The 144,179-nt window shown below is 44.3% G+C and overlaps 3 protein-coding genes across 4 annotated transcripts in view; 2 read left to right on the forward strand and 1 right to left on the reverse strand.

Annotated features, from left to right (window-relative positions):
• The first annotated feature begins 15,428 nt into the window (after nucleotides 1-15,428).
• LOC115118965 (profilin-2-like) lies at nucleotides 15,429-22,452 on the forward strand. The gene is made up of 3 exons (XM_029647690.2): nucleotides 15,429-15,751; nucleotides 18,397-18,589; nucleotides 20,639-22,452. Exons 1-3 carry the CDS (start codon nucleotides 15,623-15,625, stop codon nucleotides 20,734-20,736), a joined length of 420 nt encoding a protein of 139 aa, XP_029503550.1. The 5' UTR covers nucleotides 15,429-15,622; the 3' UTR covers nucleotides 20,737-22,452.
• On the reverse strand, nucleotides 21,643-112,592 carry LOC115118964 (E3 ubiquitin-protein ligase RNF13-like). 2 transcript variants are annotated; one of them, XM_065009532.1, is made up of 10 exons: nucleotides 112,415-112,592; nucleotides 100,065-100,251; nucleotides 98,750-98,830; nucleotides 80,234-80,359; nucleotides 47,657-47,744; nucleotides 43,513-43,603; nucleotides 42,870-42,975; nucleotides 42,163-42,256; nucleotides 26,486-26,566; nucleotides 21,643-25,731 (listed from the first exon to the last, which is right to left on the reverse strand). In XM_065009532.1, exons 2-10 carry the CDS (start codon nucleotides 100,176-100,178, stop codon nucleotides 25,376-25,378), a joined length of 1,137 nt encoding a protein of 378 aa, XP_064865604.1. In that variant the 5' UTR covers nucleotides 100,179-100,251; nucleotides 112,415-112,592; the 3' UTR covers nucleotides 21,643-25,375. The 2 variants fall into 2 exon arrangements, with proteins under 2 accessions (XP_064865604.1, XP_064865605.1); XM_065009533.1 differs by lacking the exon at nucleotides 112,415-112,592 and adding an exon at nucleotides 111,725-111,990.
• A 10,942-nt stretch (nucleotides 112,593-123,534) lies between these two features.
• The window catches only part of LOC135564620 (protein ANKUB1-like), an 83,527-nt gene continuing 62,882 nt past the window's right edge, over nucleotides 123,535-144,179 (forward strand). Inside the window, 2 exon segments of the mRNA XM_065009987.1 lie at nucleotides 123,535-123,624; nucleotides 129,806-129,949. Of these exon segments, the coding sequence (XP_064866059.1) occupies nucleotides 123,535-123,624; nucleotides 129,806-129,949 (234 nt within the window).

The following is a 144,179-nucleotide window of genomic DNA, read 5'->3' on the forward strand; positions in this document are numbered from 1 at the left end:
TGGTGATGTAGAAGGTTGGAGTGCACTTTTCTGTCATATAGTGTGGAAAGGAGAGGGAGGGAGGGAGGGAGGGAGAGAGAGAGAGAGAGAGAGATGATTACATGTTGAGGTATTTTATTCATGTTTTACTGCAAATTAACACAGACTTCTTACACCCTGCTGGAAGAAATGGCATAGTCCAGCATAGGCTAGTCATGCTGGTCACCAGCCTTGGCTGTGTTTTTGCCCAGTCTTTTATGTGTTTTTGCTGGTCACCAGTCTTGGCTATGTTTTTGCCCAGTCTTTTATGTGTTTTTGCTGGTCACCAGTCTTGGCTGTGTTTTTGCTGGTCACCAGTCTTGGCTGTGTTTTTGCCCAGTCTTTTATGTGTTTTTGCTGGTCACCAGTCTTGGCTGTGTTTTTGCTGGTCACCAGTCTTGGCTGTGTTTTTGCCCAGTCTTTTATGTGTTTTTGCTGGTCACCAGTCTTGGCTATGTTTTTGCCCAGTCTTTTATGTGTTTTTGCTGGTCACCAGTCTTGGCTATGTTTTTGCCCAGTCTTTTATGTGTTTTTGCTGGTCACCAGTCTTGGCTGTGTTTTTGCTGGTCACCAGTCTTGGCTGTGTTTTTGCCCAGTCTTTTATGTGTTTTTGCTGGTCACCAGTCTTGGCTGTGTTTTTGCCCAGTCTTTTATGTGTTTTTGCTGGTCACCAGTCTTGGCTGTGTTTTTGCCCAGTCTTTTATGTGTTTTTGCTGGTCACCAGTCTTGGCTATGTTTTTGCCCAGTCTTTTATGTGTTTTTGCTGGTCACCAGTCTTGGCTATGTTTTTGCTGGTCACCAGCCTTGGCTGTGTTTTTGCCCAGTCTTTTCTGTCTCTCTCTCTCTCTCTCTCTCTCGAAGGACCTGAGGGGGGCTAGGGTCAGTCTGTTATATCTGGAGTACTTCTCCTGTCTTATCCGGTGTCCTGTGTGAATTTAAGTAAGCTCTTTCTAATTCTCTCTTTCTTTCTTTCTCTCTCTCGAAGGACCTGAGCCCTAGGACCATGCCTCAGGACTACCTGGCATGATGACTCCTTGCTGTCCCCAGTCCACCTGGCTGTGCTGCTGCTCCAGTTTCAACTGTTCTGCCTGCGGCTATGGAATCCTGACCTGTTCACCGGACGTGCTACCTGTCCCAGACCTATTATTCGACCATGCTGGTCATTTATGAACATTTGAACATCTTTGCCATGTTCTGTTATAATCTCCACCTGGCACAGACAGAAAAGGACTGGCCACCCCTCATAGCCTGGTTCCTCTCCTGGTTCCTTCCTAGGTTTTGGCCTTTCTAGGGAGTTTTTCCTAGCCACCGTGCTTCTACACCTGCATTGCTTGCTGTTTGGGGTTTTAGGCTGGGTTTCTGTACAGCACTTTGATATATCAGCTGATGTACGAAGATTTTTTGTGTTGATTTAACAGGGCGTTGGGCCACGGCCAGCCGCCAGAACAGCTTGCAACACCACTCTCCCAACAGAAGTACCATCATTTGGTGTTTTGCTGATGGTAGTCGGAACACACTGTCTCAGGCGCTGCTCCAGAATCTCCTATAAGTGTTGAGATTTGGTGACTGACTCACTGACTGACACACACACACACACACACACACACACACACGGGAAACATACTATGTAGATGACTCTAAGTATAATAGGTTGTTAATTGCTTAATTATCTCAGGAACCACACCTGTGTGGGAACACCTGCTTTCAAAATACTTTATATTACTCATTTACTCGTGTTTCCTTTATTTTTGGCAGCTACCTGTATATCACAAGACCTTACTTCGAGGGCCTAGTTTTTCCCTGATAGAGTGGCCACATCAGGCCTGCAAGTCACATTATGCTTCCAATCATTGCGCTAACGCTAGTTAGCATTGGCTCGTGAAACTACCTCTAACTTCCTTCATACTAAAAAAGTATATCCATGATGGTATCTCTTGTAGCTAATGGTATTCATAAAAATCCCCCCAAAAAATATTTTCAAAATTAGATATTCTATTTTTTTTTGTGGACCCCCCCCAACAGCTCAGACCCCAGTTTGAAAAACCCTGAGCTAGACCATTCTGGACCAGCATCACCAGCATAAACTGGTCCACACAATCACCAGCTGGTCAGCCAGTCTAACCAGCTAGATCATGCTGGTCAGACCAGCTTGACCAACATAGACCAGCTTGAAATGTAGACTGGCCTATGCTGTATTTTTCAGCAGGCCAGCTAGGGAGAGACAGTCTACATGACCTCCCTGATATGAGAATATGGTTTCCTGAAAAACAAGATCTCTGAGGATTTTTCCTTTTACTTTGGCGCATTGATCAACAATTAGCTGTGGGCTGTTGTATTGATTTTCCACTGGGCGTGACAGAGGGTCAGGAGTGTTGAGGATGAAAACAACCACCAATCCTCCCGTCTTCTCTACCTGCTCCTCCTCCATTTTTAATGCACTGCGCTGGAACAGCTCAAGGGGAAAAAAAACAACTGTGACTAACGTCACCATTCCTCTTGAATGATGGCCCCTCTGGAAATCCTGCCTCACACCACTCCAGACCTCTCACAGGGAAGAGAAATACCTTTTAAATTCCTCTAGCTTCCAGTCTATTCCAGTCATTCACTCCACAACCTCCTTATCTCAAGGCCAAGTCATCACATTGTTCTGCGATAGGCGAGGTGCCGTCAATTAAGTCAGCTAAAATAAATACAAACACCATTTCATGGGTGTGAAACAATGGATGCAGAGGAAGCAAGCGAGGGGAGGATGGAATGGAATAGTGTGGGATGGAATGGAATAGTGTGGCATGGAATGGAATAGTGTGGCATGGAATGGAATAGTGTGGCATGGAATGGAATAGTGTGGCATGGAATGGAATAGTGTGGCATGGAATGGAATAGTGTGGCATGGAATGGAATAGTGTGGCATGGAATGGAATAGTGTGGCATGGAATGGAATGGTGTGGCATGGAATGGAGTTAATCCCAAACTCAGTCCTCTGGAACACAAAGGGGTGCACGTTTTGGATTTTTGCCCCCAACACTACACAGCTGATTAAAATAATCAAACCTTGATGATGAGTTGATTATTTGAATCAGCTGTGTAGTGTTAGGGGGCAAAAAAATAAAAATAAACGTGCACCCCTCGGGGTCCCGAGGACCGAGTTTGGGAAACCCTGAGGTAACGGAATGGCCTCAACCACATGGAAACTGTGTGTTTAAGACCATTCGTGTTTGACGCGTTTGAGACCATTCAATTGATTCTGATCCAGACATTACTATGAGCCTGTTCTCCCCAGTTAAAGTGCCCTGAGATTACTGTGTGGAAGGGATGGACAGACACATTCCTTCATTTATTAATGTCTCCTTGAAATGTGGATAAGGAAAGACGTGTTTATGCCATCAGAAAGGAGAAAACATGGAAAATGAGTCATTCTGAGCTTTTAATCTCTTGGGGTTTGTAGAATAGAATAGAACGTGAAACTGTTTACTGATCGGTGGAGGCCACTGAGGGGAGTGCGGCTCATAATAATGTCTGGAATGGTGTCCATGGAATGGCATCAAACACCTGGAAACCAATGTGTTTGATGTATTTGAATCCATTCCACTGAATCCGCTCCAAATCAAATCAAATCAAATCAAATTTATTTATATAGCCCTTCGTACATCAGCTGATATCTCAAAGTGCTGTACAGAAACCCAGCCTAAAACCCCAAACAGCAAACAATGCAGGTGTAAAAGCACGGTGGCTAGGAAAAACTCCCTAGAAAGGCCAAAACCTAGGAAGAAACCTAGAGAGGAACCAGGCTATGTGGGGTGGCCAGTCCTCTTCTGGCTGTGCCGGGTAGAGATTATAACAGAACATGACCAAGATGTTCAAATGTTCATAAATGACCAGCATGGTCGAATAATAATAAGGCAGAACAGTTGAAACTGGAGCAGCAGCACAGTCAGGTGGACTGGGGACAGCAAGGAGTCATCATGTCAGGTAGTCCTGGGGCACGGTCCTAGGGCTCAGGTCCTCCGAGAGAGAGAGAAAGAAAGAGAGAATTAGAGAGAGCATATGTGGGGTGGCCAGTCCTCTTCTGGCTGTGCCGGGTGGAGATTATAACAGAACGTGGCCAAGATGTTCAAATGTTCATAAATGACCAGCATGGTTGAATAATAGTAAGGCAGAACAGTTGAAACTGGAGCAGCAGCATGGCCAGGTGGACTGGGGACAGCAAGGAGTCATCATGTCAGGTAGTCCTGGGACATGGTCCTAGGGCCCAGGCCAGTTGAAACTGGAGCAGCAGCATGGCCAGGTGGACTGGGGACAGCAAGGAGTCATCATGTCAGGTAGTCCTGGGGCATGGTCCTAGGGCTCAGGTCCTCCGAGAGAGAGAAAGAAAGAGAGAAGGAGAGAATTAGAGAACGCACACTTAGATTCACACAGGACACCGAATAGGACAGGAGAAGTACTCCAGATATAACAAACTGACCCTAGCCCCCCGACACATAAACTAATGCAGCATAAATACTGGAGGCTGAGACAGGAGGGGTCAGGAGACACTGTGGCCCCATCCGAGGACACCCCCGGACAGGGCCAAACAGGAAGGATATAACCCCACCCACTTTGCCAAAGCACAGCCCCCACACCACTAGAGGGATATCATTACCACAAGCTCCAGTCATTACCACAAGCCTGTCCTCCCCAATTAAGGTGCCACCAACCTCCTGTGTTAGTGATATATCAAAATCACATCTCTCTATATTCAGAGTGTACACACTTCCCCATAATCCCTTAGTGCTCTGTGTGACCTATGAGCGCAAGGGTTTCACAAAACCCTCTGAATGGCACACAAACACAATCCATGTCTCAATTATCTCAAGGCTTAAAAATCCTTCTTTAACCTGTCTCCTCCCCTTCATCTACATGTCTCCTCCCCTTCATCTACATGTCTCCTCCCCTTCATCTACATGTCTCCTCTCCTTCATCTACACTGATTGAAGTGGATTTAAACTAATCACATCAATAAGGGATCATAGCGTTCACCTGGATTCACCTGGTCAGTCTATGTCATGGAAAGAGCAGGTGTCCTTAATGTTTTGTACACACAGCAAAATAAATCCCACCTTAATTATTTCACCAGTTTCATTTGGTTTCATTAAATGACAGGTTACCACCACCCAATGACATGATTGTAATCTCCTGATTTGTTTCGGGGAAGGGGGACATGCCACTCAAAATAATGAGTGAACAAACTAATTATGGGGCAATCTAATTTATTTGTAATGGAGATACTCTCCCCAACTATTCACACAGATGGGAAATACAAAACCTCCCAGATTATAGGGATTACCCAAATCAGACAAAGATTTTACGGACCCCACATTGTTGAATGACAGCAGGGGTTTTTGGAAGGGTTAATATTTCTAGTCATCTTTATCTCTCTCTGGTTCATCGTTAGGGAACAAATCACTGTTGTTCCTCTAGTCCCATATATTACTGTTGTTCCTCTAGTCCCATATATCACTGTTGTTCCTCTAGTCCCATATATCACTGTTGTTCCTCTAGTCCCATATATTACTGTTGTTCCTCTAGTCCCATATATCACTGTTGTTCCTCTAGTCCCATATATCACTGTTGTTCCTCTAGTCCCATATATTACTGTTGTTCCTCTAGTCCCATATATTACTGTTGTTCCTCTAGTCCCATATATCACTGTTGTTCCTCTAGTCCCATATATCACTGTTGTTCCTCTAGTCCCATATATCACTGTTGTTCCTGTCCCATAGATCACTGTTGTTCCTCTAGTCCCATATATCACTGTTGTTCCTCTAGTCCCATATATCACTGTTGTTCCTCTAGTCCCATATATCACTGTTGTTCCTCTAGTCCCATATATTACTGTTGTTCCTCTAGTCCCATATATCACTGTTGTTCCTCTAGTCCCATATATCACTGTTGTTCCTCTAGTCCCATATATCACTGTTGTTCCTCTAGTCCCATATATCACTGTTGTTCCTGTCCCATAGATCACTGTTGTTCCTCTAGTCCCATATATCACTGTTGTTCCTCTAGTCCCATATATCACTGTTGTTCCTCTAGTCCCATATATCACTGTTGTTCCTCTAGTCCCATATATCACTGTTGTTCCTCTAGTCCCACATATCACTGTTGTTCCTCTAGTCCCATATATCACTGTTGTTCCTCTAGTCCCATATATCACTGTTGTTCCTCTAGTCCCATATATCACTGTTGTTCCTCTAGTCTCATATATCACTGTTGTTCCTCTAGTCTCATATATCACTGTTGTTCCTCTAGTCCCATATATCACTGTTGTTCCTGTCCCATAGATCACTGTTGTTCCTCTAGTCCCATATATCACTGTTGTTCCTCTAGTCCCACATATCACTGTTGTTCCTCTAGTCCCATATATCACTGTTGTTCCTCTAGTCCCATATATCACTGTTGTTCCTCTAGTCCCATAGATCACTGTTGTTCCTGTCCCATAGATCACTGTTGTTCCTGTCCCATAGATCACTGTTGTTCCTCTAGTCCCATATATCACTGTTGTTCCTCTAGTCTCATATATCACTGTTGTTCCTCTAGTCCCATATATCACTGTTGTTCCTCTAGTCCCATAGATCACTGTTGTTCCTCTAGTCCCATAGATCACTGTTGTTCCTGTCCCATAGATCACTGTTGTTCCTCTAGTCCCATATATCACTATTGTTCCTCTAGTTCCATATATCACTGTTGTTCCTCTAGTCCGATATATCACTGTTGTTCCTCTAGTCCCATATATCACTGTTGTTCCTGTCCCATATATCACTGTTGTTCCTCTAGTCCCATATTATTATTACAATTAGTAGTGGGTTGATGCTCAGGTTATTAGTAGTGGATTGATACTCAGGTTATTAGTAGTGGGTTGATGCTCAGGTTATTAGTATTGGGTTGATCCTCAGGTTATTAGTAGTGGATTGATGCTCAGGTTATTAGTAGTGGGTTGATGTTCAGGTTATTAGTAGTGGATTGATGCTCAGATTATTAATAGTGGGTTGATGCTCAGGTTATTAGTAGTGGGTTGATGCTCAGGTTATTAGTAGTGGGTTGATGCTCAGGTTATTAGTAGTGGGTTGATGCTCAGGTTATTAGTCGTGAGTTGATGCTCAGGTTATTAGTAGTGGATTGATGCTCAGGTTATTAGTAGTGGGTCGATGCTCAGGTTATTAGTATTGGGTCGATGCTCAGGTTATTAGTATTGGGTTGATGCTCAGGTTATTAGTAGTGGATTGATACTCAGGTTATTAGTAGTGGGTTGATGCTCAGGTTATTAGTATTGGGTTGACCTCAGGTTATGAGTAGTGGATTGATGCTCAGGTTATTAGTAGTGGGTTGATGTTCAGGTTATTAGTAGTGGATTGATGCTCAGGTTATTAGTAGTGGGTTGATGCTCAGGTTATTAGTAGTGGGTTGATGCTGAGGTTATTAGTAGTGGGTCTATGCTCAGGTTATTAGTATTGGGTTGATACTCAGGTTATTAGTAGTGGGTCGATGCTCAGGTTATTAGTATTGGGTTGATGCTCAGGTTATTAGTAGTGGATTGATACTCAGGTTATTAGTAGTGGATGATGCACAGGTTATTAGTAGTGGGTTGATGCTCAGGTTATTAGTAGTGGATTGAAAATCAGGTTATTAGTAGTGGGTTGATGCTCAGGTTATTAGTATTGGGTTGATGCTCAGGTTATTAGTAGTGGATTGATGCTCAGGTTATTAGTAGGGGGTTGATGCTCAGGTTATTAGTAGTGGATTGATACTCAGGTTATTAGTAGTGGGTTGATGCTCAGGTTATTAGTATTGGGTTGATGCTCAGGTTATTAGTAGTGGATTGATGCTCAGGTTATTAGTAGTGGGTTGATGCTCAGGTTATTAGTAGTGGATTGATACTCAGGTTATTAGTAGTGGGTTGATGCTCAGGTTATTAGTATTGGGTTGATGCTCAGGTTATTAGTAGTGGATTGATGCTCAGGTTATTGGCAGTGGATTGATGCTCAGGTTATTAGTAGTGAATTGATGCTCAGGTTATTAGTAGTGGGTTGATGCTCAGGTTATTAGTAGTGGGTTGATGCTCAGGTTATTAGTAGTGGATTAATGCTCAGGTTATTAGTAGTGGGTTGATGCTCAGGTTATTAGTATTGGGTTGATGCTCAGGTTATTAGTAGTGGATTGATGCTCAGGTTATTAGTAGTGGGTTGATGCTGAGGTTATTAGTAGTGGGTTGATGCTCAGGTTATTAGTATTGGGTTGATGCTCAGGTTATTAGTATTGGGTTGATGCTCAGGTTATTAGTAGTGGATTGATGCTCAGGTTATTAGTAGTGGATTGATGCTCAGGTTATTAGTAGTGGATTGATGCTCAGGTTATTAGTATTGGGTTGATGCTCAGGTTATTAGTAGTGGGTTGATGCTCAGGTTATTAGTAGTGGGTTGATGCTGAGGTTATTAGTAGTGGGTTGATGCTCAGGTTATTAGTAGTGGATTGATGCTCAGGTTATTAGTAGTGGGTTGATGCTCAGGTTATTAGTAGTGGGTTGATGCTGAGGTTATTAGTAGTGGATTGATGCTCAGGTTATTAGTAGTGGGTTGATGCTCAGGTTATTAGTAGTGGGTTGATGCTGAGGTTATTAGTAGTGGGTTGATGCTCAGGTTATTAGTAGTGGGATTGATGCTCAGGTTATTAGTAGGTTATTAGTAGTGGGTTGATGCTCAGGTTATTAGTAGTGGATTGATGCTCAGGTTATTAGTAGTGGGTTGATGCTCAGGTTATTGGTAGTGGGTTGATGCTCAGGTTATTAGTAGTGGATTGATGCTCAGGTTATTAGTAGTGGGTTGATACTCAGGTTATTAGTAGTGGGTTGATGCTCAGGTTATTAGTAGTGGGTTGATGCACAGCTTATTAGTAGTGGGTTGATGCTCAGGTTATTAGTAGTGGGTTGATGCTCAGGTTATTAGTAGTGAGTTGATGCTCAGGTTATTAGTAGTGGATTGATGCTCAGGTTATTAGTAGTGGGTTGATGCTCAGGTTATTAGTATTGGGTTGATGCTCAGGTTATTAGTATTGGGTTGATGCTCAGGTTATTAGTAGTGGATTGATGCTCAGGTTATTAGTATTGGGTTGATGCTCAGGTTATTAGTAGTGGATTGATGCTCAGGTTATTAGTAGTGGGTTGATGCTGAGGTTATTAGTAGTGGGTTGATGCTCAGGTTATTAGTAGTGGATTGATGCTCAGGTTATTAGTAGTGGGTTGATGCTCAGGTTATTAGTAGTGGGTTGATGCTGAGGTTATTAGTAGTGGGTTGATGCTCAGGTTATTAGTAGTGGGTTGATGCTCAGGTTATTAGTAGTGGATTGATGCTCAGGTTATTAGTAGTGGGTTGATGCTCAGGTTATTGGTAGTGGGTTGATGCTCAGGTTATTAGTAGTGGATTGATGCTCAGGTTATTAGTAGTGGGTTGATGCTCAGGTTATTAGTAGTGGGTTGATGCTCAGGTTATTAGTAGTGGGTTGATGCACAGCTTATTAGTAGTGGGTTGATGCTCAGGTTATTAGTAGTGGGTTGATGCTCAGGTTATTAGTAGTGAGTTGATGCTCAGGTTATTAGTAGTGGATTGATGCTCAGGTTATTAGTAGTGGGTCGATGCTCAGATTATTAGTATTTGGTCGATGCTCAGGTTATTAGTATTGGGTTGATACTCAGGTTATTAGTAGTGGATTGATACTCAGGTTATTAGTAGTGGATTGATGCGCAGGTTATTAGTAGTGGGTTGATGCTCAGGTTATTAGTAGTGGATTGATGCACAGGTTATTAGTAGTGGGTTGATGCTCAGGTTATTAGTAGTGGGTTGATGCACAGGTTATTAGTAGTGGGTTGATGCTCAGGTTATTAGTAGTGGGTTGAAGCTCAGGTTATTAGTAGTGGGTTGATGCTCAGGTTATTAGTAGTGGATTGATGCTCAGGTTATTAGTAGTGGATTGATGCTCAGGTTATTAGTATTGGGTTGATGCTCAGGTTATTAGTAGTGGATTGATGCTCAGGTTATTAGTAGTGGGTTGATGCTGAGGTTATTAGTAGTGGGTTGATGCTCAGGTTATTAGTAGTGGATTGATTCAGTTATTAGTAGTGGGTTGATGCTCAGGTTATTAGTAGTGGATTGATGCTCAGGTTATTAGTAGTGGGTTGATGCTCAGGTTATTAGTAGTGGGTTGATGCTGAGGTTATTAGTAGTGGGTTGATGCTCAGGTTATTAGTAGTGGGTTGATGCTCAGGTTATTAGTAGTGGATTGATGCTCAGGTTATTAGTAGTGGGTTGATGCTCAGGTTATTGGTAGTGGGTTGATGCTCAGGTTATTAGTAGTGGATTGATGCTCAGGTTATTAGTAGTGGGTTGATGCTCAGGTTATTAGTAGTGGGTTGATGCTCAGGTTATTAGTAGTGGGTTGATGCACAGCTTATTAGTAGTGGGTTGATGCTCAGGTTATTAGTAGTGGGTTGATGCTCAGGTTATTAGTAGTGAGTTGATGCTCAGGTTATTAGTAGTGGATTGATGCTCAGGTTATTAGTAGTGGGTCGATGCTCAGATTATTAGTATTTGGTCGATGCTCAGGTTATTAGTATTGGGTTGATACTCAGGTTATTAGTAGTGGATTGATACTCAGGTTATTAGTAGTGGATTGATGCGCAGGTTATTAGTAGTGGGTTGATGCTCAGGTTATTAGTAGTGGATTGATGCACAGGTTATTAGTAGTGGGTTGATGCTCAGGTTATTAGTAGTGGGTTGATGCACAGGTTATTAGTAGTGGGTTGATGCTCAGGTTATTAGTAGTGGGTTGAAGCTCAGGTTATTAGTAGTGGATTGATGCTCAGGTTATTAGTAGTGGATTGATGCTCAGGTTATTAGTAGTGGATTGATGCTCAGGTTATTAGTATTGGGTTGATGCTCAGGTTATTAGTAGTGGATTGATGCTCAGGTTATTAGTAGTGGGTTGATGCTGAGGTTATTAGTAGTGGGTTGATGCTCAGGTTATTAGTAGTGGATTGATGCTCAGGTTATTAGTAGTGGGTTGATGCTCAGGTTATTAGTAGTGGATTGATGCTCAGGTTATTAGTAGTGGGTTGATGCTCAGGTTATTAGTAGTGGGTTGATGCTGAGGTTATTAGTAGTGGGTTGATGCTCAGGTTATTAGTAGTGGGTTGATGCTCAGGTTATTAGTAGTGGATTGATGCTCAGGTTATTAGTAGTGGGTTGATGCTCAGGTTATTGGTAGTGGGTTGATGCTCAGGTTATTAGTAGTGGATTGATGCTCAGGTTATTAGTAGTGGGTTGATGCTCAGGTTATTAGTAGTGGGTTGATGCTCAGGTTATTAGTAGTGGGTTGATGCACAGCTTATTAGTAGTGGGTTGATGCTCAGGTTATTAGTAGTGGGTTGATGCTCAGGTTATTAGTAGTGAGTTGATGCTCAGGTTATTAGTAGTGGATTGATGCTCAGGTTATTAGTAGTGGGTCGATGCTCAGATTATTAGTATTTGGTCGATGCTCAGGTTATTAGTATTGGGTTGATACTCAGGTTATTAGTAGTGGATTGATACTCAGGTTATTAGTAGTGGATTGATGCGCAGGTTATTAGTAGTGGGTTGATGCTCAGGTTATTAGTAGTGGATTGATGCACAGGTTATTAGTAGTGGGTTGATGCTCAGGTTATTAGTAGTGGGTTGATGCACAGGTTATTAGTAGTGGGTTGATGCTCAGGTTATTAGTAGTGGGTTGAAGCTCAGGTTATTAGTAGTGGGTTGATGCTCAGGTTATTAGTAGTGGGTTGATGCACAGGTTATTAGTAGTGGGTTGATGCTCAGGTTATTAGTAGTGGGTTGATGCTCAGGTTATTAGTCGTGAGTTGATGCTCAGGTTATTAGTAGTGGATTGATGCTCAGGTTATTAGTAGTGGGTTGATGCTCAGGTTATTAGTAGTGGATTGATGCTCAGGTTATTAGTAGTGGATTGATGCTCAGGTTATTAGTAGTGGGTTGATGCTCAGGTTATTAGTAGTGGGTTGATGCTCAGGTTATTAGTAGTGGGTTGATGCTCAGGTTATTAGTAGTGGATTGATGCTCAGGTTATTAGTAGTGGATTGATGCTCAGGTTATTAGTAGTGGGTTGATGCTCAGGTTATTAGTAGTGGGTTGATGCTGAGGTTATTAGTAGTGGATTGATACTCAGGTTATTAGTAGTGGGTTGATGCTCAGGTTATTAGTATTGGGTTGATGCTCAGGTTATTAGTAGTGGGTTGATGCTCAGGTTATTAGTAGTGGGTTGATGCTCAGGTTATTAGTATACACCGGTGAATGACAGAGCCAATGAGCTTCCAGAGCCGAGAAGCTGTAACAGGAGCAGAATAATATTTCTGCCTGTGACTATATTACCAGGGATGAAAAATCTGAACTCATTATGAGGGGCCGCAGTTGCTCGCAGATCTGCGTACCCACATCCGTACCCACACATGCAGTCAGAGCTGGCCCTAGCCTTTTGGAGCCCTAAGTGACATTTTGTTGGGGGGGCCCGCCCTAAGTGACATTTTTTTGGGGGGGGCACGCCCGGGGGACATTTTGTTGGGGGGGCCCGCCCGGGGGGCCCGCTCACCTTGCGAAGAAAGCATTTTAATGCCCCTTTTCTTGACAGTGCATAGAAAACATTTACATTTAGGGTTAATTTCCTGCAATTCTACACATTTTGCAATGGTGTGTAGAGAAAATATTGCCGTTTTAAAGCAGGCTAGCTGCAATACTACACATTTTGCCATGGTGTGTAGAGAAAATATTGCAGTTTTAAAGCAGGCTAGCTGCAATACTACACATTTTGTCATGGAGCATAGAGAAGATTTTGAAGTTCTACAACTAATTCCATGCCATTACACACATTTTTCCATGGGGTGGAGAGAAAAATTGGCAGTTTTAGAGCTAATCTCCTGCAATATTACTAATTTTGCCATAGGGTGGAGAGAAATGTTTGCAGTTTTGAATATAATATCTGAGTTAAAGTGACTATAAAATAAATGGGATCCACCCCGGTCTGTAATTTTACCATGATTATTACAAGTTTAGATACTGTAGCTGGCTAGACTAATTTACCAATCTTAAAAATCTTACCTGAGATGCGCTAATTGAGTGACTGCCAGTGACTGACATAACAAGAGGCAAACTACTAATTAAAAAATTACATTTAAAACTACCTAATTTCAAAATTGCACCTGGTGTATTCTACTATTCTAACTCTCAACAGTTGAGACTCTGACTGATGACTTTAATTTTTATTTTATGTGTCAATAATTCGCGGGCCCTTTTCTTCCTTCTTTTTTTTAAGGGGGGTGCAGGCCAGTTGCCCATCCCTGGATTATACAATAGGACTATTGTAAGGGTGCTATGACATATTAGTGAGTGACCATATCAGGGTTGCCTTGCCAGCCGTTTACTATTGCTGAGTAATTTCCTCAGTAAAAAAAAAAAACAGGTCAGCTTTCTGTCCATGACTCGTTGGCTGAGTGACTCACTCAGTTGGTTGGTCAAACTACCTCCACCCAACAAGGGTTGGCCTGGAAACCAACGACATAGAATGGATATGGGCGTGGTCAGCTGATTGGAGGTTCTGACTAGAGGGAGCATAGCTACGACCAGAAGTTTCTTTTTTGTAGCAGGTTACGAGAATTTATGCAGAAGGTTAGGATGATTAACTTGGCAGGTTAGGAGAAGGTTAGGATTGGGGTTGGCTATTTGACAACACACAGTTGAGGCAAGGTGAAACTCCACGTATTCTGAACAAAGTTATTCAACCTAGGTGGAAAGAAACTAATGCTATATTGTTATGTTCCTCTGTACCTTTCTAGAAAAACAGAGACTTTCACATACAGTAACTATGGTTATTTCAATAGGGAGGTAAGAGAAGGAAGTTGTGTGTATTTATATAACAGATTCTGGTTTGATGAGGAACGCTTACTTAAACCTCTTGGCCCCTTGGGAGCATCGGGCTTCCACCATGGCTCTCCACCTCAGTCTCTTCTGTGAGAAGGCGTTTGCCTCTAGCAAGGAGATCCCCGCTTTACTCACTTGTTTTTTGGCCTTCCCTGCCTGAACATATTACTTAGAACCTTTGTATCAATCTGTGACAAGTGCACGAACTTTGAACTCAAAAAAACAAACCACACCTCTGAAGAAAATAGTCCCAACAGGGCAATATCATGCAAATTCTCAGGGTGCAAAGTGTTTGGATTGGATGAATTGCACAACGGGTAGAGTCATGGGTTATAACTCAGCCAAAAGAGAGAGAGGGCCAAGGGATGAATGAATCATCCTAGGTATAAAACAAATTAAAAATATCAGAGACAATGGTCACATTCTGCCTCTCTGGGGAAATGAAATGATGCCTACACTCAGATGATGTACATTTTGTAAGAGCAAGTTGATGAGAACATGTGGAAAGGGGTTAAGCCTGGTCCCAGATGTGTTTGTGCTATCATCAACTTGCCATGACAATGAGAGACAACGAGCTGACATGATAGAACAAAGATCTGGGACCTGGCTAGAAAGAGGTTGCTCTGTTTACCACTTTTTTTTGGTTATATACTACATACAGCTTCTGAGAAAATGCCAAAGATCTATTGTATCATGCTGTACCCATGCAGATGGTGATTAACAAACTGAATAAACATCTACTCCAATATGTTACACCCTGAGTAAGTTAATATGTAACCAACAGGTGTCTTTATTTTGTACGACACATTTATTGTAATAGGCGTCACACTGGTCTGACCTGCCACAAGAATTTATGCTCGTTCATGTCTCCAAATATGGCGGCCTCTATTTTCTAATACAGTGGAGCTAAATAGGCTAGTTTGGGATCTCAGACTTGCTTGTTGTAAAATAAGTAACATTGCAAACTGACTAACTGACTAATTGTAGACTGACTAACTGTCTAATACAAAAAATATGAAAAGTTAAATGTCACTATTGCATGCTTTCAATCATACATATCTGACAAATTATCTCACAAGAATCTGACGATGATCATTGATGATGATATATGCCATCAGTTGAATAGAAATTCCAATGACATACTTTGATTCATAAAGGACATCGTGGCGGGAAAAGGACTATGTATGCATGGCACATGAAAAATGTAATCTGTCACTAGTCAGAAGGAGCATACTGCTTGTGTAAAATACCACATAAGATTGACATGTAAACGATAATAATTAGCAGCCTATTGACGAGTTAGTAAAATAGATGTTGTTTTATTCATCCGCGACAACCGACGATTTGCAATAAAGTTCAGCCTAACAACGACTGTGCGGAGTGATTTATTTTAAGGACTACACCCAAGCGCAACCCGTTGGCTGTGTGGCTTCTCTTCTTCTGCCCAAACCCAGAAGACAGCGGGGACGAGACGGAGCCGGGGAATTGTTGGAGACTTCAAAATCACCGAAAGAAAATACAGCTTATAGAACCATCACTGTTGCTCTAGAGTACCTGTCACATATATATATTAAAAAAATCTCTATATATTTCCACATTTGAACTAATACGCAAGTATGTCCTGGCAAGGCTACGTGGATAACCTGATGGCCGATGGCAGCTGCCAGGACACCGCCATTGTTGGTTATACGGACGCCAAATATGTCTGGGCATCGTTTCCCGGTGGTACATTTGTTAACATAACGGTAAGGACATTTTAATAATAATTAAGACTAATCTACGAACCCGGTAAATGCTGGTATTTTAGTCTGTTGTTTAAATATGGGTGTTGGGGCCCTGCCTGTAAGAGGGAAAGCCCCAGACGGAACGATAAGGCAGACAGGCAGCATGTGTTAGCTAGTGAGTTCACTAACACATGGTATCCGGTGTTCTTCGGTACAACTATTAGACTTTTCACATGGTTATTTGAAATATTTAGTGAATAGGTTTAGGACCACACACTACATTTTTAAATTAGTTGTGATCTAGCAAACTAACTGTTAACTTTAATCAGCCGACTGACATTTTTAAAAACTAGTTATCAACACATTAGCCAGGCTATTTTTGGCTTCTCCCCACATTTTAAGCGTTAAAAGCGTGCGTTCAGAAACTTGTTACCACAAATGATAAATTGAAACCAGTTTCCTGTTATATCTAGCCGGCAATGCGGGCTTTGGGAGGAGCGGCGGCGAAAAATGGCACAATATCTCAGGTCATCCAGATTCCAATATAATTAGGCAACGTTGGCGGATCATTGCGCTTCATGCACAGTTAAATGTACCATTGTGGACTCCGCGGAGTTCGTAAATGCGTTTGTGAATCAGGGCCTTCGCTGCAATGCTGCCGCCCCTTTTAATTTCCCAAGATGGCGCCTGCTTTCATTCATTTGTACCCTTCCAGTCTACACAAGTAATCGTATGGAAACTTAAATGTATAGGCACATTGGTCGTTGTTCAATAATCTACCATACAATTCGTTTGGAAGTGTATTAAGTTAACGTATTGCATCACTCTTGGTCATTCATGAACCCTCCATTTTGTTAGCAAGCATGGAAATGAGCTATTTAGTTAAGATTGCTTGTGTTGTCAATTTCCAGATTGCAGCGTTTACATTCGCTCGCGCGGCAGGGCATTTCTTCTGTAGTTTCCGTAAGGCTCGTAGTTGGGTACATGCTAGATTGATAAAACATGTTTTTTAGCTACCAAACGTTGACTATCTTTCTAGCTAGGATGGGACTGCGGCAGGATGTATGATACCACACTACAATTGAAATTGCGGGTCCTGTATCGATATCCGTGTGTTAATGGGGGTTAATTTTAAGCTAGCTGCTTCCTTGTCACTATTCTAGTTAGCTAAGCTATGGCTAGACAGTTAATCATTAGCTGTTTGGTACCCTGGGCACATTCTCGTGGATGTGAAATTAACGAGTTGGCACTTGCTCTGTTAGTCTTATGCTCAAATGTTACAGGTTGTAGGCAAGCTGTCAACAGTCAAGTTGTCCTACTGTATATTGCGTCTGTGGACAGCGTTGTTCTGGTTTCAGCTAACCTCAAGGCCGTCATTGTAAATAAGAATTCTCCTCGCTCCTCCCTGGGCTCGAACCAGCAACACAACGACAATTAGCGCGTGCTATAACTAGCTAGCCATTTCACTTCGGTTACACGAGCCTCATCTCGGGAGTTGATAGGCTTGAAGTCATAAACAGCGCAATGCTTGACGCACAACGAAGAGCTGCTGGCAAAATGCACGAAAGTGCTGTTTGAATGAATGTTTACGCGCCTGCTTCTGCCTACCACCGCCCAGTCAGATAATTGTATGCTCAGTCAGATTATATGCAACGCAGGACACGCTAGATAATATCTAGTAATATCATCAACCATGTGTAGTTAACTAGTGATTATGATGGTTTTTTATAAGATAAGTTTAATGCCAGCTAGTGACTTTTACCTTGGTTTACTGCATTTGCATAACAGGCAGCCTCCTTGTGGAGTGCAACAAGAAAGAGGCAGGTCGTTATTGCGTTGGACTAGTTAACTGTACGGTTGCAAGATTGGATCCCCCGAGCTGACACGGTGAAAATCTATCATTCTGCCCCTGAACAAGGCAGTTAACCCACTGTTCCTAGGCTGTCATTGAAGATAAGCATGTGTTCTTAACTGACCTTCCTAGTTTAATAAAGATTAAACAAAGGTGTAAAACAAATCGGCACCCAAAAATACCGATTTGCGATTGTTATGAAAACTTGGAATCGGCCCTAATTAATCGGCCATTCCGATTAATCGGTCGACCTCTATAAAAAACGAAGGGGTGGTATGGTCTTAGCAGTTAGTAGATAGGTAGCCTGGCAGGTAGGAGCGTTGGGCCAGTAACCGAAAGGTTGCTGGGTCGAATCCCTGAGCTGACAGTAAAAATCTGCCATTCTACCCCTGAGCGTTGTAGTTAACCGGCTGTTCCCCAACCCCCGAAGACTTGGATGTCGATTATGGCAGCCCCCCACACCTCTCTGATTCAGAGAGGACGTTGGGTTAAATGCGGAAGACACACTTAAGTTGAATGCATTGTTGACTAGGTATCCCCCTTTCCCTTAGTATTGTATTAGCGTTGAAATGAACTGGACAACAGCGACTCCAAACATTTCCTAATATATTTCCAGTCAGACTGCATTTGACTGCCAAATAAATGCTCTCAGGAACTTTGCGTATTTTTATTTAGCTGAGAGTCCTGCTATTTTAGACGGTGTATTGCAGAAAATAAGGCTGTAACATTGGCCCTCATCTTATTGGTAGTGGAATAATGAATATTATTTTTTATTAAAATGAATGGCTTTCAAACTTTACATGGTCATCCATAGGTTGAAGAAATCGACATCATTGTAGGAAAGGACCGAGAAGCCTTCTTCTGCGGTGGGCTGACCCTAGGCCAAAAGAAATGCTCCGTCATCAGAGACAGCCTCCACGCCGACGGGGACTGGACAATGGACATCAGGACAAAGAGTCAAGGAGGAGAGCCCACATACAACGTTTCCATAGGCAAAGCCGACAAAGGTAGTGTCCATCCCATTTATTCACTCCTCACTCAAACATTAAACGCTGTAGTTTGCTGTGCATGTACAATATACTGGTATTCACGTAAGGTTCGTGCAGTATAATGGTTTTTAACTTGTCCAGGGATGGTTAAATTTAGATGGGGAATGTTCAATTTCAAGTGTTTTTTTTTTCAGGTCAAGAAAGCCAATTAAGTAGAAATGTCAAATAAGTGTTAGTTTTGTATCAGATCTGATTCGAGCACACTGATTTAACTGCTAGCCAGTCAAATTATCCACCAATTCCATGTTGATCTGCCCAATTTTGAAGGCGAGATGGTCATTTGAAAAACAATATGCCTGTGAGTTGGACCTTTCCCCGGTCTCTGTTCTGCCACGCCCCCTATAGCAGGATTAAGTCCATAACTCCCCTGACTTGAAATACACAGGTGGGAGGTTCTGTCGCTGGGCAACCTTTCTCTTTTGGTTTCGGGTCTTCCTCCTGATAGACTCCCCTATCCCTCTAATAGACTCACCTTTCTCCTTACATTAAGTTACCCCCCCCATCACATGGTAAGCCTAGTCCTCTTCAGATAGTGGTACTGAAGGATTTTGGCTTCTGTTCATATGTATTGAGGTACTGCTGGCATGCTGTATTGTGTTTTAATATAGGTGTTAGTGAGTTAAAGCATTCCCTTTCTCATTACTCCTTACTGCTGGCATGCTGTGTTGACTCTGTTCTGGCATGCCGTGTAGACTCTGTTCTGGCATGCCGTGTAGACTCTGTTCTGGCATGCCGTGTAGACTCTGTTCTGGCATGCCGTGTAGACTCTGTTCTGGCATGCCGTGTAGACTCTGTTCTGGCATGCCGTGTAGACTCGGTTCTGGCATGCCGTGTAGACTCGGTTCTGGCATGCCGTGTAGACTCGGTTCTGGCATGCCGTGTAGACTCGGTTCTGGCATGCCGTGTAGACTCGGTTCTGGCATGCCGTGTAGACTCGGTTCTGGCATGCCGTGTAGACTCGGTTCTGGCATGCCGTGTCGGTTCTGGACTAGACTCGGTTCTGGCATGCCGTGTAGACTCTGTTCTGGCATGCCGTGTAGACTCTGTTCTGGCATGCCGTGTAGACTCGGTTCTGGCATGCCGTGTAGACTCGGTTCTGGCATGCCGTGTAGACTCTGTTCTGGCATGCCGTGTAGACTCTGTTCTGGCATGCCGTGTAGACTCGGTTCGCTAAGTAGAGGATAAAGGAAAGGCTTCAGACCAGGGCATTTTCTTTCTAATTTACCAAATTTGTCATTGCTGCCCCCCTTTATATATTTTTTTATAGTACTCTTCCTCGGTTTAGAAACTGAGCCATTTGTGGTCGTTGCTTACTGCAGTTAATGTCAAGGCTTCCAAATGGGTAAAGACACCATTTATGGACTTTGTTAACATAAGGGAATGATTCAGACATTCCACTTATTAGTTCAGAAGAGTAGGAAGGTTAATGTTAGCGTACAGTAAAATAGGCTAATGGACTGGTTTGGAATCGTCAGCTCTATTGCATCATTTTAGTGACCGCGTTGCATGTTTTTCTTCCCCCCCCGTCCAAGGCCAGAAGCTTTTAATAAAGTGAATGCTTGGCCTATTGGCTATGGGTGGGAGCCTCTTCCTGTCTTCCTTCATACTATAAACCACCTGCTTGTTTTGATTGGACTTTTCTTGAACCGTAAAAAAAACAAAAAGTAATCTGAATTTTAACGATCTTCTATCTTCAAATTCTCTAAATTTTCCTTTTTTTCAGTCTTGGTTCTTTATAATGGGCAAAGGGGTTCATGGAGGTGGATTGAATAATGTTTAATGGCTAAATATTTGAGTGATTTGGGGTTCTAGTCTTGACTTAGCCTTAGTGTGTTGTAGTTGAGGGAAAGTTGTTATTTTCAAGCATTCCTATTTAAAATGTCCTGGAAACGTTAGTAGCAGTACAGGATCACATGGTCAAGACCCTGACATCAACAATGTAGCCCCCCCCCCCTCAACACATCTGTTCATTTCTGCTCTTGTTCCCCCACCCCTTGTGTACTTCAGCGTTGGTTTTAGTCATGGGAAAGGAAGGTGTCCATGGAGGACAACTCAACAAGAAGGCGTTTACAATGGCTGAGTACCTGAGGAAGTCTGGATACTAAAGCCGCATCGGCCCAGCCACCTAGCAGCTCACCCATAACACACACTTCCAGTTCTAGTTGGTAGTTGCTTACTTTTCTCCCCAGACCCTCCTTTTGATTCCCCTTTTCTCTTGTTCTTTCCCCAGTCATCTTGATGCATTCACACTGTGTGTATTCAATTCTAGCACTGTTGCACCATAGTTAAAAAAAAGTTTTAAAAAAAGAGCATGTTGTTAACCGGACATTGTGACAAATCTATACTTGTTAAAAAAAACAACTTAAAAAAAAACAACCTTGCACCATTCTGGCCAATGCTCAGTGAAAAAAATAAAAATAAGAAAAAAATAAAGTGAAGGAAACCTAAAATTGATGAACTGAGATTTTGTGTGATGGTGCCCTGGAAGTTCACTCTTGAGCAGCCGATGCCTTTGGAGCACTTGAGCTGTAACCAAGCTCATTGTCTTCCTTTTCTAGAGCATGTTTTTTTTGTGTGTGTGTGGGGGGTCATGCATATCTTCGAGGCTACTGAAATACTGTTGTTCCCTCTGCCCCCTCCCTGTAACTCCTGCCAAATGTCTGTAGCTCCTTCCCCCTCTTCCTGTTTGTCCATAGGTGACACTACATCAGTACACAGGAGGAACACTCCATTAACCAATCACTAAAGTCCCCTGTATCTCCCTCTCTGAGCCACACTACTCTACCGGATTGGGGGGGTTGCGCTTCAATGCAGTCATGGCAGGCTTATCAGTTCTGGTATTGATTGAGTCAGAAGGCAAAAACCGACATGGTTGATGCAGGCAGAATCTCTTCCATGTCCTCATGACTACATGAACCCCATCATGGACATTCCATCGTTACAATGGCTCAGACACTGAAAACTGTTTGCCAGCTCCTGTAATGCATTTCCTTTATTTTTTTCAAAGCTGCCATTTTGGACAGTAGATACATCCAGTTTGACATTTTTCATAGGACCAATTTTAGTGACAGCTTTGGGTATATATACAATTGCTCTAAATCATTGTGAAGGATCCCTTCTAGCCTCGTCTTTCCCGCTGAAGGCAAAACACTAATGTAAAACCACATCTTTCTGTTGAAGGCAAAGGGGAGGGAGGGTTTGCGGTGGATGAAATCGAGCGGTCATAATTTGACAACTTCAGATTTTTTTTTTTTTATTAAAGAAATGAATTACTGCATTTCTAAACCCATGCTGTGTGAAGAAACGACTGTGGAATAAATGGCCTTGTACTCGTGTTCAACTAAGATATGGTATCTTTTCAAGCTCTGTACTTAAATGTAATGTCCAATTTGAAAATAACTTTAAAAAAATATATATATAAAGTAGAAATTACACAATTGAAATGGGATTGGTTGGAATAAAAACTCTTTGATTGTCTTGTGGAAACTTGTATACCAAAGCTGTGTATCCTGTACCATAATGTTGAAACATCAATTTCTATTGTATGATGGATTTTTAACAGCTGCCCAGGAAGGAGTCATTTCATTGGCACTTTTTTTTTTTTTTTTTTTTTGCATCAGTGCCAATGTTCAGGCCTTGTGGGTGTGTGTGTGTGTGTGTGTACTAATTAAAAACTTCATTTGCTGACTTTCTTTCCCGACACTTCTTTTCTTACACTTGGGATAGTCTCTTTAACACTTCATATGCATAAACCAAGAAATGCCATAAATTAATTTATCACCTTGTTTACAGACAGATCAAATAAATCCATTCCAACCAGATTGCTTTTGTGCTTCTTTTTTTTGCCCCAGTTGAACTGTACCTTCTTTTCGGCAGGGGGACCTTTGCTCTGGGGAAAGGATTTTTGAGCCAGAGCAGCAGTTTTCAGAAGGCTGTATGTAATTGGTCAGGTGTTTTTTTTTTTTTTTACCATCCTAGCCTGGAGCTCAATAGTTCAACTGAGATGCTCTTTGTTAACCCCACCCTGAAAAGAAAGTTGTTGGGGAAAGGTGGAAGTGTTCCTTAGTAGAGGCATGAGGCACATTTACACCTGGGTTTTTTTTTTGTAGACTTGATATTTACTTAATGTGTTGTTTCTGATCAAAGTAACCAAACTAGGAATATAGAGTCAAGTTGTTGCAATGACATTACATGTGATTCGACTTCGTCTCCCATCTTAAATACAGCTTTCTCATAAAGGGTGTAGTCCACGACTTGGCAAGTATCAGACCATTGGAACAGGCTTTCCCCCCTCATGTAACCTGCATCAATTGGACACAATACAACTTGTTTTTTTCCCCCAAGCTGACGTCGAAGTAATTTGTCTCGTTATGTCATGGGGAGCGATCTAGGCCACCATGTAGCCTGTTACCTACAGGTCTGATCCAAGAGACGGGGTTTCAGAAACCATTGTCCTGGCTGCAGTGTTTCACTGTAACATTGGCGATTTGAATGGTTTACTGATCCTCTCTCAATACCTGTCCTGATCAATCATTACAATTCTGTACAACCGTAGCCCTGTTTCTACCTAGTGCAAACGTGAGGTACTTTGTCCCGGTCTTGTCTATACATTCTGATTGTTTACGCATGGTATTAAAAATGTCTGTCTGCACTGTGACTAAATTTCCTGGGCTCTTTAATGCAAATTTTAACAGCTATTCTTTTAATATTTTAAGACTCATTAATCTGTCACTGGTGACACCTGTCAATGATTAGAGAGGGTGGATTTAATAAATGATTTCTCTGTTCAGATCTGTCTACACTTGTAAGATATCCAGACACAATGCGTGTTTGACTAACCTCTCGAGGCGTTCAGAATGATCTGCTCACACTGTATTTGGCAATGTGGGTACAAACAGAATTTGGACAAGATCAGGACAAAGGATCCAAGTGAGAACAGGACTGAACACAATCACTGAGGCTGTGTGCCATAATTAGAACTCTTGAACTGAATGGAGGGCATCAGCATTCTGTAGACTTAAATGTTTTTGTTTATTGAAGTGAAATTAGATTGAATGTAGACAGTGGTAAGACATATCACATAAAAAGGAAAGGCAACAAGGACCTAACATAAAACACTTCATGTTAGGGGAAAAAAGATATAAACGCAACAATTTCAAAGATTTTACTGACTTGGTTCCTATGTAAATTGAAATAAATTCATTAGGCCCTAATCTATGGATGTCACATGGCTGGGCTCAGCCAATCGGAATGAGTTTTTCCTCTACAAAAGGGCTTTACTCCTTGGCAACCACCCCCCACACACAGGTGAAGTCAGATGTGGAGGTCCTGGGCTGGCGTCGTCTGTGGTTGTGAGGCCGGATGGACGTCCTGCAAAATTCTCTAAAAATGAAGTTGGAGGCAGCTTTTTGTAGAGAAATGAACATTAAAGTATCTTGCAACAGCTCTGGTGGACATTCCAATTGCACACTATCTCAAAACATGTGGCATTGTGTTGTGGCCTTTTATTGTTCTCAGATAATGATCATCCTGTTTAATCAGCTTCTTGATAAGCCACACCTGTCAGGTGGGTTATTTTGGCAGAGGAGAAATGCTCACTAACAGGTATGTCAACAAATGTGCACAGAACGAGATTTTTGTTGTTGTGTGTGTATGAAACATTTCTGGGATTAGTTTATTTCAGCTCATGAAACATGGGACCAACACTTTACATGTTGCGTTTTATATTTTAGTTCTGTATACTTGAACTACCTACTTACAGTATTAAAATGATATGACACCAAATACATGTTGCAAGACCTATCTACCAATGATGTCTTGTATTTCAGGGAAATGATCTCTCTGGTATGTCTAGATTAAGCCAACAGGCTGCTTGTAGCAGTGTAGACGTGGGTATTATCTGAACAGAACGGTCTCCCCACCCCCATTCTGCTTGTATTACATATGACTTCTGAGAGGAAACGCATAACATTGGGCAAACAAACAACTTCCTTTGGCTGAATGCAGCACCACAAACAGGTTGTTTTTGCATTATCAATGTAGCAGATCGGTCCCATCCAAATCGTACTCTATGACTCCATTATCTCTGGCTCGAGACCGATTGACAAAACCCTGTTCCCATGGCCTCGTTTCTATATAGTCCTTATGGGAAAAGATCAGTTCAATCCATTTATAAAAGGTTGCTGAATACTGCTTGATATTTCTATACAAGCAGTAAGTATATATACAATATTACAACTCCTCACCTTCTGATACAGAGGCATACAGATATGCAGGCTACCAAAATAATGTTTTAAGATGTTACGGATAGTGATCTATACTTTTTTTTTTTTTACACACACAACGCATTCCTTCGTAGTTGGTGTCGAGCCCTTTCTCACAGTGATGAGTGTAACCGCGCAGTCAGAGGATGTCTCCGGTGTTCTACCACCCCATACAGACTTAACTACAGTGAAATGCAGTGCAGTCTACTGCAATGTTCCTGTGAAATCAATGTCGTCGGTTAGCCCAAAACACGCGATGACACTGCTCAGTAATCAGGTTAAACATACAACAAACGGATTATTATGGTGATTTGCATTCTAAACTTAAAGAGGGAGAATAAACTAATTTTTTATTAAACGGGGACTTCCAAATTAAACACACAGTCTCGGATGCGCATCCAGCGTGAGTCTCTGCTGCTGCAAGCCTGTAGGGTGAGTGGGGAGGGAGAGACGGGGGAAACCGGGTGACCTGTCCGTCAACTCAGGCCAACCAATCAGGCGCGTCATGATCATCGGGACGAGGCTCCTGCAGCTGGACCACCACCGTCTCAGTCTCCACGGTGACGTCCTCCTCGCTGTCGTCGCTGGTGTCTTCGTACTCCGAGGACTCCTGATCGGGCTCGGAGCGAGAGGCCCCCGTCGTGGCGCCGAAGGAGTGGCCGCTGGCGGAGGCCATGGAGCGCAGCAGTGGAGTGCTCTCAGACACCTCGTTCTCCTCGGTGCCGCTGTCGTCCTCCGAGTCCGAGTCGCCTGCGGAGGGGACCACCTTCTGCTTGCACACGGGACATGTCTTCTTGGTCTTGGTTAGCCAGGGGTCCACGCATTTGCTGTGGTAAGCTACAGGGAGGGAGAGGAGACACGACCCAGGTCATTACAATCAGAGGCAGCATCATGGAGGTGTTTTTCCCTGGATACAGATCACTAGGGTTGGAAATCACAAGGTAATCCTAAATTCAAATGTAAATCTGTTCATTTCCTTCCAATAAGTCATGAATTAATTCAAGTTCACAAAACTCAAAATACGGATGTGACATTGAATTCTATTCAAGACGTTCCCTAAAGCGGAGCAGCGCCCGATGTCCAGGAGCCTAGTGTGGTTTAGTGTTCCCACTGAGATATCACGTTCACATGACCTAGTGGGTGTGTCTGTTGGGGGTAGAGGACAGTTGGTTGTTGGGTGTATGTGTTGGGGGGGGTAGAGGAGGGCAGTAGGTTGTTGATGGGGGCGGGGGGTAGACGACAGTAGGTTGTTGGGTGTAGAAGACAGTAGGTTGTTGGGTGTAGAAGACAGTAGGTTGTTGGGTGTAGACGACAGTAGGTTGTTGGGTTTTAGAAGACAGTAGGTTGTTGGGTGTAGAAGACAGTAGGTTGTTGGGTGTAGACGACAGTAGGTTATTGGGGGGTAGAGGACAGTAAGTTGTTGGGGGTAGAGGACAGTAGGTTGTTGGGGGTGTGTGTTAGGGGGGTAGAGGACAGTAGGTTGTTGGGGGTAGAGGGCAGCAGGTTGTTGGGTGTAAGTGTTGGGGGGGTAGAGGGCAGTAGTGTGCTGGGGGTGTGTGTTGGGGGGGGGGACATGGCAGGTCAGGCTCACCGTGGGAGCAGGGAAGAACCCGGAGCTTGTCTCCATCCTCATACTCGTCGAGGCAGATGGCGCACACATCGTAGACGTCGCCTGGGTCAAAAAGACAAAGCTCAATGGCAGGACGATATACAGAAACATCCTCCTTATAAAGACATTGTGTTGCCTGCATTTATTTAAATGACGAGCTGAGTCAGACTACTGACAACTGACTCATTCTCCTACATTCTCACACTTGTCATTCCCCTACATTCTCACACTGGTCATTCCCCTACATTCTCACACCACACTGGTCATTCTCCTACATTCTCACACTTGTCATTCCCCTACATTCTCACACTGGTCATTCCCCTACATTCTCACACCACACTGGTCATTCCCCTACATTCTCACACTGGTCATTCCCCTACATTCTCACACCACACTGGTCATTCCCCTACATTCTCACACTGGTCATTCCCCTACATTCTCACACCACACTGGTCATTCCCCTACATTCTCACACCACACTGGTCATTCCCCTACATTCTCACACTTGTCATTCCCCTACTTCTCACACCACACTGGTCATTCCCCTACATTCTCACACCACACTGGTCATTCCCCTACATTCTCACACCACACTGGTCATTCCCCTACATTCTCACACCACACTGGTCATTCCCCTACATTCTCACACTGGTCATTCCCCTACATTCTCACACCACACTGGTCATTCCCCTACATTCTCACACCACACTGGTCATTCCCCTACATTCTCACACCACACTGGTCATTCCCCTACATTCTCACACCACACTGGTCATTCCCCTACATTCTCACACCACACTGGTCATTCCCATACATTCTCACACTGGACATTCCCCTACATTCTCACACACTGGTCATTCCCCTACATTCTCACACCACACTGGTCATTCCCCTACATTCTCACACTGGTCATTCCCCTACATTCTCACACTGGTCATTCCCCTACATTCTCACACCACACTGGTCATTCCCCTACATTCTCACACTGGTCATTCCCCTACATTCTCACACTGGTCATTCCCCTACATTCTCACACCACACTGGTCATTCCCCTACATTCTCACACTTGTCATTCCCCTACTTCTCACACCACACTGGCCATTCCCCTACATTCTCACACAGGTCATTCCCCTACATTCTCACACCACACTGGTCATTCCCCTACATTCTCACACCACACTGGTCATTCCCCTACATTCTCACACCACACTGGTCATTCCCCTACATTCTCACACTGGTCATTCCCCTACATTCTCACACTGGTCATTCCCCTACATTCTCACACCACTGGTCATTCCCCTACATTCTCACACCACACTGGTCATTCCCCTACATTCTCACACTGGTCATTCCCCTACATTCTCACACCACACTGGTCATTCCCCTACATTCTCACACCACACTGGTCATTCCCCTACATTCTCACACCACACTGGTCATTCCCCTACATTCTCACACTGGTCATTCCCCTACATTCTCACACCACACTGGTCATTCCCCTACATTCTCACACCACACTGGTCATTCCCCTACATTCTCACACCACACTGGTCATTCCCCTACATTCTCACACCACACTGGTCATTCCCCTACATTCTCACACCACACTGGTCATTCCCCTACATTCTCACACCACACTGGTCATTCCCCTACATTCTCACACCACACTGGTCATTCCCCTACATTCTCACACCACACTGGTCATTCCCATACATTCTCACACTGGTCATTCCCCTACATTCTCACACACTGGTCATTCCCCTACATTCTCACACCACACTGGTCATTCCCCTACATTCTCACACTGGTCATTCCCCTACATTCTCACACTGGTCATTCCCCTACATTCTCACACCAGACTGGTCATTCCCCTACATTCTCACACCACACTGGTCATTCCCCTACATTCTCACACCACACTGGTCATTCCCCTACATTCTCACACCACACTGGTCATTCCCCTACATTCTCACACCACACTGGTCATTCCCCTACATTCTCACACCACACTGGTCATTCCCCTACATTCTCACACTACACTGGTCATTCCCCTACATTCTCACACTGGTCATTCCCCTACATTCTCACACCACACTGGTCATTCCCCTACATTCTCACACCACACAGGTCATTCCCCTACATTCTCACACCACACAGGTCATTCCCCTACATTCTCACACTGGTCATTCCCCTACATTCTCACACAGGTCATTCCCCTACATTCTCACACCACACTGGTCAATCCCCTACACTCTCACACAGGTCATTCCTCTACATTAGTTTTGTACTAAGTTCTCACTCTTTCCAAAATGGCTGCCAGGTAGGCGGCTGATGAATAGGGTCTAGGCGCATTTCCTTTTTCAGTCCTGACGTTCCGGAGGACTTCTTGAAAAAACGCTGGGCCCTCTCTTACAAGCCCAGGAATTCTAAATGCACTCCCTTTCGAAATTCCACAGCATTCTTCCCTGCCACTTTGCTTGTGGGGAGGAGGATGTGCAGTGCTGTGGAGGGGCCGGTGTTTATGCAAGCTTTAAATGAGCATGTTTTTGGCTGTTCCCCAGTATCTGTGCCAGGACTGCATGTGACCGTATAAGGAAGAGGAATCACGGCCACTCCCCCCTTCAATAACGTCACTCTCCCTCTTTTTTTTGTTGCCTTTCCTCTGCCCCCCCCCCACCCTTGCCTCTGTCTCGATCACTTTCTCAGACTGTCTCTGTCGCCTTTCTCCAACTCTCTTGCTTCTCTCTGTCACACTTCCTTTCTTTTGATAATTTGCAGAGTCTCTCTTCCTTCTCTCTCCCTCCCTCTCTCTCTCTAACCCAGTGCTGGACAGAGGGGTGAGAGAAGGGGAGTGTTTTAGAAAAGCCATGGGTTCAGCACACTCAGGAAATGCTGAACTGTGTCGCTGGACTATTCTGAGTGAAGTTTAGCACTAAGCAGAAAAATACTTCCGACACCACAAACTCAGCAGTGGTGCACTGCTTAGTATTATTAGTTGTATTAAGTAAGACATAGTGAATAACACAAAGGCACAAACACAGTGACATCTAAGACCTGCTCCGCAGCGTAACAGCTCAGTTTAATAATCTGACATAGCAAAGAAAACAACACGTTTGCCTTCTGGTCAGTACTCCGTTCAGTTTGTTTAAAAAACATTCATATTTAACTAGGAAAGTCAGTTAAAAACAAAATTCTTATTTACAATGACCTCCTACCCCGGGCCAAACCCGGAACGACGGTGGGCCAATTGTACACCGCGCTATGGGACTCCCAATCACGGCCGGCTGTGATACAGCCTGGAATCAAAACAAGGGTCTGTAGTGACGCCTCTAGTGACGCTTCTAGCACAGAGATGCAGTGCTTTGCGCCACTCGTGAGTCCAAACTTGCCTCACTTCAAGTTCATTTTACTTTACAGTCCTCATATTATGGTTTCTACATTACTACGAGGGCCTTTTCCGATTGGTCTGATTTCAGTATATTTTCCAAGGCCACTGTCCCTATCAAGCAGTTCAAGTTTGTGTCGGTCAGAGAGAAGCATGGCGGCAGAATTATCTGGTTGAGCAAAATTCACTGTCTTGGTCATCCCTTCTCACAAAAGCAAAGGGATTAAACTACTCAGGCTGATGTGAGCATTTTACTCACATGATGTGAGCATTTTACTCACATTTTACTCACATTTCCTGGAACTTTACACTCAATGTATTTAGTACTGTTGGTAGTGATGATATCACTATTTACATTAGATACATCACAAGTCAAAATATGTGGGAACGAAGGATTCAATAACGTTGTTTTTTTAAACACAGCAGCGTGAATAAAAATTAAATAATAATAATTGAAGCATTAAAACCTTCAACCATTTGGAAGAGTCTCTGTTTAGCCAATAATGTTAAATTAGACTCTGTATACGGTTTGAATAACACGTTATTATCCCATTATCGCAGACATGGTGTTGAAGAGGCCCCCCTAAGGGGTTTTGGGGGCCAGTAGTTTAAAAAGAGCCAGAATGTCAATGCAAGTCCTCCATTTTGCTCCAGCCAGTCAACCAGCCAGCATTCCTTGGTCTTAGGAAGAATCATACTGCACTACTGAACTAATCAGAGCGAGGAGACAACAATGCACACTTGTGACTTTGTGTGACGGGCACAGATCTGCACAGCTACCTACAGATAGAAGGGCTGTTATATCACCATCTTCCTGCCTCACTGTTCACAAAGCCTCAGAGTGTATATATTCAGCCCAGGGCTGGAACAGGGGAAGGGAGGAGCACACACAGTGTGACTCATCAGTCAGAGAGCCCCGGGGAGAGACGCAGAGGGCAGGGGTCAGAGGGATGAGCCCGGTCCCTCTCAGACATGGAGCAATGAGGTACCATCTTGGGTTGAGTGGTTTTAGAAGGGTGAACTAGAGCGAGGGGAAATGAATCTCCCTGGCTTTCTCTGGTATTAGAGGTTGTTGTGTCTACTCCTCATCTGGTGGAGACACCAAACACACACCCTCTGCCTTAACCAGGGGCGGCAGGGTGGCCTAGTGGTTAGAGTGGAGGGGCGGCAGGGTAGCCTAGTGGTTAGAGTGTAGAGGCAGCAGGGTAGCCTAGTGGTTAGAGTGTAGAGGCGGCAGGGTAGCCTAGTGGTTAGAGTGGAGGGGCGGCAGGGTAGCCTAGTGGTTAGAGTGTAGAGGCGGCAGGGTGGCCTAGTGGTTAGAGTGGAGGGGCGGCAGGGTGGCCTAGTGGTTAGAGTGGAGGGGCGGCAGGGTGGCCTAGTGGTTAGAGTGGAGGGGCGGCAGGGTGGCCTAGTGGTTAGAGTGGACGGGCGGCAGGGTGGCCTAGTGGTTAGAGTGGACGGGCGGCAGGGTGGCCTAGTGGTTAGAGTGGAGGGGCGGCAGGGTAGCCTAGTGGTTAGAGTGGAGGGCGGCAGCAGGGTGGCCTAGTGGTTAGAGTGTAGAGGCGGCAGGGTGGCCTAGTGGTTAGAGTGGAGGGGCGGCAGGGTGGCCTAGTGGTTAGAGTGGAGGGGCGGCAGGGTGGCCTAGTGGTTAGAGTGGAGGGGCGGCAGGGTGGCCTAGTGGTTAGAGTGGAGGGGCGGCAGGGTGGCCTAGTGGTTAGAGTGGAGGGCGGCAGGGTGGCCTAGTGGTTAGAGTGGAGGGGCGGCAGGGTGGCCTAGTGGTTAGAGTGGACGGGCGGCAGGGTGGCCTAGTGGTTAGAGTGGAGGGCGGCAGGGTGGCCTAGTGGTTAGAGTGTAGAGGCGGCAGGGTAGCCTAGTGGTTAGAGTGGAGGGGCGGCAGGGTGGCCTAGTGGTTAGAGTGGAGGGGCGGCAGGGTGGCCTAGTGGTTAGAGTGGACGGGCGGCAGGGTGGCCTAGTGGTTAGAGTGGAGGGGCTGCAGGGTGGCCTAGTGGTTAGAGTGTAGAGGCGGCAGGGTAGCCTAGTGGTTAGAGTGGAGGGCGGCAGGGTAGCCTAGTGGTTAGAGTGTAGAGGCGGCAGGGTGGCCTAGTGGTTAGAGTGGAGGGGCGGCAGGGTGGCCTAGTGGTTAGAGTGTAGAGGCGGCAGGGTAGCCTAGTGGTTAGAGTGGAGGGGCGGCAGGGTGGCCTAGTGGTTAGAGTGGAGGGGCGGCAGGGTAGCCTATTGGTTAGAGTGGAGGGCGGCAGGGTAGCCTAGTGGTTAGAGTGTAGAGGCGGCAGGGTAGCCTAGTGGTTAGAGTGTAGAGGCGGCAGGGTAGCCTAGTGGTTAGAGTGGAGGGACGGCAGGGTGGCCTAGTGGTTAGAGTGGAGGGGCGGCAGGGTAGCCTAGTGGTTAGAGTGGAGGGGCGGCAGGGTAGCCTAGTGGTTAGAGTGTAGAGGCGGCAGGGTAGCCTAGTGGTTAGAGTGGAGGGAGGCAGGGTAGCCTAGTGGTTAGAGTGGAGGGGCGGCAGGGTAGCCTAGTGGTTAGAGTGGAGGGGCGGCAGGGTAGCCTATTGGTTAGAGTGGAGGGGCGGCAGGGTAGCCTAGTGGTTAGAGTGTAGAGGCGGCAGGGTAGCCTAGTGGTTAGAGTGTAGAGGCGGCAGGGTAGCCTAGTGGTTAGAGTGGAGGGCGGCAGGGTGGCCTAGTGGTTAGAGTGGAGGGGCGGCAGGGTAGCCTAGTGGTTAGAGTGGAGGGCGGCAGGGTGGCCTAGTGGTTAGAGTGGAGGGGCGGCAGGGTGGCCTAGTGGTTAGAGTGGAGGGGCGGCAGGGTAGCCTAGTGGTTAGAGTGGAGGGGGCAGGGTAGCCTAGTGGTTAGAGTGGAGGGGCGGCAGGGTGGCCTAGTGGTTAGAGTGGAGGGGCGGCAGGGTGGCCTAGTGGTTAGAGTGTAGAGGCGGCAGGGTAGCCTAGTGGTTAGAGTGGAGGGGCGGCAGGGTGGCCTAGTGGTTAGAGTGGAGGGGCGGCAGGGTGGCCTAGTGGTTAGAGTGGAGGGCGGCAGGGTGGCCTAGTGGTTAGAGTGGAGGGGCGGCAGGGTAGCCTAGTGGTTAGAGTGTAGAGGCGGCAGGGTAGCCTAGTGGTTAGAGTGGAGGGGCGGCAGGGTAGCCTAGTGGTTAGAGTGTAGAGGCGGCAGGGTGGCCTAGTGGTTAGAGTGGAGGGGCGGCAGGGTGGCCTAGTGGTTAGAGTGTAGAGGCGGCAGGGTAGCCTAGTGGTTAGAGTGGAGGGGCGGCAGGGTAGCCTAGTGGTTAGAGTGTAGAGGCGGCAGGGTGGCCTAGTGGTTAGAGTGGAGGGGCGGCAGGGTGGCCTAGTGGTTAGAGTGGAGGGGCGGCAGGGTAGCCTATTGGTTAGAGTGGAGGGGCGGCAGGGTAGCCTAGTGGTTAGAGTGTAGAGGCGGCAGGGTAGCCTAGTGGTTAGAGTGTAGAGGCGGCAGGGTAGCCTAGTGGTTAGAGTGGAGGGGGCGGCAGGGTGGCCTAGTGGTTAGAGTGGAGGGGCGGCAGGGTAGCCTAGTGGTTAGAGTGGAGGGGCGGCAGGGTGGCCTAGTGGTTAGAGTGGAGGGGCGGCAGGGTAGCCTAGTGGTTAGAGTGGAGGGGCGGCAGGGTGGCCTAGTGGTTAGAGTGGAGGGGCGGCAGGGTAGCCTAGTGGTTAGAGTGGAGGGGGCAGGGTAGCCTAGTGGTTAGAGTGGAGGGCGGCAGGGTGGCCTAGTGGTTAGAGTGGAGGGCGGCAGGGTAGCCTAGTGGTTAGAGTGTAGAGGCGGCAGGGTAGCCTAGTGGTTAGAGTGGAGGGGAGGCAGGGTAGCATAGTGGTTAGAGTGGAGGGGCGGCAGGGTGGCCTAGTGGTTAGAGTGGAGGGGCGGCAGGGTAGCCTAGTGGTTAGAGTGGAGGGGCGGCAGGGTAGCCTTGGTTAGAGTGGAGGGCGGCAGGGTAGCCTAGTGGTTAGAGTGTAGAGGCGGCAGGGTAGCCTAGTGGTTAGAGTGGAGAGGCGGCAGGGTAGCCTAGTGGTTAGAGTGGAGGGGCGGCAGGGTGGCCTAGTGGTTAGAGTGGAGGGGCGGCAGGGTAGCCTAGTGGTTAGAGTGGAGGGGCGGCAGGGTGGCCTAGTGGTTAGAGTGGAGGGGCGGCAGGGTGGCCTAGTGGTTAGAGTGGAGGGGCGGCAGGGTAGCCTAGTGGTTAGAGTGGAGGGGCGGCAGGGTGGCCTAGTGGTTAGAGTGGAGGGCGGCAGGGTAGCCTAGTGGTTAGAGTGGAGGGGGCAGGGTAGCCTAGTGGTTAGAGTGGAGGGGCGGCAGGGTGGCCTAGTGGTTAGAGTGGAGGGGCGGCAGGGTGGCCTAGTGGTTAGAGTGTAGAGGCGGCAGGGTAGCCTAGTGGTTAGAGTGGAGGGGCGGCAGGGTGGCCTAGTGGTTAGAGTGGAGGGGCGGCAGGGTGGCCTAGTGGTTAGAGTGGAGGGGCGGCAGGGTGGCCTAGTGGTTAGAGTGGAGGGGCGGCAGGGTAGCCTAGTGGTTAGAGTGTAGAGGCGGCAGGGTAGCCTAGTGGTTAGAGTGGAGGGGCGGCAGGGTAGCCTAGTGGTTAGAGTGTAGAGGCGGCAGGGTGGCCTAGTGGTTAGAGTGGAGGGCGGCAGGGTGGCCTAGTGGTTAGAGTGGAGGGCGGCAGGGTGGCCTAGTGGTTAGAGTGTAGAGGCGGCAGGGTAGCCTAGTGGTTAGAGTGGAGGGGCGGCAGGGTGGCCTAGTGGTTAGAGTGGAGGGGCGGCAGGGTGGCCTAGTGGTTAGAGTGGAGGGGCGGCAGGGTGGCCTAGTGGTTAGAGTGGAGGGCGGCAGGGTAGCCTAGTGGTTAGAGTGTAGAGGCGGCAGGGTAGCCTAGTGGTTAGAGTGGAGGGGCGGCAGGGTAGCCTAGTGGTTAGAGTGTAGAGGCGGCAGGGTGGCCTAGTGGTTAGAGTGGAGGGGCGGGCGGCAGGGTAGCCTAGTGGTTAGAGTGGAGGGGCGGCAGGGTGGCCTAGTGGTTAGAGTGGAGGGGCGGCAGGGTGGCCTAGTGGTTAGAGTGGACGGGCGGCAGGGTAGCCTAGTGGTTAGAGTGGAGGGGCGGCAGGGTAGCCTAGTGGTTAGAGTGGAGGGCGGCAGGGTGGCCTAGTGGTTAGAGTGGAGGGCGGCAGGGTAGCCTAGTGGTTAGAGTGGAGGGGCGGCAGGGTGGCCTAGTGGTTAGAGTGGAGGCGGCAGGGTAGCCTAGTGGTTAGAGTGGAGGGGGCAGGGTAGCCTAGTGGTTAGAGTGGAGGGCGGCAGGGTGGCCTAGTGGTTAGAGTGTAGAGGCGGCAGGGTAGCCTAGTGGTTAGAGTGGAGGGCGGCAGGGTGGCCTAGTGGTTAGAGTGGAGGCGGCAGGGTGGCCTAGTGGTTAGAGTGGAGGGCGGCAGGGTGGCCTAGTGGTTAGAGTGGAGGGCGGCAGGGTAGCCTAGTGGTTAGAGTGTAGAGGCGGCAGGGTAGCCTAGTGGTTAGAGTGGAGGGGCGGCAGGGTAGCCTAGTGGTTAGAGTGTAGAGGCGGCAGGGTGGCCTAGTGGTTAGAGTGGAGGGGCGGCAGGGTGGCCTAGTGGTTAGAGTGGACGGGCGGCAGGGTGGCCTAGTGGTTAGAGTGGAGGGCGGCAGGGTGGCCTAGTGGTTAGAGTGTAGAGGCGGCAGGGTAGCCTAGTGGTTAGAGTGGAGGGCGGCAGGGTAGCCTAGTGGTTAGAGTGTAGAGGCGGCAGGGTGGCCTAGTGGTTAGAGTGGAGGGGCGGCAGGGTGGCCTAGTGGTTAGAGTGGAGGGGCGGCAGGGTGGCCTAGTGGTTAGAGTGGAGGGCGGCAGGGTGGCCTAGTGGTTAGAGTGTAGAGGCGGCAGGGTAGCCTAGTGGTTAGAGTGGAGGGCGGCAGGGTAGCCTAGTGGTTAGAGTGTAGAGGCGGCAGGGTGGCCTAGTGGTTAGAGTGGAGGGGCGGCAGGGTGGCCTAGTGGTTAGAGTGGAGGCGGCAGGGTGGCCTAGTGGTTAGAGTGGAGGGCGGCAGGGTGGCCTAGTGGTTAGAGTGGAGGGGCGGCAGGGTGGCCTAGTGGTTAGAGTGGAGGGCGGCAGGGTGGCCTAGTGGTTAGAGTGGAGGGGCGGCAGGGTGGCCTAGTGGTTAGAGTGGAGGGGCGGCAGGGTAGCCTAGTGGTTAGAGTGGAGGGGCGGCAGGGTAGCCTAGTGGTTAGAGTGTAGAGGCGGCAGGGTAGCCTAGTGGTTAGAGTGGAGGGGAGGCAGGGTAGCCTAGTGGTTAGAGTGGAGGGGCGGCAGGGTGGCCTAGTGGTTAGAGTGGAGGGGCGGCAGGGTAGCCTAGTGGTTAGAGTGGAGGGGCGGCAGGGTAGCCTAGTGGTTAGAGTGGAGGGCGGCAGGGTAGCCTATTGGTTAGAGTGGAGGGCGGCAGGGTAGCCTAGTGGTTAGAGTGTAGAGGCGGCAGGGTAGCCTAGTGGTTAGAGTGTAGAGGCGGCAGGGTAGCCTAGTGGTTAGAGTGGAGGGCGGCAGGGTAGCCTAGTGGTTAGAGTGGAGGGCGGCAGGGTGGCCTAGTGGTTAGAGTGGAGGGCGGCAGGGTAGCCTAGTGGTTAGAGTGGAGGGGCGGCAGGGTGGCCTAGTGGTTAGAGTGGAGGGGCGGCAGGGTAGCCTAGTGGTTAGAGTGGAGGGGCGGCAGGGTGGCCTAGTGGTTAGAGTGGAGGGGCGGCAGGGTGGCCTAGTGGTTAGAGTGGAGGGCGGCAGGGTAGCCTAGTGGTTAGAGTGGAGGGGCGGCAGGGTAGCCTAGTGGTTAGAGTGGGCGGCAGGGTAGCCTAGTGGTTAGAGTGGGGGGCGGCAGGGTAGCCTAGTGGTTAGAGTGGAGGGGCGGCAGGGTAGCCTAGTGGTTAGAGTGGAGGGGCGGCAGGGTAGCCTAGTGGTTAGAGTGGAGAGGCGGCAGGGTGGCCTAGTGGTTAGAGTGGAGGGGCGGCAGGGTAGCCTAGTGGTTAGAGTGTAGAGGCAGCAGGGTAGCCTAGTGGTTAGAGTGTAGAGGCAGCAGGGTAGCCTAGTGGTTAGAGTGTAGAGGCGGCAGGGTAGCCTAGTGGTTAGAGTGGAGGGCGGCAGGGTAGCCTAGTGGTTAGAGTGGAGGGCGGCAGGGTGGCCTAGTGGTTAGAGTGGAGGGCGGCAGGGTGGCCTAGTGGTTAGAGTGGAGGGGCGGCAGGGTAGCCTAGTGGTTAGAGTGGAGGGGCGGCAGGGTAGCCTAGTGGTTAGAGTGGAGGGGCGGCAGGGTAGCCTAGTGGTTAGAGTGGAGGGGCGGCAGGGTAGCCTAGTGGTTAGAGTGGAGGGGCGGCAGGGTAGCCTAGTGGTTAGAGTGGAGGGGCGGCAGGGTAGCCTAGTGGTTAGAGTGGAGGGGCGGCAGGGTGGCCTAGTGGTTAGAGTGGACGGGCGGCAGGGTAGCCTAGTGGTTAGAGTGTAGAGGCAGCAGCGTAGCCTAGTGGTTAGAGTGTAGAGGCAGCAGCGTAGCCTAGTGGTTAGAGTGTAGAGGCGGCAGGGTAGCCTAGTGGTTAGAGTGGAGGGGCGGCAGGGTAGCCTAGTGGTTAGAGTGGAGGGGCGGCAGGGTGGCCTAGTGGTTAGAGTGGAGGGGCGGCAGGGTAGCCTAGTGGTTAGAGTGTAGAGGCAGCAGGGTAGCCTAGTGGTTAGAGTGTAGAGGCGGCAGGGTGGCCTAGTGGTTAGAGTGGAGGGCGGCAGGGTAGCCTAGTGGTTAGAGTGTAGAGGCAGCAGGGTAGCCTAGTGGTTAGAGTGTAGAGGCGGCAGGGTAGCCTAGTGGTTAGAGTGGAGGGGCGGCAGGGTAGCCTAGTGGTTAGAGTGTAGAGGCAGCAGGGTAGCCTAGTGGTTAGAGTGTAGAGGCGGCAGGGTAGCCTAGTGGTTAGAGTGGAGGGGCGGCAGGGTAGCCTAGTGGTTAGAGTGTAGAGGCAGCAGGGTAGCCTAGTGGTTAGAGCGTTGGACTAGTAACCGGAAGGTTGCAAGTTCAAACCCCCGAGCTGACAAGGTACAAATCTGTCGTTCTGCCCCTGAACAGGCAGTTAACCCACTGTTCCTAGGCTGTCATTGAAAATAAGAATTTGTTCTTAACTGACTTGCCTAGTTAAATAAAAGGTCAAATTAAAAAAACAGAGCCGGAAAGACAGTCAAAAAGGACACAGTCACACGGTAAGCTTATATGGATAGCAATAAGACTACACCAAAGTCAATACTCGAGGAGCTAGAAAACTGCATTAGCATCCTAAGACCACAGGAACTAAAACTAGGGATAGCATCAAAGCTAATTCAAGGGCTAACAACAAGACTAGCAAACGGTTATCATCAACACAAGGGTACAAAAATGGCACACAAGTACTAGGCCCTATGCTCCAGAATTAGCTAACGTTAGAATGACATCATGTTAACCAGCCTAGTATTATTGTATACCTTTACATAATACTCCAAGGACTAGTATTGTGTGGTAATTACGCTGCTATTGTACATGGCATTGACACAGGTACCGGTCTATTCAGAGCCCCTCCATTGTGCTCTATATGTACAGTGTGTTCTGCCTGTGAGTCTCATCTCCAGACATGCAAGTCTGACATCATTCCACGCCAGTCTCTCTCACACACACACACACACACACACACCAAATTCCTCATTAACACTGCAGGCTAGACGCACCGCTCTGTAACGGCACAGACAATACACTAGGCCCGGCTAATCAGCTAGCATCTCGCCCACATGTCACCCCGCTGCCCATAGAAGCCTGCATCGCTCAGTTAAGGGAATTAATACTCGCTTTATTCACACCACTGGAGGTATAATTGCATCAGTGCACACTGTGCTTCTCTGGGATGAGTCTCTCAGCCCCAAACAGCCCCTGGAATGACAGGGAAAACAAGTCAAAAGACCTAGCGTGCTAACACTCCAGTGTGATATCAAAGATACTGGTGGTAACGAACTGAAGATAGTTCATCTGTGTCATTTCCAAAGGGAGCATATGAACACAGTGGGTAGAACAAGTAAGGAGGTGGGTTAGAGCCAATCAGGAACGAGCGAGATCCTATTGGTGTGTTTTTAGCATGTATCTGCATATTTCCGTTAAGGAACACCTACTCTGAAGTGCGTGTACAGAAGAACTCAATTCGCCCTGGAAGCTTTGGCAAAGGGTCTTCTACAAAACGTATCTACACTCTGTTCGCGACAGATATTAGTTTTGGAAACAGAATATTTCTTCGATGTGAATTTTTTTTTAAATAAAAAAAAATTTAAAAAAAAAAGGTTGTCCCAGTTTCATCTAGCTCCCTCTTCCTGCTACTGGACTTCCTCTCAGGACCATATTTGGTGATGACTGGAAGTTCTAAAAACACATGCTTCGGATTTATACCCCCTATTTAACCAGGCAAGTCAGTTAAGAACAAATTCTTATTTTCAATGACGGCCCAGGAACAGTGGCCCAAGGAAGCCTCTTTAAGACTACTGGTATGGGCACGAGGTATTTGTAGGCTTAAGGTGAGCAAAACCATGCAACCTACTTTTAAAAATATTTTTAATTTTGACCTTTTATTTAACTAGGCAAGTCAGTTAAGAACAAATTCTTATTTTCAATGACGGCCTAGGAACAGTGGGTTAAACTGGTCTAGGAACAGTGGGTTAACTGCCTCGTTCAGGGGCAGAACGACAGATTTGTACCTTGTCAGCTCGGGGATTTGAACTTGCAACCTTCCGGTTACTAGTCCAACGCTCTAACCACTAGGCTGCATGAACTATCTTTTATCTGTGGTGATACCATTATATTAGCATTAGCATTGTTAACACTGGCTGTAGGTTAGATGTGTTATCAGCAAAGGACATAGAGGCCAGTGTAGAGAGAAGTTGATTTAAATTGTCTGACTTGTAGGCACTTGTGGGAGATGATGCGATAAAATCATTGTGGCGCGTGGTTCCCATCTTCAATTAACATTTTCATTTTGCAGTGTGCACAGACTGGTTCCAATCCAAAGCCCTTAGTGACAGGCCTTCTCTTTCAGTTGTCCACACACACACACACACACACACACACACACACACACACACACACACACACACACACACAGCCAATGAGGACCAGGCCCCACAAAACCATTCAAAACAGACAGACGGCATCACAGTATCACACAGCCTGCTAAAACAAATCCCTAGAGACCAGACTCAGCAGGCATCAAGGTTTAGCTGAGGGGGAGGAGGCGGGTGGCTGAGGGCACCATTAGGCATCATTACCACATCGCAGCAGAAGCCAGAAAGCCAGCCAAGACAGAAGAACTCTGCTGTCGCAGAGTGGTGTTAGGGATAGCTAAAAATACCCCGGGCTGGAGAAAGTGAGCGCTGAGTTGGTAGAAAAAGGTAGAAAAGAGCCATTGGTGTAAACAATGAGCACAGAACGAGTCAGACGAGCCATTTTAAAAGGCTCCGTGAGTCATCAGCCGCCCCATGTAGAGAGAAATATGGGGAGGCTGCAAGGTTTGGCCACGGACGAGTGCGAATCTGGGATGCCATTCCATCCCGGAACATCGCTCCGCTATACTAGTTATCCAGCTACTCACCTTCCATTTTGAAATGGCGCCAAGCTGGCAACCCACTCCGGCCTATTAGGAACAACTAACAACATTGGAATAATCCCCTTCAGTCCTAACAGGCCAATCAGCAGCAAGAAAACCCTCAGATCATAGTTTTAAATACAAAACAGTCCAATCTCTGTCGTTGATAACACTCAATGCTATCCCCTTACCTGCCACTACTTAAACGCTCTATAAAAACGTCAAGCTATAGCCCGGAGTCCCCGGAGACCCATTCTGTGCGATGATTGCAGGGATCCCGAGTTCGGGGCTTAAAAGGGTGATTTAGGTAGAGATTCGGTGTCCCCGCTTTATATCGCCACAACACTAGCAGAGCGAGCAGAAACCCAGCTAACTGATGGACCCATTCCCTGGGACGTCTGAACTCTATGGAACGCCCGCGGAAACTGTCAGTTAGACAAGGGCTGTCGCACAGCCACACACACACACACACACACACACACACACACACAGAGCGCCACACACACACACAGCGCCACACACACACACACACACACACACACAGCCACACACAGTTTGTGTGTGTTGCCCGTTTGCCTCTCCTCAGAGCACATGCTACTGCCAGCCAGAGGGAGGAGTCTCGCCATACCCCCATTATAAGCTCTGCTACTTAGTATGCGCCAGCCAGACTCAGACAAAATCTCTTCAGTGTTCCCTGCACAGCAGATCTTTAATGGCTTCCCACCCCAAACCCGGCAGGGGCATCTAAACTCCTTCCCAGTGTGAAAAGAGGACTGACATTCGCAGACTATCTTGGACAAATCCCTATTAGCAATGCAAAAACATGGACTATAAATTCCTCCTGCACTGAGAGAGACAAGAGCAAAAATGGAGGAAAACCTCTCAAGTTAAAATACATCCCTCAAGGTAACCAGAAGATGTATTTGTATTGAGAGTGGCATTACTCACCTTCAGCCCTGTATTTAGTCTCAGTAGTAAGGAGCCTTAATCTGTGGGGTTGGCTTTTTGGAAAATCAAGCAGTATTTCTTAATATATATATATATATTTTTTAACCTTTATTTGACCACAAAGGTCAATTAAGAACCAATTCATATTTCCAATGACGGCCTGGCTAATCTCATTATTTCATAAGTCATTCTTAATGTCACTCTCATCGTGGCCCAGTCACATGACACAAGGCATAGCGTGTCTAGAGCCGGTTGAGGTCAGTTTGGAGTTCTCATCTAGGACGAGCTGACCTGCTAGATCAGCGTTTACGGTCAACTGTTCGTAGAGGACAAAGGTCGATAGATCAATGCCCTCATACAAGGGTAAGTGTGCTCTCCGATCATAAAGGCAGATTTCAATCTTTGTATTGTTGACGCATACAAAAAGGCAAGCAAACAAACAGACGCAAAACTATTTTAAGACTCTTTGTTCTCCCATGTCTCCATGTACACAGGTACTCCCTCAGCAGGGACGACCTGAACCTGTGCTGAAGCAGTTTCACATTAACGCAAAGTGAGAAAAACACAAGAGGATACCACACATCCATAACAGACATTACTACAACAATTCACAGATGTAACAAGATCAGGGCATTTACACAACATGAGGGGAGTGCCATCCCCATGCTTAACACAAAACTGTCCAGATTGCCATGTCGATAGCTTTTTCCCTCCATACCTTTCTTGTACTTGTGAATGGGGAGTTTCTTCAGTTGGTCCTTGCGCAAACGGCTTCTCCGAGCCCTGTGTCTGTCCTGGACAAACTTGGTGATCTGAGCGAGGAGGGGAAAAGCCAACAGTCAGTTAGGGAGTTTTTAAGCCCCTTAACTTCGTCGAAAAAATCCTGATGAATACTCCACAAGAGTTTTTCTGAACCTCACAACGCCATTGTACTTCGAAGCCTCTTGCCAAAAGTCTAACGTCACTATTCGGTTGACAGTTATTTTCAAATTATAAGAGAATTCTCTGCAGTTGAAAAATTCCACAACCAATTCTAAAGCAATATTTGTATGTACAAGCATTTCGCTACACTCGCTTTAACATCTGCTAACCATGTGTATGGGACAAATACATTTGATTTGATTGACATTGTAACAGAATTACATTAATCAACGTTCTTGTGTCAATTCTGTTGGAAATGGGATGACTTGGGTAACTGGTTCTTCTTCTAGTAATAATGTTCGAGTGAGCTAGAAAAAAAATCGAATGAGCACGAGCTCTGCTTTTTGTCCTAGCTTGATGATATCGTCACCAAGCCCGATGCCTAGTGCCCTCAGACCAGAACATCCTAGAAAAACTCCCTACTCCTGACATTCCCACAGATCTGCCATGCCACCATTGACTCAATCACATTAACGAATGAACTCTACCAGTGTATTTGCCTACCATGAAAACAACGATGAGGATGAGGCAGATTCCCACGGTGATGAGGAAGGGGATCAGGTAGTATTCCAGAGGCAGGCTGAAGTCTGGCATGAGGACCACATGACCCCTGGAGAACAACAACAACAGTAGCACCATTATGGAGATATATTCAAGTGTTTACAATGTATCGTCGGCTAGCCTTTCTAGGGAGTTTTTCCTAGTCATCGTGCTTCTACACCTGCATTGCTTGCTGTTTGGGGTTTTAGGCTGGGTTTCTGTACAGCACTTTGAGATATCAGCTGATGTACGAAGGGCTATATAAATACATTTGATTTGATATCTTTTTTTTTTAAATCCCAGATTATCCACTGATCTCGGGCAGAGCGCTGGGAACGTGATGACAAGTCAACACATTGTGTTACATTATTATGTCAAAGACAGAAATATATTTCTTTAAAAAGATGGACAATCCGGTTTATGTTGTCTTTCTACTGAATTCATTTGAATAAAAGGAATATATTATTTAACAACATGACGCTGGCAGATTTATTTGGACATCATTGTTAGAGAGCCCAGTTAGACTATGCCAGTTAAGGTGCCTGTAATGTCCGAGGCTTGAATTATGTTGATAGACATGGAAATAAGATGTAGGTCTCCGACTCACCCCTTGTCGTATGTGTAGTCTTCTTTCAGGGAGTTGGCAGTCTCTTCACTAACAAACACTGATGGAATGTCGATTTGCTTCAAAATATCCACTAAATGGGAAAGGAGGAGGGGAAGTTATTTATACACCTGTGGAGTGGATACATACTGATGTCCATCATGAAATAACATGACGTTTTGAAGGAAAAGCCAAGACACGAATCAGCTATTGGGGAAAAATACTGGAATAGAAAGAAGTTTGCTGTATATCAACGCAGTTCAACGTCTGGCCTTATCTGAAAACATTTACATCAAGTCGCTACAGTTCAACGTCTGGCCTTATCTGAAAACATTTACTTAGATAGACCAACACCATGGCGAACCACAGATCTTTAAAGCTGTCAGTTGAGGTAGTTTTCAGTTGAGGTAGTTTTCAGATGAGGTAGTTTTCAGATGAGGTGGTTTTCAGTTGAGGTAGTTTTCAGTTGAGGTAGTTTTCAGTTGAGGTAGTTTTCAGTTGAGGTAGTTTTCAGTTGAGGTAGTTTTCAGTGTCTATGGGAACCAGGCTGATGCCCACTTGTGCCACTGTCATTTAGTATTCTGCTCATATGCGACAGTTGTTAAGTTCCCCGAACCCCGGAGGCAGAAATCTCTTGGATGGCTGATGAGTTAAGAAATGGCTCACTGTCCAACGTTTGAAAAGAAGCCATCTCACCGGATGATCCGTTCTAGACAGTTACCAGCACGAGGAGCTGTCACCGTTACTCATGATATGTTGTCATACGCCCTGGAGTAAGAGACGGGGAGACAGGCAGCAAATGATGTGAAGAAAAAGCAGTCAAGAAAAGAGAAACCGATATCCATCCCTCCTCCCCAAAAACTCCTTTGTGTGATGGTAGCTAAGGCCGGGCGATCAACTTGGACAGGGTTGAACCGTTTGGAGACGTACTACGGCACTTACATACCTCCACAACGACACTAGGAGTCGGGCTTGGTGCTATGGGTGCAGCAGCTCCCAGCGAGTCCTAATGCTCCTCTTGACCCAGAGGTTTGGGAATCAAAGGTACATCTACTCTACTCACTCCACTACTCCACTACTATACTACCCCACCACCCCACCACTATACTACCCCTCTACTCCACCACTATACTACCCCACCACTATACTACCCCTCTACTCCACTACTATACTACCCCTCTACTATACTACCCCTCTACTATACCACCCCTATACTATACTACTCCACTACTATACTACCCCTCTACTATACTACCCCTCTACTATACTACCCCACCACTATACTACCCCACCACTATACTACCCCACCACTATACTACCCCACCACTATACTACCCCTCTACTCCACTACTATACTACCCCTCTACTCCACTACTATACTACCCCTCTACTCCACTACTATACTACCCCTCTACCATACTACCCCTCTACCCCTCTACTCCACTACTATACTACCCCTCTACCATACTACACCTCTACTCCGCTACTATACTACCCCTCTACTATACTACCCCTCTACTCCGCTACTATACTACCCCTCTACCATACTACCCCTCTACTATACTACCCCACCACTATACTACCCCTCTACTCCACTACTATACTACCCCTCTACTCCACTACTATACTACCCCTCTACTCCACTACTATACTACCCCTCTACTCCACTACTATACTACCCCTCTACTCCACTACTATACTACCCCTCTACTCCACTACCATACTACCCCTCTACTCCGCTACTATACTACCCCTCTACTATACTACCCCTCTACTCCACTACCATACTACCCCTCTACTATACTACTCCTCTACTCCACTACTATACTACTCCACTACCCCTCTACTCCACTACTATACTACCCCTCTACTATACTACTCCTCTACTCCACTACCCTCTACTATACTACTCCACTACCACTCAGCCCTTTTACTCCACTAATATACTAACCCTCAACTAAACTACTCCACATCTATACTACTCCACTACTATACTACTCCACTACCCCACTACTATACTACTCCACTAATATACTACCCCTCTACTATACTACTCCACTACTATACTACTCCACTACTATACTACCCCTCTACTATACTACTCGACTACTATACTACCCCTCTACTATACTACTCCACTAATATACTACCCCTCTACTATACTACTCCACTAATATACTACCCCTCTACTATACTACTCCACTACCCCTCTACTATACTACTCCACTACCCCTCTACTATACTACTCCACTACCCCTCTACTATACTACTCCACTAATATACTACCCCTCTACTATACTACTCCACTACCCCTCTACTATACTACTCCACTAATATACTACCCCTCTACTATACTACTCCACTACCCCTCTACTATACTACTCCACTACCCCTCTACTATACTACTCCACTAATATACTACCCCTCTACTATACTACTCCACTACTATACTACCCCTCTACTATACTACTCCACTAATATACTACCCCTCTACTATACTACTCCACTAATATACTACCCCTCTACTATACTACTCCACTAATATACTACCCCTCTACTATACTACTCCACTAATATACTACCCCTCTACTATACTACCCCTCTACTATACTACTCCACTAATATAATACCCCTCTACTATACTACTCCACTACCCCTCTACTATACTACTCCACTACCATACTACTCCACTACCATACTACTCCACTACCCCTCTACTATACTACCCCTCTACTATACTACCCCTCTACTATACTACCCCTCTACTATACTACCCCTCTACTATACTACTCCACTAATATACTACCCCTCTACTATACTACTCCACTACTATACTACCCCTCTACTATACTACTCCACTACCCCTCTACTATACTACTCCACTACCCCTCTACTATACTACTCCACTAATATACTACCCCTCTACTATACTACTCCACTAATATACTACCCCTCTACTATACTACTCCACTACCCCTCTACTATACTACTCCACTAATATACTACCCCTCTACTATACTACTCCACTACCCCTCTACTATACTACTCCACTAATATACTACCCCTCTACTATACTACTCCACTACCCCTCTACTATACTACTCCACTAATATACTACCCCTCTACTATACTACTCCACTACCCCTCTACTATACTACTCCACTAATATACTACCCCTCTACTATACTACTCCACTACCCCTCTACTATACTACTCCACTACCCCTCTACTATACTACTCCACTAATATACTACCCCTCTACTATACTACTCCACTACTCCTCTACTATACTACTCCACTAATATACTACCCCTCTACTATACTACTCCACTAATATACTACCCCTCTACTATACTACTCCACTAATATACTACCCCTCTACTATACTACTCCACTAATATACTACCCCTCTACTATACTACTCCACTAATATACTACCCCTCTACTATACTACTCCACTAATATACTACCCCTCTACTATACTACCCCCTCTACTATACTACCCTCTACTATACTACTCCACTAATATACTACCCCTCTACTATACTACTCCACTACCCCTCTACTATACTACTCCACTACCCCTCTACCATACTACTCCACTACCCCTCTACCATACTACTCCACTACTATACTACCCCTCTACTATACTACCCCTCTACTATACTACTCCACTACCCCTCTACTATACTACTCCACTACCCCTCTACTATACTACTCCACTAATATACTACCCCCTCTACTATACTACTCCACTAATATACTACCCTCTACTATACTACTCCACTAATGTACTACCCTCTACTATACTACTCCACTACCCTCTACTATACTACTCCACTAATATACTACCCCTCTACTATACTACTCCACTACCCCTCTACTATACTACTCCACTAATATACTACCCCTCTACTATACTACTCCACTACCCCTCTACTATACTACCCCTCTACTATACTACTCCACTAATATACTACCCCTCTACTATACTACTCCTCTACTATACTACTCCTCTACTATACTACTCCACTAATATACTACCCCTCTACTCCCCAAATGAACAGATGACCGTGTGTAGTGCTGCTGCATGTTTGTGTGATTGTGCAGAGGAGGATTGTCAGGGGGGGGGGGGGGGGGGACTTACGATCATTGGATCCCATGCTGATTAAGTCATCAGAGTCCACGTTGTGAACAATGGCCGACTTGTACCCGGCCTTCTGGGCATTAAGCACCTGCGGGAGACAAAATATTTATGTTCAGTGTGTGTGTGGTTCCTATGGATCAGTGTGCGTTCAGCCAGCCCACCTAGACACTTGGACCACCACAGAACAGCTTATATTCACAGGCTCAGGATCAGACAGTAGCTATCCCCATACTGTAGTAACAATCTCTATACTGTATCCATACTGCAGTAACTATCTCCATACTGTATCCATACTGTTGTAACTATCTCTATATTATATCCATACTGTCGTAACTATCTCTATACTGTAGTAACTATCCCCATACTGCAGTAACTATCTCCATACTGTATCTCTATACTGTAGTAACTATCCCCATACTGCAGTAACTATCTCCATACTGTATCCATACTGTCGTAACTATCTCTATACTGCAGTAACTATCTCCATACTGTAGTAACTATCTCTATACTGCAGTAACTATCTCCATACTGTATCCATACTGTAGTAACTATCTCCATACTGTATCCATACTGTAGTAACTATCTCCATACTGTATCCATACTGTAGTAACTATCTCCATACTGTATCTATACTGCAGTAACTATCTCTATATCCATAGTAACTATCTCCATACTGTATCCATACTGTAGTAACCATCTCCATACTGTACTGTAGTAACTATCTCCATACTGTATCTATACTGCAGTAACTATCTCTATATCCATACTGCAGTAACTATCTCTATATCCATATCCCCATACTGTAGTAACCATCTCCATACTCCATACTGCAGTAACTATCCCCATACTAGTAACTATCTCTATACTGTAGTAACTATCCCCATACTAGTCTCTATCTCCATACTGTAGTAACTATCTCTATAGTAACTATCTCCATACTGTAACTATCTCCATACTGTAACTATCTCTATATCCATAGTAACTATCTCCATACTGTATCCATACTGTAGTAACTATCTCCATACTGTATCCATACTGTAGTAACTATCTCCATACTGTATCTATACTGCAGTAACTATCTCTATATCCATACTGCGGTAACTATCTCTATATCCATGCTGTAGTAACTATCCCCATACTGTAGTAACCATCTCCATACTGTATCCATACTGTAGTAACTATCTCCATACTGTATCTATACTGCAGTAACTATCTCTATATCCATACTGCGGTAACTATCTCTATATCCATACTGCAGTAACTATCCCCATACTGTAGTAACCATCTCCATACTGTATCCATACTGCAGTAACTATCCCCATACTGTAGTAACTATCTCTATACTGTAGTAACTATCCCCATACTGCAGTAACTATCTCCATACTGTATCCATACTGTCGTAACTATCTCTATACTGCAGTAACTATCTCCATACTGTATCCATACTGTCGTAACTATCTCTATACTGCAGTAACTATCTCTATACTGTAGTAACTATCTCCATACTGTATCCATACTGTAGTAACTATCTCCATACTGTATCCATACTGCAGTAACTATCTCCATACTGTATCCATACTGCAGTAACTATCTCCATACTGTATCCATACTGCAGTAACTATCTCCATACTGTATCCATACTGCAGTAACTATCCCCATACTGTATCCATACTGCAGTACCTATCTCCATACTGTATCCATACTGCAGTAACTATCTCCATACTGTATCCATACTGCAGTAACTATCTCCATACTGTATCCATACTGCAGTAACTATCTCTATATCCATGCTGTAGTAACCATCCATACTGTATCCATACTGCAGTAACTATCCCCATACTGTAGTAACCATCTCTATACTGTATCCATACTGCAGTAACCATCTCCATACTGTATCCATACTGCAGTAACTATCCCCATACTGTAGTAACCATCTCCATACTGTATCCATACTGCAGTAACTATCCCCATACTGTAGTAACCATCTCCATACTGTATCCATACTGCAGTAACTATCTCTATATCCATGCTGTAGTAACCATCTCCATACTGTATCTATACTGCAGTAACTATCTCTATATCCATACTGCAGTAACTATCTCTATATCCATGCTGTAGTAACCATCTCCATACTGTATCCATACTGCAGTAACTATATCCATTCTGTAGTAACTATCTCCATACTGCAGTAACTATCCCCATACTGTAGTAACTATCTCTATACTGTAGTAACTATCCCCATACTGCAGTAACTATCTCCATACTGTATCCATACTGTCGTAACTATCTCTATACTGCAGTAACTATCTCCATACTGTATCCATACTGTCGTAACTATCTCTATACTGCAGTAACTATCTCCATACTGTATCCATACTGTCGTAACTATCTCTATACTGCAGTAACTATCTCCATACTGTATCCATACTGTCGTAACTATCTCTATACTGTAGTAACTATCTCTATACTGCAGTAACTATCTCTATACTGCAGTAACTATCTCCATACTGTATCCATACTGTAGTAACTATCTCCATACTGTATCCATACTGCAGTAACTATCTCCATACTGTATCCATACTGCAGTAACTATCTCCATACTGTATCCATACTGCAGTAACTATCTCCATACTGTATCCATACTGCAGTAACTATCTCTATATCCATGCTGTAGTAACCATCTCCATACTGTATCCATACTGCAGTAACTATCCCCATACTGTAGTAACCATCTCTATACTGTATGCATACTGCAGTAACTATCTCCATACTGTATCCATACTGCAGTAACTGTCCCCATACTGTAGTAACCATCTCCATACTGTATCCATACTGCAGTAACTATCCCCATACTGTAGTAACCATCTCTATACTGTATGCATACTGCAGTAACTATCTCCATACTGTAGTAACCATCTCCATACTGTACCCATACTGCAGTAACTATCTCCATACTGTATCCATACTGCAGTAACTATCCCCATACTGTAGTAACCATCTCCATACTGTATCCATACTGCAGTAACTATCCCCATACTGTAGTAACTATCTCCATACTGTATCCATACTGCAGTAACTATCTCCATACTGTATCCATACTGTAGTAACTATCTCCATACTGTATCCATACTGCAGTAACCATCTCTGTACGGTCCCCAACACCTCTGCCAAGCCCTCATTCCAACTCCATCACCCATACTCTGTGGGCCCTGGGATAGTATAGTTACTGGCTTAAGGGAAGAGGATTGAACTCTACTGTAACTGACATCCCTTCGGGGCAGGGAGGGAGTGAGTGTGTGGTTAAATACGTGTCAATGGCCACGCAGACGTCCGGTCCATAGGTGCACTGTGTGGATAATGACAATGGCCACACCAAAACACGAAGGACAATGAGGCTAGAAATAAAATAGGGAGGATACCTAGTCGGTTGTACAACTGAACGCATTCAACTGAAATGTGTCTTCTGCATTTAACCCAACCCCTTCTGAATCAGAGAGGTGCGGAGGGCTGCCTTAAATCGACATAATTAGCATAGTGTGTAATGTGGCTAAACACATAGCATTCTGAAAGAAATATAAAGGCTAAAATAACTTACTTCATAGAGTCGGTGGTATGCATTAACTTATAGAGGGCATGTACAGTTCTGTCATGTGCTGGCAGACTCCAGTAATAACAGTGTTGCCCTACAGGTTAACACTGTTGACATGGAGCCATGGAACCTGGGAGTTCCATGGGAGAACCTGGCTCCATGTCAAAAACCGTTTGACATTTCACTACTAACAACTCATCTGTTTAGGACCTTCTTCCCAGAAAGTACTCTCAGGTGAGAAAAAAAAAGAAAGAAAAGAAACAGGCTTGAGTTTAAAATACAACAGCTTCCCCTGCAGTGGGAAACATTGGTCCTTCTCCCTCGTGTAACTGTGTCCCTGATTACAACAGAGGCTCCAAAACAGGAAGAACTTGATGAGGAAACCCCATGAATGAAGTAATACTGCTTTACAGCCATTTACATTCACCAACTGCCACTATGGATGAGAAAAGGGGATGTATTCAGACCCAAAACATCACTGCTCTAGAGGATATCTGCATGGAGGAATGGGCCAAAATACCAGCAACAGTGTGTGAAAACCTTGTGAAGACTTACAGAAAACGTTTGACCTCTGTCATTGCCAACAAAGGGTATATAACAAAGTATAGAGATATACAAAAGACTTATTTTCCACCATAATTTGCAAATAAATTCATTAAAAATCCTACAATGTGATTTTCTGGATTTTTTCGTCTCATTTTGTCTGTCATAGTTGAAGTGTACCTATGATGAAAATTACAGGCCTCTCTCATCTTTTTAAGTGGGAGAACTTGCACAATTGGTGGCTGACTAAATACTTTTTTGCCCCACTGTATGTCTACATATTATAAGTTGAAATGTTTGTTTCTGTCTCCATATGATATGGTAAAATATATCCAATGCAAAAAAACCATCTACATTTAAAATGGTATTAATTTGCATATATTTCCGTTAATTCCCATATATTCCCGTTAATTCCAATGGAAAGTTTACACCTCTGAATATTCCCCAAAAATGTGCAACCCTACTAAGCACACAGCCAAGACAAATGTGAGAGTGGCTTCGGGACAAGTCTCTGAATGTCCCTTGAGTGGCCCAGTCAGAGCCCGGACTTGAAGCCAATCTAACATCTCTGCATAGACTTGAAAATAGCTGTGAAGCGATGCTCCCATCCAACCTGACAGAGCTTGAGAGGATTTGCAGAGAAGAATGGGGAAAAACTCCCCAAATACAGGTGTGCCAAGCTTGTAGCGTCATACCCTGGAAGAATTGAGTCTGTAATCGCTGCCAAAAGGTGCTTCAACAAAGCAAAGGGTCTAAATTCTTATGTAAATGTAATCAGTTTTTACATTTTTTAATACATTTTCAAACATTTCTAAAAACCTGCTTTTGCTTTGTCATTATGGGGTATTGTGATGTCATCATGGGTATTGTGATGTCATTATGGGGTATTGTGTGTAGATTAAAATACATTTTACAATAAGGCTGTAACGTAACAAAATGTGGAAAAAGTCAAGGGGTCTGAATACTTTCCGAATGCACAGTATATGCATACTTCCATGCTTAGTTGAGGTATTTCCTGTTTGGCAGCCATTTTGTTCAGACCTGCATGGTCTTTCTCTGTGTGGATCATCATGATCTATATGCACGCACGCAGGCTGGGTTGGCAGGGCAACCTGTTATGGTTGGTGCAGTGTTCCAGTTTAAGTCATGGTTGGAATTGTTGAAGAAGCCTGTGATATTGTGGCGTGTGTGTGTGTGTGTGTGTGTGTGTGTGTGTGTGCGTGCTTGTGTAAAAAGGCAATTGCCTGTTTCATTTACTCACAGAGTAGACAGCCAAACAGACTGTCACATTAAGTGTGGTAAACTAGAGTTTTTTCCCCCCCTTCCACCCTGCTGTAGTCTGTACTAGTTTCTCTCTCTCGCCCGAACATGCACACACACACACACTTGCCCAAACACGTACGCGCACACACACACTTGCCCGAACACACACGCACACACACACACTCGCCCAAACACGCACGCACGCACACACACACACACACTCGCCCGAACACGCACGCACGCACACACACACACACACGCCCGAACACGCACGCACGCACACACACACACACACACACACACACACCTTTTAGCTACAGCCAAATTTTTGCATAAACACACCACAGTCTTACGGTCAGGTATAAGTGTAGTGTGTATGTGAAGTGTGTAAGTGTAGTGTGTAAGTGAAAGGATGTAAGTGTAGTGTGTAAGTGAAGTGTGTAAGGATGCTACAATTGCAAAACGGAAAAAAAGTCATATTAGACGCTTGAATCACTGTAGATGCCTAATCCTAATCCAACTTCACTTACAAAAACAAAACATAAAAAGGAATAAAATCCTTCTACGAAGTCCCCTCATAAATGATTTGGGGTAAAGATGTGTTATCCTTGGTGTAAATTGCAAGTGAGAGTGAAGCACAGGGAAATACTGTAACAAAATAAACCATGAAGAGAGCTGAGAAATCAGGTTCTCTCAGTCACACGGAACTCGCTGTGAGCCCTGATAGCCGGAGCAACGAACCTCATCTGTTGAGATAAATAATGGATGTGTGGCCCTCTCAGTGGCTTTCAGAGATGCTGTGTTGTGTTGCCCCCCCACCCACTGAATGTACCAAAGTAGCCTAGCGATAGCTTGTTTAAGCCCTGAGCCTAAAGGTTATTCTAGGCTTTCACTCCGCACATTGTACCCAATATAATAGTCTGGTATCATTTTATGTTGCTATGCTAAGATAACAAAATGTAACTGTTCATTCAGACAAAGCGGATGAGCGAAGGGTTGTTTGACAGAATCAAGATGCTAGCAGACATTAGCGCAGCCTTTTGTTAGTCACTGTCATTTTCTGCGCTCTGATTCGTGTGGGTGTATTTGTGTGTGAACGTGCGTCTATGTGTGTGTGTGCTTCTTTGTGTGTCTCCTTAAGGAGGCTGCCTTTGAAGAGAGACAGAGAGAGCCAGCAGATAATTCTTGTTAAGTCTAACAGCCCTGATGCTGTCTCAACCCACCCCCTTCATTCCCACTGCATAAAACGCTTACAAACTGGAACAGAGGAGACAAATCCAACCCAATGAGGCAAGAGTTCCAGACTAACTTTTCCCACTGGTGCTACCAACTTTTTCAGTTGGCGGCACAAGCACATGATTTGGTTTCAGCTGCACGGCGAGAATGACCTGTGCTCGGTTTTCCAATAGCGCTGGAAAGTGCGTCTGTAAGAAGAATTTGTCGATACTGATAGTATCAAAAGAAAGGTAGCGCTGTTCCCAGGTCAGCTTTCTCCATTCAAATCTTACCTTGACATACGAATTATTTCACAATACTGATGACGGATCAGCACCTAGAGAGATTAAAGCACCTACGCCTGCACATTTTGAGGTGGCTTTATTCTAATGCTTTTCCAATAAAAATGCACTAAATCCCAGATTCGATATATCACTGCAGACGTTATACAGATTATGAAATACATTGAGACAAAGTACAGACGGTATCCTACAAGAAGCTAAATGGAACAATTGATTGCACACTGCCTTTTGCCTACTGTTTATATTTGAATTCAGTCATCTCAGTTTTAATTAGAAGCATTTTATACATGACCTGTACCAATTGCAAAGACATAGGAGGTGCCGCACAGCGTCGTCCGGGTTCGACCGTCATTGTAAATATAGAAATTGTTCTTAACTGACTTGCCTAGTTAAATAAAAGGTTAAATAAAATGACAATAAAAATAATAAAGTTATCGGAGGTCACAGAGAGATGAAAACCATGTGATTATGTTTAACAGAGATCTTCTTTGTATAAAGTGAAACGGGAGAGAGAGGGGGGGGGGGGGGGGAAGCAGCTAACGACGCACTAGGCTGTTCTACGAGTAGTCTTGAGGCAGGCGTTGAGATTCCAAGCATTTTCAAGTGCAACGTTAACAACGATGGTTTTGGGAAATAGCTCAAGAGATTTAGCGATGCTCCTACGAAAGGTTCTGAAGATGAACTTAGCCTTAAGATGCCTTTGGGGAAACCATGCCCACAATGTACCTGCATTCCTTCCAGAACCAGGCTAATAACGACTAGCCGTATTTTAAAATTAGCATGCCCTTGCAGCGCTTGACATTCAGGTCAATTTTCCAGCGGCACATCTGGCCATTACCAACCGAAACCTAACCGAATTAAAATAATATTGGCCCGGGAAAGTGGGTGTTGCGTAACATTTAAATGTTATCTTTAAATTTGCAGGCTTAGCAAGTAGCCTACAATGACCTACCCTCACAAATAATTAGACTTTAACGTTACAATATCTTATTTACATTGACTGTTTAGAGGGAACAGATTTAAGCCTTTGCACAATCTCAAAAGGGGGTGTTATTGTCAGAGAACAACCCTATAAAATCAGTTTGCGTTTTTCCCGGTTGAATTTTTCCCAGGTTTCCTGTTCATTTTCGGATTTCACTCACTTTTTTTATAGGAAAACTAAAACAATGTTTAAAGCATATCAGGATATGTCTGGAAACAATTCCCCCCCCCTACAAAAAAATGGAGGGTGTAGTTGCCCTTTGATTCAACTGCAAGAGACTGTTGTGGTGGTTTTGTACAGTACTAGAGACTGTTGTGGTGGTTTTGTACAGTACTAGATACTGTTGTGGTGGTTTTGTACAGTACTAGAGACTTGTGGTGGTTTTGTACAGTACTAGAGGCTGTTGTGGTGGTTTTGTACAGTACTAGAGACTGTTGTGGTGGTTTTGTACAGTACTAGAGACTGTTGTGGTGGTTTTGTACAGTACTAGAGACTGTTGTGGTGGTTTTGTACAGTACAGTACTAGAGACTGTTGTGGTTTTGGTACTTTGTTGTAGTTGGTTTTGTACAGTACTAGAGACTGTTGTGTTGGTTTTGTACAGTACTAGAGACTGTTGTGGTGGTTTTGTACAGTACTAGAGACTGTGTTGGTTTTGTACAGTACTAGGTGGTTTTGTACAGTACTAGAGACTGTTGTGGTGGTTTTGTACAGTACTAGAGACTGTTGTGTTGGTTTTGTACAGTACTAGAGACTGTTGTGTTGGTTTTGTACAGTACTAGAGACTACAGTACTAGAGACTGTTGGTTTTGTACAGTACTAGAGACTGTTGTGGTGGTTTTGTACAGTACTAGAGACTGTTGTGTTGGTTTTGTACAGTACTAGAGACTGTTGTGTTGGTTTTGTACAGTACTAGAGACTGTTGTGGTGGTTTTGTACAGTACTAGAGACTGTTGTGGTGGTTTTGTACAGTACTAGAGACTGTTGTGGTGGTTTTGTACAGCACAATGTACAATGTAGGCTACATGTAATGGCAGAGTTGGCGAAACAAATCCCCGCGATTGATACAAATCCTCATGTTACCGCTCATTACATTTTTTACATGCTTTATTTAACTAGGCAAGTCGGTTAAGAACAAATTCTTATTTACAATGACGGCCTACACCGGCCAAACCCTAACGACGCTGGGCCAATTGTGTGCCCAATCACGGCCGGTTGTGATACAGCCTGGAATCAAACAAGGGTCTGTAGTGACACCTCCAGCACTGAGATGCAGAGCCTTAGACCGCTGTGATACAGTCTGGGATGGAACCAGGGTCTGTAGTGACACCTCCAGCACTGAGATGCAGAGCCTTAGACCGCTGTGATACAGTCTGGGATGGAACCAGGGTCTGTAGTGACACCTCCAGCACTGAGATGCAGAGCCTTAGACCGCTGTGATACAGTCTGGGATGGAACCAGGGTCTGTAGTGACACCTCCAGCACTGAGATGCAGAGCCTTAGACCGCTGTGATACAGTCTGGAATCAAAGAAGGATCTGTAGTGACACCTCCAGCACTGAGATGCAGAGCCTTAGACCACTGCACCACTCGGGAGCCCCTTAATTGGGATGTTTTTGGGGGAAAGCCTTGACAACCCTATGATGGTTGAAGTGAGGAGCTCGTCAGAGGACTTCGTGTTTTTGTTCATGTTGTTCAGTGTTCTTAAAGGTTGACTCAGCTAAATGACGTTGCCACCAGCCGCACTGCAAATAAGCCTCCTTTGGGGATACAAAAAAAAGTATTCTATAAGCGTGACTTTTTTCATGTTATTTAAGCGTTTTTGAAGGGTTCTCGTGTACTGGTGAGAGGACACTCAGGCTGCTTCTCCTCTAATGCCAGTGTGTCTGCCTGGAATCTGAGAGGAATTCAACCTCTACTGGCTCACAGAATGTTTGTCTGGGCAGAGATAAGGACATTCAGTGCATTCCTCACTGCGGAATGAGAGAGAGAGACAGCGAGCGAGAGAGAGAGAGAATGAAAAGAAGAGAAAAAAAAGGTGTAAATCAGAGCCTACCGAGACATGAAACCTCACAATGAGAAATCGATAGCACACCTACATGCTTGGATGGACGGACACACACACACACACACACAGCTCTTTTCTTAATCCCAGCCTGAAGGCACCACATGTCTGCAAACAAGCACCAAAGTAACAACATCCTCGATCAGAATTGAACAGCCATTATTGTTAATTACTGTAATTCCCGGGTGACAATAAAACAAAAGCACTTTAAAATGAAGCATTTCCTTCACCGTTAGCTTGACAAGAGTATTTATTGAAGTCTAAACCTCTAAACTGAGGTCTACGGTCAGAAACAAAAATGCTTCACGCTCTTCATTTTAGCACGCTGGAAGCCGGAAGGTTAGCGAAAAGGATAACTAGAACACTGAATGAACATAGCGTCTTCGTGAAGCCTCAGTGAAGGGTTAGTAACCTGTGTTTGACCAATTATAGAGAGACTCGGCTAGGGCTTTGGCAGTCGTTGCATTTTGTTAGCCGGTTATTATCATGCAAACGACAGTATCACGGCTATTGACCATTAATAAACAAACACTTCCAAACATACAATTCTCTGACGCCTTCAGAGTACAAGAAAGCTGATTAAACAGCATGATCAATTTCCCCCTTCTGATGACCAGGTGGCGAATCGCATCTCTGCATGTCTGGCAGACATATCAGTGTGGATGACGGATCACCACCTCAAGCTGAACCTCGGCAAGACGGAGCTGCTCTTCCTCCCGGGGAAGGACTGCCCGTTCCATGATCTCACCATCACGGTTGACAACTCCATTGTGTCCTCCTCCCAGAGCGCTAAGAACCTTGGCGTGATCCTGGACAACACCCTGTCGTTCTCAACTAACATCAAGGCGGTGGCCCGTTCTTGTAGGTTCATGCTCTACAACATCCGCAGAGTACGACCCTGCCTCACACAGGAAGCAGCGCAGGTCCTAATCCAGGCACTTGTCATCTCCCGTCTGGATTACTGCAACTCGCTGTTGGCTGGGCTCCCTGCCTGTGCCATTAAACCCCTACAACTCATCCAGAACGCCGCAGCCCGTCTGGTGTTCAACCTTCCCAAGTTCTCTCATGTCACCCCGCTCCTCCGCTCTCTCCACTGGCTTCCAGTTGAAGCTCGCATCCGCTACAAGACCATGGTGCTTGCCTACGGAGCTGTGAGGGGAACGGCACCTCAGTACCTCCAGGCTCTGATCAGGCCCTACACCCAAACAAGGGCACTGCGTTCATCCACCTCTGGCCTGGTCGCCTCCCTACCACTGAGGAAGTACAGTTCCCGCGCAGCCCAGTCAAAACTGTTCGCTGCTCTGGCCCCCCAATGGTGGAACAAACTCCCTCACGACGCCAGGACAGCGGAGTCAATCACCACCTTCCGGAGACACCTGAAACCCCACCTCTTTCAGGAATACCTAGGATAGGATAAAGTAATCCTTCTCACCCCCCTTGAAAGATTTAGATGCACTATTGTAAAGTGGCTGTTCCACTGGATGTCTTAAGGTGAACGCACCAATTTGTAAGTCGCTCTGGATAAGAGCGTCTGCTAAATGACTTAAATGTAAATGTAAATCAATACACATGTGCACCTTGTGCTGGGGACAATAAAGGACCACTAAAATGTGCAGCTTTGTCACACAACACAATGCCACAGATATCTCAAGTTGAGAGTGTGCAATTAGCATGCTGACTGCAAGTATGTCCACCAAAGCTGTTGCCAGAGAATTGAATGTTCATTTCTCTACCATAAACTGTCTCCAACGTTGTTTGTGAGAATTTGGCAAAATGTCCAACCGGCCTCACATCCGCTGCCCAGGACCTCCACATACAGCTTCTTCACCTGTGGAATCGTCTGAGACCAGCCAACCTGGACAGCTAATGAAACCTTGGTTTTGCACAACCAAAGAATTTCTGCAAAAACTGTCAGAAACCGTCTCAGAGAAGCTCATCTGCGTGTTCGTTGTCCTCACCAGGGTCTTGATCTGACTTCAGTGGGAAAATGCTCACTGGCACACTTGAGAAGTGTGCTCTTCATGGATGAATTCCGGTTTCAACTGTACCGGGCAGTTTGGACGAGTGGTTTGCTGATGTCAACATTGTGAACAGAGTGCCCCATTGTGGTGGTGGGGTTATGGTATGGGGCAGGCATAAGCTACGGACAACGAACACCATTGCATTTTATTGATAGCAATGTAGCAAGGATCTGTACACAATTCCCGGAAAATGTCCCAGTTCTTCCATGTCCTGCATACTCAGACATGTCACCCATTGAGCATGTTTGGGATGCTCTGGATCAACGTGTACAACAGCATGTTCCAGTTCCCACCAATATCCAGCAACTTCACCCAGCCATTGAAGAGGAGTGGGACAACATTCCACAATCAACAGCCTGATCAACTCTATGTGAAGGAGATGTGTCACGCTGCATGAGGCAAATGGTGGTCACACCAGATACTGACTGGTTTTCTCATCCACATCCATATCTTTAAAAAAAAAAAGGTATTTGTGACCAACAGATGCATATCTGTATTCCTTGTCATGTGAAATTCATAATTAGAGTTTAATGAATTTACTTAAATTGACAGATTTCTTATTTGAACTCAGTAAAATCCTTGAAATTGTTGCGTTTAAATTTTAGTTCAGTGTAGCTGACAAGATATGCACAAGTCCTGTGCAATTCTATTATAAGAGTAATACAAATGAATTTAGCTGACTAAAATGGATAGGATATGTTTCCCCCATTCTGGAGTGAGTGCATATGAAGTAGCTATGTTGATCATATCAATGATCACTTGAAACAGGTCCTATATGCTAAATTTTGAGATATTTGGCTAATTTAGTTGCGAATGATAAAGAACATTAGAAGTTTGGGCTGCTTGATGGGACTACAGGCTGTTGAGGATTTGGAAAAAGTCACAAAAGAGCTCTGTTTCTTACCTCAGGCGGCACACCCCATTCTCTAATCATGTGATCATATTTTCACCCATCAGACTTTACTAACGTGTAAAATGTGTTCTAATTTAGAACGGGGAAAATACATGTCATGTACGCACTCAAATAGCGAATGGAGGCCGTCTTCCCGCAGTCACCTCATGCATCAACCACTGTTTGTGGAGATATTCCGCCCAATCTCTGTATGCCATGGGCTCTCCAACCATGTTCCTGAAAGCTACCCGGTGGTTCATTTGGGAAACCAAGTGAAATATTGTTTTCACAACAAAACATATTTCATTAAAAGTGTTGACAACTCGGCGCACTTGCTTGAGAAAGGAATTAAAGAGAAAGGAGGAGGATATGGAAACTAACGGTGGTGAGATATTCTACAGGGAAAAAGGTAACGTGTCAGCCTATTAATTACGAAATTATTTTTTTTAAATGCTCTATTACTAGGCTATTCAAAATCAAATACAGATTCACTATAATTGTAGGCTAACTCTAAGTCGCCCGGTACAATCAAAGAACCAACAGCATCACCAACAGGATATTTTCTCTCCCAGACTCATGGAAAGACAGTTTGGAGCGCAGCACAAGGTAGCCAGTCCATCCAGTAAGCATAGTGATACAGTCCAAACTCTAAGGATCGACTAGACCACTTATGTACCAAAGACATTATTTTTTTAAAATAAAAAAACATCTGCCGTGCGTAATATGCGGTTGGAGGGGGCGGGACTCGTATATCGGAGTATGCAGCAGCTCTGATATGCGTATGGGTGTTCTAAATTCAACGCTTTTAAATAATCAATACCGTAGAAAACGATGTTCACTTCGTTGTGTTTGGATTTGAAGCCCTGAGAGAGCCCTGAGAACCAGGCCATTAGGACCTGATGGAGGGACAATAGAGCCCTGAGTACCAGGCCAATGGGACCTGATGGAGGGACAATAGAGCCCTGAGAACCAGGCCATTAGGACCTGATGGAGGGACAATAGAGCCCTGAGAACCAGGCCAATGGGACCTGATGGAGGGACAATAGAGCCCTGAGAACCAGGCCATTAGGACCTGATGGAGGGACAATAGAGCCCTGAGAACCAGGCCAATGGGACCTGATGGAGGGACAATAGAGCCCTGAGAACCAGGCCATTAGGACCTGATGGAGGGACAATAGAGCCCTGAGTACCAGGCCAATGGGACCTGATGGAGGGACAATAGAGCCCTGAGTACCAGGCCAATGGGACCTGATGGAGGGACAATAGAGCCCTGAGAACCAGGCCAATGGGACCTGATGGAGGGACAATAGAGCCCTGAGAACCAGGCCATTAGGACCTGATGGAGGGACAATAGAGCCCTGAGAACCAGGCCAATGGGACCTGATGGAGGGACAATAGAGCCGAGAACCAGGCCATTAGGACCTAATGGAGGGACAATAGAGCCCTGAGTACCAGGCCAATGGGACCTGATGGAGGGAAAATAGAGCCCTGAGAACCAGGCCAATGGGACCTGATGGAGAGACAATAGAGCCCTGAGAACCAGGCCATTAGGACCTGATGGAGGGACAATAGAGCCCTGAGAACCAGGCCAATGGGACCTGATGGAGGGACAATAGAGCCCTGAGAACCAGGCCATTAGGACCTAATGGAGGGACAATAGAGCCCTGAGTACCAGGCCAATGGGACCTGATGGAGGGAAAATAGAGCCCTGAGAACCAGGCCAATGGGACCTGATGGAGAGACAATAGAGCCCTGAGAACCAGGCCATTGGGACCTGATGGAGGGACAATAGAGCCCTGAGTACCAGGCCAATGGGACCTGATGGAGGGACAATAGAGCCCTGAGAACCAGGCCAATGGGACCTGATAGAGAGACAATAGAGCCCTGAGTACCAGGCCATTAGGACCTGATGGAGGGACAATAGAGCCCTGAGTACCAGGCCATTAGGACCTGATGGAGGGACAATAGAGCCCTGAGTACCAGTCCATTAGAACCTGATGGAGGGACAATAGAGCCCTGAGTACCAGTCCATTAGAACCTGATGGAGGGACAATAGAGCCCTGAGAACCAGGCCATTAGAACCTGATGGAGGGACAATAGAGCCCTGAGAACCAGGCCAATGGGACCTGATGGAGGGACAATAGAGCCCTGAGAACCAGGCCAATGGGACCTGATGGAGGGACAATAGAGCCCTGAGAACCAGGCCAATGGGACCTGATGGTCATTAGCGACTTGGGCACTACCAACGCATGTCCAGAGTGCATAAGAGGAGATTACCGAGATTCTCAACGGTATTTTACTGTGGTCATGTGACTCATGACTGCCAGTAATACGGTCATCGTAACAGACCTCTAGACTGGACCATCTGTGTGGCAGAGCTGGACTCTCTAGCGTCCTGATGCGTTGGTGACAGAGTGGGGTGCAATGTGAGCTTCCAGGCTTCTGCACATCTGCTCAGTATCAGCAAGGATGTGTTTGAAAGTATGTCTCACAAAGCAACTGGGGGTCAACCAAGGAATGTTTATTGGTGGTCACTGGTCAGTGTCATAGCTACCTCTCATGTGCAAACATTCAGGTAAAGTGAGGATTGTTGACGATACATGACAAATTCACACAATCATTTTTTTTGTTTTTTTCAGTGCTTTTCATCCCATTTCCAGTTTGACTGTAGAACATTCTAAGTCGGGTTACCATTTGAACTTAGGTAGACTCAAGAGAAATGGCGTGGCTACGAGCAGCACCGTAAATATCGAGATATGCAAAGACTTCGCTCCACCAGTCACACACAGTATCTGTGCATGGGTTCACTTCACGCTGTTAAGAGCGTGGTAGGTACGGGACAAAAACAGCGGGGAAGTTGAGCCTCACGCTTTAAACGCTCTTAGTTGTGGAAATTGACCCCACGACCTACGTCATGTCGCTGAGTCTAGCTTTAATGACAATTTGATTGAGATATGGTTTACTAGATAGTGCTAAACACAAAGTTCTGTTAATTAAGCTCATTTCATTACCTGTGCCTTGCTTGTTCTGCCTCAGTGCTCTACGTTCTCCCTCATATGAACATACACAAGTCAATGTCAGAAAGGGAATTTTTAAAAATTTAAAAAGAGGGAACACTAGCAATTCAATTCCCAAATGTAGACTCTTATGACTTAATTAGCATGTGGCTACAAAACAGTATCCTATATGAATGTGGTTATGTCATGGTAAAAAAAACACTAACCAGGAACCAAACAATGTGAAAGGTGAACTTAGATGAGCGAGAAGTGATCTCGTATCCGTTTTAAATGGTGAAGAATAAATCAAATGAATTTGCAGTGTTGGTAGTGTGTGTGTGTGTGTGTGTGTGACACCATGTCCAGTACGGGACAGCTGGGTAAATGTGGGAGGCAGGAGTTAAGAGGAAGATCATTGGTCATGGATAGAGCTGTTTAAATGGAACCATCTGGAGATCCATGACTAACTAGTACAGCACTGTAAACCTGTGGACTGCCTGATAGATAGTCTATGGGCAGAAGCATAGAGAGCAGAGAGGTGGACAAGTAATTACTTGTCACTTTTATTTCTTATTCTTATCCGTGTTTATTTTTTATTTTTTTAACTGCATTGTTGGTTAGGGGCTCGTAAGTAAGCATTTCACTGTAAGGTCTACACGTTGTATTCGGCGCGAATGACTAATAATGATTTGAAAGTGTATGGGCAGGACAGGAAGTGGAGAAAGCTGTATAGTAAAATCAAAATACTCTCAGAGTGAAATAAATAAAGAATATGAAATGTTTAAGTACTGTATTCCACTAACGATGAAACCATTTCGCAAACAGTGGGATTCGTAGCCTTGTCTGTGATGACAGAGACAGTTGATAGCGTCAGTAATCACTGACGCGTCAATGTGTGTGTTGCTGCATTGTCAGCCAGCACTGCAGAATCAGGGTCACTGTGGTGCAGCCAACAACCAACGTCTCCTGGCCTGGACTTGTCAGCCTCTCCTCTCCTGGCCAACTGAGGCTCTCACCGTTCTCCCTCCCCCCCTCTACTGTTTATACAGTAGCTGCACATCAGTTCCCCCCTACTCTCCTCTCTAGGCTTGATTCACACTCCTTGATCTCTCTCCCTCAGTCTCTCACTTTCTCTCTTTTCCTTCTCTTGTTCTCCCCCCTTTCCCTGCATCAACCTCTCTCCCCTCCCCTTCTCTCTCTCTTGCTTTTGGAAAGAATCTGCTGCAAAGTGAGGCTGTTTCAAGGTTCAGACTTCTGATTAGATAAGAGCTATTGAAACTGCAGGGAGGGGCTTTGCAACTGATAATGCTGCACAGCTGCACTATAGCACTGAAACCCTGTGTGTGTGTGTGTGTGTGTGTGTATATGTATGTGTGTGTGTGCCACTCCCTGGAGATGAGATCACCAGGCCACATGTCATTAAGGTCAGGGGAGCAGAGCAGCGCGGACTGTGTTGATACCACAACAGCACAGAGACATAACAACAGGAGATAAGCCACATCCTGACCCAGACGAGTCATACGCATAGGACACATCCTGACCCAGACGAGTCATACGCATAGGACACATCCTGACCCAGACGAGTCATACACACCCTGACCCAGACGAGTCATATGCATAGGACACATCCTGACCCAGACGAGTCATATGCATAGGACACATCCTGACCCAGACGAGTCATACGCATAGGACACATCCTGACCCAGACGAGTCATATGCATAGGACACATCCTGACCCAGACGAGTCATATGCATAGGACACATCCTGACCCAGACGAGTCATACACATAGGACACATCCTGACCCAGACGAGTCATACACACCCTGACCCAGACGAGTCATACACACCCTGACCCAGACGGGTCATACGCATAGGACACATCCTGACCCAGACGAGTCATACACATAGGACACATCCTGACCCAGACGAGTCATACACACCCTGACCCAGACGAGTCATACGCATAGGACACATCCTGACCCAGACGAGTCATACACACCCTGACCGAGAAGAGTCATACACACCCTGACCCAGACGAGTCATACACATCCTGACCCAGACGAGTCATACACACCCTGACCCAGACGAGTCATACACATCCTGACCCAGACGAGTCATACACATCCTGACCCAGACGAGTCATACACATCCTGACCCAGACGAGTCATACACACCCTGACCCAGACGAGTCATACGCATAGGACACATCCTGACCCAGATGAGTCATACACATAGGACACATCCTGACCCAGACGAGTCATACACACCCTGACCCAGACGAGTCATACGCATAGGACAGATCCTGACCCAGATGAGTCATACACATAGGACACATCCTGACCCAGACGAGTCATACACACCCTGACCCAGACGAGTCATACGCATAGGACACATCCTGACCCAGACGAGTCATACACACCCTGACCCAGACGAGTCATACGCATAGGACACATCCTGACCCAGATGAGTCATACACATAGGACACATCCTGACCCAGACGAGTCATACACACCCTGACCCAGACGAGTCATACGCATAGGACACATCCTGACCCAGACGAGTCATACGCATAGGACACATCCTGACCCAGACGAGTCATACACACCCTGACCCAGACGAGTCATACGCATAGGACACATCCTGACCCAGATGAGTCATACACACCCTGACCCAGACGAGTGATATGCATAGGACACATCCTGACCCAGACGAGTCATACGCATAGGACACATCCTGACCCAGATGAGTCATACACACCCTGACCCAGACGAGTCATATGCATAGGACACATCCTGACCCAGATGAGTCATACACACCCTGACCCAGACGAGTCATACGCATAGGACACATCCTGACCCAGATGAGTCATATGCATAGGACACATCCTGACCCAGATGAGTCATACACATCCTGACCCAGACGAGTCATACGCATAGGACACATCCTGACCCAGATGAGTCATACACACCCTGACCCAGACGAGTCATACGCATAGGACACATCCTGACCCAGATGAGTCATACACACCCTGACCCAGACGAGTGATATGCATAGGACACATCCTGACCCAGATGAGTCATACGCATAGGACACATCCTGACCCAGACGAGTCATACGCATAGGACACATCCTGACCCAGATTAGTCATACGCATAGGACACATCCTGACCCAGATGAGTCATACACACCCTGACCCAGACGAGTCATATGCATAGGACACATCCTGACCCAGATGAGTCATACACACCCTGACCCAGACGAGTCATACGCATAGGACACATCCTGACCCAGATGAGTCATACACACCCTGACCCAGACGAGTCATATGCATAGGACACATCCTGACCCAGATGAGTCATACACACCCTGACCCAGACGAGTCATACGCATAGGACACATCCTGACCCAGATGAGTCATACACACCCTGACCCAGATGAGACATACACACCCTGACCCAGACGAGTCATATGCATAGGACACATCCTGACCCAGATGAGTCATACGCACCCTGACCCAGACGAGTCATACGCACCCTGACCCAGACGAGTCATACGCACCCTGACCCAGACGAGTCATACACACCCTGACCCAGACGAGTCATACACATAGGACACACCCTGACCCAGACGAGTCATACACACCCTGACCCAGACGAGTCATACGCATCCTGACCCAGACGAGTCAATCACACCCTGACCCAGACGAGTCATAGCCATAGGACACCTCCTGACCCAGACGAGTCATACACATAGGACACCTCCTGACCCAGATGAGTCATACGCACCCTGACCCAGACGAGTCATACACACCCTGACCCAGTTGAGTCATACACACCCTGACCCAGTTGAGTCATACACACCCTGACCCAGATGAGTCATACACACCCTGACCCAGACGAGTCATACACATAGGACACATCCTGACCCAGACGAGTCATACGCACCCTGACCCAGACGAGTCATACGCACCCTGACCCAGACGAGTCATACGCACCCTGACCCAGACGAGTCATACACACCCTGACCCAGACGAGTCATACACACCCTGACCCAGACGAGTCATACACACCCTGACCCAGACAAGTCATACACATAGGACACACCCTGACCCAGACGAGTCATACACATCCTGACCCAGACGAGTCATACACATAGGACACATCCTGACCCAGACGAGTCATACACACCGGGGCGGCAGGGTAGCCTAGTGGTTAGAGCGTTGGACTAGTAACCGGAAGGTTGCAAGTTCAAACCCCCGAGCTGACAAGGTACAAATCTGTCGTTCTGCCCCTGAACAGGCATTTAACCCACTGTTCCTAGGCCGTCATTGAAAATAAGAATTTGTTCTTAACTGACTTGCCTGGTTAAATAAAGGTAAAATAAAAAAAATAAAACCCAGAAGAGTCATACACATAGGACACCTCCTGACCCAGACGAGTCATACACATCCTGACCCAGACGAGTCATACACATAGGACACACCCTGACCCAGACGAGTCATACACACCCTGACCCAGACGAGTCATACACACCCTGACCCAGACGAGTCATACACACAGGACACACCCTGACCCAGACGAGTCATACACACCGGACACACCCTGACCCAGACGAGTCATACACACCCTGACCCAGACGAGTCATACGCACCCTGACCCAGACGAGTCATACGCACCCTGACCCAGACGAGTCATACGCACCCTGACCCAGACGAGTCATACGCACCCTGACCCAGACGAGTCATACACACCCTGACCCAGACGAGTCATACACACCCTGACCCAGACGAGTCATACACACCCTGACCCAGACGAGTCATACACACCCTGACCCAGACGAGTCATACACATAGGATTAGGGATATATTGGTGAACATATTCGAATCGGATGACATTAGCTAAAAAATGCCAACATCGGTATTGGCCGATGTCTAGTTTAACGCCCGATGTGCAGTTACATTCAGGTTCTGATTGAATCCAGGCTGTATCACAACCAGCCGTGATTGGATGTCCCATAGGGCGGCGCACAATTGGCCCAGTGTTATCCGGGTTTGGCTCGGTCTAGGCCGGGTTTGGCCCAGTGTCATCCGGGTTTGGCTCGGTCTAGGCCGGGTTTGGCCCAGTGTCATCCGGGTTTGGCTCGGTCTAGGCCGGGTTTGGCCCAGTGTCATCCGGGTTTGGCTCGGTCTAGGCCGGGTTTGGCCCAGTGTCATCCGGGTTTGACTCGGTCTAGGCCGTCATTTTAAATAATAATTTGTTCTTAACTGGCTTGCCTAGTTAAATAAAAGGGTCAATAAATCAAATGTAAAAATGTAGTTTAATTAACAAGTGGATTATTTTCAGTCGTAGCTGCTTAATAACCTCTGTTTACTACTCTGAACACGTGTGTCTTAATAAATCCATGGGATTTCGTTTCACTGAATCTCAGTCTGTACATTTGGGTAATAAGTGGAGGTGGTTCTACTGATATATATTTGTTTGCTCATCGATCACAGATAAGGGTCTAGGTCTATTATTTTTGCTCGAAGGCAACTCCAAAATCCTGCGGCTGTTGTGAAATATGAACATGAGACTCGCAATGCTTCTGAAAATATAAGATTGCTGTTGTTTTCTAAATCAGTATCATGATGAAGAAACCTTCACAATATAAGTCCGTTTTACGCCTGCTCCCCTAATAAAGGGGGAGTGAGGGTAGGAAAGGGATGAAACGTGGATAAAAAAAAGCATGGGTTTGTCTCGGCTTCCGTTTCAAAATACAGATGTTTTTATATGACAGCGGTTCTACATGTTGCCATAATGTAAAAGACGTGTGGGAAAAATGCTTGTATTTCAGTCTGTTTATTCTGTGTGTTGACTGTGATCGGGGTAGGTGTGTCTAGGTCTGTCTGGGGTAGGTGTGTCTAGTCTGGGGTAGGTGTGTCTAGGTCTGTCTTGTCTGGGGTAGGTGTGTCTAGGTCTGTCTGGGGTAGGTGTGTCTAGTCTGGGGTAGGTGTGTCTAGGTCTGTCTTGTCTGGGGTAGGTGTGTCTAGGTCTGTCTGGGGTAGGTGTGTCTAGTCTGGGGTAGGTGTGTCTAGGTCTGTCTGGGGTAGGTGTGTCTAGGTCTGTCTTGTCTGGGGTAGGTGTGTCTAGTCTGGGGTAGGTGTGTCTAGCTCTGTCTTGTCTGGGGTAGGTGTGTCTAGCTCTGTCTTGTCTGGGGTAGGTGTGTCTAGTCTGGGGTAGGTGTGTCTAGGTCTGTCTTGTCTGGGGTAGGTGTGTCTAGGTCTGTCTTGTCTGGGGTAGGTGTGTCTAGGTCTGTCTTGTCTATCTTGTCTGGGGTAGGTGTGTCTAGGTCTGTCTTGTCTGGGGTAGGTGTGTCTAGGTGTGTCTTGTCTGGGGTAGGTGTGTCTAGGTGTGTCTTGTCTGGGGTAGGTGTGTCTAGGTGTGTCTTGTCTGGGGTAGGTGTGTCTAGGTGTGTCTTGTCTGGGGTAGGTGTGTCTAGGTGTGTCTTGTCTGGGGTAGGTGTGTCTAGGTGTGTCTTGTCTGGGGTAAGTGTGTCTAGGTCTGTCTTGTCTGGGGTAGGTGTGTCTAGGTCTGTCTTGTCTGGGGTAGGTGTGTCTAGGTCTGTCTTGTCTGGGGTAGGTGTGTCTAGGTCTGTCTTGTCTGGGGTAGGTGTGTCTAGGTCTGTCTTGTCTGGGGTAGGTGTGTCTAGTCTGGGGTAGGTGTGTCTAGCTCTGTCTTGTCTGGGGTAGGTGTGTCTAGGTCTGTCTTGTCTGGGGTAGGTGTGTCTAGGTCTGTCTTGTCTGGGGTAGGTGTGTCTAGGTCTGTCTGGGGTAGGTGTGTCTAGGTCTGTCTGGGGTAGGTGTGTCTAGCTCTGTCTTGTCTGGGGTAGGTGTGTCTAGGTCTGTCTTGTCTGGGGTAGGTGTGTCTAGGTCTGTCTCGTCTGGGGTAGGTGTGTCTAGGTCTGTCTTGTCTGGGGTAGGTGTGTCTAGGTCTGTCTTGTCTGGGGTAGGTGTGTCTAGGTCTGTCTTGTCTGGGGTAGGTGTGTCTAGGTCTGTCTTGTCTGGGGTAGGTGTGTCTAGGTCTGTCTTGTCTGGGGTAGGTGTGTCTAGGTCTGTCTTGTCTGGGGTAGGTGTGTCTAGGTCTGTCTTGTCTGGGGTAGGTGTGTCTAGGTCTGTCTTGTCTGGGGTAGGTGTGTCTAGGTCTGTCTTGTCTGGGGTAGGTGTGTCTAGGTCTGTCTTGTCTGGGGTAGGTGTGTCTAGGTCTGTCTAGTCTGGGGTAGGTGTGTCTAGGTCTGTCTTGTCTGGGGTAGGTGTGTCTAGGTCTGTCTTCTCTGGGGTAGGTGTGTCTAGTCTGGGGTAGGTGTGTCTAGGTCTGTCTTGTCTGGGATAGGTGTGTCTAGGTCTGTCTTGTCTGGGGTAGGTGTGTCTAGGTCTGTCTTGTCTGGGGTAGGTGTGTCTAGGTCTGTCTTGTCTATCTTGTCTGGGGTAGGTGTGTCTAGGTCTGTCTTGTCTGGGGTAGGTGTGTCTAGTCTGGGGTAGGTGTGTCTAGGTCTGTCTTGTCTGGGATAGGTGTGTCTAGGTCTGTCTTGTCTGTCTGGGGTAGGTGTGTCTAGGTCTGTCTTGTCTGGGGTAGGTGTGTCTAGGTCTGTCTTGTCTATCTTGTCTGGGGTAGGTGTGTCTAGGTCTGTCTTGTCTGGGGTAGGGTGTGTCTAGGTCTGTCTTGTCTGGGGTAGGTGTGTCTAGGTCTGTCTTGTCTGGGGTAGGTGTGTCTAGGTCTGTCTTGTCTGGGGTAGGTGTGTCTAGGTCTGTCTTGTCTGGGGTAGGTGTGTCTAGGTCTGTCTTGTCTGGGGTAGGTGTGTCTAGGTCTGTCTTGTCTGGGGTAGGTGTGTCTAGGTCTGTCTTGTCTGGGGTAGGTGTGTCTAGGTCTGTCTTGTCTGGGGTAGGTGTGTCTAGGTCTGTCTTGTCTGGGGTAGGTGTGTCTAGGTCTGTCTTGTCTGGGGTAGGTGTGTCTAGGTCTGTCTTGTCTGGGGTAGGTGTGTCTAGGTCTGTCTTGTCTGGGGTAGGTAGGTCTCGGTCTGTCTTGTCTGGGGTAGGTGTGTCTAGGTCTGTCTTGTCTGGGGTAGGTGTGTCTAGGTCTGTCTTGTCTGGGGTAGGTGTGTCTAGGTCTGTCTTGTCTGGGGTAGGTGTGTCTAGGTCTGTCTTGTCTGGGGTAGGTGTAGGTCTTGTCTGTTTAATTAACAAAATAAATTAACAAAATAAATGAACTATCGATTTCATTCATTTGGATGTGACAAACAAAAAAATGCCATTCCATTAGTCTGACAATGTTTCTTAGGACCTGCCTAAACTAATCAATTATGGATTATTTTCTATGGTGTATATTGACAAGATAAAAATCTGACGTTCTGCCCCTGAGCAAGGCAGTTAACCCACTGTTCCCCTGAGCAAGGCAGTTAACCCACTGTTCCCCTGAGCAAGGCAGTTAACCCACTGTTCCCCTGAGCAAGGCAGTTAACCCACTGTTCCCCTGAGCAAGGCAGTTAACCCACTGTTCCCCTGAGCAAGGCAGTTAACCCACTGTTCCCCTGAGCAAGGCAGTTAACCCACTGTTCCCTGAGCAAGGCAGTTAACCCACTGTTCCCTGAGCAAGGCAGTTAACCCACTGTTCCCTGAGCAAGGCAGTTAACCCCTGTTCCCCTGAGCAAGGCAGTTAACCCCTGTTCCCTGAGCAAGGCAGTTAACCCACTGTTCCCCTGAGCAAGGCAGTTAACCCACTGTTCCCTGAGCAAGGCAGTTAACCCACTGTTCCCCTGAGCCCTAACCCAGCAAGGCAGTTAACCCACTGTTCCCTGAGCAAGGCAGTTAACCCACTGTTCCCTGAGCAAGGCAGTTAACCCACTGTTCCCCTGAGCAAGGCAGTTAACCCACTGTTCCCCTGAGCAAGGCAGTTAACCCACTGTTCCCCTGAGCAAGGCAGTTAACCCACTGTTCCCCTGAGCAAGGCAGTTAACCCACTGTTCCCCTGAGCAAGGCAGTTAACCCACTGTTCCCCTGAGCAAGGCAGTTAACCCCCTGTTCCCCGCGCGCCGAAGACGCGGATATCGATTAAGGCAGCCCTCCGCACCTCTCTGATTCAGAAGGGGTTGGGTTAAATGCAGAAGACACTTTTCAGTTGAATGATGTTCAGTTGTACAACCGACTAGGTATTTCCCTTTCCTTTCAATGGATTTATTACAATAGATGCCCACCCACATCACAAGAATGTGGTCAAAATGGGCCCGTTTGTCATATAAACATTACCCAATTTGTTTTACAGACAAAATACCATAAATCCTAAGTGAAAGCAGTAATAGTCATAAGGTCAGTGACAGAACCGAAGCAGGGTCGGGCTGGTTAGTGCTTGGATGGGAGTTGACCTGGGAACACCAGGTGCTGAATGCTGAGGTCAAGAACTACAAGACCGTACTGTAAATCAGGAATTATAAACAGAACTCGTCACTTTTATATGTTTATGGCAAAAACAAAATATAAGTTTGTCGTTTCCATTTGCTTTGGTAATGTAAAAGTACGTTTTTTTGGTTCGTTGGCAAGTTTTTTTTTGGGGGGGGGGGGGGTTGTTCGGGCATTTTGTTCCGGAGGCAAGCCAAAGTTTTAAGCCAGAGTCTACGCCCCTTCGTCTGTGATTGGTCAACAGTAGGGATTAATTCAAAGAGGGACCACTCACTTTCACATTTTTTAAATAAGAAATACTACACCTAACGTCTTAGATGTAAAATCGCAACTAAGATCTCTTCGGGGGGGGGGGGGATCTAAATTAATAACAGATTTCTTGAGTTATCTTTTATTAATTCTGACTTTTGAGGAAGTGTATACTGGCTGCGGCGTCTCAAAATGAACAAACAGTACTATTGCCGCTTTTTTCTCAAGCAAATGTCTCGTAAGGGAGTATGCGAGCACACTCATTTGGTTCGTCTAGCCGAGTTCAGATAGGCGCCAGCCGAACTGAAGCATTTTGACGCCTTGCCTTCACACTGTATGACAGAGCATGTGCGTTACACAACACGGCCATTTTGTCCCTCTATATTAAGAGTGCGTTTCGTGGCGAGAGGGGCAGGAAAAGGGTTGATTCACCGGCTTTCCGCTTTCTGTCCCAGGCGAAGCTTGGTAAGGGGGGGGAGGAGGAGGAGGGCCTCTTTTCACACAGGCGGACATGGAAGGGGGGAGGGGTGGAGAGAAAGTGGGGCGGTGTAGTGTAGTGTCGGGTTTCCTTCCCCCACGGCTGGGGTCAAATGGGTCACCAACCAGCCCCCGCCCCTTCATCTCCCCTCATTTCAGAGGCCCAGCATGCAGGAAGTGCTAACCTTGCACCCCTCCCTCTTCATTCCCACTTCTCCTTTAGCTGTGAGCCCTCCAAAACGAATCTACCCCAGGAGGCTCCTGTTCTAAAACATTCAGGTCAATTTGTCAATGGCATTTGGCCCAACGCTATTGGCCTGGGCCAATATCTCACAGGGTAGTGGGTGATGTGTGTATCATTTCAATATCAGGTGATTTTATCTTTCATTGAATCAGACTGACCAAACTAACCTACTCTTCATACACAAATAATTACATTTTAACTTTGCAATATCATATTTAGTTTAAAAAAAAATCATAATAATAATCTTTGTTGGGGGAAAAAATAAGGGTGTTATTGTGATTTTGACCAATCAGCAGGCTGATTTTATAGGGCCCTACAACTGAAGCCTGCTGATTGGTCAAAATCACCTAACAATAACACCCCAATAGAAAAATAAAAAATAAAACAGTAAATATGATATTGCAAAGTTAAAATGTAATTATTTGTGTATGAAGAGTAGGTTAGTTTGGTCAGTCTGATTTAATGAAAGATAAAATCACCTGATATTGAAATGATACACACATCATCCACTACCCTGTGGTTTTTCCCCATTAGTTTCTACTCAAGGGGTTGCCCTTGAAATACAATTGTGCAGCTAGCAAGAAACCGTTGTTTGACTGCAGTGTTTCTGTACTGTCAGCGTAGGTCTACAGTGTAGCCTACATGTGAAGGCAGAGTTCGATAGAAAATAAATACAACTCATCATCGTATCATTCTGCCTGGTAGGCCTACTTTGCAGTCATCATTTTAAATTGGGGAGATTTTTTTTTTTTGGGGGGGGGGAGTATATTCATTCAACCAAGACTTTGAACCAAACAAACATTTGTAATAACTGGTTTGTATACACATTGTTGCCTTAGGTAACAGTTACTGGTAGATCTAACAACCTAACCTACCGATGTCGCTCTTCTGTGAGCTGATCCGTGCGACAACCAGCTGAGAGCTGCTCGACAGATGATTCCTCTCCAACTAGGCTGTGTGTGCAGCACACAGACGCTAAATAATCTACATAGTGAACTAACATTAATTATATATCCTACATTGAAAATAGCAGACCACTGATGTGGATGGTGCACTGGCCCAGTGGGTCTCCAAACACCTCCCTGGCTATCCGTTAGCCCTGTATGACTAAAAGGAGTACTGGAATCCTCCTCTCATTTCCTACCATCTGTGTGTGATTCTGTCTCCTCTCACTTCCTACCATCTGTGTGTGATTCCGTCTCCTCTCACTTCCTACCATCTGTGTGTGATTCCGTCTCCTCTCACTTCCTACCATCTGTGTGTGATTCCGTCTCCTCTCACTTCCTACCATCTGTGTGTGATTCTGTCTCCTCTCACTTCCTACCATCTCTGTGTGATTCTGTCTCCTCTCACTTCCTACCATCTGTGTGATTCTGTCTCCTCTCACTTCCTACCATCTCTGTGTGATTCTGTCTCCTCTCACTTCCTACCATCTGTGTGATTCTGTCTCCTCTCACTTCCTACTATCTCTGAGTGATTCTGTCTCCTCTCATCCTCTCTTTACTCCTGCTCTGATGTCACAGACACAATAAAACTGTGTTCTCTCCCTCTGTTGTGAGGAACTGTGTTTCCTTGTGCACGACTGTGTTTCACCTTCATCCTCAGCACTGTTCATTTGAAGCATGTATCATATGTTTTCATCTGAGAGGCAGACAGTCTATGATGCTAACAGCTCAAATGATCAAAATCAGAGCTTTTCATTCCGCCCCTCGCTCTTTCCTCACATATCGCCTCCCCCACCCTCCCTATTACCTCCTTTTCTTCTCACACACCCCTCTCTCAACGGTTCAGAGCGCCGTGCAAACATTTAAAAAAACGTCTCCTTTGTTGCGGAGAAGAAAATTAGGCCTACTATGCTGCTACACTAAAGTCTTTGTGGATTTTCATTAAAAAAGGGTTTTAACTCAGTTTAGTATGTCTAAACTGTCCTGAAATAACCAAGTCTCTGTCTCTTTTTGGTTGGAGCTCGATTGCGTTGAGACATTGGCTCATGGTAAATGTGTCTTTTCCATCTGCTAGCCCCGGCCAGCTAGCTGTCTGAATCGCAGTGTCTCCAGCTCACCTAGCTAATCACTGGATCCTATGATCACTCGGCTACACATGCCTCTCCCGAAATGTCAATATGCCTTGTCTACTACTCTCTCCCGCTCGCCTAGCGTAGTAGTGACTACCGAACGGTTCCCTGACTCACCTATTGCTGCTCATTGGAACCTCTGATCACTCGCCTACACAGCTGTTGCCTGCTGGACTGTTCACTAACACAGGACCTCATTTTGTTTATCTGTCGGCCCCAGCGTTGAACTCAGGTCCTGTATGTACCTAACTGACCCGCTCTGCCCATTCATCACCATTTACCCGTTGTTGTCTTAGCGCTCCCGATCAACACCTGTGATTGCTTTAAGCTTCTCTCTAATGTCAATATTATTATTATTATTTTTTTTTATTTTTTTTTTTACCTTTATTTAACCAGGCAAGTCAGTTAAGAACACATTCTTATTTTCAATGACGGCCTGGGAACAGTGGGTTAACTGCCTGTTCAGGGGCAGAACGACAGATTTGTACCTTGTCAGCTCGGGGGTTTGAACTCACAACCTTCCGGTTACTAGTCCAACGCTCTAACCACTAGGCTACCCCTGGTGAGTTCTTATTGTCTTATTTCACTGCAGAGCCTCCAGCCCTCCTCAACATGACTTAGCTAGACCTTTTGTCCCCCCACACATGCGGTGACCTCACCTGGCTTAAATAGTGCATCCAGAGATGCAACCTCTCTCATCGTCAGTCAATGCCTAGGTTTACCTCCACTGTACTCACATCCTACCATACCCTTGTCTGTGCATTATGTCCTGAATCAATTCTACCACGCCCAGAAATCTGCTCCTTTTATTCTCTGTTCTCAACGCACTAGACGACCAGTTCTTATAGCCTTTAGCCGTACCCTTATCCCACTCCTCCTCCGTTCCTCTGGTGATGTAAAGGTTAACCCAGGCGCTGCAGCCCCCAGCTCCACTCCCATTCCCCAGGCACTCTCATTTGTTGACTTCTGTAACTGTAAAAGCCTTGGTTTCATGCATGTTAACATCAGAAGCCTCCTCTCTAAGTTTGTTTTAGTCACTGCTTTAGCACAATCCACCAACCTTGATGTCCCAACCGTGTCTGAATCCTGGCATAGGAAGGCCACAAAATATCCTGAAATTTCCACCCCTAACTATAACATTTTCCGACAAGATAGAACTGCCTAAGGGGGTGGAGTTAGCCTGCAGAGTTCTGTATTACTGTCCAAGTCTGTGCCCAAACAATTCGAGCTTCAACTTCTAAAAATCCACCTTTCCAGAAATAAGTATCTCACAGTTGCCACTTGTTATAGACCCCCTTCAGACCCCAGCTCTGCCCTGGACACCATATGTGACTTGATCACCCCCATCTATCTTCAGAGTTTCTACTGTTAGGTGACCTAAACTGGGACATGCTTAACACCCTGGTCATCCTACAATCCAAGCTAGATGCCCTCAACCTCACACAAATTATCAAGGAACCTACCAGGTACAACCCTAAATCCGTAACCATGGGCACCCTCTTAGATATCATCCTGACCAACTTGCCCTCTAAGTACACCTCTGCTGTCTTCAACCAGGATCTCAGAGATCACTGCCTCATTGCCTGCGAGCGTACTGGGTCATTGGTCTAACGACCACCCCTCATCACTGTCAAATGCTCCCTAAAACAGATATAGCCTTTGGTTCACCTCAGACTTGACTGCCCTTGACTAGCACAAAAACATCCTGTGGCGTTCTGCATTAGCATCGAATAGCCCCCGTGATATGCAAATTTTCAGGGAAGTCAGGAACCAATATAGCTTTTTCAAACAGAAATTTGCATCCTGTAGCACTAATTCCAAAAGGTTTTGGGACACTGCAAAGTCCATGGAGAATAAGAGCACCTCCTCCCAGCTGCCCACTGCACTGAGGCTAGGAAACTCTGTCACCACTGATAAATCTACAATAATCGATCATTTCAATAAGCATTTTTCTACGGCTGGCCATGCTTTCCACCTGGCTACCCCTACCCCGGCCAACATCTCAGCAACCCCTGCAGCAACTTTCCCAAGCACCCCCCCCCCCCCCCGCGTCTCCTTCACCCAAATCCAGACAGCTGATGTTCTGAAAGAGCTGCAAAATCTGGATCTCTACAAATCAGCTGAGATAGACAATCTTGACCCTCTCTTTCTAAAATTATCCGCTGAAATTGTTGCAACCCCTATTATTAGCCTATTCAACCTCTTTCGTATCGTCTGAGATCCCCCTCTTCAAAGGGGGAGACACTCTAGACCCAAATTGTTTTAGACCTATATCCACCCTGCCTTTCTAAAATCTTTAAAAAGCCAAGTTAACAAACAGATCACCGACCATTTCGAATCCCACCGTACCTTCTCCGCTATGCAATCTGGTTTCTAAGCTGTTCATGGGTGCACCTTAGCCACGCCCAAGGTCCTAAACGATATCATAACCGCCATCGAAAAAAGACAGTACTGTGCAGCCGTCTTCATCGACCGGCTTTCAACTCTGTCACTCCCCACATTCTTATCGGCAGACTCAATAGCCTTGGTTACTCAAATGACTGCCTCGTCTGGTTCACCAACTACTTCTCAGACAGAGTTCAGTGTGTCAAATCGGAGGGCCTGTTGCCCGGACCTCTGGCAGTCTATATGGGGGTGCCACAGGGTTCAATTCTTGGGCCGACTCTTTTCTCTGTATACATCATTGAGGTCGCTCTTGCTGCTGATGATTCTTTGATCCACCTCTACACAGACGACACCATTCTGAATACATCTGGCCCTTCTTTGGACACTGTGCTAACAAACCTTCAAACGAGCATCGACGCCATACAACACTCCTTCCGTGGTCTCCAACTGCTTTTAAATGCTAGTAAAACTAAGTGCATGCTCTTCAACGGATTGCTTCCCACACACTCCCGCCCATCCAGCATCACTGCTCTGGACGGTTCTGAATTAGAATATGTGGACAACTACAAATACCTAGGTGTCTGGTTAGACTGTATAAACTCTCCTTCCAGACTCACATTAAACATCTCCAATCCAAAATTAAAACTAGAATCGGCTTCCTACTTCACAACAAAGCATACTTCCCTCAAGCTGCCAAACGGACCATCCTACCAATCCTTGACTTCAGCGATGTCATTTACAAAATAGCCTTCAACACCACTCAGAAAACTGGATGTAGTCTATCACAGTGCCATCCGTTTAGTCACCAAAGCCCCATATACTACCCACCACTGCAACCTGTATGCTCTCGTTGGCTGGCCCTCGCTACATATTCGTTGCCAAACCCACTGGCTCCAGGTCATCTGTAAGTCTTTGCTAGGTAACGCCCCGCCTTATCTCAGCTCACTGGTCACCATAGCAACACCCAACAGTAGCACATACTCCAGCAGGTATATTTCACTGGGCATCCCCAAAGCCAACACTTCCTTTGGCCGCCTTTCCTTCCAGTTCTCTGCTACTAGTGACTGGAACGAATTGCAAAAATCACTGAAGGTGGAGTCTTATATCTCCCTCTCTAACTTCAAGCATCAGCTGTCTGAGCAGCTTACAGATCACTGTACCTGTACATAGCCCATCTGTAAATAGCCCATCCAGCTACCTTATCCCCATATTATTACTTACCCTCTTGCACCCCAGTATCTCTACTTGCACATCATCATCTGCACATCTATCACTCCAGTATTAATACTAAATTGTAATTATTTTGCCACTATGACCTATTTAATGCCTACCTCCCTACATTTGCACGCACTGTACATAGATTTTTCTATTGTGTTATTGACTGTACATTTGTTTATGTGTAACTCTGTGTTGTTTTTGTTGCACTGCTTTGCTTTATCTTGACCAGGTCGCAGTTATAGGGCACCAAGTTAATGGAACACGAGAGAAGCAGGGGAAGAGTGGAGGGAGGGAGGGATGGGTTCAGTGCCAGAACAGGAAGTCCTGACTGGGCAAAAGCCATTTCCTGTGTACTGTGCTGCATGTAAGATGGGCTCGAGGTAGAAGTTGTGCCTTAGGATCAGCTTTCCCAATCCCATCAGGAGGGAAAAGAGGAAACTGACTCTGGATCAGTGCTAAGTGGTAACTTCATCGTAGACCATAAGGGGGCCTTGATGTAGAATTAAAACATAAATCTAGGATCAAATTATCCCAGTGGGGGAGGCTAAAATATCTCCATCTTGGATAAGTGGCTAGGGGCAACTTAGGGGAAATCAGTATCATATGGGGAGGTTTTTGTGAGTGCGATGCACCCTACCTTGATGTCAAAGTTACAGTCGAAGCGCTTGATGAGCACGATGAAGGCGCCAGTGAGGTTGTCCCGGATAGGGGGCGGGTCGATGGGCTCGCAGGCATTTTCGGGCCGTGCACCAATCAGAAAGCCCTGTGGGTGTGACATCACAGTACAGTTAGAGCATCAGTTAGGAACATGGTCAACACGACCAAACAGTCAACAAACAGCGTGTGTGTGGTGGATTCTGTCGACTAAGTAACTTTACGTTCCAATACCAAAAACAGAAAATTGCGGTGGTGTCCATTTTAATCTTTGCTCTCAACAGAAACATTCGCTGGAAATAAATATTCCCTGGAATCTAAATAAATATTCACTGGAAGATCAAACATCTAAAATTAGATCAATTAGACTAGAGAGAAATGATGAGCCACGTACTGAACTAAGACAACAGAAATGACAAATAACATTTGAATAAAATAAAAAAAATGTAACAGTCAATATGGGTCCTACATTTGGTTTGAATTAAGGCGGAGTGAGTGAGTGAGAGAGGGGGAGGGAGGGAGAGCACCAGAGGGGGAGGGAGAGAGAGGGGGTAGAGAGAACGAGAGAGGGGGAAGGGGGAGAGAGAGGAGGGGTAGAGAGAACGAGAGAGGGGGAAGGGAGAGAGAGGAGGGGTAGAGAGAACGAGAGAGGGGGAAGGGAGAGAGAGGAGGGGTAGAGAGAACGAGAGAGGGGGAAGGGAGAGAGAGGAGGGGTAGAGAGAACGAGAGAGGGGGAAGGGAGAGAGAGGAGGGGTAGAGAGAACGAGAGAGGGGGAAGGGAGAGAGAGGAGGGTAGAGAGAACGAGAGAAAGAGGAGGGGTAGAGAGAGAAAGGGAGAGGGAGGACGGGGAGGGAGAGGGAGGGGTAGCGAGAACGAGAGAGGGGGAGGGAGAGAGAGGGGTAGAGAGAACGAGAGAGGGAAGGGAGAGAGAGGGGGTAAAGAGAACGAGAGAGGGGGAGGGAGAGAGAGGGGGTAGAGAGAACGGGAGAGGGAGGAGGGAGAGAGGAGGGGTAGCGAGAACGAGAGAGGGGGAGGGAGAGAGAGGGGGTAGAGAGAACGAGAGAGGGAAGGGAGAGAGAGGGGGTAAAGAGAACGAGAGAGGGGGAGGGAGAGAGAGGGGGGTAGAGAGAACAAGCGAGGGGGAGGGAGAGAAAAAGAGTGAAAGTGAGTTTGGCTGGTAAACTTGGTTTGAGATGGGTAGCCATATTGGCAGTCCTTGGGTTATAATGCTATTTTCAAGGGAATATCGGTGCCAACATTGGCCAAAATGGTAACATCTATAGACCCAGTGAGTCAGACTCCACAAGGTGTGATCCACAGAGCACTGTGCTGATGGCACCCAGCAGGTCCTGCAGCTTTGGAGTCTCGGATCCGCCTCGGGCATGACTCAGCCTGTCAGAACACAGCCAGAGAGGCAGGCCTAATTTCAGGGCCTGATGCTGTCCAATTACACTGAGGTACTGTTCAAGTGTTTCCATTCAGGGAGAGGTGTTTCTTCAGTGAGTGAAACGTTCATTACATTGCAGACAGAAATGTAATGAATAGAGCCGAATGACACAATTCTCTTCTACAAGACAGATAATCATATCTGTTCTGCACATTCTATTTCTATCTGAATATTCTGTAATGCCCATCTTGAACAAACTGCTGCTCTCCAGTGTTTTGTCCCACTGGCTTCACGGTAACCTCACGCAGGCCGGCTTCACGGTAACCTCACGCAGGCCGGCTTCACGGTAACCTCACGCAGGCCGGCTTCACGGTAACCTCACGCAGGCCGGCTTCACGGTAACCTCACGCAGGCCGGCTTCACGGTAACCTCACGCAGGCCGGCTTCACGGTAACCTCACGCCGGCCGGCTTCACGGTAACCTCACGCCAGCTGGCTTCACATTTAACCAGATTTATTGATTTGATAATGTCTATCACATTTCCTTGCACTATTAAAGGCTGCAAAATGTAACATAGAAATGTGTTATAGATCTGTAATTCTCATTGAAAAGACAGATCTGTTCTATGTGCGCTATTTCTATGCTTCCCGTTCTTAAGTTTAGTCGAGTATTTTACTTTCGGCTTTTGTATGTAAATGATCTTTCTCAGCGTTGTGGATGGTACAATGACTCTCAACACTACATACTAGCTTGTTTTGTCACAAACTGAAATTAGATGAACCATTAGAATTTTAGCAACCAGGAAACGGCAGAAAGAGTCCTGCATAGCACTTCTTAAATACAGTGTAACTGCACATCCTATCAGGTGTGAGTGCAGATGGTTGCCCGGGGTGACAGGCTGAGAGAGAGGGTTGTGTCCCAAATGGTTATTTATTTATCTAGGCAAGTCAGTTAAGAACAAAATTCTTATTTACAATGACGACTTACACCAGCCAAACCTGGACGACGCTGGGACAATTGTGCGCCACGCTTTGGGACTCCCAATCACGGCCGGTTCTGATACAGCCTGGAACGGAACCGGGGTCTGTAGTGACGCCTCCAGCACTGAGATGCAGTGCCTTAGACTGCTGTGATACAGCCTGGAATGGAACCAGGGTCTGTAGTACTGAGATGCAGTGTCTTAGACCGCTGTGATACAGCCTGGAATAGAACCAGGGTCTGTAGTACTGAGATGCAGTGTCTTAGACCGCTGTGATACAGCCTGGAATGGAACCAGGGTCTGTAGTACTGAGATGCAGTGTCTTAGACCGCTGTGATACAGCCTGGAATGGAACCAGGGTCTGTAGTACTGAGATGCAGTGTCTTAGACTGCTGTGATACAGCCTGGAATGGAACCGGGGTCTGTAGTACTGAAATGCAGGGTCTTAGACCGCTGCGCCACTTGGGATATAAAATGGCACCCACCCTATTCCCCATATACACAGAGGCCTATAAGGCCCGGTCAGAAGTAGTACACCATGTCGGCATTAGGGTGCGATCTGGGACGCAGCTGAGCTGTAAATTGCTGTGGGATTGGGTGGGGGTGGGGCCTTGACTCAGCACCAGCTACAGCCAGCGGTGAACGTATTAGTGGAGGAGCTTGAGTTCAGTCACAGGGGTCATGCCAGTGCCTAGAACTTCAAAACAGACCCAGACTTCCTGCATTGCCAGTACTTTTCTCTGTGTGTGTACCTTACACTGCTAAGACTGTGTGTGTGTGTGTGTGTGTACCTTACACTGCTAAGACTGTGTGTGTGTGTGTGTGTGTTTTCAGCGACACAGCTCTTACAAGCTGCCACATTGAGGTCAATCTCTCCAAATAGAAAAGGATGATCAATGAAAGAGTCAAACGTATAAAAACATACCTTCAACTTCCCCAGAGGATGGACAGCAACTCATATGTACAGGTAAGTGTCCAAATGAAAAGGTAACACCAACATAGTGTCTTTATAGGGGCGTTGGGTCACCACCAGCCAACCAGAACAGCTTCAATGCACCTTGGCATAGATTCTACAAGTGTCTGGAACTCTATTGAAGAACCCATAGAGTGTCTGGAACTCTATTGAAGAACCCATAGAGTGTCTGGAACTCTATTGAAGAACTCATAGAGTGTCTGGGAACTCTATTGAAGAACCCATAGAGTGTCTGGAACTCTATTGAAGAACTCATAGAGTGTCTGGAACTCTATTGAAGAACTCATAGAGTGTCTGGGAACTCTATTGAAGAACTCATAGAGTGTCTGGGAACTCTATTGAAGAACTCATAGAGTGTCTGGAACTCTATTGAAGAACTCATAGAGTGTCTGGAACTCTATTGAAGAACTCATAGAGTGTCTGGAACTCTATTGAAGAACTCATAGAGTGTCTGGGACTCTATTGAAGAACTCATAGAGTGTCTGGAACTCTATTGTAGGGATGCGACATCATTCTTCCACAATAAATTCCACCATTTGGTGTTTTTGTTGATGTTGGTGGAAAACGCTGTCTCAGGTGCCTCTCCAGAATATCCCATTAGTGTTCAATTGGGTTGAGATCCGGTGATCTGGCACGCCCTTTAAAACCTCCTTCGGTTCTCTGAGACTCCTCCTTCAAAGTCAAAGATCTTTTAATCTAGCCAAAATAAATGGGCAACTGGGCATTTTTTCATACATGTAAGTATGAGGGGATTGTTAATTGCTTAATTAACTCAGGAACCATACAGGTGTGGAAGCAACTTCCTTTCGATATGCTTTGTATCCCTCCTTTACTCAAGTGTTTCCTTTGATGTAGTCAGTCACTCCAAAAGCTCGTTCCATTCTTGATTTGATACAAAGAGGTAGTGAAGAACTGGCAATGGAAGCCGATACACGGTCTACTTTATATTGAATCCTGTTTCAAAAAGGAACACAGACTGTAAATCTCCATGGATACAAAGCCTGCTATGACATCACTGCCTCACATTTTCACCTGGCTCAGAACAAGCTACAATAGCTCCCCCTGTTGGCAATGGACCCACAAAAACACTCACAAGGAAATGCCTAAACACACCTCTATACAGAGCACAGTATACTTGAGGGAAAATACAATAAAACAACTGACATTTTTTTAAACGTTATTTTTTTTAAAGTTTAACAACAGATTGTTCGTTTCAGGTTTTGAATTCACAGACAATACAGTCATCTTCCTCCTCCTGCACCGCGGGATTGCCTAGTGGTCGTGAAACCTAAAATCAGACTGATTCAAATACTATTTGAAAAATACTTGGGAGTGTTTTCTTTGGCCTGACAGATTATGAATATTACAATGTTGAAACTATTTGATCATGTGGTTTAAATGGAACAAACTCAATCAAGCACAGATTAAGACAGTATTTGAACCCAGGTCTATACCTAATCCCAGTCCGTAAATGTCACTAACGCAGACCCCGTTTATGGATAAGAGGAAGAACAGAGGAATTATTAAATATAGTCTCCAGTTTGTGCAGTTTTAAGCAGATGAAAATGAATGAATCTAAAACTCAGATTAGTAGAGAAGGTTTCATAGATGCACTGCACACAAAGAGGAGCCGCTCAACGAATTCAACTGTGTATTGAAAAATGGCTAAACCCCTCAATCTCATATGTTATAATGAAACTACTAAGCACATACACACTAAGCAGATGACATGACAAGGATCTAACATGGAAGGGTATTTGTAGACGGCACAAAAAAAATGGGAACTAAACCAGCCGAGCCAAACATTTTATCTAGGAAATCAACCAATATCGGCACCCAGAAACATATCAACTTCTCCATTTTAATGTTGATCTGTCACATGAAATAAGGAATCAAGTGGAACATTTTTACAGCCCAAAAAATGTTACATTTGATACAGAACAATAAAGTGCTATTTTCTGAATTGGGTCTACGTCCCAAATGGCACCCTATTCCCTATATAGTGCCCTACTTTTGACCAGGGCCTACTTATTTTCCACCATAATTTGCAAATAAATTCATTAAAAATCCTACAATGTGATTTTCAGGATTTTTTTTTCTAATTTTGTCTGTCATAGTTGAAGTGTACCTATGATGAAAATTACAGGCCTCTCTCATCTTTTTAAGTGGGAGAACTTGCACAATTGGTGGCTGACTGTATGTATGTATGTTATATATATATATATATATATATATATATATATATATATATACACACACACAAAAATGTTTTTTTCTTTTTTCACAATTGTTAGAATTTTCCTTCCACTTTGACAGAGTATTTTGTGTAGATTATTGATTAAAAAAAATCCATTTGAATCCCACTTTGTAGCACAACAAAATGTAGAAAAAGTTAAGGGATGTGAATCCTTTCTGAAGGCCCTGTAGCTGTGTGGACTGGAAATGGATCAGCATGATCTTTGCCCTGGAAAGATGTGTACATAGCCGCATCCCAACTCCAAAGCCACAGGCCGAATCCAGCTACTGCCCTTCAGCTTCCCAGGCCACTCCCCCTCCCGCATCCCGAGCCAGACATGTGACAGGATATGACACCATATGACACCGTGCTTCCTGTCCCTGCTAAAAGCCAGTCACTGTTCCGTGAAGTTCCCCCCCCAGGGCAATTATCTGCTGCTTCATCACTAATTGAACAAAGCCCTACCCAAAATCAACTGTGTAGAGACTCTTGAGACTATTTTTATTATCCTTCCTCAACTAATCACAGATCTGACATGACTTGATAGGGGTAAATCAGCAGTACCATCCCATAGCCTACAGCATTCTAGTCATGTTATATTAGCGATTAGACTACCCCAAAGTAGGGAGGAATAACATATTTCAAAGTAAACAAGGCCTAATCTAACACCAGTTTTTGCAACCTTTGCTTGGCAGCTTAAACCATCCCAGGTCACGCTGGTATCGATGTTCAGTCTATATTTTGTAAGAAGAGTGGAAGTGAGAGTCCTGTGCTTCGCATGAGGAACACACCATTGCCTACCCGTTGACCAAATTAAAAGAGGAAGGGGTGTATTCAGGGGAATTCCTACCGATGTAGATAGAACGAAGCTGACAGACAACAAGTGATTTTTCAACATGATACATTTCAATCAGAAAGTTCTGTTACATCCTCTTGAACAGACACGAGATTTAGCGGGAAAACCTCTGTTCATGACACACGGTGTTCTATAAGAGAACATCAGGGACTCGGCTACATTTTCCCGTCAGTTCTATTATTGCCTTTAGTACTATTTCACCCTTGAGGGAATGGCTGGCGCACATGCGCTTCGCACACTTTCCTTGTGTGTAAGAGATTAATGTTCCCAGTTGTCCCATTTGGGACACACGGCTAGTCGTACACTGTGCCATTTCGTGGCATGGGAGGGGTGTGGTTCCATTGAAAGAAAGCCCAGACTGAGGCACACTGGGAAATCATGGGAGACAAGCAAGCTGGTAAGTGTCTTGTGATTCTGGGACAAACTGCAGGCTCCATTGTAGGATGGAAGGTTTGTTCCATCAGCACTGCAATCCCCTGAGACATGGAAGCTGCTGCAGTTCATTCCTAAACATTCTTCTCTCAGTTCTTCCATAGTTCACTGGCCTTCACAGGGACTGGAGAGGTGAAAGCAATAAGATAATAGTAGTGGTGTTCCATAAAGCTACAATCAGCAGTTGAAACAATAACAAAGCTAACTCACCGCCCCTGTTTTAGTTTAAAAAAAGCTGAGGGGTGGTGCTGGAGAAATGTAACCACTCAAATTCATAACCAAGCCATGGATGTAAGGACTGGCCATCCATTATATCAAAATTATAGTTTTAACCATGTTTTGAAGCTATACGAAGTGTTTGTAAACAACGTAAATGTAAACAAACATTGGAGTAAAACAAGCTATACTTTAGGTTCTGATAGGAGACAACAGTTGAACTAAGCTCATGAGGCATTTATAAGTTACATTCATCAAGAATCACTGGGTACATATCATTACTTTAAAAAAAAGTCCAAATGGATGTATAAACTACAGATTGTCCCTTTAAGCACCAAACAGAAGAAATGGGTTCTGGGTCAGTGCACCCGACTGCACAGATAATCACTGGACAGTAGACCGAAACATGGTTGCCACGCCACATTTACCAAACAGTTTGTTAACACAGCAGGACAAGTTACTGTCCAAACACTGACAGCCACCGGTACAACTGCAACCGTCACAGGCCGACCTGCCGAAGCCAAATGGCAGCCGAACTAACATGTACGAGACCATATTGTTTTTACAAGATGGAACACTAATGTCAGAGTGAGACGATGAGCCCTAGGGTTGTGGGCTGCCAGCTGGGGGGGGGGTTGTGGGCTGCCAGCTGGGGGGGGGGGGGAGGTTGTGGGCTGCCACGCCTGCCTTGCTCAAAGCGCCGCAGTGCATCCACACAGACGCTGGCAGAGAGTTCAAACGGGTGGGTGAAGTGGCTTAGCTCCAGCTGGGGGGGGTTAGAAGTAGAGCTGGGAATTGCCAGGGACCTCACAAAACGATATCACTATACTTCTGTCTGCTGCAGAAGGACAAGAGAGTTTTAAAATCAGTCATGGAAATAAAAGTGCTCACTATTTAAAGAGTTTTGGCGCATATAACTACCAATTTTTCAGAACAAATTTTATTTGTCACATGCTTCGTAAACAACAGGTGAAGACTAAGAGTGAAATACTTATGGGCCCTTTCCAACAACGCAGAGGGAATCTTTTAATTGTATTTTTTTAAATCAACAACTGAGCTTGTCTAACCCGTTCACAGGATTGGTTAACTCAAGGTTTCAAGGGTCTCTGGCTTAGCTCCAGCTGGGGGGGGGAGCTAGGTATATCTAGTGGCTTAGCTCCAGCTGGGGGGAGCTAGGTATATCTAGTGGCTTAGCTCCAGCTGGGGGAGCTAGGTATATCTAGTGGCTTAGCTCCAGCTGGGGGGGAGCTAGGTATATCTAGTGGCTTAGCTCCAGCTGGGGGGAGCTAGGTATATCTAGTGGCTTAGCTCCAGCTGGGGGAGCTAGGTATATCTAGTGGCTTAGCTCCAGCTGGGGGAGCTAGGTATATCTAGTGGCTTAGCTCCAGCTGGGGGAGCTAGGTATATCTAGTGGCTTAGCTCCAGCTGGGGGAGCTAGGTATATCTAGTGGCTTAGCTCCAGCTGGGGGAGCTAGGTATATCTAGTGGCTTAGCTCCAGCTAGCTCCAGGGGGGAGCTAGGTATATCTAGTGGCTTAGATCCAGCTGGGGGGAGCTAGGTATATCTAGTGGCTTAGCTCCAGCTGGGGGGGAGCTAGGTATATCTAGTGGCTTAGCTCCAGCTGGGGGAGGGGGGCTCCAGCTAGGTATATCTAGTGGCTTAGCTCCAGCTGGGGGAGCTAGGTATATCTAGTGGCTTAGCTCCAGCTGGGGGAGCTAGGTATATCTAGTGGCTTAGCTCCAGCTGGGGGAGCCAGGTATATCTAGTGGCTTAGCTCCAGCTGGGGGGAGCTAGGTATATCTAGTGGCTTAGCTCCAGCTGGGGGGGAGCTAGGTATATCTAGTGGCTTAGCTCCAGCTGGGGGGAGCTAGGTATATCTAGTGGCTTAGCTCCAGCTGGGGGGAGCTAGGTATATCTAGTGGCTTAGCTCCAGCTGGGGGAGCTAGGTATATCTAGTGGCTTAGCTCCAGCTGGGGGAGCTAGGTATATCTAGTGGCTTAGCTCCAGCTGGGGGAGCTAGGTATATCTAGTGGCTTAGATCCAGCTGGGGGAGCTAGGTATATCTAGTGGCTTAGCTCCAGCTGGGGGGAGCTAGGTATATCTAGTGGCTTAGCTCCAGCTGGGGGAGCTAGGTATATCTAGTGGCTTAGCTCCAGCTGGGGGGGAGCTAGGTATATCTAGTGTCTTAGCTCCAGCTGGGGGGAGCTAGGTATATCTAGTGGCTTAGATCCAGCTGGGGGAGCTAGGTATATCTAGTGGCTTAGCTCCAGCTGGGGGGGGAGCTAGGTCTATCTAGTGGCTTAGCTCCAGCTGGGGGAGCTAGGTATATCTAGTGGCTTAGCTCCAGCTGGGGGAGCTAGGTATATCTAGTGGCTTAGCTCCAGCTGGGGGAGCTAGGTATATCTAGTGGCTTAGCTCCAGCTGGGGGAGCTAGGTATATCTAGTGGCTTAGCTCCAGCTGGGGGGAGCTAGGTATATCTAGTGGCTTAGCTCCAGCTGGGGGGGAGCTAGGTATATCTAGTGGCTTAGCTCCAGCTGGGGGAGCTAGGTATATCTAGTGGCTTAGCTCAGCTGGGGGAGCTAGGTATATCTAGTGGCTTAGCTCCAGCTGGGGGGGAGCTAGGTATATCTAGTGGCTCAGCTCCAGCTGGGGGGGAGCTAGGTATATCTAGTGGCTTAGCTCCAGCTGGGGGGAGCTAGGTATATCTAGTGGCTTAGCTCCAGCTGGGGGAGCTAGGTATATCTAGTGGCTTAGCTCCAGCTGGGGGAGCTAGGTATATCTAGTGGCTTAGGTCCAGCTGGGGGAGCTAGGTATATCTAGTGGCTTAGCTCCAGCTGGGGGAGCTAGGTATATCTAGTGGCTTAGCTCCAGCTGGGGGAGCTAGGTATATCTAGTGGCTTAGCTCCAGCTGGGGGGAGCTAGGTATATCTAGTAGCTCTAGCTCCAGCTCCAGCTGGGGGGAGCTAGGTATATCTAGTAGCTTAGCTCCAGCTGGGGGGAGCTAGGTATATCTAGTGGCTTAGCTCCAGCTGGGGGGGAGCTAGGTATATCTAGTGGCTTAGCTCCAGCTGGGGGGGAGCTAGGGTGGGGAGCTAGGTATATCTAGTGGCTTAGCTCCAGCTGGGGGGGGAGCTAGGTATATCTAGTGGCTTAGCTCCAGCTGGGGGGGCTAGGTATATCTAGTGGCTTAGCTAGGTATATCTAGTGGCTTAGCTCCAGCTGGGGGGAGCTAGGTATATCTAGTGGCTTAGCTCCAGCTGGGGGAGCTAGGTATATCTAGTGGCTTAGCTCCAGCTGGGGGAGCTAGGTATATCTAGTGGCTTAGCTCCAGCTGGGGGAGCTAGGTATATCTAGTGGCTTAGCTCCAGCTGGGGGAGCTAGGTATATCTAGTGGCTTAGCTCCAGCTGGGGGGAGCTAGGTATATCTAGTGGCTTAGCTCCAGCTGGGGGGAGCTAGGTATATCTAGTGGCTTAGCTCCAGCTGGGGGAGCTAGGTATATCTAGTGGCTTAGCTCCAGCTGGGGGGAGCTAGGTATATCTAGTGGCTTAGCTCCAGCTGGGGGGGGGGCTATGTATATCTAGTGGCTTAGCTCCAGCTGGGGGCTAGGTATATCTAGTGGCTTAGCTCCAGCTGGGGGGAGCTAGGTATATCTAGTGGCTTAGCTCCAGCTGGGGGGGAGCTAGGTATATCTAGTGGCTTAGCTCCAGCTGGGGGGGAGCTAGGTATATCTAGTGGCTTAGCTCCAGCTGGGGGAGCTAGGTATATCTAGTGGCTTAGCTCCAGCTGGGGGGGCTAGGCTAGGTATATCTAGTGGCTTAGCTCCAGCTGGGGGGGGTAGGTATATCTAGTGGCTTAGCTCCAGCTGGGGGGAGCTAGGTATATCTAGTGGCTTAGCTCCAGCTGGGGGGGGGAGCTAGGTAGATCTAGTGGCTTAGCTCCAGCTGGGGGAGCTAGGTATATCTAGTGGCTTAGCTCCAGCTGGGGGAGCTAGGTATATCTAGTGGCTTAGCTCCAGCTGGGGGAAGCTAGGTATATCTAGTGGCTTAGCTCCAGCTGGGGGAGCTAGGTATATCTAGTGGCTTAGCTCCAGCTGGGGGAGCTAGGTATATCTAGTAGCTTAGCTCCAGCTGGGGGGGAGCTAGGTATATCTAGTGGCTTAGCTCCAGCTGGGGGGGGGAGCTAGGTATATCTACTTTTAGTTTTAATGCACCGTATTGCTGGAATAAAATCTATGATGTTCTGGTGCCGTTGAAAGCAATTGAAAGTATTCCTTCGTGACTTATTTGTGGACAAATGGAACTGTTTTTCTGGGCGATTTGTTTTATTTGTGCTTGACAGTCGTTCCGTCTTCACGACTGTGCTGGTGTGTGTGGACCATGATAGGTCCTCAGTGATGTGGACACCGAGGAACTTGAAGTTTTGACCCTCAACCCACTACAGCCCTGTCGACGTACTCACCCCTCCGTTTCCTGTCGTCCACGATCAGCTCCTTTGTCTTGATGATGTTGAGGGAGAAGTTGTCCTGGCACCACACTGCCAGGACACTGAACCCTTCCCTCTAGGCCAGAGATGGGCAACTTTTTTTCAGCAAACTTAATGATGGTATTGGAGTGGCCACGCAGTCATGATTGAATAGGGAGTACAGGAGGGGAATAAGCATGAACCCGAGGGTCCCCCGTTGAGGGTAAGCGTGGCAGATGTTGTAGTTGCGGCCCGTCAGGAAGTGTAGGATCCAGTTGCAGAGGGAGGGTTTCAGTCCCAGGGTTGAGCTTAGTGATGAGCTTGGAGGGGACTGTTGATCATCTGTAGATCTGTTGGGGCAGTATGCTAATTGGAGTGGGTCCAGGGTGTCTGGGATGATGGTGTTGATGTGAGCCATGACCAGCCTTTCAAAGCACTTCATGGCTACAGATGTGAGTGCTACGGGGCAATAGTCATTTAGACAGGTTACCTTGGCGTTCTTGGGCGCAGGGAATATGGTGCTTGATACATGTAGGTATTACAGACGGTCAGGGAGAGGTTGAACTTGCCAGCTGATCCTAGTTACCCGAGTTAGAGTCCTGGTAATCTGTCTGGCCACGTGGTGTTGTGAATATTAACCTGTTTAAAATGTCTTTCTAACATCCGCTACAGAGAGCGAGATCACACAGTCGTCGGGACCAGCTGGTGTGCTCATGCATGGTTCAGTGTTGCTTGCCTCAAAGCGAGCATAGAAGGAATTTAGCTCATATGGTAGGCTCGCGGCTGGGTTTCCCTTTGTAATCCGGCATAGTTTGCAACCCCTGCCACATCCGATGAGCATCAGAGCCGGCATAGTATGATTCGATCTTAGTCCTGTATTGATGTTTTGACTGTTTGATGGCTCATCGGAGGTCGTAGTGGGATTTCTTACAACCGTCCGGATTAGCGTCCCACTCCTTGAAAGCAGCAGCTCTAGCCTTTAGCTCAGTGTAGATGTTGCCTCGAATAAATGGCTTCCGGTTAGGATATAAACGTATGGTCACTGTGGGGACAATGTCATCAATGCACTTATTAATAAAGCCGGTGACTGATGTGATAAACTCCTTACTGTTATCGGATGAGTCACAGAACTTTTTCCAGTCTGTACTAGTGTAACGGATGTGAAACGGGACGGTCTAAAGTTATACTGTTACACTAGCGAAAGTGTCCTGTAACTTATCATCCGCTTCGTCTGACCACTTCTGTACTGAGCGCATCACTGGTACTTCCTGTTTTTGCTTGTAACCAGTTCACTGGTTCCTCCAATTTTTTGCTTGTAAGCAGAAATCAGGAGTATAGAGTTATGGTCATATTTGCCAAATGGAGGGCGAGGGAGAGCTTCGTATGCTTCGTACGAGTGTAGGTGATTGAGTTGAGTTTTTTCGCCTCTAGTTGCACAAGTGACATGCTGGTTAAAATGAGGTAAGACGGATTTCAGTTTCCCTGCATTGAAATCACCGGCCAATAGGAGCGACACCTCTGGATGTACATCTTCTTGTTTTGCTTATGGCCCTATACTGCTCGTTGAGTGCAGGCTTAGTGCCAGCATTGGTTTGTGGTGGTAAATAGACAGCTACAAAAAAATATAGATTAAAAACTCTTGGTAAATAGGACGGCTTATCAGCATATAGGTATTCTCCATCACTAGGGAGGAGAAGTACAGAGGTGGAGTGAGAGACAGTAAATAGGAAAGAGAGAAAAAAGGAAATGGATTGCTCGGAGAGAGAGCGAAACAGAAAAAAACAATGAAAAAGAGAACGAGAGTAGGCCTTTAAATTACTCAGCTTTCATTACCCTGATGCCTTATGTAAGTAAGCCTGGCAGGCTGCGCACACAGACGTGACCCCTGCTCTTCGCCAGCCCACCCCCAGTCCCGGCGCCGGAACAAACCCGACCACCGTGGCCACAGCCACACCCCCAGTCCTATCCAACCCGCTCAGCCAAACCAACGCCAGTGGTGCAGCCAGACCAGCAACTGCCACGGCCCAAGCCTGCCCCGCGACAGCTATAGAGGCCCGAATTGTTCCAGCACCTGGCCCAGCTCCACTCCGCAACCTGCAGGACCAGATCCACAACCGCCAGTGCCCGAGCCAGCCCCTCAATAGACACTCGAGCAGACACACCAGCTGGTGTCTCTCCTGGACCAGACATCACCGGATTCAACACCGGTGCTAATCCCTACACTACCCTCTGCCCTCCTCGCAGACCTGCTTGGCCTGGATCTGACACCCAAGCGGACTCTACAGCCAGAGTCCCAGTCGGCGTCCAATCTAGCACCTTAAGACTCTCTCCTGGACCTGCCAGCATCAAAACCAGATCGCAGTTCTGATCTCGATGTCCACTGCCGTTCCGGGGGACCAGTTCAGCACCAACCTGGATCTATCATCCACTCCACCTACTGACGCCTCAGCACCTGACCCAGTTCCACTCCTGAGTCTGTCATCCAGACCTGGAGACCTCCAGCAGCATGGACACGGACTGTCCCCACTCCTGCTGGACGACCCTGCCTCATGGACATCATGATCGCCTTGTCCCTCCATCCATTCCACCGAAGGGTGACCTTGTCCCTCCATCCATTCCACCGAAGGGTGACCTTGTCCCTCCATCCATTCCACCGAAGGGTGACCTTGTCCCTCCATCCATTCCACCGAAGGGTGACCTTGTCCCTCACTGCCCACTCCAACCATTCCCACCAAAGGGGTGACTACATGGGGATGTGGGACATTCCTCATTACCCAGTGCCCTACAACCACCGGCCTTCAAGGGGACAGACACTGAGGAAACATGTACTACATACATTTTGGGGTGGCTGTGCAAAACCCAATACTTTCTATTATTAAATATTCACTGAACCCCCTCTCTCTCTGGCTAGGACATAGAGACAAACTCTGGGACATTTTACAGCTGTGGCAGAGGGTACCATCCCCCACCTCCCTTGTCCAGTAGCAGAGGCCACTTCACACCTCTGTGTTAGGGAACGCAGTCCGCTGACCTGGTCAGCCAATCACAGGCCCTATCTAATGGGGTAACGCAACCCCATTCCTACCTGCAATTTAGTTGGGAACAAAGGTGCAGAGAGACGACAGGTCAGAAGAACTCTGCAGCACCTCAACACAACTCACCACTGGACCCTTCCTACAAGGACAAGTATCTTGCCCTGGACTTCCTGAATCAAATCACATTTTATTGGTTGCATACACACGTTTAGCAGATGTTATTATGGGTGTAGCAAAGTGCTTGTGTTCCTAGCTCCAACAGTACAGTAACATCTAACAATACACGATACATATTTCTATATACAGTAATATCTAACAATACACACAAATCTAAAAGTAAAATAATGGAATTAAGAAATATAGAAATAAGGTCTAGCGTTGTGGGAGTCTGGAGTATAAAATACATTACCGGTCAAAAGTTAGGCCACACCTACTTATTCAAGGGTTATTCTTACATTTTGGACAATTTTCTACCTTGTAGAATAATAGCGAAGACATCAAAACTATGAAATAACACATATGGAATCATGTAGTAACCAAAACAAAAGTGGTAAACAAATCAAAGTAAATTTATATTTGAGATTATTCAAAGTAGCCACCCTTTGCCTTGATGACAGCTTTGCACACTCTTGGCATTCTCTTAACCAACTTCATGAGGTAGTCACCTGGAATGCATTTCAATTAACAGGCGTGCCTTGTTAAAAGTTCATTTGTGGAATTTCTTTCCTTCTCAATGCGTTTTGAGCCAATCAATTGTGTTGTGACAACGTAGCGTTGGTATACAGAAGATAGCCCTATTTGGTAAAAGACCAAGAACATATTATGGCAAGAACAGCTAAAATAAGCAAAGAGAAATTACAGCCCATCATTACTTTAAGATATGAAAGTCAGTCAATGCGGAAAATGTCAAGAACTCACCCAGCCTCAGAAATTGCAGCCCAAATAAATGCTTCACAAAGTTTAAGTAACAGACATCTCAGCATCAACTGTTCAGAGAAGACTGCGTGAAATCAGGACTTCATGGTTGAATTGCTTGGTTGAACCACTATTAAAGTACTCCAATAATAAGAAGAGACTTGCTTGGGCCAAGAAACATGAGCAATGGACACTAGGCCAGTGGAAATGTGTCCTTTTGTCTGCTGAGTCCAAATATGAGATCATTGGTGGTTTGCGCTTTGTGGGACTATCATTTGTCTTTCAACAGGACAATGACCCACCACACCGACAGGATGCTCTCAATGGTGCATCCTGAGCCTGAAGAAGCTTTTCACCTTCTACACTGCAGCCCCGTCAATGTGGATGGTCCACGATAAGCTCCTTCCTTTTGTTGACATTGAGGGGATGGATATTTTCCTGGCACCACTCTGCCAGGGCCCTCACCTCCTCCCTGTATGCTGTCTCGTCATTGTTGGTAATCAGGCCTACAGTACCACTGCTGTTGTCTGCAAACTTGATGATTGAGTAAACAGGGAGTACATGAGGGGGCTGAGCACCCAACCTTGTGGGGCCCCTGCGTTAAAGATCAGCATAGTGGAGGGGGGCGGCCTGTCAGGCCAGGACCCAGTTGCACAGGGTGGGGTTCAGACCCAGGGCCCCGAGCTTAATGATGAGCTTGGAGGGTACTATGTTGTTGAATGCTGAGCTGAAGTCAATGAACAGCATTCTTACATCGGTAATCCTCTTGGGTTAGGGCAGTGTGCAGTGCAATGGCGTTTGCATCATCCGAGTTCAGTTACCTTTGCTTTCTTGGGTTCAGGAACAATGGTGGACCTCTTGAAGCATGTGGGGACAGCAGACTGGAATAGGGAGAGATTGAATATGTCCGTAAACACTCCATCCAGTTGGTCTGCCCATATGCTGAGGACGCGGCTGGGGATGCCGTCTGGACCGGCAGCCTTGTGAGGGTTAACACGCTTAAATGTCTTACTCACGTCGGCCACGGTGAACGTGAGCTCACAGTTCTCGGGAGAGGCCCATATCCGTGTCACTGAGTTATCCTCAAAGCGGGCGAAGGTGTTTAGCTTGTCCGGGAGCAGGACGTCGGTGTCTGTGACGTGGCTGGTTTTCCCTTTAGAATCTGATTGTCTGTAGACCCTGCCACATACGTCTCCTGTCTGAGCCGTTGAACTGCGACTCCACTTTGTCTCTGTCCTCTGACGTTTTGTCTGTTTGATTGCCTTACGGAGATCATAACTACACTTTGTATTCCACCATATTCACAGTCACCTTGCCGTGGTTATAAATGCGGTTGTTTGCTCTTTCAGTTTCGCTAAAATGTGTTTTAGTGATTTTATGGTCATTCATGGTCTATTACACCAAAAACCTCCAGTAGTCTATCCTACTTCCTGTTTGTCGTGATCGCCGGCGCGCCGGGACAATTGCACCTATATCTAAACCGGCACCTCTATCGGAGTTCACCACCAATTAATGATGCTCTTTTTCAATGGACGTTTCAACGAGACTGAAATGAACGATTCACCATGGACGTTTCAACAAGAGACTGAAATGAACGATTCATCATGGACGTTTCAACAAGAGACTGAAATGAACGATTCATCATGGACGTTTCAACGAGACTGAAATGAACGATTCACCATGGACGTTTCAACAAGAGACTGAAATGAACGATTCATCATGGACGTTTCAACAAGAGACTGAAATGAACGATTCACCATAGACGTTTCAACAAGAGACTGAAATGAACGATTCATCATGGACGTTTCAACGAGACTGAAATGAACGATTCACCATGGACGTTTCAACAAGAGACTGAAATGAACGATTCATCATGGACGTTTCAACAAGAGACTGAAATGAACGATTCATCATGGACGTTTCAACAAGAGACTGAAATGAACGATTCACCATAGACGTTTCAACAAGAGACTGAAATGAATGATTCATCATGGACGTTTCAACGAGACTGAAATGAACGATTCATCATGGACGTTTCAACGAGACTGAAATGAACGATTCACCATAGACGTTTCAACAAGAGACTGAAATGAACGATTCACCATAGACGTTTCAACAAGAGACTGAAATGAACGATTCACCATAGACGTTTCAACAAGAGACTGAAATGAACGATTCACCATAGACGTTTCAACAAGAGACTGAAATGAACGATTCACCATAGACGTTTCAACAAGAGACTGAAATTAACGATTCATCATGGACGTTTCAACAGAGAGACTGAAATGAACGATTCACCATAGACGTTTCAACAAGAGACTGAAATTAACGATTCATCATGGACGTTTCAACAAGAGACTGAAATTAACGATTCAACAAGAGACTGAAATGAACGATTCACAATGGACGTTTCAACAGAGAGACTGAAATGAATGATTCATCATGGACGTTTCAACAAGAGACTGAAATGAACGATTCATCACGGACGTTTCAAACAGAGAGGTTAGTGAGAGAGCAAGGCAAGCATAGCGATGGAAAACAAGCTCTTCACTGGGGGGGTGGACAATGGCCTGGCTTAGAAGTGCAGACATGAGTCAGCCCTGTTGCCAGCTGTGTGTGGGTCAACAATGAGTGGGCACCTCACAATCCATGACCTCATTCTCATTAGAAAACCATGGTTATCTTGCTGCAACACATTCACAACACAGTGCACTTTACAGTATTTCTAGGTTGGCCACTGGACCACAACTGGGCTCACTACTAATCTGCATCCCAAAATGCATCATATTCAGTGCATACACTTTGACCATAGAGAGAGAGAGAGAAACTGTATATACTGTATATCATTGGTTATACTTTAACTAGTGTCAATAGCAGTAAAAAACAAATGACAGGGTATATGTAACAGTCGACTTATCGAGTCCTTGTAATGAACTGCAGGGATTTGTAAGCCCGTCCTTAAACATTGGCATTTGACGGAAAGAAAATGACCCTTGTTGTACCCACCTTGAGTCCATCGCTGGGCAGCCGGTACCCAAAGCGTGCAGGCAGGTCATCAAAATTACCTGTCTTGTTGTCAAATGTGTACTGAAAGAGAAAAAAAGAATACAAATCACATCATGTGGTGTTAATAACTAATAGTCTGCGTGTCTATCCATCAGCCCGTCTCTGTCTGCGTGTCTATCCATCAGCCCCTCTCTGTCTGCGTGTCTATCCTTCAGCCCCTCTCTGTCTGAGTGTCTATCCATCAGCCCGTCTCTGTCTGCGTGTCTATCCATCAGCCCGTCTCTGTCTGCGTGTCTATCCATCAGCCCGGCTCTGTCTGCGTGTCTATCCATCAGCCCGTCTCTGTCTGCGTGTCTATCCATCAGCCCGTCTCTGTCTGCGTGTCTATCCATCAGCCCCTCTCTGTCTGCGTGTCTATCCTTCAGCCCCTCTCTGTCTGCGTGTCTATCCATCAGCCCGTCTCTGTCTGCGTGTCTATCCATCAGCCCCTCTCTGTCTGAGTGTCTATCCTTCAGCCCCTCTCTGTCTGAGTGTCTATCCTTCAGCCCGTCTCTGTCTGCGTGTCTATCCATCAGCCCGTCTCTGTCTGCGTGTCTATCCATCAGCCCCCCTCTGTCTGCGTGTCTATCCATCAGCCCCTCTCTGTCTGCGTGTCTATCCTTCAGCCCCTCTCTGTCTGCGTGTCTATCCTTCAGCCCCTCTCTGTCTGAGTGTCTATCCTTCAGCCCCTCTCTGTCTGAGTGTCTATCCTTCAGCCCGTCTCTGTCTGCGTGTCTATCCATCAGCCCCTCTCTGTCTGCGTGTCTATCCTTCAGCCCCTCTCTGTCTGAGTGTCTATCCTTCAGCCCCTCTCTGTCTGAGTGTCTATCCTTCAGCCCCTCTCTGTCTGAGTGTCTATCCATCAGCCCATCTCTGTCTGCGTGTCTATCCATCAGCCCCTCTCTGTCTGCGTGTCTATCCTTCAGCCCCTCTCTGTCTGCGTGTCTATCCTTCAGCCCCTCTCTGTCTGAGTGTCTATCCTTCAGCCCCTCTCTGTCTGAGTGTCTATCCTTCAGCCCCTCTCTGTCTGAGTGTCTATCCTTCAGCCCCTCTCTGTCTGCGTGTCTATCCTTCAGCCCCTCTCTGTCTGCGTGTCTATCCATCAGCCCGTCTCTGTCTGAGTGTCTATCCTTCAGCCCGTCTCTGTCTGAGTGTCTATCCTTCAGCCCGTCTCTGTCTGCGTGTCTCTCCTTCAGCCCGTCTCTGTCTGCGTGTCTATCCTTCAGCCCGTCTCTGTCTGCGTGTCTATCCTTCAGCCCGTCTCTGTCTGACTCACGGCAGAGATGTCGGCCTCAACGGGAAGCAGGTTGAGGAAGGCGAAGAGCTGCACGGTGAAGATGGTGTAGATCTGTGTGGCAGACAGCATCAGCATCCCAAGGGAGAGCAGCATCTTGCATTCCGCACTGTGCCAGTCAACTGACACACACACGGACGGACTGTCCCAGCACTGGCAGCTCTCACACCTGCAGTGTACGTACACACACACACACACACACACACACACACACACACACACAGACACACACACACACGATTGTCAATGTCTGTAGGCCTACGTCTGCTCCCAGCCTCCCAGAGAAACACCCCAATGTTCCTCGGGACAACTGCAATTATATATGCCACTACGTGAAATTTGGTGTGACCCTGCTCGGTTCTGAAATCTGGTGTGACCCTGCTCGGTTCTGAAATCTGGTGTGACCCTGCTTGGTTCTGAAATCTGGTGTGACCCTGCTCGGTTCTGAAATCTGGTGTGACCCTGCTCGGTTCTGAAATCTGGTGTGACCCTGCTCGGTTCTGAAATCTGGTGTGACCCTGCTCGGTTCTGAAATAAGACCGTAGTGAATTTGTCATTGATTCATGCCTAACACACTTGCACACACACAAGATTGAAGTAGTTAAGCCTACTAGCTTGATAGCAGGGTTGGGGTTAATTCCATTTCAATTCTGGAAGTACATTGAAATTCCATGCAATTGTTTCAATGAGGAACATTGAAACGCCCCATATATAAATTGCCTGGCTCCCCACAGGTGCCACTTTGGTTTTAGAAGTGAGGGGGACATGACCCCCAGATCCCCCGTCAGGTTCTCTCCTAGAGTTTTTGGGGTCATCTAACGCGAACTTCCTGCATTTTTACACAATCCCAACGAGTCGTCTCTATTTAGAACAAAATGTAATTAAGCTTGGTAAGAGATCATTATTAAATATGTTTCAGTGATTAATAAAGACTTTTGATCAATAATAAATATTGTGTTGCACCTTTAACCAAGACTAACAAATGAACAACACTTGAAAAAAAATACAGACTTTTGATTGTCTTTATTAAGACTTCCTCTATATCAAATTTCAGCCAAACCGCCCAGCCACCTGCACCCCAGGCCACCTGCACCCCAGGCCACCTGCACGCCAGGCCACCTGCACGCCAGGCCAGCCCAGGCCACCTGCACCCCAGGCCACCTGCACCCCAGCCACCCCAGGCCACCTGCACCCCAGACCACCTGCACCCCAGACCACCTGCACCCCAGGCCACCTGCACCCCAGCCACCCCAGGCCACCTGCACACCCAGCCAGCCCAGGCCACCTGCACGCCCAGCCAGCCCAGGCCACCTGCACGCCCAGCCAGCCCAGGCCACCTGCACCCCAGGCCACCTGCAGCCCAGGCCACTTGCACGCCCAGGCCACCTGCACGCCCAGGCCACCTGCACGCCCAGGCCACCTGCACGCCCAGGCCACCTGCACGCCCAGGCCACCTGCACCCCAGGACACCTGCAGCCCAGGCCACCTGCACGCCCAGCCAGCCCAGGCCACCTGCACGCCCAGCCAGCCCAGGCCACCTGCACGCCCAGCCAGCCCAGGCCACCTGCACGCCCAGCCACCCCAGGCCACCTGCACCCCAGGCCACCTGCACGCCCAGCCAGCCCAGGCCACCTGCACGCCCAGCCAGCCCAGGCCACCTGCACCCCAGGCCACCTGCAGCCCAGGCCACTTGCACGCCCAGGCCACCTGCACGCCCAGGCCACCTGCACGCCCAGGCCACCTGCACCCCAGGACACCTGCAGCCCAGGCCACCTGCACGCCCAGCCAGCCCAGGCCACCTGCACGCCCAGCCAGCCCAGGCCACCTGCACGCCCAGCCAGCCCAGGCCACCTGCACGCCCAGCCACCCCAGGCCACCTGCACCCCAGGCCACCTGCACGCCCAGCCAGCCCAGGCCACCTGCACGCCCAGCCAGCCCAGGCCACCTGCACGCCCAGGCCACCTGCACGCCCAGGCCACCTGCACGCCCAGCCAGCCCAGGCCACCTGCACGCCCAGCCAGCCCAGGCCACCTGCACGCCCAGCCAGCCCAGGCCACCTTCACGCCCAGCCAGTCCAGGCCACCTGCACGCCCAGCCAGCCCAGGCCACCTGCACGCCCAGCCAGCCCAGGCCACCTGCACGCCCAGCCAGCCCAGGCCACCTGCACGCCCAGCCAGCCCAGGCCACCTGCACGCCCAGCCAGCCCAGGCCACCTGCACGCCCAGCCAGCCCAGGCCACCTGCACGCCCAGCCAGCCCAGGCCACCTGCACGCCCAGCCCCCTCCAGTCTAGTCAATATACACTGCTAAAAAAAAATAAAGGGAACACTTAAACAACACAATGTAACTCCAAGTCAATCGCACTTCTGTGAAATCAAACTGTCCACTTAGGAAGCAACACTGATTGACAATCAATTTCAATTTGCAAATGGAATAGACAACAGGTGGAAATTATAGGCAATTAGCAAGACACCCCCAATAAAGGAGTGGTACTGCAGGTGGTGACCACAGACCACTTCTCAGTTCCTATGCTTCCTGGCTGATGTTTTAGTCACTTTTGAATGCTGGCGGTGCTTTCACTCTAGTGGTAGCATGAGACGGAGTCTACAACCCTCACAAGTGGCTCAGGTAGTGCAGCTCATCCAGGATGGCACATCAATGCGAGCTGTGGCAAGAAGGTTTGCTGTGTCTGTCAGCGTAGTGTCCAGAGCATGGAGGCGCTACCAGGAGACAGGCCAGTACATCAGGAGACGTGGAGGAGGCCGTAGGAGGGCAACAACCCAGCAGCAGGACCGCTACCTCCGCCTTTGTGCAAGGAGGAACACTGCCAGAGCCCTGCAAAATGACCACCAGCAGGCCACAAATGTGCATGTGTCTGCTCAAACGGTCAGAAACAGACTCCATGAGGGTGGTATGAGGGCCCGATGTCCACAGGTGGGGGTTGTGCTTACAGCCCAACACCGTGCAGGACTTTTGGCATTTGCCAGAGAACACCAAGATTGGCAAATTCGCCACTGGCGCCCTGTGCTCTTCACAGATGAAAGCAGGTTCACACTGAGCACACGTGACAGAGTCTGGAGACGCCGTGGAGAACGTTCTGCTGCCTGCAACATCCTCCAACATGACCGGTTTGGCGGTGGGTCGTCATGGTGTGGAGTGGCATTTATTTGGGGGGCTGCACAGCCCTCCATGTGCTCGCCAGAGGTAGCCTGACTGCCATTAGGTACCGAGATGAGATCCTCAGACCCCTTGTGAGACCATATGCTGGTGTGGTTGGACCTGGGTTCCTCCTAATGCAAGACAATGCTAGACCTCATGTGGCTGGAGTGTGTCAGCAGTTCCTGCAAGAGGAAGGCATTGATGCTATGGACTGGCCTGCCCGTTCCCCAGACCTGAATCCAATTGAGCACATCTGGGACATCATGTCTCGCTCCATCCACCAACGCCACGTTACACCACAGACTGTCCAGGAGTTGGCGGATGCTTTAGTCCAGGTCTGGGAGGAGATCCCTCAGGAGACCATCCGCCACCTCATCAGGAGCATGCCCAGGCGTTGTAGGGAGGTCATATAGGCACGTGAAGGCCACACACTACTGAGCCTCATTTTGACTTGTTTTAAGGACATTACATCAAAGTTGGATCAGCCTGTAGTGTGGTTTTCCACTTTAATTTTGAGTGTGACTCCAAATCCAGACCTCCATGGGTTGATAAAATTGATTTCCATTGATAATTTTTGTGTGATTGTGTTGTCAGCACATTCAACTATGTAAAGAAAAAAGTATTTAATGAGAATATTTCATTCATTCAGATCTAGGATGTGTTATTTTAGTGTTCCCTGTATTTTTTTGAGCAGTGTATATATCAACTATCTCCCAACACAATTTCCTTCCCAGTTCCCTCCCACCTTACATTTTTTTAATTCCCAAGGGAAAGGTTTGGAAACAAAAATATTAAAAAACACATATCACCTCAAATATACATTACAGAAACAGCAAATCCTCCATATACAGAATCTCATAGGACTAATAGTACTGTAGAGCTCTTTTTACTCACACACAATATAGCTGGGTTGCCCCGTTCTGCCCCTAGGGGTCCACCACCCTGCAGCGCCCCTTCCCAACACTAGAGGTCGACCGATTCAGCGGAATGGCCGATTAATTAGGGCCGATTTCAAGTTTTCATAACAATCGGTAATCTGCATTTTTGGACACCGTTTTATGGCCGATTACATTGCACTCCATGAGGAGACTGCGTGGCAGGCTGACGACCTGTTATGAGAGTCCAGCAAGGAGCTAGCATTAAACTTATCTTATAAAAAACAATCTTAACATAATCACTAGTTAACTACACATGGTTGATGATATTACTAGTTTATCTAGCTTGTCCTGCATTGCATAGAATGGGGTGCCAGTTAATTTATCATTGAATCACAGCCTACTTCGCCAAACGGGTGATGATTTAACAAAAGCGCATTCGCAAAAAAAGCACTGTTGTTGCACCAATGTGTACCTAACCATCAATGCCTTTCTTAAAATCAATACACAAGTATATATTTTTTTAAACCTGCATATTTAGTTAATATTGCCTGCTAACATGAATTTATTTTAACTAGGGAAATTGTGTCACGTCTCTTGCGTTCAGTGCAAGCAGAGTCAGGGTAAATGCAGCAGTTTGGGCCGCCTGGCTCGTTGCGAACTGTGTGAAGACTATTTCTTCCTAACAAAGACTAATTAATTTGCCAGAATTTTACATAATTATGACGTAACATTGAAGGTTGTGCAATATAAGAGCAATATTTAGACTTATGGATGCCACCCGTTAGATAAAATACGTAACGGTTCCATATTTCACTGAAAGAATAAACGTTTTGTTTTCGAAATGATAGTTTCCGGATTTGACCATATTACCCGAGGCTCCTTTTTCTGTGTGTTGTTATGTTATAATTAAGTCTATGATTTGATAGAGCAGTCTGACTGAGCGATGGTAGGCAGCAGCAGCAGGCTCGTATTTCTGTGTGTTATGTTATAATTAAGTCTATGATTTGATAGAGCAGTCTGACTGAGCGATGGTAGGCAGCAGCAGCAGGCTCGTATTTCTGTGTGTTATGTTATAATTAAGTCTATGATTTGATAGAGCAGTCTGACTGAGCGATGGTAGGCAGCAGCAGCAGGCTCGTATTTCTGTGTGTTATGTTATAATTAAGTCTATGATTTGATAGAGCAGTCTGACTGAGCGATGGTAGGCAGCAGCAGCAGGCTCGTATTTCTGTGTGTTATGTTATAATTAAGTCTATGATTTGATAGAGCAGTCTGACTGAGCGATGGTAGGCAGCAGCAGCAGGCTCGTATTTCTGTGTGTTATGTTATAATTAAGTCTATGATTTGATAGAGCAGTCTGACTGAGCGATGGTAGGCAGCAGCAGCAGGCTCGTATTTCTGTGTGTTATGTTATAATTAAGTCTATGATTTGATAGAGCAGTCTGACTGAGCGATGGTAGGCAGCAGCAGCAGGCTCGTATTTCTGTGTGTTATGTTATAATTAAGTCTATGATTTGATAGAGCAGTCTGACTGAGCGATGGTAGGCAGCAGCAGCAGGCTCGTAAGCATTCATTCAAACAGCACTTTCCTGCATTTGCCAGCAGCTCTTCGCTGTGCTTCAAGCATTGCATTGTTTATGACTTCAAGCCTATCAACTCCCGAGATTAGGCTGGCAATACTAAAGTACCTATTAGAACATAAAATAGTCAAAGGTATATGAAATACAAATGGTATAGAGAGAAATAGTCCTATAATAACTACAACCTAAAACTTCTTACCTGGGAATATTGAAGACTCATGTCAAAAAGAACCACCATCTTTCATATGTTCTCATGTTCTGAGCAAGGAACTTAAACGTTAGCTTTTTTACATGGCACATATTGCACTTTTACTTTCTTCTCCAACACTTTGTTTTTGCATTTTTTTAACCAAATTGAACATTACATTAACATTTACATTTAAGTCATTTAGCAGACGCTCTTATCCAGAGCGACTTACATGTTTCATTATTTATTTGAGGCTAAATGGATTTTTATTGATGTAGTATATTAAGTTAAAATAAGTGTTCATTCAGTATTGTTGTAATTGTCATTATTACAAATATATATATAAAAAATAAAACGGACAATTAATCGGTATCTGCTTTTTTGGGGTCCTCCAATAATTGGGTATCAGTGTTGAAAAATCATAATCAGTCGAGCTCTACACAACACACCCCACTCAGCTTTAAGACCTTAGTGAAACATTCATTTATTGGTTTTGGGGTTGTTAGGCCAAGGCCAGAGTGACAACCCACAGGACTGAGCAAGCCCAGCAGCGAGGGTTTGCCTAAATAGTTATCTCCCCTGACGAGGGCATGTTTTCAATACAGACTCCTTTAACCGTACTGTATTCCATATAAGGCATCCAGGCCTTATGAAAGTTCCCCAGTATACCCTTAATCTAGTAATAAACTCAAGCTAGCAATACATAACTTGACATTGTGGGAGGATAACCAATCTTCCAATGAATGTGCATTTCTTAGCCACTATAAATGCTAGGTTACACAGTTTCTTCAGATAAGTCTCCAGTATCAACATTTCCAAGCAAACAAAAACAGGGAGAAGGGAGAACCTGTAGATATGGTGAGATAAAAGAACATACTCTTTGCCAGAATTCTGCCAGCCTTCACAAGACCATAACATATGCAAATATGTCCCTATTGTGTTTTACACCTCCAGCAGAGGAATGACATTTGTCAGTGCATGATATTCAGTTTCACTGGCATATAGAACGTTCTATGGATGGTTTGAACCTGTAGTCATTTATGTCTAATATTATAATAGTATGTCTAATATTATAATATTATGTCTAATATTATAGGAACATGACTGGGCATTCTAACAGATCTGTATCCATTCATCATCATCAATAGCTTCTACCAGGTCTTCCTCACATTTTTGTTTTGTGTCATCGGGAAAAGCCTCTATCAACCCTTGATACAGTTTGGAAATCAACTTTGGATGTTAGTCAGACTGCCTTGTATCTTCACAAATTTACCTCAGCTCCGTCAGACCGGTCTTCCCTGGTTACCTGACCCTGCTGAGACCCGTGTCACCATCACAGACTGGTCTTCCCTGGTTACCTGACCCTGCTGAGACCTGTGTCACCATCAGACTGGTCTTCCCTGGTTACCTGACCCTGCTGAGACCCGTGTCACCATCACAGACTGGTCTTCCCTGGTTACCTGACCCTGCTGAGACCCGTGTCACCATCACAGACTGGTCTTCCCTGGTTACCTGACCCTGCTGAGACCCCTGTCACCATCTGATCCTCATAAGATCAGGCATGACGAATAATTACCTTGGTGTACATTATATTATCCAAGAAAATAATCAATGGTTCAATAATTGAAATGACTGTTATTCCCAGATCCCAGACTGTAGCTTTAACCTTCTGTCCTGTAGCTACATCAATTCAAGATGGAACTGTCTCATTCACTGATATTGTTAATATACTGCAAAATTCAGCTGAGCTCTGTAGACTGGTCTTCCCTGGCTGTCTGACCCTGTTGGGACCACTGTCACCATCTGATCCTGCTAAGACATGATGAGTAGTGTTGTGTACTGACAATACACTAGAGGGCTGCATTCCCTTGTGATGCCTGTGAGTCCCGACAGAGATCATTGCAGTGTGGTCGGCATTGTTCGTGCTGCGAACAGTCAGATTAAAATATTTTTTGTTGTCCCACAGATGATTTGGAAACGGTCCTCTCTCTGCTTTGTATGCGTTAGCCTAGCTATTGTATTAAAAGCACATATTTATTCACACGCCCAGAATTCGCTGCTTCAACATCAGTAGCCTTCCTCTCCTAGTTGGGTGTGAGTGTTCAAGTGTCCCTAGTATGTGTCGTCTCATTGAAATAGACTAGGCTGTATACATGGTCGGAGAATCACGTGGCAGTTAACTTAAATATTAAATTAACTTAAATATTATTAGCCTGTAGTTTACTACAATGTCTGTAAATAAATGGGCTATTGATAATGGAAAGGAGTAGAGGGCGTTCAACCAATGTGAGTCAAAGTGCACTCAAATGTATTCATTGAAAAGGAAAAAGACTACAATGGTGTGCGAGCGTTGCACATTTTCAATTTCAATAAGTATTGGTTACCAATTTATTTGTCTCGGCCTGCAAATCGTCCTCCTAAAAAGGTAGGCTATATCCTATAGGTCTATACAAAACATAGCAAGTGTCGCTGTCATCATTCTTGCTGTTTCAAGTTCAGTAGCCATACCTGAGAAACCAGGTGCATGTGTGGTCTCATTTAAATACAGTAGGATATAACCTGTGTGGAGAAGCACTGGGTAGTTATCTTTCCAAGGAAATGTACTTCCTAAGTAGTTTACTACATTGCTTAGAAATAAGCCGAAATATTGATCACCCATATTTCTCAGTCTGAAAATCTTCCCACTCCTAAAAAAAAAAAAAAAAAGGTAAGCTATAAAAAAAATTGTTTGAGAGAAAGTAAGTCTCTCCAGCTCTGCTCTCTTCAATCTACATCTTGCATAGTGGCTGATATAGCCTAATAATACAATGTAAGGGCCATGTGAGAATCTCTGGTAATTTAAATGTACTTTTGTGCATATAGGGCGCAAAATTGTTGGGACCATGCGGTGGCGGGTGGGAGTCGTGTTGTTACTGTGTCACAAGACGCAAGCCTCCTAATTGTCGCTATAATTTCTTAGCAAACAGCTGGAGGCAGGGCTTTCCCCTATAGAGCTCCATTTTTATGGAATGGTCTGCCTACCCATGTGAGAGACGCAAACTCAGTCTCAACCTTTAAGTCTTTACTGAAGACTCATCTCTTCAGTGGGTCATATGATTGAGTGTAGTCTGGCCCAGGAGTGTGAAGGTGAACGGAAAGGCTCTGGAGCAACGAACCGCCCTTGCTGTCTCTGCCTGGCCGGTTCCCCTCTTTCCACTGGGATTCTCTGCCTCCAACCCTATTACAGGGGCTGAGTCACTGGCTTACTAGGGCTCTTTCATACCGTCACTAGGAGGGATACATCACTTGAGTGGGTTGAGTCACTGATGTGATCTTCCTGTCTGGGTTGGCGCCCCCCCTTGGGTTGTGCCGTGGCGGAGATCTTTGTGGGCTATACTCGGCCTTGTCTCAGGATTGTAAGTTGGTGGTTGAAGATATCCCTCTAGTGGTGTGGGGGCTGTGCTTTGGCAAAGTGGGTGGGGTTATATCCTTCCTGTTTGGCCCTGTCCGGGGGTGTCCTCGGATGGGGCCACAGTGTCTCCTGACCCCTCCTGTCTCAGCCTCCAGTATTTATGCTGCAGTAGTTTGTGTCGGGGGGCTAGGGTCAGTTTGTTATATCTGGAGTACTTCTCCTGTCCTATTCGGTGTCCTGTGTGAATTTAAGTATGCCCTCTCTAATTCTCTCTTTCTCTCTCTCGGAGGACCTGAGCCCTAGGACCATGCCTCAAGACTACCTGACATGATGACTCCTTGCTGTCCCCAGTCCACCTGGCCGTGCTGCTGCTCCAGTTTCAACTGTTCTGCCTGTGATTATTATTATTTGACCATGCTGGTCATTTATGAACATTTGAACATCTTGGCCATGTTCTGTTATAATCTCCACCCGGCACAGCCAGAAGAGGACTGGCCACCCCACATAGCCTGGTTCCTCTCTAGGTTTCTTCCTAGGTTTTGGCCTTTCTAGGGAGTTTTTCCTAGCCACTGTGCTTCTACACCTGCAACGCTTGCTGTTTGGGGTTTTAGGCTGGGTTTCTGTACAGCACTTTGAGATATCAGCTGATGTACGAAGGGCTATATAAATACATTTGATTTTATTTGAGTGAGAAAAGTAGGGAACTAGCTAGGGAAACTGACAGATCAATAACATTTCGTTGCCATACTGACTAATATTATTTATTTTTTTAACTCATATTGCACAGAAAAAACGAAGTATCAATCCTCCATCATTTGGCTGATGGTTTCATCATTTGATTCAGGACTAATGAGATTGAGGTAAAAACAATAGCTAACGTTAGCCAACTTTTGGTCAGCTCCCTCTCTCTAATGGTACATCAACTTGCGAAAAGCTGGCCTGGCTATGGTAGCTACTAGCTAGTGTAGCTAATTCATTCACCTCAGTCAAGAGGGAAAGAAACATTAGCTAATGTTACATGTCAGTTACAATACTAGCTGAGCACTGTGAACAAACACTAGATCATTTTTTTCCTGTTAAGTTAAACTGCTGTTACCTTGCCAGCTACATCAGTCAGCTAAAGAGTAGCCAGTTTCTGCTCTGCTTGCTTTTACAACTCGGTGAAAGAGCGCAACACAGACACTGAACTATGCTCAACTCTCCAGTGCTGGTCCAGCCAGCCTTCCAAAAGCTTTGCCTTCACACAGCCTGTCAACCCGCTCTGTGGTGTTTGCATGGTCCTAAATCCAGCCGGCTGAACACTACAAACAGCATACCCGACTGCTCGGAGGCGACCTCTTGGTCCTAAAGCCCATTGATGCAAATCACATTCCAATGATAAATGCAATTTCAGAATGTGGGGGGCCATGACCCCCCACCCCCCCCACACACACATCTGGAGTGAAAGTTGCACCCCTGGCTACCCATCCACATCGCTCTGGCCAAACACATTCTGACTGTTCTGATTGGTCCCAGAAAACAACCGTTGGGCCAGAGCCAGCCTACATGATGAAGTGATCAACTTTGAAATTCTGATTGGTTAGATTTGTTAGAGATGATCCAATCGCTGATGAATTTGTTTTGTACAACACCCCTCCTTCTGAAGTCACACAAACGACTTCTTGGATGCCAGACTCAAACAATGTGTTACGATCAATAGAGCAGCAGAATTAAAATTCAGTGTGAGTCGTCAAGAAAATATATAAAAGGCTTATCAAGAGTAGAACTACTGCTAGGGCCCTGTGCTTCTCAGTGATGACAGAGAGGAAATAACATGCATTAGACTACATCAGATAGCAATACAGCATCACCAAGCGCTACTAATAACACAAAATATCTCCCCAAATATTGAATATTAATTTAAACATGACATGTTGTATGTTTCAAGGTGGCACAGGTGTGTAAAACCACAAATAAACAATTCCAAGTTTCAAGTAGGTAGGCCCTTCCAAAAGTACGAGGACATTTGCTGTGAGATACTTGCTACAGATGTAATGATATTTGTAAAGTAAAGCCTAAAAGTAGAAGTCATCGTATTAGTTGCAAAAGAAGGATGATGTCAAAGTCATGTGGCAATGTCGTCCCATGTAATGTGACTACCCAGCAGTATGACAGATAGCGACTTTAACCACATAGCCTACTTGGATAACAACCTATTCAGTTAGCCAAGCTAACTTCCTAGCTAATATTATTCTTGTCGCAAATCTCCCATCTATCTAGCTAGCTAACTTAATCATAGCCCAATATTGGACTAAAGAGCCTAACGTTACTCCTTAGTCCAAGGACCTTAAAAAGACAAAACAGCCAAATACTCCATCTAAACGTGAATCGATTCTCCATTGCGGTACAGTTATAGAAAAATAAATCCCTGTACATCAAACATTTCACAAATGCAAAATACACACTTACTGTACACTGTTTTAACCGCGTTTACACAGCAGCCGACAGTATTTTTCATTGACAAGACAACACGTTTGTGGTATATGTCTTCCGTTTACACAAACAGTAACTTAGGTGTTTGGAAACGCAGATAGCTAATTAGCACAAGTAGTCCACTCGGTCTCCCGTCTGTTTTCCTGTAAACAAGAGCTGTAACATGGAAATATGGCCATATGGGAACCATAATCCTATAAAAAAAAGGCGTGTATCAATATGACCTTTTGTTTTCCACAACCGTACCGCAAGAGATGCGTCGCGGATAACCTCCCCCATACAGCATACGCCTTCGTCCAATGACTATTATGTGTAATGTTATGGAACTGAGAGTCATGACCACCGGCTAACGTAAACACAGCTGCAAAAGTGGTGAATCGGGTTTTATGATACTAACAATATATGGCGGCTGTAGAGGTGCCAAACCTATTTAGCAAGCTATTACACGTCTTCTAAATATACCAGATGGAGCAAGCTACCATTGTTAGCAAGCTAAATAACATTATTAGGCCAGCTTTGCAACTCCCAAGCTTGATAGCAACATCATAACATGACTCGAGTCTAAACACCAACGTATTTGACGTTGCTAACAGCTAGCTATATCAGCGCTAGCTACAACTGCAAGTTAGCTAGCTAGATAACTAACGTTAGATCGTGGAAAGTTACCTTTGAATCAGACCGAAGTTTCCTCTGGTTTAAAAAATATATATGCGAATAATATAGACATTACAATAAATTGCTATCTATACGTATGATCGCAACAACTTTATTCCTTTACTTTAACATGCCAGTACAACAGAACGTCAACAATAATCCCAAACTAGCCAGCTTCCTCTATCTGCAACCCCCGCCCCGCCCGAGCAGATTGTTGCTGCTGATTGGACGGAAGGACAATCAATCTTTCCTTTCCGAAACTGTTTCCAGGGGGTAAACATAACCACGTGATACATCATGTATTTACAGTAGAGAAATGATCTCAAATATATAGTCTTTGTACGTGTGGGGTGTGTGACCACGTATGCAAAGGTTTACATTGAGTGGCTGACAGTTTGACTATGAATTCGAGCGCAAGATGTGGGATAATAATAGCGAAGTTTATGGCGGGGCAGTGCTGGCCTGGAACCCGCATTTGCTGGCCTGGAATACATTGTTGATAATATATTTTGGAAGGTTTGGTAATTACACCACACAAATATCTGCTTGTTAACAAGGTCAAAGAGGTCTCTTTCAGAATTATCCATAAGTATAACTCTGCGAATCATTAGCTGAAAAACAACAAAAAAGTACCATTGACTGTACTTTTTGGGAAAAGCATCCAGAAAAAGTTTTGCATTCATTTTGGCATTGTCTACGTGTAAAGAAATTATTGCAAGGTATTTATAGATTTATAATTGATAATAGTCTTGAATACTTTTGTTTCTAATGGGGTAATGTGCTGCTTGGTTTCATTAACTATAATATACAAAAAAAAACAAAAAAGTATTTAATGTAATTGTAATAATGGGGAAAAAGTCATTAAAACATGTAAATTCACTAATAAAGACCCAGTCTTCCTTGTTTTCTGTAAGGCATTCTAGATTATTCTACATTCTTCGAATAAGAAAGCTGTAAAAACAATAAATACCTGTTTTTTTAAAGGCCTTTGAATAATCTGTAATTGGATGTTTGTTTGGTTGTATAATTCCTGTATTGACACTGGTGTTTTGTGTAACAATGAGAGTACCACAGAGTCATACCCATAAAACCTTTTTCTCGTAGGGTATTTTAGAAACACTTCAAATAATTGCTTTTGAATACCGTCTAAATCTTTCTAGGACAAGGGGACTTGTATCAATATATTTGTCTGTATTTACCCCCTCAAAATGAAATGCTAATTAGCTGCTAATGTGGCTATCATAAAGAACTACAAATGCCGTGATGATCTGGACGAGACTACCGAATCGAGGCAAAGGTAAGAATCTCTGGATTAACTATCTAATGTCAGCTAAATGTAGTAATGAATAAATTGGCTACATTTCTTTAAATGGACAATTGTTAACTGTCTTGTTCAAGTTTTAAATTGACACAGTACCTGTTAGCAAAGGTATCAGCTGGAGATGATGTGCAGCAGTTTACAGGGATTTGTAGTTTTGCATAATGTCTACTTTGATGCTAATTAGTATTTTCCAACCTGAGAGTAAATAGAGCCGAAATATATTGATAAAAGTCACCTTGTCTGTCCGAGAGAGATTTACATGGTTAGCAGAACGTTACACCAGGGTAAGCCTACACAACACACAGCCCTTATTGTAAGTGCGGCAGGTAGCTTAGTGGTTAGAGCGTTGGCCTAGGAACCGGAAGGTTGAAAGATCGAATCCCCGAGCTGACAAGGTAAAAATCTCTCATTCTGCCCCTGAACGAGGCAATTAACCCACTCTTCCGAGGCAGTTAAACCACTGTTCCTAGACTGTCATTGAAAATAATAATTTGTTCTTAACATTTAAAAAATGTTTCTAAAATCTCCTATGGGACAAATGAATGGTGGGAAAGTTATTGGAACCATTTCCATGTTTGACCGCTAGGTTTTATGGGTATTATGACATCTCCACTGTGGGGCTCTATACCTTATGAAAGTCCCACCTACTTCCTGGTGCAAGTCACGTACTGTTTCTGTGATGGGTGTCAAGGTTATATCATACAATTCATGAAAATGGGGTCATTCATATATCTACAATTATATTTGTGGATTAATTTACCTTTAATTTACCTTTTCATCGCCTTTGATGAAGGTTTTTGATTACAAAAAAAAACTGCAATGAAAGATAGCCTAGGCAGTCGATAGTGAGCGCTAGAGCTGCACTATCATCTTGGATTGATACACTTGTATCCCCTGTGGACCGGCTAGTACATAAATTATTATCCTCCTTAAGTAGCTTTAATCAACAATTTAGGATGTTGCACATATTTTTTATATATTTTTTTAACCTTTATTTTACTAGGCAAGTCAGTTAAGAACAAATTCTTATTTTCAATGACGGCCTAGGAACAGTGGGTTAACTGCCTGTTCAGGGGCAGAACGACAGATTTGTAACCTTCCGGTTACTAGTCCAACGCTCTAACCACTAGGCTACCCTGCCGCCCCTTAACCCACATACTTGGGTTAAGGCGGTGTGCATCATCCTAATTTGTCATAAAAAACTAAAATGATGGTGGAAAATTGTGCTTTATTAAGACAGTACACATATGTTTCCAGGTATTCAGTGGCCTGCATACTAACCAGACATGTCACCCATTGAGCATGTGTGGGATGCCCTGGATCGACATGTATGACAGCTTGATCCAGTTCCCGCCAATGTCCAGCAACTTCGCACAGCCATTGAAGGGGAGTGGGACAGCATTCCACAGGCCACAATCAACAGTGAATGCCTCCCAAGTGGCCCAGTGGTCTAAGACACTGCATCGCAGTGCCGCTAGAGATTCTGGGTGCGAGTCCAGGCTCTGTGTCAGTGATCTAAGGCACTGCATCGCAGTGCTAGCTGTGCCACTAGAGATTCTGGGAGACCCATGTGGCGCTGGACAATTGGCCCAGTGTCGTCTGGGTTCAGGGGAGGGTTTGGCTGGCCAGATGTCCTTGTCTCATCGCGGTCCAGCGAGTCTTGTCTCATTGCTGCAACTCCCGTACGGACTCCGGAGAGGCAAAGATCGAGAGCCATGCGTCCTCCGAAACACAACCCAACCAAGCCGCACTGCTTCTTGACACAATGCCGACTTAACCCGGAAGCCAGCCACACCAATGTGTCAGAGGAAACATTGTGCACCTGGCAACCGTGTCAGCATACATTGCGCCCGGCTGGCCAAACCCTCCTCTAACCCGGACGACATTGGGCAAATTGTGCGCCGCTTCAAGGGTCTCCTGGTTGCGGCCGGCTGCAACAAAGCCCGGGATTGAACCCGGGTCTGTAGTGACGCCTCAAGCACTGCAATGCAGTGCATTAAACCTCTGCGCCACTCAGGAGGCCTAATTTAAGAGTTTTGAACAAATACATTTCTTTAAAAATGAAGGAGAAGCAAGAGAGAGAGGGAGAGAGAGAGGTGACAACGATGTAGACTGTGTGTAGTGGTTATAATATGAAGGTTTGGCTTGGAAAGGTTTGTTCACCTGGTCACAGACAGCTGATGTGTTGTACACTGAAGTTCACAAGCGAAGGGAAAAGGTGAGAGGAGGAGAGTGTGTAGTTGCGAGAAGGAATTATACAATGAGCAAAATGATCATGCTGTTTGTATGTGGCTGCTATGACAGTGAACTGTGTTTGCGTGTGATCAGGGGTGTATCCATTCCGCCAATTCTGTTGAAAAACATTTCTTAAACGGAAGCAAACAGAACCAAACGGGGAAAAACATACCTGAATTTGTCCAGTAGAAACTCTCGTTTGCACCTATATCAGCTAGATGCAGGCAAGAGTGTCCAAGGCAGCATTGAATCTGTCACTGTCAATCTGTCATTCTCTCGATCTATGCACTTACGTTGTAAACTTTCATTCATTGGCTAGGTTGTAGCAACCTCATGATGAGATATAAGGAAAATAAGAGCATTGTGTATTAGCCTAAACTTAGCGTTGTTACATTGAGCTGGGTGAATGGAATATGAATGATATACGGTATACTGTAATAGACTGTATACTGTAATAGATATACTGTAATAGAAATAAGGCCATGCTCATAGTAAAAAATAATTGTCCTCCCTCATCTTAAATGTCACCGACCGCCACTGGTGTGGGGACTATTATTGATGGCATAAGTAGCTGATTGCTGACCTACACTCTTTTGATGTTATGACTACCCTCGCATTGATCAATTCCCCCACCTACATTCAAAGGTCTTGGGTGAAACCAACCATTATTGATTGAAGAGCTAGGAGCGACAACTGTTTTGCCTTTGTGTGATAGAATCCTGCTCAGCTCCCAGCACTCAGAGACAGATAGTTATTTTAAAAGGTCACATGCAAATTAGTTGAGTCCTCTGTAAAACTTTACAACGCAATTGTAAATGTCTACCAAACAATCATGTGACGGTAACGGAAATTCCTTTGGCAAGCAATCACATCTTTCAGTTAGGCAACAACACTTCTTTCAGTTAGACAGCAATCACATCTTTCAGTTAGGCAACAACACTTCTTTCAGTTAGACAGCAATCACATCTTTCAGTTAGGCAACAACACTTCTTTCAGTTAGACAGCAACACTTCTTTCAGTTAGGCAACAACACTTCTTTCAGTTAGACAGCAACACTTCTTTCAGTTAGACAACAACACTTCTTTCAGTTAGGCAACAACACATCTTTCAGTTAGGCAGCAATACTTATTTCAGTTAGACAACAACACTTATTTCAGTTAGGCAGCAACACTTCTTTCCGTTAGACAGCAACACATCTTTCAGTTAGACAGCAACACATCTGTCAGTTAGACAGCAACACATCTGTCAGTTAGACAGCAACACATATTTCAGTTTGGCAGCAACACATCTTTCAGTTAGACAGCAACACATATTTCAGTTAGGCAGCAACACGTTTTTCAGTTTGGCAGCAACACTTCTTTCAGTTAGACAGCAACACATCGTTCAGTTAGACAGCAACACATATTTCAGTTAGACAGCAACACTTCTTTCAGTTAGACAAAAAAACATATTTCAGTTTGGCAGCAACACGTTTTTCAGTTTGGCAGCAACATTTCTTTCAGTTAGACAGCAACACATATTTCAGTTCGGCAGCAACACATCTTTCAGTTAGACAGCAAAACATCTTTCATTTAGACAGCAACACATCTTTCAGTTAGACAGCAAAACATATGTCAGTTAGACAGCAACACATCTTTCAGTTAGACAGCAACACATCTTTCAGTTAGACAGCAACACATCTTTCAGTTAGACAGCAACACTTCTTTCAGTTAGACAGCAACACTTCTTTCAGTTAGGCAAAAAAACATATTTCAGTTTGGCAGCAACATGTTTTTCAGTTTGGCAGCAACACTTCTTTCAGTTAGACAGCAACACATCTTTCAGTTAGGCAGCAACACCTCTTTCAGTTAGGCAGCAACACATCTTTCAGTTAGGCAGCAACACATCTTTCAGTTAGGCAGCAACACATCTTTCAGTTAGGCAGCAACACATCTTTCAGTTAGGCAGCAACAATTCTTTCAGTTAGGCAGCAACACTTCTTTCAGTTTGGCAGCAACACATCTTTCAGTTAGGCAGCAACACATATTTCAGTTAGGCAGCAACACTTCTTTCAGTTAGGCAGCAACACTTCTTTCAGTTTGGCAGCAACACTTCTTTCAGTTAGGCAGCAACACATCTTTCAGTTTGGCAGCAACACATCTTTCAGTTTGGCAGCAACACATCTTTCAGTTTGGCAGCAACACATCTTTCAGTTAGGCAGCAACACATCTTTCAGTTAGGCAGCAACACATCTTTCAGTTAGACAGCAACACATCTTTCAGTTTGGCAGCAACACATCTTTCAGTTAGGCAGCAACACATCTTTCAGTTAGGCAGCAACACATCTTTCAGTTAGACAGCAACACATCTTTCAGTTTGGCAGCAACACATCTTTCAGTTTGCCAGCAACACATCTTTCAGTTAGGCAGCAACACATCTTTCAGTTAGGCAGCAACACTTCTTTCATTTTGGCAGCAACACATCTTTCAGTTAGGCAGCAACACATCTTTCAGTTAGGCAGCAACACATCTTTCAGTTAGACAGCAACACATCTTTCAGTTTGGCAGCAACACATCTTTCAGTTAGGCAGCAACACATCTTTCAGTTAGGCAGCAACACATCTCTCAGTTAGACAGCAACACATCTTTCAGTTTGGCAGCAACACATCTTTCAGTTAGGCAGCAACACTTCTTTCAGTTAGGCAGCAACACATCTTTCAGTTAGGCAGCAACACTTCTTTCAGTTAGGCAGCAACACATCTTTCAGTTAGACAGCAACACATCTTTCAGTTTGGCAGCAACACATCTTTCAGTTAGGCAGCAACACTTCTTTCAGTTAGGCAGCAACACATCTTTCAGTTAGGCAGCAACACTTCTTTCAGTTAGACAGCAACACATCTTTCAGTTAGGCAGCAACACTTCTTTCAGTTAGGCAGCAACACATCTTTCAGTTAGGCAGCAACACTTCTTTCAGTTAGACAGCGTACTGCATTGTAGATTTTCTGAATGGCATGGAGATGATCAATGTTGGTATATTTATTATCTGCATTTGGTCCTAACAAAATGTCCCCCAAAAGTACTTTTACTTTTACCACATGAAAAGGGGCTTTGGATTGTTCTACCATTGAATGATGAAAATTTTTTCTGCAAGTGTCTTCTCTTTTTTTTTTCTTTTTCTTTTTTACAGTTATTTGTCTAGTGGTTTTACTGAGCTCTATTGAACCAGCCACACTGTTCTAACATGAAAGCAAACACAGACTGGAGCCCAGTTGTAGACAGACCATTCATTATTTTGTGTGTCTTCGCCCCACTTTTCTCCCTGTGTTCACCATTGAATCTTGTGAACTGAAAAGAAAAAAAAACAATCTCTAATCATTGTTCTATTTGCTGCCTATGTTACCATAGGAACCAAACACAACTCATCCAGATGACCTCTAAATAGAGCACAGCAGTCCCTCCCACAACCATGAAATCCTCAATGGCCTTCTTTAACTCATTGTTACCTCAAGAAAGAGAGTTCTTCTGAATAAGAGGATGCTGCGTCTAACTAAATGCTTAAAAGAAGCTCATTTGAGAAAACAATGTGTATAGAAGCTAAACCTACACAAGGGAAGTACAGCAGACCTGTGCACAAAATTGTTGTCATTTATAGTTTATTTGAAAATACCAACTTTTCAAATATTAGAGGTCGTCGAATGTAGAAAATCAATTAAAGGCAATTATTTCCTTTTGATATTCAAAAACAGGTTTCAGAAAAACAGCTAGGTAGCCTAGTGGTTAGAGGGGGGCAGGTGGCCTAGTGGTTAGAGGGGGGCAGGTAGCCTAGTGGTTGGGGGGGGGGGGCAGGTAGCCTAGTGGTTAGGGGGCGCAGGTAGCCTAGTCGTTAGAGGGGCGCAGGTAGCCTAGTGGTTAGAGGGGGAGGCAGGTAGACTAGTGGTTAGAGGGGGGGCAGGTAGCCTAGTGGTTAGAGGGGGGAGGCATGTAGACTAGTGGTTAGAGGGGGCGCAGGTAGCCTAGTCGCTAGAGGGGGGCGCAGGTAGCCTAGTGGTTAGAGGGGAGGCATGTAGACTAGTGGTTAGAGGGGGGCGCAGGTAGCCTAGTCGTTGGGGGGCGCAGGTAGCCTAGTGGTTAGAGGGGGGCAGGTAGCCTAGTGGTTAGGGGGGGGCAGGTAGCCTAGTGGTTGGGGGGGGGGCAGGTAGCCTAGTGGTTAGAGGGGGGGCAGGTAGCCTAGTGGTTAGGGGGCGCAGGTAGCCTAGTGGTTAGAGGGGGCAGGTAGCCTAGTGGTTAGGGGGGGGGCAGGTAGCCTAGTGGTTAGGGGGGGGCAGGTAGCCTAGTGGTTAGGGGGGCAGGTAGCCTAGTGGTTAGAGGGGAGGGGGCCAGGTAGCCTAGTGGTTAGAGGGGGTGGGGCAGGTAGCCTAGTGGTTAGAGGGGAGGGGGCCAGGTAGCCTAGTGGTTAGGGGGTGGGGCAGGTAGCCTAGTGGTTAGAGGGGAGGGGGCCAGGTAGCCTAGTGGTTAGAGGGGGGTGGGGCAGGTAGCCTTCTTAATGAAGTCAACTATAGGCAACGTAGGTGGAAAATCACGTTAATTTGTATGCTGAATAAATGATCTCTTTAAAATGGCATAGTTTGTCTTTGAAACAAAACGAAACGAGCTGAAAATAGCATAGTTTGTCTTTGAAACAAAACGAAACGAGCTGAAAATGGCATAGTTTGTCTTTGAAACAAAACGAAACGAGATGAAAATAGCATAGTTTGTCTTTGAATCGAGATGAAACGAGCTGAAAATAGCATAGTTTGTCTTTGAAACAAGATGAAACGAGATGAAAATAGCATAGTTTGTCTTTGAAACAAAACGAAACGAGCTGAAAATAGCATAGTTTGTCTTTGAATCGAGATGAAACGAGCTGAAAATAGCATAGTTTGTCTTCGAATCAAGATGAAACGAGCTGAAAATAGCATAGTTTGTCTCTGAATCAAGATGAAACGAGCTGAAAATAGCATAGTTTGTCTTTGGAACAAGATGAAACGAGCTGAAAATAGCATAGTTTGTCTTTGAAACAAAACGAAACGAGCTGAAAATAGCATAGTTTGTCTTTGAATCAAGATGAAACGAGCTGAAAATAGCATAGTTTGTCTCTGAATCAAGATGAAACGAGATGAAAATAGCATAGTTTGTCTTTGAATCAAGATGAAACGAGATGAAAATAGCATAGTTTGTCTTTGAAACAAGATGAAACGAGATGAAAATAGCATAGTTTGTCTTTGAATCGAGATGAAACAAGATGAAAATAGCATAGTTTGTCTTTGGAACGAGACGAAACGAGCTGAAAATAGCATAGTTTGTCTTTGGAACGAGACGAAACGAGATGAAAATAGCATAGTTCGTCTGAAAACGATTCATGTAGTATTCCCCACATGGAAGTTTCTTGTCTGTGTTGGTACATATCTGGCTATCCAGAATCATAAAAACTCATTGACTTCTGCGCATTGTTTCAGTGACGTTATCAACTAATCCATCTATAGCACCAAACTGGAATTGAAGTCATCACACAAGGCTGGTGTATCAATGTCGCACTGTGGTGTGATCTGGTTGTACGAGTGGAGATATCTAGTAGGTGTGACTTTGTTATGGACCTTCCTTGGGGTGTGGGTGAGTGAATCATGTGTTAATAATCCGAAAGATATGTTTTATAGCCCGACTCTAGTCACCTGCTCTGATGTGAATAATCTAAAGTGTGTTGTTTTAACACCAGACAATGTATCTATATGCAGTGGTGGAAAAAGGACCCAATTGTCATAATGGAGTAAAAGTAAAGATACCTTAATTAATAGAAAATGACTAAAGTAAAAGTCACTCAGTAAAATACTACTTGAGTAAAAGTATTTGGTTTTAAATATACTCAAGTATCAAAACTATATGTAATTGCTAAAATATACTTAAGTATCAAAAGTAAAGGTATAAATCATTTAAAATTCCTAATATAAATGAAAACAGACGGCACAATTTTCATGTTTTTTAAATCTACGGATAGCCGGGGGGCACACTAACACTAATTCACAATCGAAGTGTTTGTGTTTAGTGAGTCCACCAGATCAGAGGCAGTAGCGATGACCATGGATTTTTTTCTTGCTAAGTATGTGAATTTGACAATTTTCCTGTTCTGCTAAGCATTCAAAATGCAACGAGTACTTTTAGGTGTCAGGGAAAATGTATGGAGTAAAAAGTCCATAATTTTCTTTAGGAATGTATTGGAGTAAAAGTTGCCCAAAACACAAATAGTAAAGTGAAGTACAGATACCACAAAAAACTACTTAAGTAGTACTTTATAGTATTTTTTCTTAAGTACTCTACACCCTATTCCCTATGTAATGCACTACTTTGGATCAGGGATCATTCAGGACTTACTATTTCTGTATCATCACATTGCCACATGACCCATAGTTTTATGTTTACTATCTCTGTGCTTATCAGTAGGCAAGTAGACATGTTTACTATCTCTGTGCTTATCAGTAGGCAAGTAGACATGTTTACTATCTTTGTGCTTATCAGTAGACAAGTAGACATGTTTACTATCTCTGTGCTTATCAGTAGGCAAGTAGACATGTTTACTATCTCTGTGCTTATCAGTAGGCAAGTAGACATGTTTACTATCTCTGTGCTTATCAGTAGGCAAGTAGACATGTTTATTATCTTTGTGCTTATCAGTGGGCAAGTAGACATGTTTACTATCTCTGTGCTTATCAGTAGGCAAGTAGGACATGTTTACTATCTCTGTGCTTATCAGTGGGCAAGTAGACATGTTTACTATCTCTGTGCTTATCAGTGGGCCAGTAGACATGTTTACTATCTCTGTGCTTATCGGTGGGCCAGTAGACATGTTTACTATCTCTGTGCTTATCGGTGGGCCAGTAGACATGTTTACTATCTCTGTGCTTATCAGTAGGCAAGTATACATGTTTACTATCTCTGTGCTTATCAGTAGGCAAGTAGACATGTTTACTATCTCTGTGCTTATCAGTGGGCAAGTAGACATGTTTACTATCTCTGTGCTTATCAGTGGGCCAGTAGACATGTTTACTATCTCTGTGCTTATCAGTAGGCAAGTAGACATGTTTACTATCTTTGTGCTTATCAGTAGGCATGTAGACATGTTTACTATCTCTGTGCTTATCAGTGGGCAAGTAGACATGTTTACTATCTCTGTGCTTATCAGTGGGCAAGTAGACATGTTTCTGTGTGTCCTGCAAAGGTATAGCTCTTCTCTCTCTCTCTCTATCTGTGTGTGTGTGTGTGTGTGTGTTCGTGTGTGTTTGTGTGTGTTGTCACTTTCTCTCGTGAACACAACACCATCCGTCATACCCATCTCTATGCCCCCCTCCCGCCTCTTCCCCCTTGCAGAGAGGCTTCCTTAGATCCACCAAACGTCCCAGTCTCCCTTCCCTCCCTGGCACTTCCTTAGACACACCAAATGCCACCCTGTCTCCTTTCTCTCCCTGGCCCTCCCCAGAATGGTCTCCTCAGACAAACCCTAGATACAAACTTCAACACAACACACACACTGCACTCTGTGGTTAGAGTGGTGGAGAGGGGCATCTTGCCATGAGGGTCTTCATCGCCTTCGATGGTTCCTGTGAGCCTTTTGACGTCTCTCCTGACCAGACCGTGGGGAGCGTAAAACTGATGGTCAAGGTAATTAAACCTCTAAAAGAGGCCCTTGTTAAGTACTGTAGTTATCTGGTAATATAGCAGTGTTACTCCCCTCTCTCTGTTTGTACAGCTATGGGAAAGGAAGATGATTCTAAGAAGCAATTTGTTCATTTGGCTGGTGTCAAGTAAAGTATGTGACTAGTACTTAGAGTAGGAGACATGATTATGTGATGGGGCGATAGTACCTACAGTAGGAGACGTGGTTATGTGATGGGGTGATAGTACCTACAGTAGGAGACATGGTTATGTGATGGGGCGATAGTACCTACAGTAGGAGACATGATTATGTGATGGGGTGATAGTACTTACAGTAGGAGACATGTTTATGTGATGGGGTGATAGTACTTACAGTAGGAGACATGGTTATGTGATGGGGTGATAGTACCTACAGTAGGAGACATGTTTATGTGATGGGGTGATAGTACCTACAGTAGGAGACATGTTTATGTGATGGGGTGATAGTACCTACAGTAGGAGACATGTGATGGGGTGATAGTACCTACAGTAGGAGACATGTGATGGGGTGATAGTACCTACAGTAGGAGACATGGTTATGTGATGGGGCGATAGTACCTACAGTAGGAGACATGATTATGTGATGGGGCGATAGTACCTACAGTAGGAGACATGATTATGTGATGCATTTTACATTACATTTAAGTCATTTAGCAGACGCTCTTATCCAGAGCGACTTACAAATTGGTGCTTTCACCTTATGACATCCAGTGGAACAGCCACTTTACAATAGTGCATCTAAGTCTTTTAAGGGGGGGGTGAGAAGGATTACTTTATCCTATCCTAGGTATTCCATAAAGAGGTGGGGTTTCAGGTGTCTCCGGAAGGTGGTGATTGACTCCGCTGTCCTGGCGTCGTGAGGGAGTTTGTTCCACCATTGGGGGGCCAGAGCAGCGAACAGTTTTGACTGGGCTGAGCGGGAACTGTACTTCCTCAGTGGTAGGGAGGCGAGCAGGCCAGAGGTGGATGAACGCAGTGCCCTTGTTTGGGTGTAGGGCCTGATCAGAGCCTGGAGGTACTGAGGTGCCGTTCCCCTCACAGCTCCGTAGGCAAGCACCATGGTCTTGTAGCGGATGCGAGCTTCAACTGGAAGCCAGTGGAGAGAGCGGAGGAGCGGGGTGACGTGAGAGAACTTGGGAAGGTTGAACACCAGACGGGCTGCGGCGTTCTGGATGAGTTGTAGGGGTTTAATGGCACAGGCAGGGAGCCCAGCCAACAGCGAGTTGCAGTAATCCAGACGGGAGATGACAAGTGCCTGGATTAGGACCTGCGCCGCTTCCTGTGTGAGGCAGGGTCGTACTCTGCGGATGTTGTAGAGCATGAACCTACAGGAACGGGCCACCGCCTTGATGTTAGTTGAGAACGACAGGGTGTTGTCCAGGATCACGCCAAGGTTCTTAGCGCTCTGGGAGGAGGACACGATGGAGTTGTCAACCGTGATGGCGAGATCATGGAACGGGCAGTCCTTCCCGGGAGGAAGAGCAGCTCCGTCTTGCCGAGGTTCAGCTTGAGGTGGTGATCCGTCATCCACACTGATATGTCTGCCAGACATGCAGAGATGCGATTCGCCACCTGGTCATCAGAGGGGGAAAGGAGAAGATTAATTGTGTGTCGTCTGCATAGCAATGATAGGAGAGACCATGTGAGGTTATGACAGAGCCAAGTGACTTGGTGTATAGCGAGAATAGGAGAGGGCCTAGAACAGAGCCCTGGGGACACCAGTGGTGAGAGCGCGTGGTGAGGAGACAGATTCTCGCCACGCCACCTGGTAGGAGCGACCTGTCAGGTAGGACGCAATCCAAGCGTGGGCCGCGCCGGAGATGCCCAACTCGGAGAGGGTGGAGAGGAGGATCTGATGGTTCACAGTATCGAAGGCAGCCGATAGGTCTAGAAGGATGAGAGCAGAGGAGAGAGAGTTAGCTTTAGCAGTGCGGAGCGCCTCCGTGATACAGAGAAGAGCAGTCTCAGTTGAATGACTAGTCTTGAAACCTGACTGATTTGGATCAAGAAGGTCATTCTGAGAGAGATAGCGGGAGAGCTGGCCAAGGACGGCACGTTCAAGAGTTTTGGAGAGAAAAGAAAGAAGGGATACTGGTCTGTAGTTGTTGACATCGGAGGGATCGAGTGTAGGTTTTTTCAGAAGGGGTGCAACTCTCGCTCTCTTGAAGACGGAAGGGACGTAGCCAGCGGTCAGGGATGAGTTGATGAGCGAGGTGAGGTAAGGGAGAAGGTCACCGGAAATGGTCTGGAGAAGAGAGGAGGTGATAGGGTCAAGCGGGCAGGTTGTTGGGCGGCCGGCCGTCACAAGACGCGAGATTTCATCTGGAGAGAGGGGAGAAAGAGGTCAGAGCACAGGGTAGGGCAGTGTGAGCAGAACCAGCGGTGTCGTTTGACTTAGCAAACGAGGATCGGATGTCGTCGACCTTCTTTTCAAAATGGTTGACGAAGTCATCTGCAGAGAGGGAGGAGGGGGGAGGGGGAGGAGGATTCAGGAGGGAGGAGAAGGTTGCAAAGAGCTTCCTAGGGTTAGAGGCAGATGCTTGGAATTTAGAGTGGTAGAAAGTGGCTTTAGCAGCAGAGAGAGAAGAGGAAAATGTAGAGAGGAGGGAGTGAAAGGATGTCAGGTCTGCAGGGAGGCGAGTTTTCCTCCATTTCCGCTCGGCTGCCCGGAGCCCTGTTCTGTGAGCTCGCAATGAGTCGTCGAGCCACGGAGCGGGAGGGAGGACCGAGCCGGCCTGGAGGATAGGGGACATAGAGAGTCAAATGATGCAGAAAGGGAGGAGAGGAGGGTTGAGGAGGCAGAATCAGGAGATAGGTTGGAGAAGGTTTGAGCAGAGGGAAGAGATGATAGGATGGAAGAGGAGAGAGTAGCGGGGGAGAGAGAGCGAAGGTTGGGACGGCGCGATACCATCCGAGTAGGGGCAGTGTGGGAGGTGTTGGATGAGAGCGAGAGGGAAAAGGATACAAGGTAGTGGTCGGAGACTTGGAGGGGAGTTGCAATGAGGTTAGTGGAAGAACAGCATCTAGTAAAGATGAGGTCGAGCGTATTGCCTGCCTTGTGAGTAGGGGGGAAGGTGAGAGGGTGAGGTCAAAGAGGAGAGGAGTGGAAAGAAGGAGGCAGAGAGGAATGAGTCAAAGGTAGACGTGGGGAGGTTAAAGTCGCCCAGAACTGTGAGAGGTGAGCCGTCCTCAGGAAAGGAGCTTATCAAGGCATCAAGCTCATTGATGAACTCTCCGAGGGAACCTGGAGGGCGATAAATGATAAGGATGTTAAGCTTGAAAGGGCTGGTAACTGTGACAGCATGGAATTCAAAGGATGCGATAGACAGATGGGTAAGGGGAGAAAGAGAGAATGACCACTTGGGAAAGATGAGGATCCCGGTGCCACCACCCCGCTGACCAGAAGCTCTCGGGGTGTGCGAGAACACGTGGGCGGACGATGAGAGAGCAGTAGGAGTAGCAGTGTTGTCTGTGGTGATCCATGTTTCCGTCAGTGCCAAGAAGTCGAGGGACTGGAGGGGGGCATAGGCTGAGATGAACTCTGCCTTGTTGGCCGCAGATCGGCAGTTCCAGAGGCTACCCGAGACCTGGAACTCCACGTGGGTCGTGCGCGCTGGGACCACCAGATTAGGGTGGCCGCGGCCACGCGGTGTGGAGCGTTTGTATGGTCTGTGCAGAGAGGAGAGAACAGGGATAGACAGACACATAGTTGACAGGCTACACAAGAGGCTACGCTAATGCAAAGGGGATTGGAATGACAAGTGGACTACACGTCTCGAGTGTTCAGAAAGTTAAGCTTACGTAGCAAGAATCTTATTGACTAAAATGATTAAAATGATACAGTACTGCTGAAGTAGGCTAGCTGGCAGAGGCTGCGTTGTTGACTATGTAGGCTAGCTGGCAGTGTCTGCGTTGTTGACACTACACTAATCAAGTCGTTCCGTTGAGTGTAATAGTTCCTACTGTGCTACTGTGCTGCTATTCGGGGCTAGCTGGCTAGCTAGCAGTGTTGATTACGTTACGTTGCGTTAAAAGAACGACAATAGCTGGCTAGCTAACCTAGGAAATCGCTCAAGACTACACAATTATCTTTGATACACAGACGGCTATGTAGCTAGCTATGTAGCTAGCTACGATCAAACAAATCAAGCCGTTGTACTGTAATGAAATGAAATGAAAAATGTGATACTACCTGTGGAGCGAAGCGAAATGCGACCGGATGCGGTGATAGTACCTACAGTAGGAGACATGTGATGGGGTGATAGTACCTACAGTAGGAGACATGGTTATGTGATGGGGTGATAGTACCTACAGTAGGAGACATGTGATGGGGCGATAGTACCTACAGTAGGAGAATTGTGATGGGGTGATAGTACCTACAGTAGGAGACATGGTTATGTGATGCGGTGATAGTACCTACAGTAGGAGACATGGTTATGTGATGGGGTGATAGTACCTACAGTAGGAGACATGATTATGTGATGGGGCGATAGTACCTACAGTAGGAGACATGTTTATGTGATGGGGTGATAGTACTTACAGTAGGAGACATGTGATGGGGCGATAGTACCTACAGTAGGAGACATGTTTATGTGATGGGGTGATAGTACTTACAGTAGGAGACATGTGATGGGGCGATAGTACCTACAGTAGGAGACATGTTTATGTGATGGGGTGATAGTACCTACAGTAGGAGACATGGTTATGTGATGGGGTGATAGTACCTACAGTAGGAGACATGTTTATGTGATGGGGTGATAGTACCTACAGTAGGAGACATGTTTATGTGATGGGGTGATAGTACCTACAGTAGGAGACATGGTTATGTGATGGGGTGATAGTACCTACAGTAGGAGACATGTTTATGTGATGGGGTGATAGTACCTACAGTAGGAGACATGGTTATGTGATGGGGTGATAGTACCTACAGTAGGAGACATGTTTATGTGATGGGGTGATAGTACCTACAGTAGGAGACATGTTTATGTGATGGGGTGATAGTACCTACAGTAGGAGACATGGTTATGTGATGGGGCGATAGTACCTACAGTAGGAGACATGGTTATGTGATGGGGTGATAGTACATACAGTAGGAGACATGTGATGGGGTGATAGTACCTACAGTAGGAGACATGGTTATGTGATGGGGCGATAGTACTTACAGTAGGAGACATGGTTATGTGATGGGGTGATAGTACCTACAGTAGGAGACATGGTTATGTGATGGGATTGAAATTATGATAATCAACAATGTTTATGTAGATTTTGTTGTCTATTTTACTATTATAAACTGGGTGGTTCGAGCCCCGAATGCTGATTGGCTGACAGCCGTGGTATTTCACTGGTATGACAAAACATAAATTTTTACTGCTCTAATTACATTGGTAACCAGTTTATAATAGCATAAGGCACCTCAGGCTTCCCGAGTGGCGCAGTGGTCTAAGGCACTGCGTAGTACTAGCTGTGCCACTAGAGATCCTGGTTCAAGTCCAGGCTCTGTCGCAGCCGGCTGTGACTGGGAGACCCATGGGGTGGCGCACAATTGGCCCAGCGTCATCCGGGTTAGTGGAGGGTTTGGCCGGCAGGGGTGTTCTTGTCCCATCACGCACTAGTGACTCCTGTGGCGGGCCAGGCGCAGTGCACGCAGCAGTGCACGCTGACACGGTCGACGCGGCTGGCTTCCAGGTTAAGCGGGCATGGTGTCATGAAGCAGTGTGGCTTGGCTTGGCTGGGTTGTGTTTCGGAGGACGCACGGCTCTCGCCTCTCCCAAGTCCATATTGGAGTTGTAGCAATGGGACAAGACTGTAACTACCAATTGGATACCACTAAATTGGAAAAAAAAAAGAAGTCACCTTGGGGGTTTGTGGTATATGGCCAATATATCTCCGCGTTGCGTTGTGCCTAAGAACAGCCCTTGGCCGTGGTATATTGGCCATATACCACACCTCCTTATTTCTTAATTTACAATTAATTGTACAATTATTGTATGGTAAACATTGACATCTGTCTGGGTGGAACACCCTCCATAATGGGTGTCTGTGTGGGACACCCTCCATTACGGCTCCATCAGTGTTGAGCCCTCTCACTCTGATTGTATGGGACACTCAATTACGGCTCCTTGTGTTTCCAATCTTCTTCCTCTGGCAGGATTACTTCCACGTGCAACTGTCAGACGACAAGCAGGTGAGGCACTTCCTGGAGCTAAGCTATGCTGGTGCCATCCTTCGGGACAGCTGGGTCCTGACAGACATTGGCATCACCCCTAGCAGTGCCATCTGCTGCCTGCTGAAGGTACCAGCCGAACACCTAGCTGTTTCTACCTGTGCTTGAAAATGCATATCAAAGTGAGCTGGCTATTGCTTGAAACAGCTTCATACTATCATTAACATATAGTGTTTCAGATATAGTGTGGTGATATATAGTATGGTGATATATATAGCATGGTGATATATAGTATGGTTAAATAGTATGGTTATATAGTATGGTTATATAGTATGATTATATATATTATGGTGATATAGAGTGTGGTAATATATAGCATGGTGATATATAGTATGGTTATATAGTATGGTTATATAGTATGATAATATATATTATGGTGATATATAGCATGGTGATATATAGTATGGTGATATATAGTATGATTATATAGTATGGTGATATATAGTATGGTGATATATAGTATGGTGATATATATAGTATGGTGATATATAGTATGGTGATATATATAGCATGGTGATATATAGTATGGTTAAATAGTATGGTTATATAGTATGGTTATATATATTATGGTGATATAGAGTGTGGTAATATATAGTATGGTGATATAGTATGGTTATATAGTATGATTATATAGTATGGTGATATATATAGCATGGTGATATATAGTGTGGTGATATATAGTATGGTTATATAGTATGGTTATATAGTATGGTTAAATAGTATGGTTATATAGTATGATTATATATATTATGGTGATATATAGTGTGGTAATATATAGTATGGTGATATAGTATGGTTATATAGTATGGTTAAATAGTATGGTTATATAGTATGGTGATATAGTATGATTATATATATTATGGTGATATATAGTGTGGTGATATATAGTATGGTGATATAGTATGGTGATATATAGTATGGTTATATAGTATGGTGATATATAGTATGGTGATATATAGTATGGTTAAATAGTATGGTTATATAGTATGGTTATATAGTATGATTATATATATTATGGTGATATATAGTGTGGTGATATATAGTATGGTGATATATAGTATGGTGATATAGTATGGTGATATATAGTATGGTGATATATAGTATGGTGTATGGTGATATATAGTATGGTGATATATAGTATGGTGATATAGTATGGTGATATATAGTATGGTTATATAGTATGGTGATATATAGTATGGTGATATATAGTATGGTTAAATGGTTATATGTATGGTTATATAGTATGGTTATATAGTATAGTATTATATAGTATGGTGATATATATAGCATGGTGATATATAGTGTGGTGATATATAGTATGGTATGGTTAAATAGTATGGTATATATATTATGGTGATATAGAGTGTGGTAATATATAGTATGGTGATATAGTATGATTATATATATTATGGTGATATAGAGTGTGGTGATATATAGTATGGTGGTATAGCATGGTGATATATAGTATGGTGATATATATAGTATGGTGATATATATAGCATGGTGATATATAGTATGGTTATATAGTATGATTATATAGTATGATTATATATATTATGGTGATATAGAGTGTGGTAATATATAGTATGGTGATATAGTATGGTTATATAGTATGATTATATAGTATGGTGATATAGTATGGTGATATATAGTGTGGTGATATATAGTATGGTTATATAGTATGGTTATATAGTATGGTTAAATAGTATGGTTATATAGTATGATTATATATATTATGGTGATATATAGTGTGGTAATATATAGTATGGTGATATAGTATGGTTATATAGTATGGTTAAATAGTATGGTTATATAGTATGGTGATATAGTATGATTATATATATTATGGTGATATATAGTGTGGTGATATATAGTATGGTGATATAGTATGGTGATATATAGTATGGTTATATATAGTATGGTGATATATAGTATGGTTAAATAGTATGGTTATATAGTATGGTTATATAGTATGGTGATATAGTATGATTATATATATTATGGTGATATATAGTGTGGTGATATATAGTATGGTGATATATAGTATGGTGATATAGTATGGTGATATATAGTATGGTGATATATAGTATGGTGTATGGTGATATATAGTATGGTGATATATAGTATGGTGATATAGTATGGTGATATATAGTATGGTTATATAGTATGGTGATATATAGTATGGTGATATATAGTATGGTTAAATAGTATGGTTATATAGTATGGTTATATAGTAAGATTATATAGTATGGTGATATATATAGCATGGTGATATATAGTGTGGTGATATATAGTATGGTTAAATAGTATGGTTATATATATTATGGTGATATAGAGTGTGGTAATATATAGTATGGTGATATAGTATGGTTATATTGAATGATTATATAGTATGGTTATATAGTATGATTATATAGTATGGTTATATAATATGATTATATAGTATGGTTATATAGTATGATTATATATATTATGGTGATATAGAGTGTGGTAATATATAGTATGGTGATATAGTATGGATAAATAGTATGGCTATATAGTATGATTATATATATTATGGTGATATATAGTGTGGTGATATAGTATGGTGATATATAGTATGGTGATATAGTATGGTGATATATAGTATGGTGATATATAGCATGGTGATATATAGCATGGTGATATATATAGTATGGTGATATATAGTATGGTGATATATAGTATGGTGATATATATAGTATGGTTATATAGTATGGTGATATATAGTATGGTGATATATATAGTGTGGTGATATATAGTATGGTGATATATAGTATGGTGATATAGTATGGTGATATATAGTATGGTGATATATAGTATGGTGTATGGTGATATATAGTATGGTGATATATAGTATGGTGATATATAGTATGGTGATATATAGTATGGTTATATAGTATGGTGATATAGTATGGTGATATATAGTATGATATATAGTATGGTTATATAGTATGGTTATATAGTATGGTTATATAGTAAGATTATATAGTATGGTGATATATATATAGCATGGTGATATATAGTGTGGTGATATATATGGTATAGTATGGTTATAATAGTATGGTTATATATATTATGGTGATATAGAGTGTGGTAATATATAGTATGGTGATATATATATAGTATGGTTATATTGAATGATTATATAGTATGGTTATATAGTATGATTATATAGTATGGTTATATAATATGATTATATAGTATGGTTATATAGTATGATTATATATATTATGGTGATATAGAGTGTGGTAATATATAGTATGGTGATATATAGTATGGATAAATAGTATGGCTATATAGTATGATTATATATATTATGGTATATATATAGTATGGTGATATAGTATGGTGATATATAGTATGGTGATATAGTATGGTGATATATAGTATGGTGATATATATATATAGTATGCATAGTATATGATATAGTATGGTGATATATAGTATGGTGATATATAGTATGGTGATATATATAGTATGGTTATATAGTATGGTGATATATAGTATGGTGATATATATAGTGTGGTGATATAGTATGGTGATATATAGTATGGTTATATAGTATGGTGATATATATAGCATGGTGATATATAGTGTGGTGATATATAGTATGGTTATATAGTATGATTATATATATTATGGTGATATAGAGTGTGGTAATATATAGTATGGTGATATATAGTATGGTTAAATAGTATGGTTATATAGTATGGTTATATAGTATGGTTATATTAGTAGCCTGTTCAACCTCTCTTTCGTGTCATCTGAGATTGATATAAGATGGGAAAGCAGTATGGTCATCCCCCTCTTCAGTATGGGGGGATATATCTTGACCCAAACTGCTACAGACCTATAGTCTATCCTACCATGCCTTTCTAAGGTCTTGAATAGTAGCCAAGTCAACAAACAGATTACCGACCATATATAATCTCACCATACCTTCTCTGCTATGCAATCTGGTTTCAGAGCTGGTCATGGTGCACCTCAGCCACGTATGGTGATATCCTAAACGATATCTTAAGTATGGCCATCGATAAGAAATATATTACTGTGTATGGTATTCATTGATCTGGCCAAGGCTTTCGACTCTGTCAACCACCACATCCTCATCGGCAGACTGACAGCCTTGGTTTCTCAAATGATTGCCTCGCCTGGTTCACCAACTACTTCTCTGATAGAGTTCAGTGTGTCAAATAGGAGGGTCTGCTCCGGACCTCTGGCAGTCTCTATGTTATATAGTGGGGGGTGCCACAGGGTTCATGGTTATTCTATGGACCGACTCTCTTCTCTGTATACATCAATGAGGTTATATCTTGATTATATGGTTATATAGTCTGGTTATATAGTATCCACCTCTATAGAGTATGGTGATATATACCATGGTGATATATAGTTGGCCCTTCTTTGGACACTGTATTAACAACCCTCCAGGCAAGCTTCAATGCCATACAACTCTCCTTCCGTGGCCTCCAATTGCTCTTAAATACAAGTAAAACTAAATGCATATCTTCAAGTATGTATGGTGATATACCTATACCTACCCGTATGTCCAACATCATACTCTGGTGATATACGGCTCTGACTTAGAATACGTGGACAACTACAAATACTTAGGTGTCTGGTTAGATGTTAAACTCTCCTTCCAGATATCAAACATCTGATATCCAAAGTTAAATCTAGAATTGGCTTCCTATTATGGTGATACAAAGCATCCTTCATAGTATGCTGATATATTAAACATACCCTTGTAAAATTGACCATCCTACCAATCCTCGACTTTATGTCATTTACAAAATAGCCTCCAATACCCTACTCAACAAATTGGATGCAGTCTATCACAGTGCTATCCGTTTTGTCACCAAAGCCCCATATATACCCACCATTGCGACCTGTATATCGTTGGCTGGCCCTGGTGCTATCATAGTATGGTGATATATAGTATGGTTATAAACCCATGGCTCCATGTCATCTACAAGACCCTGCTAGGTAAAGTCCCCCTTATCTCAGTCGCTGGTGATATATAGCATCTCCCACCTGTAGCACACGCTCCAGCAGGTATATCTGATCTAGTCACCCCCAAAACCAATTCTTTCTTTGGCCGCCTCTATATCCAGTTCTCTGGTGATATATGACTGGTAGAACTACAAAAATCTGATATAAGTTGGAAACACTTATCTCCCTCACTATTTAGCACCAACTGTCAGAGCATGTTACAGATTACTGCACCTGTATATAGCCCACCTATAATTTAGCCCAAACAACTACCTCTTTCCCAACTGTATTTAATTTATTTATTTATTTTGCTATTTGCACCCCATTATTTTTATTTCTACTTTGCACATTCTTCCATTGCAATACTACCATTCCAGTGTTTTACTTGCTATATTGTATTTACTTTGCCACCATGGCCTTTTTGCCTTTACCTCCCTTCTCATAATTTGCTCACATTGTATATAGACTTGATATATAGTGTGGTGATATATATAGTATGGTTTTTTTTTTTTTTTTACTGTATTATTGACTGTATGTTTGTTTTACTCCATGTGTAACTCTGTGTCGTTGTATGTGTCGATACTGCTTTGCTTTATCTTGGCCAGGTATAGTATGGTGTAAAATGAGAACTTGTTCTCAATATACCTGGTTAAATAAAGGTGAAATAAAAAAAAAAAATAAATATAGTATGGTTATATAGTATGGTGATATATAGTGTGGTGATATATAGTATGGTGATATAGTATGGTTATATAGTATGGTTCTATAGTATGGTTATATAGTATGATTATATAGTATGGTGATATATAGTGTGGTGATATATAGTGTGGTGATATATAGTATGTTTAAATAGTATGGTTATATATATTATGGTGATATATAGTATGGTATATATATAGTATGGTAATATATATATATAGTATGGTGATATATAGTTATATATAGTATGGTTATGGTTATATATATGGTGATATATAGTATGGTTATATAGTATGGTGATATATAGTATGGTGATATATAGTATGTTATATAGTATGGTTATATAGTATGGTTATATAGTATGGTTATATAGTATGGTGATATATATGATATATGGTGATATATAGTATGATATATATAGTATATATAGTATGGTGATATATAGTATGGTGATATATAGTACATGATATATATATGGATTATGGTTATATAGTATGGTATATATAGTATGGTTATATAGTATGGTTATATAGTGTATGGTGATATATAGTATGGTGATATATAGATATATATATGGTGATATATAGTATGGTGATATATAGTATGATGATATATAGTATGGTGATATATAGTATGGTGATATATATAGTATGGTATGATATATAGTATGGTGATATATAGTATGGTGATATATAGTATGATGATATATAGTATGGTATATATATGTATATATAGTATGGTGATATATATATGGTTATATAGTATGGTGATATATAGTATGATGATATATAGTATGGTTATATAGTATGGTGATATATAGTATGGTGATATATAGTATGGTTATATAGTATGGTTATATAGTATGGTGATATATATAGTATGGTGATATATAGTATGGTGATATATAGTATGGTGATATATAGTATGGTGATATATAGTATGGTGATATAGTATGGTGATATATAGTATGGTGATATATAGTATGGTGATATATAGTATGGTGTATATATATAGTATGGTGATATATAGTATGGTGATATATAGTATGGTGATATATAGTATGATATATTAGATATATAGTATGGTGATATATAGTATGTGATATATAGTATGGTGATATATAGTATGGTGATATATAGTATGGTGATATAGTATGGTGATATATAGTAGATATATGGTGATATATAGTATGGTGATATATAGTATGGTGATATATAGTATGGTGATTATATAGTATGGTGATATATAGTATGGTGATATAGTATGGTGATATATAGTATGGTGATATATAGTATGGTGATATATAGTATGGTTATATAGTATGATTATATAGTATGGTGATATATATAGTATGGTGATATATATAGTATGGTGATATATAGTATGGTGATATATAGTATGGTTATATAGTATGGTTATATGGTATGATTATATAGTATGGTATGATATATAGTATGGTGATATATAGTATGGTTATATATATATGGTTATATAGTATGGTGATATATAGTATGGTATATATATAGTATGGTTATATAGTATGGTTATATAGTATGATTATATAGTATGGTGATATATAGTATGGTGATATATAGTATGGTGATATATAGTATGTATGATATATAGTATGGTGATATATAGTATGGTTATATAGTATGGTGATATATATAGTGTGGTGATATATAGTATGGTGATATATAGTATGGTGATATATAGTGTGGTGATATATAGTATGGTGATATATAGCATGGTGATATATATAGTATGGTGATATATATAGTATGGTGATATATAGTATGATGATATATAGTGTGGTGATATATAGTATGGTGATATATATAGCATGGTGATATATAGTGTGGTGATATATAGTATGGTTATATAGTATGATTATATATATTATGGTGATATAGAGTGTGGTAATATATAGTATGGTGATATATAGTATGGTTAAATAGTATGGTTATATAGTATGGTTATATAGTATGGTTATATAGTATGGTTATATAGTATGGTGATATATAGTGTGGTGATATATAGTATGGTGATATAGTATGGTTATATAGTATGGTTCTATAGTATGGTTATATAGTATGATTATATAGTATGGTGATATATAGTATGGTGATATATAGTGTGGTGATATATAGTATGGTTATATAGTATGGTGATATATAGTATGGTGATATATATACATGGTTATATGGTATGGTTATATAGTATGGTTATATATAGTATGGTTATATAGTATGGTTATATAGTATGGTGATATATAGTATGGTGATATATAGTATGGTGATATATAGTATGATGATATATAGTATGGTGATATATAGTATGGTGATATATAGTATGGTGATATATAGTATGGTGATATATAGTATGGTGATATATAGTATGGTGATATATAGTATGGTGATATATAGTATGATGATATATAGCATGGTTAAATAGTATGGTGATATATAGTATGGTGATATATAGTATGGTTATATAGTATGGTGATATATAGTATGATGATATATAGTATGGTTAAATAGTATGGTGATATATTGTTTGGTGATATATAGTATGGTTATATAGTATGGTGATATATAGTATGATGATATATAGTATGGTTAAATAGTATGGTGATATATAGTATGGTGATATATAGTATGGTTAAATAGTATGTTGATATATAGTATGGTGATATATAGTATGGTTATATAGTGTGGTGATATATAGTATGGTTATATAGTATGGTTATATAGTATGGTGATATATAGTATGGTGATATATAGTATGGTGATATAGTATGATGATATATAGTATGGTTATATAGTATGGTTATATAGTATGGTGATATATAGTATGGTTATATAGTATGGTGATATATAGTATGGTTATATAGTATGGTTATATAGTATGGTGATATATAGTATGGTTATATAGTATGGTTATATAGTGTGGTGATATATAGTATGGTTATATAGTATGGTGATATATAGTATGGTTATATAGTATGGTGATATATAGTATGGTGATATATAGTGTGGTGATATATAGTATGGTTATATAGTATGGTGATATATAGTATGGTGATATATAGTGTGGTGATATATAGTATGGTTATATAGTATGGTGATATATAGTATGGTGATATATAGCATGGTGATATATAGTATGGTTAAATAGTATGGTGATATATAGTATGGTGATATAGTATGATTATATAGTATGGTGATATATATAGCATGGTGATATATAGTGTGGTGATATATAGTATGGTGATATAGTATGGTTATATAGAATGATTATATAGTATGATTATATATATTATGGTGATATAGAGTGTGGTAATATACGGTATGGTGATATAGTATGGTTATATTGTATGGTTAAATAGTATGGTTATATAGTATGATTATATATATTATGGTGATATATAGTGTGGTGATATATAGTATGGTGATATATAGTATGGTGATATAGTATGGTGATATATAGTATGGTTATATAGTATGGTGATATATAGTATGGTGATATATAGTATGGTGATATATAGTATGGTTATATATAGTATGGTGATATATAGTGTGGTGATATAGTATGGTGATATATATATGGTATAGCATGGTGATATATATAGTATGGTTATATAGTATGGTTATATAGTATGGTGATATATAGTATGGTTATATAGTATGATTATATATAGTATGGTGATATATAGTATGGTTATATAGTATGGTGATATATAGTATGGTGATATATAGTATGGTGATATATAGTATGGTTATATATAGTATGGTGATATATAGTGTGGTGATATAGTATGGTGATATATAGTATGGTGATATATAGTGTGGTGATATATAGTATGGTTATATAGTATGGTTATATAGTATGATTATATAGTATGGTGATATATATAGTATATGATATATATAGTATGGTGATATATATATGGTGATATATAGTATGGTGATATATAGTATGTTATATAGTATATATATATAGTGGTTATATAGTATGGTGATATATATAGTATGGTGATATATAGTATGGTTATATATATATTATATAGTATGGTTATATAGTATGGTTATATAGTATGATTATATAGTATGGTGATATATATAGTATGGTTATATAGTATGGTTATATATTATGATTATATAGTATGGTGATATATATAGTATGGTGATATATAGTATGGTGATATATAGTATGATGATATATAGTGTGGTGATATATAGTATGATTATATAGTATGGTGATATATATAGTGTGGTGATATATAGTATGGTGATATATAGTATGGTGATATATAGTGTGGTGATATATAGTATGGTGATATATAGCATGGTGATATATATAGTATGGTGATATATATAGTATGGTGATATATAGTATGATTGATATATAGTGTGGTGATATATAGTATGGTGATATATAGCATGGTGATATATAGTGTGGTGATATATAGTATGGTTAAATAGTATGGTTATATAGTATGATTGTTACGAATCCCTTTTGGCCCGACAGTCTAGGGGGGATGGTAATGAGACCCGTAACATAACTCATGCAAATGATTATTGTGACAAAGTAAAAGTGTGCACGAAATATCCACGACAACAGAAATCTACCGTCAAACTCTAGGTTTATTTATAAACACACGGTAATGGGGGGAGCAGGAAAAGGGGCTGAGCTGGACCCAAGAAAAGAAACAATAAGTATTCAAAAACACCCCTAAGCTAGACTAGCCTACTTTAACAACAGCTAACTAACTAACCATAAATACAGTTGGTGGTCCGCCCAGTTCTAACTAGTGTATTTAACAAAGTTCACCTACGGGTAGTGTATGCCCATGGGCGACTTGTCTTGGTTTCCCCTTTTCCCACCAGCAAACAAAACACCATAACCAAAAACAATACTCACAGGTGATGACAAAGTGCTATGAGGTGCTTAAACAAAAGAGAGGTTAAGACACAAAGCGAGAGTGAAACACAGAGACCTACAGACATGGCATTTACAGAGAGATTGAGCTAGAGATTGCTCCAGAGCAAACAAATGATGGGGTTTTTAAACCATGGGGAAGGAACTGTGATAGGGTAGGAAATAGGAGGTGTGTCTTCTGATTGATGATTGATTGTTGACTGATTGGGGAGTGATGATTTTCACCTGTGAGGGGAGAAGGAGAGAAAAGAAACACACACAGGATACACACACACACAGGATAACTGTATCCGTAACAATGATGATATATATTATGGTGATATAGAGTGTGGTAATATATAGTATGGTGATATAGTATGGTTATATAGTATGATTATATAGTATGGTTATATAGTATGATTATATAGTATGGTTATATAATATGATTATATAGTATGATTGTATATTATGGTTATATAATATGATTATATAGTATGATTATATAGTCTGGTTATATAGTATGATTATATAGTATGGTTATATAGTATGGTTATATACTATGGTGATATATAGTATGGTGATATATATAGCATGGTTATATAGCATGGTTATATGGTGTGGTTATATAGTATGGTTATATATTATGGTTATATGGTATGGTTATATAGTGTGGTTATATAGTATGGTGATATATAGTATGGTGATATATAGCATGGTGATATATAGCGTGGTGATATATAGTATGGTGATATATAGCATGGTGATATATAGTATGGTGATATATAGTATGGTGATATATAGTATGGTGATATATAGCATGGTGATATATAGTATGGTGATATATAGTGTGGTGATATATAGTATGGTGATATATAGTATGGTGATATATAGTATGGTGATATATAGCATGGTGATATATAGTATGGTGATATATAGTGTGGTGATATATAGTATGGTGATATATAGCATGGTGATATATAGTATGGTGATATATAGTATGGTTAAATAGTATGGTGATATATAGTATGGTTATATATAGTATGGTTAAATAGTATGTTGATATATAGTATGGTGATATATAGTGTGGTGATATATAGCATGGTGATATATAGTATGGTGATATATAGTGTGGTGATATATAGCATGGTGATATATAGTATGGTGATATATAGTATGGTGATATATAGTATGGTGATATATAGTGTGGTGATATATAGCATGGTGATATATAGTATGGTGATATATAGTATGGTTAAATAGTATGGTTATATAGTATGATAATATATATTATGGTGATATATAGCATGGTGATATATAGTATGGTGATATATAGTATGATTATATAGTATGGTGATATATAGTATGGTGATATATATAGTATGGTGATATATATAGTATGGTGATATATAGTATGGTTAAATAGTATGGTTATATAGTATGGTTATATAGTATGATTATATATATTATGGTGATATAGAGTGTGGTGATATATAGTATGGTGGTATAGCATGGTGATATATAGTATGGTGATATATATAGTATGGTGATATATATAGCATGGTGATATATAGTATGGTTAAATAGTATGGTTATATAGTATGATTATATATATTATGGTGATATAGAGTGTGGTAATATATAGTATGGTGATATAGTATGGTTATATAGTATGATTATATAGTATGGTGATATATATAGCATGGTGATATATAGTGTGGTGATATATAGTATGGTTATATAGTATGGTTATATAGTATGGTTAAATAGTATGGTTATATAGTATGATTATATATATTATGGTGATATATAGTGTGGTAATATATAGTATGGTGATATAGTATGGTTATATAGTATGGTTAAATAGTATGGTTATATAGTATGATTATATATATTATGGTGATATATAGTGTGGTGATATATAGTATGGTGATATATAGTATGGTGATATAGTATGGTGATATATAGTATGGTTATATAGTATGGTGATATATAGTATGGTGATATATAGTATGGTTAAATAGTATGGTTATATAGTATGGTTATATAGTAAGATTATATAGTATGGTGATATATATAGCATGGTGATATATAGTGTGGTGATATATAGTATGGTTAAATAGTATGGTTATATATATTATGGTGATATAGAGTGTGGTAATATATATTATGGTGATATAGTATGGTTATATAGAATGATTATATAGTATGGTTATATAGTATGATTATATAGTATGGTTATATAATATGATTATATAGTATGGTTATATAGTATGATTATATATATTATGGTGATATAGAGTGTGGTAATATATAGTATGGTGATATAGTATGGATAAATAGTATGGCTATATAGTATGATTATATATATTATGGTGATATATAGTGTGGTGATATAGTATGGTGATATATAGTATGGTGATATAGTATGGTGATATATAGTATGGTTATATAGTATGGTGATATATAGTATGGTGATATATAGTATGGTTATATAGTATGGTTATATAGTATGTTTATATAGTATGGTTATATAGTATGGTGATATATAGTATGGTGATATATAGTATGGTGATATATAGTATGGTTATATAGTATGGTTATATAGTATGTTTATATAGTATGGTTATATAGCATGGTGATATATAGTATGGTGATATATAGCATGGTGATATATAGTATGGTGATATATAGTGTGGTGATATATAGCGTGGTGATATATAGTGTGGTGATATATAGTATGGTTAAATAGTATGGTTATATAGTATGATTATATATATTATGGTGATATAGAGTGTGGTAATATATAGTATGGTGATATAGTATGGTTACATAGTATGATTATATAGTATGGTTATATAGTATGATTATATAGTATGGTTATATAATATGATTATATAGTATGATTATATAGTATGGTTATATAATATGATTATATAGTATGATTATATAGTCTGGTTATATAGTATGGTTATATAGTATGGTTATATACTATGGTGATATATAATATGGTGATATATATAGCATGGTTATATAGCATGGTTATATGGTGTGGTTATATAGTATGGTTATATATTATGGTTGTATGGTATGGTTATATAGTGTGGTTATATAGTATGGTGATATATAGTATGGTGATATATATAGTATGGTTATATAGTATGGTGATATATAGTGTGGTGATATATATAGCATGGTTATATAGTATGGTTATATAGTATCGTTATATAGTATGGTGATATATATAGTATGGTTACATAGTATGGTGATATATACTGTGGTGATATATATAGCATGGTTATATAGTATGGTGATATATAGTATGGTGATATATAGTATGGTGATATATAGGATGGTGATATATAGTGTGGTGATATATATAGCATGGTTATATAGTATGGTGATATATAGTGTGGTGATATATATAGCATGGTTATATAGGATGGTGATATATAGTGTGGTGATATATATAGCATGGTTATATAGTATGGTGATATATAGTATGGTGATATATAGTATGGTGATATATAGTATGGTGATATATAGTGTGGTGATATAGTATGGTGATATATAGTATGGTTATATAGTATGGTGATATATAGTATGGTGATATATAGTATGGTTAAATAGTATGGTTATATAGTATGGTTATATAGTATGATTATATAGT

Source organism: Oncorhynchus nerka, linkage group LG25 (assembly GCF_034236695.1).
Source record: "Oncorhynchus nerka isolate Pitt River linkage group LG25, Oner_Uvic_2.0, whole genome shotgun sequence".
In the NCBI taxonomy this organism is placed as follows: domain Eukaryota; kingdom Metazoa; phylum Chordata; class Actinopteri; order Salmoniformes; family Salmonidae; genus Oncorhynchus; species Oncorhynchus nerka.

Excerpts from the sequence above, each read along its gene's own strand:
- LOC115118964 (XM_065009532.1), bottom strand. The coding sequence starts at position 100,178 with ATGCTGCTCTCCCTTGGGATGCTGATGCTGTCTGCCACACAGATCTAC. Across the intron at positions 80,360-98,749 it reads TGCCCAGCGATGGACTCAAG|GGCTTTCTGATTGGTGCACG; the intron begins GTGGGTACAACA and ends TCACACCCACAG. Across the intron at positions 25,732-26,485 it reads GGTTCTTCCCTGCTCCCACG|CTTACCACAGCAAATGCGTG; the intron begins GTGAGCCTGACC and ends CCCTCCCTGTAG.
- LOC115118965 (XM_029647690.2), top strand. The coding sequence starts at position 15,623 with ATGTCCTGGCAAGGCTACGTGGATAACCTGATGGCCGATGGCAGCTGC. Across the intron at positions 15,752-18,396 it reads GTACATTTGTTAACATAACG|GTTGAAGAAATCGACATCAT; the intron begins GTAAGGACATTT and ends GGTCATCCATAG. Across the intron at positions 18,590-20,638 it reads CATAGGCAAAGCCGACAAAG|CGTTGGTTTTAGTCATGGGA; the intron begins GTAGTGTCCATC and ends TGTGTACTTCAG.